General features: G+C 36.0%; 3 protein-coding genes across 3 annotated transcripts; 1 reads left to right on the forward strand and 2 right to left on the reverse strand.

Moving 5' to 3' along the window:
• Positions 1-45,184: 45,184 nt before the first annotated feature.
• Positions 45,185-50,297, reverse strand: LOC125998800 (F-actin-capping protein subunit alpha-1-like). Its single transcript, XM_049766864.1, has 2 exons — positions 49,829-50,297; positions 45,185-45,281 (listed from the first exon to the last, which is right to left on the reverse strand). Exons 1-2 carry the CDS (start codon positions 50,284-50,286, stop codon positions 45,185-45,187), a joined length of 555 nt encoding a protein of 184 aa, XP_049622821.1. The 5' UTR covers positions 50,287-50,297.
• A 3,639-nt stretch (positions 50,298-53,936) lies between these two features.
• IL1RAPL1 (interleukin 1 receptor accessory protein like 1) lies at positions 53,937-106,546 on the forward strand. The gene is made up of 6 exons (XM_049766865.1): positions 53,937-53,940; positions 54,186-54,318; positions 56,052-56,197; positions 87,606-87,749; positions 104,885-105,055; positions 105,717-106,546. The coding sequence occupies exons 1-6, from the start codon at positions 53,937-53,939 to the stop codon at positions 106,433-106,435; spliced, it is 1,317 nt and encodes a 438-aa protein (XP_049622822.1). The 3' UTR covers positions 106,436-106,546.
• A 34,147-nt stretch (positions 106,547-140,693) lies between these two features.
• LOC125998802 (casein kinase I-like) lies at positions 140,694-141,719 on the reverse strand. The gene has a single exon (XM_049766866.1). It carries the CDS (start codon positions 141,717-141,719, stop codon positions 140,694-140,696), a length of 1,026 nt encoding a protein of 341 aa, XP_049622823.1.
• Between the last annotated feature and the right edge of the window lie 2,460 nt (positions 141,720-144,179).

Consider the following 144,179-nt stretch of genomic DNA (forward strand, 5'->3'; position numbering starts at 1 on the left):
AGAAATAACCACTGGTAGTGCTCAGGGTCCCATATGGAATGCTGGGAATTTAATCTGGGTAAGCTGCATATAAGACAAGTGCACTACCCACTGTACTATTGCTCTGCCCTAAAGAAGTAATTTTAAATGGTTATTTTCTATGTATACATATTTAGTCTACTTTGAAGTCTCCTAACTTTCCATAGCTGAGGGAAAAGGTCCAGCTACTACTAGAAGGACCCTCCTCCTACTAGAAGGTTCATATTAGTTATGTATGAGATATCAAAGATGATGCTAAATTGAGGAATAAACTCTCCTCTTAAGGCCTCCCAAATCACAGTTTCAATAGATGTGATGGGTTCACCATCATAATAAACATAATTCAATCCCTTCCAATTTTCCTGATTTACATTTGCATTCACTTTCTGTGCATGTATTTCTCCATGTGTTTTCCTGGATGTCTTATGTTATAAGTATTGTTGTCCTAAATAAAAACTCTGCTTACATGATTCTCCAGGAATTATTGCATAGATTTTCTTGTACCCTATCTTACTAATAACACATTCTCTTACTTTGAGTTTTGTCCATTGATCAGTGCCTAACCAAGAAACAAACTGTAGCTAGAACAAAGTGACCTTTGTATAGGCTGTATCTTATCTTCTGGATACTGTCTATAATTCTTCCTGGATATTTCCTGGATATATCCCCAAGTTTTCTCTTCACCAAAGGATGCTTCTATTGTTTCATAGTAGATACAATCTATTCTGTAAGACAACATGGCCAAAACTTCCTGTTATGCACATTGCATATGTTATTTCATTTCATCTTGTGACTATCCTGAAATGTATTATATTTATGAGTTAAAATGATTTTCAGAAGTATAATATATGATGACATTTATAAATGCCTAATACAGGATGAAAATCAGTGTCTTCTTGAATTCAGTACTTGCATACTAGTAGTGTTGATATAATAATATATGCTTGGGTCAAGTTTTAACAGCTTCCTAACTTCTACCACTGTTTTTTTAGGTTGAAACATGAGTCCTAATATCCCAGACTAAAGATAATTAAATTACTATGTTTAAATAAAATGTTATCAAGATATGTCTATAGCCTTCTAATTTGTAACCAAAAATGTAAGCATGCACAGCTAAATACTTGAAATATAGATTGAAGATAAGACTGCATGCAAATTTTATCAGAATTCCATTTAAGTGAAAACAAATGACCACAGATGTTAGGCACTTAACACAAGACAAATTTTATATTTCTTTTTGGCCCTTCTCAGTTCCATAGCTTGTCCTTTTGACCTGTTTTTTTATGGTTTTCATTCATTCGGTGTATTTTAAATGTTCTCTACAGGAATATTAGGTTTTCAGCATGATACCTATACATATTATGCCTAATGTGAGAAGGAAGTTTGTAACAAAAGCTGGTTTTCTGTCATCAGCAATCACTTAGCATGTCTTACCTATAAAGAGCCTTTCAACATTTCATTTTTCTGCATAACTAATTGTGAAATTCCAGTAACACTAACTCTTTTTGCTTCAGCGAATTGCTTTCCTGTGCTTTCTCAGAGCAGAGACCAGCATTATTTCAAATACTTAAAATGGGTCAGCATGGATTTAGGGCCTTCATCAAAGAACATTCATCTCAGCTGGCTATCACTATCAGAAATCAGAATTTGAGTTCTAGCCCATATTAGCTGAGAGAACAGAATTAAAATAAAGAGAGGATGCTTGTTTCCTTTCTTTTCCTCACTAATTCAAACATACAGTAGTAGATACCTTTGGCCAGAACCCCCACACTGCAGGTATTTATTTACATTTGATGATGTGATATCACTGGAGTAGATGTGAGTAGCTCTGGGCTGATAAAAGGAGCCCCAACTTTATATATGATCCATAGCAGATATCCTGTTCCATGCCGCCATTAGTATAGCATAGGCTATTTTTGTTTTGGTTAAATAAATACCAAGAGATTCCTTTTTAGTATCCACAGTCAATAGCATGTGTGTTGTTTTATTACCCCTGGACAAATTAACCTTTGGTTATTCCTCTTTTAGTTTTATTTATGACACCTGCACTTCTCATTCTCCTCTTGTTACACAACATAATTATATAAAAGTCCCAAATTTTCTTGCATGAGTTTTTGCTTTATTTATTCTAGTTCAGAACCACATAAAATATATTAACATCTCTTGAAGTCAGTAATCACATAAATTACAAACTAAGGGGGCCAGAGAGATAGCACAGCAATAGGGCATTTGCCTTGCATGCAGGCTATCCAGGATGGATGGTGGTTCGAATCCCAGCATCCCATATGGTATCTGAGCCTGCCTGGAGCGATTTCTGAGCACAGCCAGGAGTACCCTCTGAGCACTGCCGGGTGTGACCCCCCCCCCAAATTATAAACTGTTTGTGTAAAAGGAATGATTGTTTGCTGATCATTTATATATAAAACTGAAAAGCAGTGCTTGCACACTTCATCTCCAGCTTTTAGATGTGGAGTCCACTGTTTAATTCACAGTAGAATATTGATAATCTAAGCTTTTGACTAACACCTTCTAGTAATAAACAGTGAAGAGATCCTGGGATAACTGCTCTGAGTATCTTTTAGACACAATTTCTATCTTCCCATCTCACTTTTACACACTTAAATCTTTAACTTAAAGTGCTCAGTTTTCATAATTGCCCTGACAAAATGAATTTCTTTCAGATTTTTCTCTTGAAAAGACCACAATTTAAGAGTTTTACTTTGCTTTGTAAACTGGTGTAATTTTTATTATAATACTTCCCATTCCCAATTTCTCTAACATTGACACCTTCTATGTTAAAGAAATTTTAAACATCTATATGTTTTTTTGAATTTGCAAGATCTAAAACAATTCTCAGGTCAGATGTTTGTTTCACATCCCCCAAATGTCTTACACTATTGTCTCCTAGTTTTGTGGATCAGTGATTTTCTAATTGTTTTATTACATCCTCAAAGTGATTTCTAGAAAAACACCAGTGACAGAATCATTGCCTCAATGGTTAAATTCTCAGAAAGCAGATGAATTTAGAAATTGCGAACTGTCTTATAAGAGCTCAGCTATAAAGGAACTTTGATTAGAAGATAGATGTTAGGACACCAAAACCTTAGTTTTTTCCCACTACACATTGCATATCGATGAGAACTTCAAATGCAGCCATGTTATTTTCTGGCTTTCCAGCCTTGGAGCTTTATTATCATCGTCATCTGAGCACCTCCTCCATAAGCTTCCCCTGAAATGCTTGTTCTAAACGTTCATTCCTGAGCCTGCTAGATTCATCAAACCAGAGTAACTGAGAATATGACAAGAAAAATGAAATTAATGGTAGTGATTTTCATGAACTCTAAAATTGGAGAATCATTGTTCCTTACATCTTTTAGAAATTCCGTTTGGTATAATTTAGCATTATTCGATCATATCTTCTTGTATACAATGTGATATGTTATGTTAATGATATGAGATGTTCTAAAACAAACTGAATTTCTATTCCTGACCCCCAAATCTATAAATTTTAGTTTCTGTTAGTTCTCCCCAAGTTCCATATCATTGAAAATAAGAGAGGAATGGCTAGCTGGGAAAGCACTGTAGTAATTTTCAGTACAGCAGGAAACCAGTAAGAACAAACTCTGGATACTGGAAATGGGTAGCAAATCTTGTGGGGGGAGGGGTTCAGTGCACTTAAACTGCAAAGGAAAGAGTCAAAATTTTTTGATTTTAGGGAAGGGGAGAGTGATTTGAGGAATGGGAATGTAGCTTGATGGTACAGTAATTGAATCACATATAAGAAGCTCTGTGTTTGTTACCCAGTAATCACGCCCTGTACCGTCTCCCTCCATTGTAATGTGGTTTAACTGTTCAAAAGATTACGGTCTATAGATCATTAGAGAAAATAATTGCACGCCTATATATTTTGCAAAATATAGTCAGCTCCATGCACCTTAGCTGCCTTTCCAAATCATTGAAGAGGGAGTCTCAATCATTGCAACAATAAAGCACCAGCTCTGTTTTCAAATAATGTTGGGAAATTTCCAACGTCTGTGTTATCCCTAAACTATGATATCCTTTTGGGGTACTTTATATGTGCAGGAGTTTTGTTCGATGCTAGATTGGTTTTATATTCCAGAAACATTACAGGCTGGCAAATCAAGGCCACCATTACAACTATGCATATACTTTCCTCATCAATTTTCTCTTTGCTTGATTCTAACTACAGTATGACTGGAGGTATTACCCACATCTGCTTTTCATTTTTAATTTGGGGAATATGAGTGGTTATTTACTCTTATAGATGCTTTTGAAAAGTGAGGACCTAAGAATGATTCCAAATCAATATGCCATTTTTTTATCCAAAGGAAAGATGACAAACTATGGGGCATTTAGCATCAATATAATAATTGTAACTGGGTCAAAATACAAATGCATAATACAAAATCCACAGAAATGAATCTTTTTCAGCACTACATTTTGATAGCATTCTACTGAGAATAATAATATCTCAAAGAACGTAATACCTACATGATATATAAGAAGTCATTAAATACATCTAAATACAGTGTTTATGTGTCCACGTAAGCATAGACCTAACTCAGAATCTGATCAGTTAACCATAAAATGAGTAAGATATAAGTAACTGATAATTATATCCTTTTAAGTAGGTCATAGTATTAATTATATAAAGTAACTTTGATCATCTAAAATGAGTCCAAGTTAGCCACACTTTTCAAAATGATTTAAACAGACACCAAAACCAATTTTAATAATTCATGAATAAAATTCCACATTTAAGGTTTTAGTTTCCAACTTAAACCAAAACTACTTATCTGTTTCATTGTAATTCTCTGCAGGAGTTATTGTTGGTCAAGCTGGGATACAGGCTGAGAACTCTCTCTTGGTCTGTAATAACCATAGTAAGTTGTGGTACTGAATGCTAATAAAAGGAATGAGGAGAATTCAGATGCTCACTGAGACCTTATTTTACAACGTGCTCTATTCAACCCAAAGATCAAACTCATGAGAAAGAGTCATTTCTCATTCAACTTTGATGTTCTATTTCTTTCAAAAACAACTCAGGGAGCTTTACTTGTTTATTTATCGGGTTTTTCCCACTGAATTTATATGCTGTTACAGGATTATGTTCATTGTTCTTCTAACTCCATATTTGCAGCCTGACGCCAGAACAGAATTTGAGTAATGGACATATACAAAACTGGGCATATTTTTGGTTCTACCCTCATTCTGAACCGACTCTAGATTTTCATACTTAATGAGAATATAGGAGATTTCAGCAGGAGATCTCTGATCAATTACATGGTTTCATATATCTATAATTATTATAATCACTTTAGTTAAAATGAGTCGAAAGATTTTACTTTGCTCTACAAATTAAAGGTAATGCTTCCATTAATTTTTAGATTTTACTAATAAGAAATAGCACAAAATGTGTCAGCTCTAGAAAAGAACTTTTGTTTGTTCTTTTGCTGTTTTATCATTGCTTGCTTAATGTTCAAAATATCATAATGCATATATTATACAGTTAAACATACACTTACCATTTGACCTAGTGATCACATTCTGGATTTTTAACATATAAAATGAGAATATATGAATATTAAAACTGTACATGAATGTGTATAACAGCATTATACATCTTAACCAATAACTATGTAACCTAGATGGCTTTCCCAGGGTGATAGTATAGGTAAATTTCAGTACATCCATACAACAGAATTTGATATAACAGTAAAATAGAACAAACTCTAAATATAGAAAATATTTTGAATTAATCTCATAGATACCACAGTGAGTGAATAACTAAATGTTTCTGCTACTCTTATATGATACAAGAAAATATAAAGCTATACTGAAGTTTACTGAACTGTATTTTGGGGACTTAGTAAAAAAATATTATTCCAAAAGACTCAGACAAGATTACATTGAAAGTGAAAGTCATGATGATGGAGTTTTCATGTATCTATGTGCATGTAACTTGTGAAGAAGTGTGACCAAAAGAACAATTCAATTTCACCAAATGAGTTGTCTAATAAAGTAAAATAGGAACATACACATATATATTTTTATATCAGAGAGGCCAGGTGACAGTAGAATGGTTAAGGTGGATGCCTTGTATGCACCAGACCTGGTTCACCCTCGTCATATGACCTGCTAATCATTGCAGGTGATAGGTAGGGCCTCACAAGCACTGTCAGGATACTTGTCATCCCAGGGTGATACTTATACTTATATGCACTGCAGGGTATAAGGAATGCCACATTCTTTAGCCCTCATGTTAACTGAGAGCTAGACTGGTCAAAATTCACCAGAAGGTTCCCCAGTTCCACTGAACACCACTTAGGAAGCTCCCAATATAAATAAAAATGTTTCTATCTGGGCCCAAAGAGATAGCACAGTGGTAGGGCATTTGCCTTGCATGCAGAAGGACCAGTGGTTTGAATCCTGGCATCCCATATGGTCCCCCGAGCCTGCCTGCGGGCTAATTCTGAGCATAGAGACAGGAGTAACCCCTGAGTACTGCCAGGTGTGAGTCAAAAACCAAAATAAGAAAATGTTCCTATCAATCTAGGGTCATATAGAAAGAGGCCTGGAATGACCTTTAATGAAATGTTATATGCATGAAGGGACCTCACAGTAAAAAATGTATAGTGCTTTTGTTGTACTTAAAATGGCCGTTTCCTTGTTCAAAATACCGTGAAGTTAGTATTTTATTTATAAATTGTAATGGCACTTTTTATTGTGAAAACACAAAGCACTGATCATTTGAATTTGCTATTTTGGGGGGAACATTAACACCATTTGTATATGAGAAATATTCAGTTACTCATAGTCAGTCTTGGAATCCAAGATGATAAGTGCCATGATATTAGGATATATATGTAATTAACTTATTCATGCTTAGGAGTATAGTATGATATTTTAGTTTTATCTGCATTTACCTCTTCCGATAGCTCTCTTTATTCTATTTTATTTCATAACTAGAATAGTTGATATGCCTGTAATAAATATAGAAACATAATCCTTGCAATGAAATTTTCAGCTCAATCTAGTCATAAGTTGCTTTAGCCATATATGTTTAATGGAGATGACAGAAAATACTGGCCACTATTTCTCTGCCTTTCCTAACTTTCTCTTTATACTATTACTTAATAACGAGGTCATAATATATGTACATATGTGTGGGCATATAAAATAAACATGAATTAATATGCACTTTTATAGCCACATTTTTCCTGAATATTTTTCAGAATATAGCAACTGTTTCTTAAAATTGCAAAACAAATTAAATAACTTATTCATTGAAGTTTTTCTTTTTTCCCACAATTGGTTTCTTCCTGTATTCAGCATATAATGTATCACAGTCTGCCTTTGTTTTTTAACATCATTGAACTATATTTATAGAACTCCTTGACATAATCATAAAACATGGTCTCTTAAAGAACTCGAAATACACACTGCAAAATGAAATTCAAACTATATAAAAATAATAAAATGAAGTATTCATTGGGATACTGAGAGGTGAATAAATAACATGTTGATTTTATGATGACATTTAGATATTTCAAGTTTTCTATTTTATTCAAAAGTTAAAGTCTAAGTGAAAACATAATTTTCTTCCTAATAAAATCAGTTGATTTATCATTTTTTACTTGTGAATTGAAGCTCTCATAAGCATCTTTCTGTCAGATTTCCATGGGAGCATCTATACTTGTTTTAAGTTCTTTTTTAATATAATTACTTTATGAACCATAATTACAAAATTGTTCATGATTGAGATTCATTCATAAAAATTATACCACCCTTCACCAATGCACATATCCTGACAACAATGTCCCCAATTTCCCACCGATCCTCTCCCACCAACCCCACGCCTATATCTTAGGAAGGCATTTTACTCCCTCACCTTCTTTTCATTTTTGATATTGCAGCTTGCACTACTGCTAATTAAAGGGTATCATGCATATCACTTCATCCGCTTTCAGCACCCAGCTTCTATTCAAAGTGTTCAGTTCCAAGTATCATTGACCAACAATCTACTACCCTAACTGCATTCACCTTTCTTTGTGGCAGGCTTCCCAACCTGGTCCAGTCCTCATCTCTAATGTCTTTGGGTATTATTACCTTGCTATCTTTTATTTTTCTTATAGCCCACAAATAAGTGAGATTATTCTATGTCTATACCTCTCCCTTTCACTCATTTCATGGGACATAATCTCCATATCATCCATATGTAAACAAATTTCATGACTTCATTTTTTCCTAAGAGCTGCATAATAGTCCCTTATGTAGATATATTATAGTTTCTCTAGCTGATCATCTGTTGTCAGACGCCTGGATTTTTCCCAAATCCTAGCTATTTGTAAATAGTGCTGATATGAACATAAGAGTACATGGGCCCGGAGAGATAGCACAGCGGTGTTTGCCTTGCAAGCAGTCGATCCAGGACTAAAGGTGGTTGGTTCAAATCCCGGTGTCCCATATGGTCCCCCGTGCCTGCCAGGAGCTATTTCTGAGCAGACAGCCAGGAGTCACCCCTGAGCACCGCCGGGTGTGGCCCAAAAACAAAAACAAAAAAAAAAAGAGTACAGAGTAAATTTTTGTATTGTGTTTTGTATTTCTAGGGTATATTGCTAGGAGTTGTATTGCTGGATCATATGGGAATGCAATGTCCATATTGCTTAAGGAATATCCATATTCCAGAAAGACTAGACTAGATAGCATTCCCACCAGCAGTGAACGAAAGTCCCTTTCTTCCCACATCCCCACCAGCACTAGCTGTTCTTGTACTTTGTGATGTGTGCCGGTCACTGTGGCATGAGATGGTACTCATTGTTATTTTGATTTGTATCTGCCTGGGATTAGTGATGTGGAGCACTTTTTCATGTGTCTTTTGGCCACCTGTATTTCTTCTTTGAGGAAATGTCTGTTTATTGCAAATAATAATGTAGTGGATTTGAATGAACACTTATTCATTCATTTTGTATACAAAACAGTAATTGTGTATGAAGAGTCTGGGTTTAAATATTTAGCATGAGCCCATGAGGGAATCCTCAAATAATCAGAAGTTCAAACAGCCTAGGATTGGAATGTCTCCATGCTGCACAGAGAAAATTATTCATATAGGTGAGGCCTTAGGGAAACCTATATGTTTCTTACATGTCACAGACAATAGTAGATTGTTTCATTTATATATTGTCAATGACAGGCAGACATTTTTCTCCAAAATGTTGAAGATGCTTAGCAGAAAGTAACCTGTCTAGACTCATATAGTGCTTTGAGTAATAGCATGTTGCTAAGTATGTCTAGTGTCAAACTGATTTTTTGAACAGACCATTTCCACACTCATAATAGTTTTGCTAACATACGACCTTCCGTTCTAAGTGGGAGGTGATGCAGATTGTAATTTAGATCAATGTTTCCCCAGCCGGGGCAAACAGATCTCCTGGATATTCCAAACAGGCTACAAGTAAAAATTACATGTATGAGGGAACACAGAGGAAGGGGTCAGCAGATAGAGTGGGTGTGGTGCATAGAAAACAAGATGTAAATGGGTTGAAAGAAGCTTGAGAAATGCTGGTTTAGATAAGAAATTGGGTAAATAGTCTTTGATTCAACTATTTTTTATTTTTAACTTGGACAATTTATTAATTAATCTGTTCTTGTCCTATAAAGTAGAATATTTTTAATACTAACACTTTTTTGTGAGGAGGTCAGAAAAATGTTTCTGTAACAGGCCAGATATCAAATACATGAAGCTTTACAGCCATGTAATATATGGTCATTCAACAACTAAGTTCTTTATGCACCAAAAGCAGATCTAGAAAATATGTCAACTAATAGGCATTACTTTATTTTTTGGTTTATTTTTTTTTTGGTTTTTGGGTCACACCTGGCAGCGCTCAGGGGTTACTCCTGACTCTACACTCAGAAATAGCTCCTGGCGGGCTCGGGGGTCATATGGGATGCCAGGATTTGAACCACCATCCTTCTGCATGTAAGGCAAATGCCCTACCTCCATGTTATCTCTCCAGCCCCAATAACATGACTTTATTCTAAGAAAACTACTTACAAAAACAGGCAGCAAATCATAGTTTTCACACTAACCCTAAATTGCCAAATTCTGATCTACTTTAGGGCCACATTTATACAGTGGTGTAAGTTAAACTATCTTAATTCTGTGACAAATGTAAACTTACATCATAATTCAAAACTTTGTTACCATCACATGTATATATGATATTACTTTGGAAATTCATGTTAGTAGATCTTGCATGAAAACACCTCTGGAAGTATGAGCTTCATGAGAAATTGTTTCGTAGAAATCTGCTGATCTGTTGAGAGAAATAATCATCATCAAGCATTTTTGCAGTGCTTTCAAATCAAGTAAATTGAGGGGCAATGATAGTCAAATGGAACGAAGTCATTTGATATTTCAGTAAGGTAGGACCATAGAGTGAATCTTTTCATTCTTCAAAATATTTATCTATTGACTGCCATTCGCCTCTTAAATGTTGCAAAGCATATGCATCTCACAGAAGCTTAATGTGCTCAACTTGTAAATTACATTCCTGTTTCCTGTCTTCCTAATATAATGAAGATGATTATATTCCTAGGGTTATAATGTTCATCCTATTAGGATAAGAAAATTCATTGGCTATTGAGCCCAGCCTTCTGTTCAAGTTCTTATCATTAGCACTGCTCTGGCTATGGAGGAGCCTAAATGCAGCTTTCAGGGTTTGCAACTCAGTTGTAAAAAATTAGCTGCAGGCAGAAACTTGACATATAAATTACATACCCATGAGAAAATTTTTATTACATTTTTAACGGGAAGAAGGAAGTACATGTGGCCATTGTAGTAAAAAAAGCATAAAATCATGATAGTGGACTTGCTTGGGATCTTTTTTTGTCCTGGCATCATTTGTGATGGCATTTGTACTATTGCCTCCTCCATTTTCCATGGCTCCATAGAGGAACCGTCTGGATTTCCAGTGTTAGATGACTTTACAAGTTCCCTTAAGGCTCCTGTTCTATTTTAGATAGAACCAAAGCAGCTTTCTGAGTACCATTTATCAACAGAGAAAGGAAATTTCAGCCTCTTATAATAGCCTTCTATGAATTCAAAATTTGAATCATTCCTCTTCCATATCATAGCAACAGAGGGCATGACCTGACTCAAACTTCATGTTTCATGCTGAGATTTTGCACTGACTTGTATGTGCAAAGCATATCTTTGATGCAAGATTGAATTAAGGGAGCTTAGTGAACATTTTCTAATTAAATACTCCACAGTGAACTCAATCACATTGTACTCTGCAACTTTGACAAGTTTAAATAAGCAAGGTTGTCTGTAGTATAGAGAGCTTGAAAGAAATCTTGGCCTTTATTTTCTTGGTTGTCAGTCCTGTTTTTAGTTGGGGGTGGTGGTGGTAGAGAACCTTTTTAGCCATTAGTCTAATTTCAGCAATGTGGTAGAAAGATTTCTCAGAAATACCAAAGTGTATTAAAATGTAGTATCGCATGATTGAGAGGAATTGGGCTCTGCCCATTTAATACAAATCAAGGTCACTCACTTCACTAAAAACAAAGCCTATTTTTATTAATTTTAAGATGAATGTCCATATGGTATAGAGGATATATCTATCATGATCAATATATGATCAACAACAACAACCGGGACTTTGTTCAGCTTAATGGTCATTGTACCATACTCACCCTTGAAAACATACATTCCCCTCCTGCATGATGATCCTTTTCCCAGGTTTCCAGGCAATATCATGTTTTCTCAACTTCTCTCTGACCTCTTAGTCACTCCACTTTCCTTTGATGTTAAATCATCTTCCCCATTATATTCTCATATTGCAGTGCTCCAGGGCCTAACCCTTGATCTTTTTCCTTAGCTTTCATTTTTTGGATAATTTCATCCCATATTCATGCCTGTGATTCTTAAATGTGCCAACACGACCCTGCCATCTCTAAATGCCCATATCTCACCACCTTCCCATCTTTCCTGGAAGACACAAAACTCTACTTCTATAAAACTGAACCCATTCCTTTCCCTGCAGCTCCACATCAAAGTCTCTATGACAGGGAGAGGACTTCCAATCTTCATTTGTTAAGGTCAAAACTATGAAATTATCCTTTCCCTTTGTGAACCTTCCTCTCCTCATATCGGGACATTTTGATAGCTCTATACTGGAAATTATCCAGATTACTTTTTTCTTTCCTGTTCCTACTCTGTTATGAAGTTCCTTATTCATCTGCTTCAATGGTCCTCCTTCATGTTGTATGTGCAATCCTAGCAAATGCCTATCAGGGCCTATGCAAGCAAACTCTGTACCTGTCTGACCTCATCATCACCTTCTATATCATCCTCTCTACACTACCCCCTTGACCATCTTGCTGTTTCTCTCACATGCAAAGTATGATTCATACCTAAGTATTTTCTATCACTTTCCCTTTGCCTCTGATGCTCCACCATTATCATAACCACCTGGCTAGTACCCTTCAAACTTTCCTCACAGGTCACTATCACATTGCTTCTTATTTTCCAGTAACTTTGTACATCAATATCATAAACCTTAATATGATTAGAAATTTATCACCTAGAGTGAAAAGAAAATAAATTTGCATCTTCATCCTACTTCCCTGCCAGCATTCCTGGGTTCTTTTTCTTCTTTTCCAATGTATCTGATTACCTCTGATCATATTATATAATTTTCTTCCATTTCTTACTGTGCACCCTGATATAATGAAAGATTTGCTTTGTTCTACACATGTCAAGTACCAAGAGCATTACTGGGCGAACATGTAGTAACACCGTGAACCAAAATGGGCAATGCATAACAAAAATGTAACATAGAAGACGAAAAGTCACACATACAACATTAAAGAGAAAACTGAGTTATTCAACTGTTTTTGATGTGACAATTTCAGATTGAAAATGAAGCCAGTAAAGCAATTGCATTTCATTAATTCTTTAAAAAATATGCAAGCTAAGCACATTAAAATGGGAAAATACTATACATACAAATAAGTTCTTATCTAATAGAGATGGAAACACACAAATCTTGTAGTGCAATGGGACCTTACACCCTGAACATTGACATAATGATCTGGCACAGGCCTTAGAAGAATGGGCATTCTCCATTCACCCCTGATCTAGGGAAGCCACCTACAAAACATCCATGGTTGTCTATAACATCGCCTGGAAGCAATCCTTTACCAGGGAAGAGCTCAACGCTGCTCTGACATTGACCTATTCAAAAGAGACTTCCCTTAACACTGAGAAGACTTAACAACAACAACGACCTTACTGGACGGGGCTTTCTGGATTGCCCTTTAATTGTGAGGTGAAATGAGAGGATGTTCCACATCAGCCTGACTTTAATGTAGGATACGCAGATTCTAGGATCATTAATACAAAAAATTGATGCCAACAATAGAGACTGCATGAAAAATAAAACTGTATTGGCACTACAGACAATAACTTGTATTGAACAAACTAGTTTGCCTGGAGCCTAGGGTTGGTCTTATGCCAGGAAACTTCAGGGGTAGGGTCTCCTTGTATTTAGGCTAAGGCTTTTCCTTTCCATGTCCGCCATATTTTGGTGGGCCTATGCAAACAATATTTGCCACTCTAACACCATTTTTACTATGCTCCTTTGACGATAAACCTTTAAAAAATCACTTAAACTTTTGATGTTAACTTAAACTAATATGCATGTGCATGAAAATGTAAAAAAATACTATGCCATCAATGTTTAAGGAGTCACATAAATTTCATGGCTTTAGATTGCTTTGTGTACTGCTAAGAAATGTTATAATGTACTACAATCTGAGCAGTTGTGGGCAAAGTAATTGAACATGGGTTCTGTGTTCCATTCCAGAGGTTTTGGTTATGCCACATTTATTTTAATGGTGATTTTTAGAGTGAAAGTTAGTTCAGGTAGGAAAGTAGAAAGTTACCTTAGACATTAAATTTTAATCCAGTTGGTAACATTTTATTCATACTTACTTGTTCAAACATTAAAATATATAAACCTATGACTCTGTAATCAGTGTTAATATTTTTTGTTTTGGGGGGGGGGTGACACCCAGCGATGCTCAGGAGTTACTCCTGGCTCTGTACTCAGAAATTGCTCCTAGCAGGCTTGGAGGAGGGCTGCCGGAAATCAAACCACCATCTCCTGGGTTGGCTTATTGCAAGCAAACACCTTACAGCTGTGCTATCTCTTCTGCCCCTAATAATTTTCTGACAACAAAAGGTTAAGTGATAAAAATAATATTACAGCTCTTAATTATAAATCCTTAGTTATAATACTTTCCCATAGTTGTTATTACTGGAATACACTACATAAAATTAAAGTAAAAATGAACCAGAACAATAGGACAGTGAGTAGAGTGCTTGTCTTACATGAGGCTAATGTGGGTTCAATTCTCAACATAGCCCATGTGATCCTTTGAGCCCACCAGGAGTGATTCCTGAGTGAAGAGCTAAGAGTAACCCTCAGCATTGCTGGGTATGGCCACAAAAGAAAACAAAATAAAAAGAAGTTAAGGGGCCAGAGTAGTGGTGCAAGTGGTAGGGCGTTTGCCTTGCACGCTGCTAATCTAGGATGGCCAGCAGTTCGATTCCCCAGCATCCTATATGGTCCCCCAAGCCAGGAACGATTTCTGAGCGCATAGCCAGGAAGAGTAATCCCTGAGCATCACTGGGTGTGGCCCAAAAAGCCAAAAAAATGACTTTAAGTCTAATATGAAAAATAAAGCAAAAAAGCTTTAGTGCAGTATGTAATGGTTCTTCTATGTAATTGCATTACAGAAGATTTTCATGAAAATATAAACAACAAAATCAAATTTGTGTTGATTTCTTATGGAAGCTTCAGTTTTATACATTTGCTGTTTTGATGATTTACAATCTATAATTTTAATTGATACTAAACAATGAATAATGATTTCCTTCTGCAATTACTAGGGCTGATATCCCATAATCTATATTTACATACAATGCAAGTAGGAAAGGAATTAATTTTTAGCTATGAGTCCATTCAAGTCTGTACTCTCACTCATAAAAAACAAAAATTCCAGACTAAAATCAATGTAGGGTATCACCTCATATTATAAGAACAGAATCATAATACTGTTTTCATCGAAATACACTTTAATGCCACCCAACTCTTTCATAAAAAATATTGCAGAAGATGTGTCATCTCTGTACTGTTTACATAATAATTTGCAGCACTGAAGGTACCTTCATCTTTCTACACAACTAAACCTAATATTGGAGCAAGTTTGGGCCCCCTTATGCTTTTTTTTCCCCCCCGCCCCCTGTTATGCTTTTTTTAAGTAACAAAACTTTAAGTCTACCATAGAAATTTATTGTTGTATTGGTTAACTTAAGATACAGTTGCATAAAATCTCTCTATTCGAAGAAAATGAGCTGACACATATTTCAGGAGTTCTTCAATGAACTGTCACAATATTTTGATTCAATAGACTTATATAACTATACGGATACAAATAGCAAGCGATTGGTTTTGTTTTTCAATTGTTTTGAGCTTGGTTGGAAAGTTTTTTGAACATAGTTACGTCAAAATGTAGCCAAATGTGATTTACAAAGTTATTCATAATTGTAAGTTTACCATGTTTTTAGCCACAATTCCGCCAATAATGTTTACTTCCCTCCACCAGTGTTCCCAGAATCCAATCCATACCTTCCCCAGACCCCAGCCTGCCATCTTTAACAGGCACAGTTTTATGTTTGGTTATTAAAATTCAAGTCTCATTATTTCAGTGTTGTTGGCTCTGTGGTTTGTATATTTAGTTCTGTCCTTCCTTAATGCCACAATGTGGCATTGATTGTGGCACCAATGAATGTATCATGCAGTGTAACTGAATCCCCTTGATCCCGTCCACATTATTTCACATTGTTGAGAAACATTCATTATTGAGTCCACATCTGCCTTTTTCTATTTATTTCCTTCTCCCTATACTCTGGGGTCATGAGTGTTCTAGGCAACCCCATCTAAATCATTGCTTTCTGAATGCAGTTATTCAAATGCCACATATAAGTGATATCATCCTGTATTTACCCTCCTTCTTCTGGCTTACTCCATTTAACATAGCTTCCAGTTCTATCCAGGTTGCAGAGAATTGCATGATTGCACCATTCCAGAAAGCCATGTAGCATTTCATTGCCTACCTCTATTGATAATATTTTTAAAAATTCACCATCTTTCAGGAAGAAGGCAGATCCTTCTCTGCTACACTGCTTAATTTTTACATACTATCTCAGGGAAGCACTAAGTTTCTCATTAAGAAAGATTGATGGCATAGCAAATATTTAATGAATAAGCTTGATTTTATCAATTACCTAAAAATCCCAAAGCATGCATAATTCCAATATATTCTTCACCCAATGTATTGCTTTTGCTATGTTGTCATCAATTATTTAAAGGTGTTTAAATATTGGTTACAATTGTTGAGGAGGATCAAATTGGGGGGGGATCTTATCTAGGTTTCAGTATACCCTTACTTATTTTTTAGCTTATCATAACTTACAATGCAGAAAATTCGGGGGAGTTTAATACAATAGCAGTTTCATTTTTTTTTTGTTCATGTGAAAGAAAGTCCTCTGGGAGCAGGAATTTCTGCTAGAATGCATTCTTCCATGCAGCAATTGAGAGATCTAGGAATATAGAGATTAAGTTGCATTTGGCAAATAGGTTCCCAATGCATCAGATGTTCTTTCTGCCCACTTTCCACTTACTAAGAGTCAGTCTTCTGCTCTGTTTAACTGCAAGGAAGAATAATAATCTTATTTGGCTGTTTCTAGAAGAAACTTGGTAAACTGTTGTCTAGTCTTCACCATATTCTTGACTAATTTGTTTTCTATTTGCCTCCACGAACACAAGAAACAATTCTATAAAGAATTGCATTTTCTGTAGATCATATATATGCAAATCATATCTATATATCATATATATGATGTTAGATATCATATATATGATATACACACCATATATCATCCATACAGGAAACAAACAGATTTTTAAAGTCAGTTTTCATTTGATACTAGTATGTCTTAAATTACTGTAGTTTACAAAATTTAGGATGTTGAGTGTTTTAACAGCAAACAAGTAAATTCCTTGAGTTATATCTTTGTGATTGATGCAGAACCTTGAAATTCGAGGTGAAAATATCCCTATTAAATGTGATCCTACATTACATTTAAAACAGAAGTCTTTCTGTCATCTGAAATGTGACATCCAATGTATCCATTTATCTACTTCTTCAGTTTCACAATCACTTAAAAAATTATAGTAAGTTAAAAAAAAAAACTCCAGCAAATATTTCTCATCAATTTTTCTGGGTATTCATGGGGATCGTAGTTTTTTTTTGTTTTGTTTTGTTTTATCGGCCACACCTGGTGATGCTCAGAGGTTATTCCTGGCTATGCACTCAGAAATAGCTCCTGGCTTGGGGGACCATATGGGATGCCTTGGGATTGAACCAGTCTTTCGTAGGCTAGCACATGCAAGGCAGACGCCTTACAGCTTGCGCCACTACTCCGGCCCCTGGGTATCGTAATTTTAAATACTGACAGTCCAAGACTAATGAAAGCCCAAAGCTCTTTCTCTAAGGTTGAATGATCACATAAATTAAAGAAGAACCTGAATCTCATGGCCGGAACTGTGGCGCAGATGGTAAGGCATCTGTCTTGCACACACTAGCCTATGATGGACTGCGGTTCGATTTCCTGGCATCCCATATGGTCCCCCAAGCCAGGAGCGATTTCTGAGTCCATGGCCAGGAGTAATCCCTGAGAATCACTGAGTGAGGCCCAAAATAACAAACAAACAAACAAGCAAAAAGAACCTGAATCTACAAATGAGTTGTTCCTTAATATTTCAGTCCCCTAAGATATGTGTTGGGGTTGAGTTACAGTTAGGGCATATATCTAACATGTATCTGATTCCCTGTATTACATGGTTCTCTGAACCATGTATCACTGAATACAGCCCATAAAGGGTTACCAAAGTGTGTAACCCTAGCAACTTCAGCACACCTGAGTTCCCTAGGTATCCCTTGCACTATAAGGTCCAAACAATATAGTAACCTTGCATTGAACCACAGCTGTTTAATGTCAGAACTTGCCAGTGAAGTACCTGGGTCTTCTGAGTTCTGCATGAAATAAATGATGAACTTTGTTAATACCATTAAATATTTTCAGCGTTCCTATATTCTTTCTTTTTCATTTATTTACTCAACAGCTATAATGCCTCAGCAAAAAAATATCTACTTATCCTTATAAGAAAATCATTTTATGGGGCCGGGTAGGTGGCGCTGGAGGTAAGGTGTCTGCCTTGCAAGCGCTAGCCAAGGAAGGACCGCGGTTCGATCCCCGGCATCCCATATAGTCCCCCCAAGCCAGGGGCGATTTCTGAGCACATAGCCAGGAGTAACCCCTGAGCGTCAAACGGGTGTGGCCCAAAAACCAAAAAAAAAAAAAAAGAAAATCATTTTATAAAATTTTATACTATCAAGACTATACTAATTTTAAAAAGATTTTTACTGGAAGCTGAAGTGATTGCATAGTGGTAGGGCTTTTGCCTTGCATGCAAATGACCCAGATAGACCCAGGTTCAATCCCTGGCATCCCGTGTGGTCCCCCAAGCCTGCCAGGAGCGATTTCAGAGTACAGAACCAGGAGTAGTCCCGGAGCGCTGCCAAGTGTGCCCCCCCAATTTTTTATTGGTCCAAATTTTCTTTTTTTCTTTTTCTTTTGGTTTCAGGCCACAACCAGTAGCACTCAGGGGTTACTCCTGGCTATGCACTCAGAAATCGCTCCTTGCTTGGGGGACCATATGGGACACCAGGTGATTGACCTGTGGTCCATCCTAGGCGAGCACGCGCAAGGCAGATACCCTACCACTTGCGCCACCATGCCAGTCCCTGGTACAAATTTTCTATGTAAATTGTATTTTAAAATAAGCTCACTGTATTTTTACTAAATGCATATGATTGATTTTAAAATGCCAGTAAAGTGTGATGATTTTTCATTGAGTATAGTTTCATGCTGTTTTATGTTGCTAGACACACTAAATTGTATGCTCATTTACATCATGGAATGTAAACTCATATATGAAATAAGAAACAAAATACAGCTGCCAATATAGTTTAGATTTATTGCTGTTTATTACTGACTGGAATAGTTTTGGCATTTATGTTTCATAATAATAATTTGAGCATTCCAGATTGGCATTTATCATTTCTCTTACATATTTATCTGGTTTTAATTAATACTTTAATGTTACTATTTTTAGTATTTTAAATTTTATTTTAGTCTCCCTGATTTTCAATACTGATAATGATAGAATTATGATTAAAACATTTCAACACCATACCCTACAGTATCCTAAACCTGGTACCAAACTAAGAGATCACGTTAAAAAAAGGAAGTTATAGATCAATTAACAGCTGTGATAGATATAGATGCAAAGATCCTCAATAAAATCAATACAATACATTAAAATGATAATATACAAAAGTTCAGTTCATATCCTAGAAAATCATTTCTATCATTTGAATGTTCCCTTCCAAAAAGACTGCTAAGAGTTTCTTTTTCCTCTCTCTCTTTTTATTTTGGAGGGGTTGTTTGTAGGAGAGGTGGCAATGCCACACAGCAATGCTCAGGTTTTACTCTTGAGTTTGTGCTCGGAGATCTCTACTGGTGGGGTTCAGAGGAACATTTGGGGGTTCTGGGTATTAAACACAGGTTGACTGCTGGCAAGGCAAGTGTCCTACATGCTATACTATCTCCCCAACTCCAGGTAGGAACTCTTTCTCCTTTATCCTACACAATATTGGGGGGATAATTTGAGACGGAAACACCCAGATGTGCTCAGGGATTTTACTTGGCTTTATGCTTGTTGTGCATTCAAGCCTTGAAGTCCTCAGGGGACCATCTAAGGTGCTAGGGGTTGAACCAGCTTGATTGCATGCAAGGCAAGTGCCTTACCCACAGTATTATCCAGCACCACCATCTTATACTCTACTTACCTAGTTCAATTATTTATGATCTGATTATCTGATTCAGCATGTAATTATTTCATATGTGTATATATGTACCTAACCTTTAAATAGTACATGTTTACATATATAAACCATACATCCACAACTTGATAACTGCTGTCACTAAATAAATGTTAATATAACTGAAGAATAAAAATGTTAATGATATTTTGGGGAAGGCAGATCAATAGCACAGTGGCTAGGGTGTTTGCCTTACATGCGGCTGACCCAGGTTCAGTCCCCGGCATTCTGGAGCCTACCAAGAGTGATTTCTAAGCACAGAGATAGGAATAACCCTTAAGCACTGTTGGGTATGGCTGGAATAAAATAAAGAAAAAGAATCTAACAAAAAATTAATGATGGACATTCCAAGAACCAAATAACTTTAAATTCTGCTCTTAAAATGTTCTAAACTTGTCACTGTCTATTCTATTTATCACCCAAATTTATTCCCCTGTGAGCCTTAAAGACATCAACATCTTGAATCATAGTTGGGAGCCTTGTAACTGGGAGTGAGGCCATAGTTTTAAAGCAGCCAGCAACCTTGGAAAGAGAAAGGCAGACATTAGCCATGTATCCTGATTGCAACTATAATAAGGTGAATGCTCCTATTTCTTCCATCAATTCTGCTGAAAGAAAATGATAATTTAAGCCTAATTAATGCTAACAGCATCTTAGTGGCCTTCAGAGACAATGCCTATTTCCAAAATGAGTATCTCCACATTATACTGAACTGTTTAGCAACTCCTGCCTCTGAGAATTCTAGGCTTATACCCAACTTTATTTAGTTTTAGCCAGAGCTTTTTCACAGGTTCTGCCCTTCCAGTAGTGTCTAGAACACAGTAGCCAAGCCCAAGCATTTCCCAAACTTCCGATATTTCTAATCCACTAAAATAGCTCAGATTCAATCTGAGGTCAAGCATTGCTCCACTCGGAAAGCTGCCTGGCTCTTTCTGTCATAGCACAGAAAACATAGATTTCTAAACCTCCTAAGTGCTTGAGCCTTCAAGAAAGCTGATTACTTTGATTGTTGTTTTTCTGGGCTAGACTGATAAGCAGTACTGTTTGAAATTAAGTCCTGTTTACTGGAACATTCTCAGGGCTATCAGACTTCTGCCCTCCCCCTGAATACAGGGTCCCTACACTCCAGTGTAACCTGTCATTTTATACATAAATTAACTGCTCATCCTTAAATTACATTCCATTGCTTGAACTATCAAACCAACCAATTAAGACTAGCATGAAGTCTACCAGAACCAATGAAATAAAGTCATACTTTTGTCTTATGCCAGAGTGCCCTGTGTTTGCCCACCAACTGAAGGTCTCTGCTTCTCCACTTTTTCCTGAGTCATTCATTTGGGGTCCTGCTTTCTCAAATGGTTTCAAATGGAACAGAAAGGTTATTAGTTATTAGTTATTAGCTCTAACATAAATGCTTTTTTATATTTCAAAATAGGCAACAAGGCTATTAAGGTCCCAAGTGTTCACCTCCTTGAAGGTCCTGAGGCTTAGGACTTCATTTTTTCAACTTAGTGTGAAAAGGAGTTTGTTGGTAACATTGGTGAATGGCACTGTTGTGTTCACACAGGGTTAAGGAATTGAGCCTAACTCCACAAAGAACTGCATGGAAATAATTACATATACAGTTAGAAATTAATAAAAATGCCCAGATTAAAATCAAGACTCGTCTGTTAAGTCAAGAAGTCTGGAAGTTTTAGTGTCCAAAAAGATAGCAACTTGAAAATGAGATGGAGGAAAATTGAACATAGAAGTTATAAATTAAATTATAGAAAATTGAATAAGTGTTAAAATTACATGAGGACTCTTCCAGCAGAAGACTATATTTTATGAAGAAATACATTCTAATCTGGTGCAACTGTATTTTTCTCAGGGCTGTATATCATTATTTTGAACTTTTACTCACTATTTAGCCCTTTTCTCTGTGCTAGTGAGCAATGTGCTTCATAAAAATTGGTTATATACAATTATTATAACCAGGAGTTCAATATTTTACATTCATTTTTGCAATGGGAAAATTAAAATATCAGAATAGTGATATTCTGTGATATTAAGTGACAGAATTTACAGAGTAGAAATCTCTCTGCATATAGATTATTTTCTATATCAGAGGCCTGGATTTCAACTAGCATATTACTGCATTAGAAGGCCAGAGCAATAGTACAGAAGTTAGCGCATTTGCCTTGCTCGTGCTCAACCAGGGTTTGATTCCAAGCATCCCATATGTTCCCCTAAGCACTTCCAAGATTAATCCCTGAGAACTGCCACTGTTGTCCCCCAACAAAAAAATCTATGTGTTAGAGTAGGTTTTTCAAATTGGAGCACCTGAATCAGCCTGGGGAACCACTTTGGTCAACTTACCTAGTGCTTTCTGAAAATCTGAGAGTGCCTATTATCGAGGGAATACTAACTGGTGTCACTTTGCTTTGTTGCCTTGAACTGCCTTGGCATTTATGATTTCAGTCTCTCTTAACATTTGGGTGGGATATTATCCTGATGTTAGTTCAAATTTTTAGCTGAATATGTAGTGAGAGATGTAGCTATAGCTATCACTAGCATGACACATAAAGGAAGTTTCTTCATGTTGGATAATACAAAGAGGAAGAAATATTACAGCTGCTTAAGGTAACCTGGGACATTGATTTTGTAATTTTCAGGTCAAAATTTTCTAAAGCTTCCCTCCTCCTCTTTGATTCACATCTTGCTTTCCATGAATAGATACAGCCAGAGGGAGTCCCTTCTGTAATCCCCATCCATATGCCTCTGCCTGCCAATTAATTGCTCATTAATGCATCAACCTAAGCGTTAATGTGTTGACAGAGAGACACATTTAAGAAAGAGGCTGTGAATACCATCCCAAAGGCTCTACCTACTGTGAAATATAGTGGAAATCTAATCACTGTGAATTTAATGTCCAATTTCTTGTCTCAACTATATATATTTTCAGGTACTGTAATATTTTTCAGTGTTTCATTGTCACCATGTTTTGATTTTTTTCCTCAAGCATTCTTAATTTATGGACCTACAATTTATTTTATATAAATTTTTTAACATAGCCTTTCCATCAGAATGCTTATTAGGTGCATTTTTTGTTCCCCATATGCTGATTACCCAGTTAATATTCAAATATGCATAAAATGCATATTTTTCTAAAAATCTATAATAAAGCTACTAATTTACAAAGATGATGAAAATTAAAATGATATAATCAGCAATTTAATATAAAAGTAGATTATATATTTTATCTCATAAACGAATTTTAGAATGTATTCACTTCAGTATAAATATTATGCTCAAACTTACAAATGACATCTTAATTTCTCAAATAGGCTAGCTTATTTTGTTTAAACATTTTCCCTTTATTATCATCAGATATATCATGAATATTTTAGTTAGTATTTTTGTCAAAGTCCCAATAGGAAATCATGTTTAATTCTGCAAAGCAGATTTCTATTTTTATTAACTCATATCATCTAAATGGAATACCCAAACACATCAAAAAATCCCTTAACACCTTCCTGTTGCTTATAAGTGATATATAAATTAATTACTTTTTATAGTGTACTATTTTAATCAGATCACAAACTAGAGTTCTTGGAATTTACAGATTAATTTCAGGAAATCTTGAAATTATATGCACATGAAACATATTTGTGGGTATAGATACATCTTTAGTTCATTCTTTACAGTTTTTGTAACCCTTCAAAATTTAAGACTGATTTGATGGAAGGGAATTTGACTTTTAATGAATGAAGATTATATAGTTAAATGTCCTTTCACATAATATATATAAGAACTAGTTTATGAATTAGGTTTCTAGTATTCACTCTCAGTACTTATTAGTGAAAAAAATCTCTCATGTGAGCATACTTACTCATATATTAACTTTTGTAGAAGAATTTATTAAATGCCTTTAGTAAGGTAGGTACTGTTTCACCAAAATATGGAAATCAGAAGAATGGGGAATTTGGGGGAGAAAAATGACAAATAAAAGTGCTGCCATCTTGAGCAGAATATGTGGGAAATGCAGTGAAGTTGTTCATGTAGGAGAGAGACCCAAGTTGAATACTCAAATATTAATAAAGATGTTAGAGTCAGAGGCTGGAGAAATAGCACAGTGGGAAGGTGCTGGCCTATCCAGGACAGACCTTGGTTTGATCACTGGTGTCCTATATGGTCCCCCGAGCCTGCCAGGAGCAATTTCTGAGCGCAGAGTCAGGAGTAACCTCTGAAAGCTGCCAGGTGTGACCCAAAAAAATATAAAACAAAACAAAAGATGTTAGAGTCATTAATATATGTGTACATCTCTATGCACGGATAGTATGGAAAGAAAGTTTAAATGATAAATGGCCAATATAAATATATACGGATATTTTATACAATATACATTTATAAATTGCTTTCACTTATTTATGTAGGGGGTTGGTTTATGTGATTATGAGAGCTGGCTGAGTAGCCTCTGCAATGCTGTGTCCACATACAAAGCTGAAACAAGAAGTTCACTAGGAATTAGTCTAAAAGGGAAGTTTTTTGAACAAAATAGAATTTGGTCTTTCAGTCCTCAGCCACAAGTCAGGTAGGAAGAGCATGTAGAGGCTTAAGCTCTTCTTGGGCAACCTGAACCCCAAGTTAGATCTTGTTGTTTCTCATCTTACCCACAAGGTAAGCTGAATACTTTATTTTGTCACTGAACACACACATACACAAAAACATACCAACACAAACACACATATCTGGCCTAGGAATCAGAGGCATTTAAGAAAGATTCAGGGAGAAACAGCAATCTCAGGAGCTTGTAAGCAGTCATACAAACAATCAGAATATATACACAATCACACTTGCACATATGCACATACACCCCCAAAATATATGTTGTCTCTCTTCTCTCATTCAACTAGTGCCAGAGAATTTTTCTTAGCGTCTTCTCTAACAGACATATACAAGAAATAGAAGTAAATTAGGGGTATTTGGTTAGAGCTAGCCAAGTCAGTAAGCATCTTAGAATGCTATCATAATGCTCATTCTTACAGCTAGCAAGCTTTGATAGGTGGTAGAGTAAGAAATCTGGCCAATTATCAGGCTTTCTGACTGTATTTTCACTTGAAAAGATTAGTGAAATAGGACTGCAATCCTAAGAATGGAACCACACTATCAGTTTATCTTCAAAGCTGCCCCAAGTGCATTGTATGCATGTATGTATACACTGATTTTATCTATTTATCTACTGATAAACAAGGAATTAAAAATTATGAATTTACTCATTGTTTCTCTTCCAACCCAGACATTTCTAATATTGAAAGAAAATGTCCATTTTCCATTCAAACAATGAGAATAGAAGAGTATCTAAAAAATTTTGAGTAGTTCAACACATAGAAGTGAAAAAGTGTTGTCTTAAATGACAGACCAGACAGAAAGCTTCTCTTTCTACCTTTTCTTTAACTTCCCCATAAAGAGGAATTATTGCTAGAATCTTACCTTATTATTGTAAAAATTCTTTAGTGTAAGAGATTCATTCAGATTTACCAAATACCCCATTTTGGAGGAGGATGGAAAGAAGAGAGCGGGTCTAAAATTAAATACATACTGAATAAACCTGATTTTCTATTTTCATTTGTGTTAGGGAAAACCATAGTCCCTTAAATCTATAAGAAAAAAGTCTCCACTGATACTCTAATCCTGTGATTCTGAGGAGTCTCACTAACCTATAACTACACAACTGTACTCTTGTCAGCATATTTAGCATATTAAGTCACATAATTTATCTTGACAAAGGGATATTTCTCCCAAAAACTTTGTACTAAAGAGACAATGGAGGAAGAATCTAATCTTGTGCTACCTAAGGTAGAATATATGTTTATAGTTTGATAGTTTAAAAAATTGGGGGGCGGGCCTATCAATAATGGTTTTTCATGGACATAACTCCTGTACCACACTCCTGTACCTCCTCTCCTCTCTCCTCTCCTCTCCTCCCCTCCCTCTCCTCTCCTCCCTCCCCCTCCCTCTCCTCTCCTCCCCTCCCTCTCCTCTCCTCCCCTCCCTCTCCTCTCCTCCCCATCCTCTCCTCTCCTCTCTTCCCCTCCCTCTCCTCTCCTCTCCTCTCCTCTCCTCTCCTCTCCTCTCGTCTCCTCTCCTCTCCTCTCCTCTCCTCTCCTCTCCTCTCCTCTCCTCTCCTCTCCTCTCCTCTCCTCTCCTCCCTCTCCTCTCCTCTCCTCTCCTCTCCTCTCCTCTCTCCTCCTCTCCTCTCCTCCCCATCCTCTCCTCCCCATCCTCTCCTCCTCTCCCTCTCCTCTCCTCTCCTTCTTCTCCTCTCCTCTCCTCCCCTCCCTCTCCTCTCCTCTCCTCTCTTTCTTCTCCTCTCCTCCCCTCCCTCTCCTCTTCTCTCCTCTCCTCCCCTCTCCTCTCCTCTCTTCTCCTCTCCTCTCTTCTCCTCTCCCTCTTCCTCTCCCCCTCTCTCTCCCTCTCCCAAGACCTACCTACCTCTTTCCTCTCACCTGTCTCCAACTCAATTTTAATCTATTTTTCCTAAATTATAAAGTTGTTATCTTGTGGTCTGGGTAGATAGCTCAATGTAACTATACTTTGCATACAATAGGCCAAGGCAGGGGTCCTCAAACTTTTTAAACAGGGGGCCAGTTCACTGTCCCTCAGACCATTGGAGGGTCTGACTATAGTAAAAACAAAACTTATGAACGAATTCTTATGCACACTGCATATATCTTATTTTGCAATGAAGAAACAAAACAGATACAAATACAATATGTGGCCTGTGGGCCATAGTTTGAGGACCACTGGGCCAAGGTATATTCCTTGGAACTGCCTGATTCCCTGAGCACAACCTCTAAGCACCAAACCAGGAGTTACCCTCTGAGTACTGCTGGCTGTGGCCTCAAACATAAAAGGATTATTTTTTCATTGTTTAATTTTTGAAAAGGAAAAACAAGTATAAATACAGATAAAAAGATTAGTCAACACTCTTATAATGCTTTTAAGCATCATCCTCATGATCTAAATTTAACAGCTTCTTGCGTCTTCTTTTTCATTTTTAATTATTAACATTATTGTAGTTTAAGAAACATGATTGCAATCGTGTTAGCATTTACTATTTTGATGTACAAAATTCCTACATATTACCATCACCAAAGTGCCTAAGATCCTCCATCTCTATTCTTATGTTACTAAACTGCCCCTTTCCCACCCTATGCCATGGTGATCTCAGTTCTAGTTGGAGGGTGTACCAACATTTGTTATTGTTTATGACCTTGCTTGTTTGTTTATTCTTATGGAAGGAGAAAATTTGGCACTTGTCATTCTCCCTCTGATTTATTTTGCTTAACCTGTTGGTCTCCAGGTTCATCCACATTGCAACAAACTTCAAGGTTCCATCAATGTAATCTTAACAGTCTCTTGCTTCAAATGAGAACTCTAAGACATATAATTTGAAGTAAACAGAAGTTTATAAGTCATTTTTATCTTCAGAATAAGGGGCTGAGAGATAGGGTTCTCCTTGCACATGACCAACCTGGGTCCCATCCCAGCACCCCATTTGGTTCCCTGAACTTTGCTTGGAGTGATCCCTGAGTGTGGAGTCTGGAGTAAGTCTGGAGCACCACCAGTTGTAGCCCAACCCCCTTCCAAATAATAATAAATAAAAGGAAAGACATTTTTCAGATTTGAACATTACTATTCAAAAGAATCTAATTTGTTTAATAGCTTGACTGATTTTTGTCTACCTTTTTGATAAAAAAAATTCTTTGTACTACTATTGGTTTGGGTAGATTATTTCCATCAACTATCAATTTGATCATGTTAAATCAATTTGTACTTTGTGAGGGGCACACTCGGTGGTGTGTTACTTCTGCCTCTACACTCAGGAATTACTCCTGGAAGGCTCAGGCGACAAACGGAGATGCAGGAGATTGATCCCTGGTTGGCAATGTACAAGCAAACTCCCACTGTGCTAACATTCCAGCCCCTCAATATATACTTTTACTCACCTAAGATGCCTAGTGTTTAAATCAGTTGAACATCACAGCAGCAAACTTTCCCATTACCTTCCCACCACAGTTCCCAGTGGATTCATTATCCACAGAGGGAGGTAACAGTCACTAGAGAGAGTTTTGGGTTTTGGTCCCCCACAACCTTCTCAGTTCAGTTCCCAGGGAGATTAGGACTCAAAGAAAAAAAGGACCTCCCACCTAGCCTGTGCCGTAGCAGTGAGTCAGATTTCCCAGCTCATTGTCCTTGAGAAAAAAGAATGTCAGAAAACAATCAGTGAAGCAAATAAATTTTGTTTAGCAAAGAAATTATGATCCTGTGTGTGTGAGAGAGAGACAGAGAGAGGAGAAAGGAGAGAGAGGAGAGAGAGAGAGAGAGAGAGAGAGAGAGAGAGAGAGAGAGAGAGAGAGAGAGAGAGAGAACAAGTTAAGGAATTGCATATCCAAACTGGAATGCAGGTGACTTCCAAGGAAAAAAAATACATTGCCAAGATAGAGAAATGTGGCCAACACAGAGGCCAGATGGAGAGTATATGCCAACCTCTCAGGCTTCTGGTCTTAAAGGATTTTGTTCCAAACTGCCACACATTGGAGTTCATTGCTAAGGCATTATCTGATGTATTTTCCTTTGATGGATCACTGACGGGTTTAGAACTGTATCTGCCTTTATGACATTTACTTGAAACCTATTGCCAAGGGCTTCCCTCACCTGCCTGCATAATCTGTATAGGATCAAAGGGTTATGTCCTTTCCTCCAGCTCAGACTATGTGAAAGTTTGCAGGGTTTCCTGGAAAACAGTTTAGAATTAATCACTACATTTTACCTATATTGATTGGATCTATTAAAGGGTATTCCCTTCTGAGATTCAGTTGTTGAGGAAGAAAGCCAGCTTCTTGATATACCTAGAGATAGAACGCCAGTGAGTGAGTGGTGATTTCACAAATGTGTGGAAGAATATTATGAGAAGTTACAGGTGGTTATTCTCCAAAAAACAAGAAACTACAGTAATTGCAGTTTACTTCTACCACTTTTGCTTAGAGCGTTCCTAATGTTGAATCATAAATTTTCTAAAAATCACAGAATAATAGTGCTGGGCATATAATCGACTTCAGAAAAATCAGATACCTTCTTTAAATAATAAAGTCATAACGATATTCTCAAGTGAGAACCTTTATTAGATGCTGACAAGTCTCAGATGCTACTTTACAATCTCTTTTATTGAAGACATCTTGAGGGTTATAAACCTTCTAGATTGGCGTCTCATAAGCCTTGCATAAGGCACTTATGATTAAAAAACCATGTGAAACCCTCCCAACACCTTGCAGAAGAGTAACCCGTTCGCCTAGTCTTGGAGTGAGTTTTAATAAGATACTGGTTTATTATAAAGGCCAGGAGTAAAGGTAATACCATAGGAGGATAAAATTATAGAAAATGAGATTGAATCCCAATAGGAATTGAAAATATCATAGCTTCTTAAGAATTTGCAGGTTTCGTGAAAATATAAATACTTTAAGGGAAGCGGGGAAAAAATCTAGCCTGATCTTGAGGCTTTGTGATTCAGAAACGTGATAAAAAGACAGCAATACTGGTTTGTTTTCTTTTTCTTTCTCTTTCTTCCTTTCCTTTTCCTTTCCTTTCTTTTCTTTTCATTCTTTCTTCTATTTTCTTCATTTCTTTTATTCTTCTTCCTTTTATTCTTTCCGATTTCTTCCTTCCATCGTTCCCTTCCCCCTCCTTTCTCCTCCCTCCCTCCCTTCTTCCTTCCTTCCTCCCTTCCTCCCTCCCTTCCTTCCTTCCTACCTTCCTCCCTCCCTTCCTTCCTTCCTCCCTTCCTCCCTCCCTTCCTTCCTTCCTACCTTCCTCCCTCCCTTCCTTCCTTCCTACCTTCCTCCCTCCCTTCCTTCCTTCCTACCTTCCTTCCTTCCTTCCTTCCTACCTTCCTCCCTCCCTTCCTTCCTTCCTTCCTTCCTTCCTTCCTTCCTTCCTCCCTTCCTCCCTCCCTTCCTTCCTTCCTCCCTTCCTCCCTCCCTTCCTTCCTTCCTTCCTTCCTACCTTCCTCCCTCCCTTCCTTCCTTCCTACCTTCCTCCCTCCCTTCCTTCCTTCCTACCTTCCTCCCTCCCTTCCTTCCTTCCTACCTTCCTCCCTTCCTTCCTTCCTTCCTTCCTACCTTCCTCCCTCCCTTCCTTCCTTCCTTCCTTCCTACCTTCCTCCCTCCCTTCCTTCCTTCCTTCCTTCCTTCCTTCCTACCTTCCTTCCTTCCTTCCTTCCTCCCTCCCTTCCTTCCTTCCTTCCTTCCTACCTTCCTCCCTCCCTTCCTTCCTTCCTTCCTTCCTACCTTCCTCCCTCCCTCCCTTCCTTCCTTCCTTCCTTCCTTCCTTCCTTCCTTCCTTCCTTCCTTCCTTCCTTTTCTTTTTTTTTCCTTTCCTTTTTCTTTCCTTTTCTTGAAAATGAGAAAGTTTTTCTTAAAGAAACAGATGTGAGAGATGAGGAGAAATATTTGAGAGAGCACAGCTTCCCCATAGGAAAAAGTCAAGGCTAGTTTTGAATGATTTCAAAGACTAATAGAGAACGGACTAACAAGGTCTGAAAGTGAACAAGTGAACAACTGTCTTTCTTAAGAATGAAAAGTCTTAGAGTGGAAATAAAAACAACAGTAAACTTTCTGTTTGTACTAAGAATATCTATGATGACTATCAACTTCTGAAGCTTTTGTAATTAATTTAGCCTAGAAAAGTCCCTCACTTTTTGAGTTTCAAGTATTGTTCACACGGCTTTCATTTCTCCTTCTGTGGAATGTAGAATGACAACAATAACAAAAAAAAAATCCCTGCTTCATAGAGTATTTTCGGCTCAGAAACTGTCAGAAATATTTCAATAAGTGACTCTGGAGGGTCGACAAGCAGAGCAAACCACTCTACAAAATCCCAGCCCAGTGTTGACACTCCTTTTAATCTAATGGGTGGCCAACAAAACCCTTCCAGGCAGGAGTGAAGACAACACAAAAGAGTGAGTTCAGTGGCTGTTCATTTACATTTTAAATAGTAAACAGCATGCCTGAGCTATCATTATGTCCTGCATCACCATGCTTTATAAGCTTATAAAACTTCCTAAAGAATATTTCATTAACCTTGAAAACCACATAAACCTACGGATTATGGTTTATATTTATAAAAACCTCAGAAAAGCATATCTGAATTATCTCTTAAGACCTGGAGTGTTAGAGAATTTAGGAAGAGTGTGCGTCATTGAAATGCACCAAGTATAAAGAAATGCTATTTGAATGGGCCCTTTATTTTAATCCAGCCAGTTCATGTAGAAACAACAAAAACCCCTCTTTCAGCCACAAGATATTACATGCATTTTAAAACAGATGCTACTTACTGTAATGCCACTAAATAAACCAAGGCTGAAATTAATGTCTTGCAGCTTTACTCTAATTAAAGAGAAGTCCCTTCTCCAAAAGGGACTATTGCTTAATCTCACTTTCTACCTTGAATGAGACAGTTTGCATTTTTTCACTTCTGCATTTCTGTACCTAAATTCTGTGGAACATTATTAGCAAATTAACAAGAGAAAAGGGTAGTTCCTACATAATGCACTAAGTGGATTAACTTAGATGCTCTCTAGTCACAAATTTTACCCTACTGCAGTTTGACCGGTAAAACAAAGTATTAAAAAGTATCTGGAGGTAAAGGGTTAAAAGGTAACTCAGCAGTAGAGCATTTACCTTGCCTGTTTGAAGCTTTTGGCTCAATCCCTGACATCACTCACACACACACACACACACACACACACACACACACACACACACACACGTAAACTAGTTTCTATAGTGCTAGTATGAAATAGACAAAGTTGCATAACAAAGGTGCCCTAAAAATACAATGTTTTCAATAAAAAAATATTTCTCCGCTAACTAGGTTCAGAGATTCCATGGAGGTATTTCATAGGATTAGTGTGTTTGCTCTGCATGCAAGAGGCACTGCATTGCCCCCTGCTCCCACAGAAAGGCATCTTTTAAAGCATAGACCTAAAAGGAAACCCTGATCACTACTGGAATGACCCCAAAAACAAAACAAGCAAATAAGACAACAGAAAATAACTGACATAAATTATTCAATTGCATTAAGTAATTCAGGGACACAGATTCTTTATAATTTTCCAACCACTTGTCCTTATATAGAAGGACTGAAACCATTTTCCTAAAACATTTGCTTTCCATTCTTTAGGAAAGGGGAAAGGCTTTGCCAAGAAATCCTACACTTTCTGCTCTCTGTATATTTACCTAATCTCAGTCAAATGATCATATATACCTACAAGGAGAGTTAGAAAATAGCTAAATAGATCGTGTCCAACTAAAGCTTTGGATTATAGTCCTAAATGTAAGAGGAATAACAGATACTGGGAGCCAGTTTGTAGTGTCTTTATCTCAATAGATATTGGGAGTTTTGAGATGACAATTTAAACACAGAAAAAGATGACTAAAATATACCAAGAATACCTGTTTTCAGTGTATTTGTGTAAGCTTATAGGGATATTCCAACATCTCTCACTTCTGCAATATTCATTCTTCATATAATTTTGATTTCCCTTCATTCCTTTTCCTATTATATATATATATATATATATATATATATATATATATATATATATTGGTTTTTGGGTCACACCCGACAGTACTCAGGGATTACTCCTGGCTCAGGGCTCAGAAACTACTCCTGGCAGGCTCAGGAGACCATATGGGATGCCGGGATTCAAACCACCGTCCTTCTGCATGCAAGGCACCCTACCTCCGTGCTATCTCTCCGGCCCCCCTTTCCATATTCTTATACAAAAATCCTTTACTGCCCTTTATGTTTATCTTTCTTATTCCTGCTGCATGTGATACTAAATAATTTGCTGATCATTGACCAAATACATTTTCAGATGTATTTTATTGCTTTTTGTTTATTTGGGGGCTGTACCTGGCTGTGCTCAGGCTTACTCCTGGCTCAGGGATCACTCCAGGCAGGCTCTGGACAATACTGGGTACCAGGATAAAATCTGGATTGGGCTACACGCAGGGCAAGCATTTACATACTATACCTCTCTGGATGTATTCTCTAAGTATTTTAGTGGCTAATTTAAGTAACCATTTGCAGGATGATGAAAATTTATTTTATTTTATTTTATTGACAACATTGTGATATGCTGTCTTTCACAGTTGTATTTCAGACATACAATGTATTAGGGCCAATTACACCACCAGCGTTGACCTCCCTCCACCAATGTTCCCAGAATGCATCCTATACCACTACTAGCCCTGGCCTGCCAGTATAATACGCCCATTTTAAGTTTAGATTATTAAAGTTTGGGTCTCTTGATTCCATTGTTGTTGACTTTGGCTTGGATATTTAGTTCTGTCCTTTTTATCTCCATCAAGGCACCTAAGACCCTTTGGCCCCTATCCTTTATTTTTCCTCTTCCTAAGTTTTAGAAAAATGTAGAAATATGAGGTATGTAAGTAGATGAAATATGATGAAGTAAGTAGTGTCCTAAGGTTCAATTAAAAAGGCAGGAGCCCCTATCAAAAAAGATAAAAAAGGGGGTTGGCAGTATTTTTGCATAGATACAGCAGAAGTTGGGGAAACAGAAATAAAATAAACCTTTGGCCTAAAATAAGGGTGTCCTTACTCATGAAGCATCCTGCCATAAGAACAAATGTATGTTCAAGCATACTAAATTGTCTAACCCCAAAGTTTTCTTTGTGGCCCCATGAAAAGTTCTCAGTCATTGTTGTCACATTCATGTTCTAGTTATTAGAGATCTTGATTTTAGCACAGATCCTATGTTGAAGTCATGGTGTCACTGTTAGGTTGTGAGGCAGGGAAACCTACCCTGAAAGCAAATTGATGTCCAATCAACTGAAGTTTCAATCAAGTCACTATGACAAATGTTCAGGGTAAAAGGTCTCCCTGCAATAAAAAATTTAGGAATTCCTATCCCTATCAGATAAGAACTTTTTTCTATGCCTAAGATTTCCCCCTTTTAATATGCCATGGGATACTACTGGTGCATATTTGGGTAAAAATAACAAGCTAAGCAATCCCCATAACCTGGTTATAACATGAACTTGGAACTCAAGAGAAACTTACCCACTAGAATTTTCTACTAAATAAATTCAGAAAAGGGGTGGGGAAAGCTACATCTGCATAAGGAAATACACAATGCGAATTATACCTATTAAGGAAATACACCCAAAGAAATATAAAAAGAAATATACATATCCCCTTTAAATCTTTTGAAATAGTCTGGGATGGGGATACAACCAGCTTCAGCAGGTTACGTAGTTTTGTGGGGTCTTTAAAAGGCTCCCAGAACTCATGGATCAGGAAATGTCTTCGAACCAAGGGTATCTCTAAAATTAAATGTGATAGAGAGGAACAGTCTGCAATGAAGGGAGGTGGGAGAAATAGGGCCACCTAGAGCAAATCAGCAGCAGTGGTGACAGCAGCTTCTTCCCTGGGCCAATGCAGGAGGAGGACTGGGAGGCTATCCTTTTACCTTGGGAATTGGCTGGCAGTGAATTTGGGTGGGGGAAACGTTTCGGTTCCTGAGGAGTTAAGAACTGAGGGTGAAAAAGTTTAAATAGGGAAAATAACAAATCAGGGATGAGTGTGCAAAAGGTTAGAAAAGGATATATAATATAGTAAGCAGGGGAGAGGGAAAAGGAAGGGCTATATACAATAGAAGGAAGGACTATATGCAACATAGACAGACATTACCTACAATACAGATGGACATTAGACATAGAGATGGTGACCCCCCCACACATACACACACAATTAGACAGACAATGAAGATTGATCCACAGGTTGAAATTGAAAAACTGACCAAGATGGAATGGGGGTCAAATTCCTTAAACAATATAAAGCCGGCAGGTCACATGGAAAACTTCCAATTTCTTGGAAAACCATCATTGGTGAAGGTAAACTTTGCTGGAAAAAAAAGTTTCTTGGGGCCAGAATGGTGGCACGTGCTAGAGTAGGATGGACCATGATTCGAGCCCCAGCGTCCCGTATGGTCCCCCAAACCAGGAGCAATTTCTGAGCATATAACCCCTGAGCATCACCGGGTGTGGCCCAAAAAGCCAAAAAACAGGTTTCTTGAGTTAAATTGTGCATGGAATATTCTTTAAAAAATCATAATTTTCAAGTCTAGAATACTAAGTAATGTGGTATTGAGCACTGTAAAAGGAGTCTTCACCATGACATGTCGTCTAACTGATCTTGAGCATCCGGTTACTTTCTTGAAAATAGACTGATAACAAGGACATTATGATATAATAGTAAACTAGCTTGAATTGAAAATAAATTGCAAAAAATAATGAATGAGCACTGTAGCAAGACTCTAAGTCCTGTAGATGTCTATTCCAATGATATCTGTGGACATAAACATTATATCATATTTTCAGGCATAATTAAATTGAAAATGAATAATGTAGAATATTTGTCAAGACATTATCATAATGAGCACTGTATTAAAAGTCTAATTCATATACTGCAGTGCAAAAGTAGGGCGTCAAACCTATATCTCTACTCTAAGAACCACTATGAACAAAAATATCACAACGTTATTATAGACATTAAAACTGAGACACTAAATAGTCTACTGAGCACTGTAGTGGGAGTCCATCCATAGCTTCCAAAAGCATTCTGTACCTTTTCTGTAGGTAAAAGCATTAGAAACATCTATAAAGAGCAGTTAGCTGAACACCTACTCAATCTAAACAGCTGTATCAGTTGCTGCAGGTTTCTTGAAAGATAAAAAAGAATATAAACTGCTGGAGATTTCACAGATGAGGTAGAGATTTCATCAAATTTAAACTAGTGTTGTCTTGCTGCATTTTTACAACAGACTGTGCAATGACCCTTTTCCATTTCACCATAATAGTTTGAAACAGAATAAGTTGTATTCTTCAGGGTTGTCCTTCGAATCCATAGTGGTTGAGTTTCAGAATACAATGAATCAGGAATAATCATGCCACCAGTGTCAACCTCTCTCCACCAATATTTCCCACCCCTCTTGCCCCCCAGCCTGCCAGTATGTAATGCCCATTTTAAGTTTAGACTGTTAAAGTTTCAGTCTCTTGATTCCATTGTTGTTGCTTTTTGTTTGGATATTTAGCTCTGTCTTTTGTTTTAACACTACCAATGCACCAGAGACCTCTTGGCCCCTGGACCCCATCCTTTCATATTTGTGTTTCTCCTCTTCCCCTCAGTTTCTTTCCTTCTCTCTATACGAGCCAACAGTGTTCATGACAACTACCATTTAGGCCATTATATTTCTTCATGCAGTTACTCTAAATACTACATATAAGTGATATCATTCTGTATTTATACTTCTTCTGGCTTACTTCACTTAACATAATATCTTCTAGTTCTATCTATGTTGCTGAAAATTGCATGATTGCATAATTCCTTATAGCTATGTAGTATTCCACTGAATATATATTATATATTATATATATACATTATATATATAAACACACCCCATATCTTATTGAGCCACTTGCCTGTTGTTGGACTTCTAGGTTTATTCCAAGTCTTATCTATTGTACTGAGTGCTGTATTGAATAGTGCTGCACATATATCCTTTTAGAGGGATGCTTTTATGTCCTTGCTATACCCAAAATAGGGATTGGATTTCTGGGTCATATGGCAGTTCAATTTTGATTTTACTAAGAAAATCCCATACTGTTTGTCATAGGGGTTGGACCAAGGAGCATTCTCATAAGCATGAGGATGAGAATTCCTTTCTTACAACATCCCTGCCAGCAAATTATTCCCATTATTTTAAACCATCCTTATTGGTTTAAGATTATATTTCATTGTTTTCTTGATTTGGATTTCTCTAATAATATGATAATGAGCATTTTTCATGTGCTTGTTATCCATCTGTTGGTCTTCTTCAGAGAGATATATATGTTCATTTCATCTCCCTATTTTTCATAGGGTTTTTAGGTTTTGTGGAATTAACCTTTGTGAATACTTTGTGTATCCTAGATATCAGACCTTTATCAGATGTATTGAGTGCAAAACTTTTTTCTATTTAGTTATTTCTCTTTTAACTTTAGCCTGTGTTTCTTAAAATGAGAGACATTGAAAGATGATAAAATCCCACAATAGTTAACAATCAATAAGAGATTTAGTACAATCTCTGCATAATTAATGGGTCAAAATAATGATATCACTTATAAGATACAAATCACAAAACCATAAGACTACAAAATCCCATTTAATAAAAATATAATAAATGTCTACATTTCTATCCTCCACGACAATGAAGTTAAAAAAGTATTCTACAATGAAACACAGTGACCAATAAAGTGGAAGCAAAGATAATGAATAGCACTATGTTAAATTAAGAAGTTTCTGCAGGTCTCCTAAATGCAGTTGCCAAGTCTGAATTTGGCCACATTCATATTTTCAATTTATCCTCAAAAGAGATGCAGACCAAGCAGTGAAAAATCATGGGTACACAAGCCACACAGTTGAAAACTGGCACTCTTGAGAGGAGAGGTGTGCCAAGTCCCCACTCTGCTGAAGCCACACTGGCTGCATCCACCATTGACCCTACTTTACAACTTAGCCACTGATCTCTGAAGAAATATCAAATCAATCCAAAATTCTAGGTTTGCAGTATCTGGTCTTACTTTATTGGAGTGTGTGTAGGCACCCTCCCTTACCATCAATTTCTTGTACTTTGAAGTTCTGGCAGTCAACCCCCCCCCAAAAAAAAACCCAGACTATCAGCCACAGAGCTTGTAATTTCAGGACTGCATGGCTTCTGACAACTTCACATTTGTCAATACCGTCATCCCATTAGGAACACACCAATTTAGACATCAATGTGGTTTAAAGCCACTTAATGTTCAGAAACAAGCAAATAACTGAAAAACCAACTATCAACAAATAGCTTATTAAAATCTGTTGACAAAGATTAATTACTTAATTGTGAGATACAGTTTTCATAAATTTCCTTTTCTGTACTTTTAATAATTTTATTACCACTTAGCTGTAATCATACAATATAAAATATATTATTTAATTCCTAAAAAATGAGTAGGCTCGGGAATGGGAGAGAATTTGAGGGTAATACTGGAGGAAATTCTACATTTGTGGTGGCGTTGGTCATGAGTGGTAGAAACAAATGTATTATGAACAACTATGTAACACATGGTCTTTAAATAAAGTAACATTAAATACATGAATTTATGCACCTCAAAGGAAACATGATCAAGATACAAAGACAGCCCCCGGAAGACAAGAAATTATTTACTCACCAATTAACTGACAAGGTGTTAATATCAACACTGGGTAAGCACTGGTAGAACTTTACATGAAAAAAAAAAAAACCCTTCCAACCCCATCAAAAATGGGAAAAAGATATGAACAGAATCTTCCCCAAAGAGGAAACCCAAGTGGCCAATAGACACATGAAAGAAAAGCCTCACATGATTACTCATCAGGGAGATGCAAATCAAATCTACAGTAAGATGATATCACCTCACACCTCAGAAATTGGCACATATCAAAAAGAACAAGAGCAACCAGTGCTGGTGGGAAGGTAGGGAGAAAGGGACTCTCATTCACTTCTAATGGGAATGTATGTCAACTTGTCCAGCCTTTTTGGAAAACAATATGGACATTCCTTAAAAGAAATCTAGGAATTGATCTTCTATTTGACCCAGCAACTCCACTTTTTTTTAATATAACGCAAGAACACCCAAAAAAAGGACAAAAAACTTTTGCACCCTATGTTCCTTACAGAACTATGCACAAGAGCCCAAATCTGGAAACAGCTCAAGTGCACAGGAAGAGATGACAGGATAAAGAAACTATGGTGCATATACACAATAGAATATACTACTCAGCCACATGGAAAAGAAGAGTTTCGTCATGAAATCTGCTGCTACCTGGAGAGAAATGGAGTATCATTCTGACTGAAGTTAGTCAGATGGAGAGAGACAATAAGAATCATCTCTCATATGTGGGTATAAATAAACATAGTGGTGGAATAATGAAAACTGAAAGATATGGAAACAAAGAACAGAGAACTGGTATTCAGTAGGAAACTGCCACTCCATGGGGCTGTGGTCTGTAGAGAAAGGAAATCTTCAAACAGGAGGAGGAGGTGGTGCTGAAAGATGGAAATGTGTTCTATATGAAACCCTCTCAGCAATAGTATGAATAAGAATGTAAAAATCTAAAAAAAAATTAAAAATCTCCTCTTTTGGAAGCATATTGGTGAGTGGGAGGAAAATGGAGTGTGGGGGTCTTTGGTGGAGAGAAGTGGACACTGGTAAATGGATCAGTGTTCAAATATGATATGCCTGAAACGCAATCATGACTAACTTCCTCATTTCACAGTGATTTAAAAAATGTAAAAGGTTTGCATGATCAAAAAAGTGAACTTGGTGTCTTAAAATGCTTTTAGAAATCAATAAAATTATAAGGAGGTCTAATGTGCTTGGCAGAAATCCAAATACAATACCGTCCATCTTCAGATAAAAGGCAAAAATGACCCTTTCTCTTTTTCCTTCATTATCACTGATAGATTTCCGATAATCTTTCTGAGAAAATCCTTTCCATTGAGTCCTCTTCTCAACACTCAGCATCACAATCACACTTTCCAAAAGGAAGTTATCACATGGCACCAGAAACTGATTGATGCTTCTTCGTCTTCAGCCTGGTATCCATAGAGTATCCCTGATGTCAGAGGTCTCTGGATCATGCAAATGGAAGGTAGTTCTCAAAAACTATAATATGAGTCCTTTTGAGACATGCCGAACCATCCAAACAATAATGTAGCTCTTTTGCATACCTTTTCCTTTAAAGTGCATGAAATTCCCTCTCTACTGGGAAGGACCTCTGCCACTAACACTCTTCATCTCGTTAATGTAGAAAATATTCTCCACCACTATATATCAGTATGCAGAGCCCAGGTTTCTGAAAGACATAATTTGGTCCAACTTGATGCATGAACTAAAAGTCATCACTAATAGAGAAATGTAAGTCCCGTGGCAATAGTAATAATCGCAAACTATTAGAGAGAATTCACTCACCATAGGTACTCTGGATGTATATTGATTCAATTAAATTCAAGTTAGTTGAAGTTACATAAACACTTTCAATTTATTGGTTAGCCAAGTAAATTTCCTGCTCTGGAAAGCTACTAAAATACATGGGAAGATAGTCTAAAAATAAAAGTTTTTTATAAAGAAACCTGACGTTGCAGGTGAATTATAATTAGTACATTTAAAAGTGCAAGTCTTATTTTTCTGTGATTTTCTTCCCTTGACATTTGAGCAGACATTGTTCTATCCTGCAGAAACAACAACCTCAATTCTCCGAGCTTAATATGATTGATCTATACCTTCCATTTATTATTTTTCTTTTGAAATCCAGATAAATCTTGTATTTCTAAAGATCTATGTGTGGTTAGATGGTGGGAACTAGCATGTCCCTTAATATTACATGCCTTGGTAATTATTTAGTAAAATATTTTGAGGCAAGAGGGAAGGGGAAAGAGAGGGAAGGAGAGATAGGAGGAGAAAGAGGGGGAGGCTGCGTGATCAGAGAAAGAAGACAAAGAAAAAGAGACTTTCCATTTCTTAATAAAACTTTCTGGAAGACCGTCTATGTAACTCGTGACTAATGATAAATATGTTATGTAAACAACTTTGCTTTTATCTTAAATGGAGAATTTGGCAAAGCATTTATCGGTACCATGGCCATAGAGTCATTTTAATGTGCATGATTAATGGTGCAAATGAAATTGAAATCTCCTTACTATTCAACATCTCATTTAAGAACAAAATGCTTGCTATTTCCTAATCCCAGTAACTAAGATCTCTGGATGCTGATGCTTTTTAATTAGGAGAGAAAATTTTCTTTTAATTAAAAAGCTTAAAAAAAATTTTTAAGTAGGTTAGAGAGTGTCCTCTAGTGGAGAATCTCTGCTCTCAGCAGTTTTAGAAATAGTCAAATGATATCTAATTAGGAATTTGCACCAAAAAAAGAATAATACAAGTGGGCCCTATTGCTGATTGAAATCCGCCCATTGAAGTAAAAAATGTATCCGTTTCTCTCTAAGGTCTCTTCAAACTGTGACCTACTTGAAAGCCTGCGTGTGACAAGCATTGTTCTTTTAGGTAGCAAATGATTTTTTATGATCAATTTTAGAGTGCTTCCTTCTGAACCTAGTAAGATTGAGCTGACAGTGCACCTTTTGGCCAAAAAGGCAGCAGACGCATTTAGTACAATTTACTGAGGCTTTTACGGATATCAACTTAAGGCAGCAAGAATATCATTATTCTCAGTACTCCAACCTTACCTGACTGATAATATTTGATGTGGCAGCTCTCTGGGTCATAGTTTAATTGTTTCTCTTATTATCTGAAGGAAAACAAACAAAATTGGGAGGAAAATGAAAATAATGTCTCTTATCCTGTATCTTGGGGAATTCTAATGCTCGCAATGCTTTTGCTTGGCCATCAGAAATGACTTGTCTGTGCGTACGTGTGTCTGTCTGTCTGTCTTTTAAAATATCTAAGTGGACAACAATACGGAAGAACTATGCATTTTGAACGTGTAAATCATGTGCTAGGATTGCCTTACCAGAAACTACATGTTACAGCAAACTAGAGAAAGAGAGAGATACATGAAAAGATGGATAGTTTCTCTTAATAACAAGTTAAATAGTTTGGAGTTAAAGAGAGCAAAGATGAATTACATTGCTGATTATTACACTTGAAAATAAGAAGAAAGAGTATAAAAGTCATCAGTACTGCAACAAAATCAGACATCTGTGTGTAAATATGCTGCTTATTTTAATGGCTACGCTAAGCAATGAGGCACGGATTATATTACTGCTAGCAGTAATTTTCAGGAAAATGTACAATCATCATTCTCATACCAATAGAAGAATGAACATGTTAAAAAATAAGTTTGCTTCTGTGATATGAAGGGCCCTAGCAAACGTTTGGACAAAGGTAGAGTTAAAGTAGCAGGTTTATATTGAGTGAAGGAATAGTGAGATAAATTCCAAGTGAAGACAAAAATGAGCTTTCTCTGAGTTGTTGGTAAGGTACTAGGTGAGCAGCGACAGAAAGAAGAGAAACATCTGACGGACAGGCAGGGAAGAATTTACATATAGTCACCTAAAGTTTACGTAGAGCAGAAAACTAGTTCAGAGATGATAATGGGCTAGAAATCAGTAACTCATAAGGGTGCACAATAGGTAATTGAGTTGCTTGCCATGCAACATACAGAATATTTCTGTAGCTTGGACCTTGACCCAATGGGTCACCTTGACTAGGGGTACTACCTAGTTTTTGTCCACATCAATGATCTTTCTTTTCTTTTTCTGTTTTTGTTTGGCGGCCATGCCTGGGTAACACTCACCCGGCAACGCTTAGGGTTTATTCCTGGCTCTGCACTTAAGAATCACTCCTGGTCCTGCTCAAGGGACCATATGGGATTCTGGGGTATGAACCTGGTCAGCCTCATGGAAGACACATGCCCTACCCACTGTACTATTGCTCTGGCCCACCAGTTTCTTTTATACCCACCACTGTCACTATTATAACCCTTTCCTCTTCTGTTCTCCATTTTACTTTCTGTTTAAGGGTTCTCTCTAAGTGATTTTCAATCTGGTTGATGTTCTGCACCCCAGTTTCACTTTAAATAAAGTCCATAGTAAAAAGGAAAAGGGAAAAAAAGAAAATGTTCCATCCAGAAAGTTCACTGCAACCATCTGCATGAAAATCATGTGCTTGTTAAAAATGAAAATCCTTAAGGATTGGATAGTACAATGTGTAGGGCGCATGCTTTGCACATAGTTGACCCACGTCATTCTCTATCTCATTGGTCCCTTGAGCCAGTCAAGCCTGAGTGTAGAGACAGGAGTAACCCCTGAGCATCTCCAGGTGTTCCCCCTCAAAAAATGTAAATACCAGAATGAAAGCTTAATGGTTAAAGCATATGCTCTGCATGCAGGAAACCCAGGTTTGATCCCTGGTATTCCATGGTCCTCCAAGATTATTGAAAACACACGCTTTCAAAACAGAGAATCCTTGTGACTCTCCATAATTGGAGGGTATATGTTGAGGGAAAGTATTAATCTTTTTGACAATAAGTTCGAGACTCACTATTTTAATGCCTGAAGCCATATTAAGGTATATAACAAATAATATTGTAGCAGGTGTGATAGTAAAAAAAAATAGTAGAAAGTTTTTGGAAATTTGTAAGAAGAAGCAAAGCTAGTAGTAATATTTGGTAGCTAAATTTAACACAAAATTTGGCTCCATTTATTTTCAACTTGAATATTAGGGATATATGTTCATTAATGATCTTTGTAGGCATTAGCTTACATGCTATTTTGTTATTTTTCCTTTGTTACTGAAAACATTCAATTCAATATATATTAGATAAACACAAATACATAATCACACTATTATTTTAATTTTCTTGTGTTGATTTCCATTCTGCTTAAATTTTACTGATTATATATTAAAATCTGTATATTAGACATTGTTTCCAGGCTTTAATTCAAAGAAAATTTATGTCTATATATATGTATAAAAAGTCTTTACTCCTAGATAGTATAACTGTTTTATAATAATATTTATCAGGTTTCATCATAGAAAACTATATTTTATTTCTATATCATAAGTTAATTATAAAAATACAGGGATTAATGATAATTCATTGATTGGAGTTAATTTCTAAGCCTAACAATAGAGTCTCATGAGCTATATTTCTGCCTTAGAAACAGATATCATGTTCATTCTTAAATACATTTAGCAAATGATAAGTATCATTTGTAAAGTAAAAATAATTAGGGAAAATAATAAATATGTCTAGCAATGAATATAGGAAAAGAGATACCATCTATACACAAGTATAAGCTGACCCTTCCCTTAATTTTACCCTAAAGACTGGGAAAACTTAGTGACTCGAGTATAAGCCGAGGTGGAAAATGTAGCAGCCACTGATAAATTTCAAAACTATATACCCAAAACAATCACAATAATTGAGGAATTGGAAGGTTAAATGTTTTTTAATATTTATTGCTAAAGAAAAACTGTAAACTAGCAACAATAACATTAAAACTTTAAAAAAAAAAGCACAAAACAATCATTTTTCCACACATTTATTTATCAATTGATCGATTTTTTAATGTCTTTATTTTTGTGTAGAGTTTCAAGTTGATGTCTCCAATATTATTTTATTTTATCTTATCTTTCTCTTTCTTTTTGCACTCCAGCATGATTTGATTTCAGAACCGAGACTATTGAGTGGTGCTTGTCTTTATTGCTGTAGTGCTCACTGGATATTTAATTTGATATTTCATTCTGTATTGTTGTGGTGTTTCAATTACCTTTTTCACATCCTCTCTCAAACTGAGGTTGAAAGCCTCTAGAAGGACTCCACCCATTTTCAGCATATTTAACTTCTTTTTTTATTCTTTTCTTATTTTGTACCCTAATCTATTGCTTTTCTTTCCTTCAAACAAAACCACATAACTCGATTTATCTAGCTCCCCCTCTTAAATAGAGGGGGAAACAAGGGAGGGTACCAGGACCAAACAGATATATGATCACTAATAGTAAGTCCCCTACTCTAGCAGCCCAGGGGGAGTTAGTGGGGGATATGGGTTGCAGAAAGGGAACTGGGATGAGGGGAGGACATATTTGGTGATGCGTATTCCCCTGATTCAATGCCAATATGTACCTATAATACTACTGTGAAAGATACGTAAGCCATTATGATCCAAAAAATTGTGTTTTAATCAGAAATGTTCTTTGACTTACATGTATTATTATATTATATTACTTATAGTATATGTTATGTTACTATATTATGTTATGCTAGTTCACCTCAATATGTTAATCAATTTTGTCTCTTGAATAAATTTTTACAATGAAAAAAAACTTTAAATAAAGTGCAGAAAACCATAGCATAATAGGTACTCAAGCTAAATCACAAAGGTTAAAATCCTTCAAAACTGGATTCCTTCTCCTCCTCATCTGTGTGTCCAAACAGCTTCAGATGTCTCTGATGTGAGGGTATCAGCATAGACATTGTCATCATCACTGAATTCGCGGATACCATCATCACTGCTGTCGGTGTCATACAAAGCACAGAATATTGTGGGTTCAATAGTTCAGTGGCATCCAGTTCAGTTCAGCTGCCTACCTCTTCAGCTCAGCCACAACTTGAGGACTGAGCTGAAGCACCGCCCCCTCCAGCAGACAGCAGAAGACTACTGGAGACTACGTGCATTTGATTAGGTTCCTACAAACCAAATCAAATCACCTGTATGATCCGAGTATAAGCTGAGTTCAGGGTTTTGGCACAAATTTTGTGCCAAAAAACTTGGTTTATACTTGATTATATAAGGTAATCTCCTTTAGTATTTCACTTTATGGGGAATTTTTAAGATGGGAAATTCTGGTAACTTAGGTTTTAAACGTATCTCTATGCTGGTTTTTTATAATGTATGCACCAAGTGACATTCTCATTAGCAGTGTAAAAAGTTATCCTTTTGTCCACATTCTTGCCAATCGGTTCTGTTTTACAATATTTCTCCTAATAGGCTAACTGGTTACACTAAATAAAGTATAATCATACTGTGGAATACTATTTAGCTATAAAAAGGAATTACTATCAAAGTGTGTTCAAACATGAATGAATTTGAAAACACTACGCTGAGCATAAAAGCAAAAGGAAGCATTAAGCTAGAAAAACTATCGGCTACAGATTGCTGATTGAATTCATAAGAGGTGTCAGACAAATACATATGGAGATAGAAAGTAAAAGTAGGTCAGTGGTTGACAAGAGCTGGGGAATTTGAGAGGAAAGAACAAATGACTGTTAATTGGTTTAGAGTTTCCTTTGGGGATGCTTAAATTATGCTAAAGGTGACCTTACCGTTGGTTGCAAAATTCTGTTACTCTACTGAAATCCACTGACTTGTACAGTTTTCAAAGGATATGTAAGTTCTAGCTCTGTACGCCTATTAAAAGTGTGTGCCATACCTTAAAATTATAAAAATTATAATTTTATAGATGATTGTTGGTAAACATTTGCCAACAACTGGTTCTACAAGTATATTTCTGGCACGAAAAATCATCTCAGCCATCAGATGGAAGATCTGAGTGAGATTTATGAGATTTATTTGCTTATCAATATTATATGTGGCATCTTTAGTGAATCGGTTTCTAGTTTATTCATACTAAAAGATTATTTTAATGTTTTGCTGTTACAATATCACATCACATATAAATATAATATTTAAAATTTAATATGAATTATTTAGATTTTCTCCCTCATTGTTTTACATGTAGACAACGTACAATGATAAATCACAACCTGATTTGCAATGTATGCAGGGAAAGGCATTCATTATGGTTGACTTTAAGCCATCAGTAAAATACATGAATCATGCAATTAGCAAGAGAGGTAGAGGTGTCATGCACTATTGTACAGTATATTTAAAACTTACTGAATTTCACAATCTGCTTACAGAATTTCTGTAAAAGCAGAATTGACTCATAGAAGCTGGTTCCAAGTCACGAGGAAAATAATAACTAAGTGAGGAGGTTCAGCATTTGCAATGTTTAGGCTAATTTCCAAAATAAATTTGGCTTATTGAAATATAGGTGAAAATGAGAATTTAATGCCAAGAATGCTATGTTAAAGAGTGAGAGAATATAAAATGAATTATGGATGGATTTCCTAAATGTCAAAGGCTTAAAAACCTTGTTTGTAACTGGCAAGTTCTACTTCATTAGCCTAAAGCATAAACAAAATCTTAACATTATTTCTTGTCCAAATAGCTAATGCCTAATTAATTTACTAAGTAAAATTTCCTAGTTCTATTTCCTAATTTTTGTATTTGTCCTTATTAATCTCTATCTGCCCTTATTGGGTGAAAGTAAATCAGCTCTTTTTAGGCCTTACTTTCTCCCATCTTTTCTGTCAACTCTTGCTTCCTATTCAACCAGAGGGGAAAGGGTGTACTGATTTTTCTTTCTACTTTGAAGCACAGCTAATATACACTTGAAGCCCAAGGTCACAGTTTTTTTGATGCTTGTGTGATTGACCATTACTCAAATGAAAAGTACTAGGTGGACATCATTTTCTTTCCCAAACACTTAAGCCATGGGCCTCAGGTGTGAGCCTGGCTTCATCAGGCCTCTCAGGATTAACTTTCCTGGGCTTCTAGAAGTTTTTTTCTACTCCCATAACCACATGTAAGAAGCAGGCTAGCATCTTCTGCTCAGCCAACAGATTGGTATAATTAAGAGAAATCACTCAAAAGTCTCTTCAGAGAACAGAGCTCTGCTCTAGTTGATTTTTCATCCTGATTGTACTGAGAAATAACTGGTAGCTCCCCCATGTCTTCCTCCACTCCTCACGCTTTCCTCCCTCCACCCCTCACAAAAACACTGATGTTTGTAAATAATAATACAAATATTTTTTCTGCCTAGTCTGTTTGTCTAGTTAATATCTGCTTTGAGACATTGCCTCTTACTGCAGCAATAAAAAGCACAGTGACTTCTTCGGGATAGTAATTCCATTGCTATTACATATGCTTTATCCTTTTAAGAAAATAGCTGAGAAGAATCCAGGCTTGAAAGTGACTATTCCTTGTGTGATTTGGGGGGGCTTTTGGGTCACACCCAGCGGTGCTCAGGGGATACTTTTGGCTCTATGCACAGAAATCGCTCCTGGCAAGCTCAAGGGACCATATGGGATGCCGGGACTCAAACCACTGTCCTTCTGCATGCAAGGCAAATGCCTTACCTCCATGCTACCTCTCCAGCCTCTCCTTGTGTGATTTTAAATAATTACTAACATAAACAGTACTTGATTCATTCTGATGCAACGTTACTTGCGCAAATATATAGTGACTTTTGTGGGAGGGTTGGGGGTACTTAGGGGCTAATCCTAGCTCTGTGTCTGGGAGTTACTCAGAAGACCTGAGCCTCCAGCATGCAGAGCATGTGATGGACCCATTGAACTCTCTAGCCTGCTCAGCCAGCTGGTTAGTGACCTGCTTAGAATGCAGATTTGCTGCAGTCCTTCTTGTAACTTGAAACCTTTCCCTAGTCTAGAGTTGCCATTTAAGGGAAGTCTCAAGTCTTTAATATGGCCTATGTGGAAGGTTAGAGATGTCAGAGCTATGGCCTCATCAGTGATTTATTTTCCTCCAAATCTTCTTCATATCTCTAGGCTCATGTGAGCTTCAGCCATCTGATGTTACATCCTTCAAAATTGCCCGACTTGCTCTTCTGCATGCCTTTTCTCTCTGGCTAAAGCAAGTCTCTATTTTTCCCACCATCTTTTTTTTTTGGTTTTTGGGCCACACCCGGCAGTGCTCAGGGGTTACTCCTGGTTGTCTGCTCAGAAATAGCTCCTGGCAGACACGGAGGACCATATGGGACACCGGGATTCGAACCAACCACCTTGGGTCCTGCATCGGCTGCTTGCAAGGCAAACACCGCTGTACTATCTCTCTGGGCCCCCACCATCTTTTTTAATGCCTTCTATGAACTCCATTTTCTGACTTATAATGTTGAATCTATGTCTGGAGAGAAGTTCTTCAATGTCCCCTCTAAGCATTGCAGATACCTGTAGGATTGGATTACAAAGCAGGCTAAGCCCCTACTGAGCAAAGATAATTGCTTAAATAAATGACTTCCTACACAGTTACAAGAGCTATTTTCAAAGTGTGGCAATGGAAGGTCTGTGAATGAGGAAAACAAGGAATTGGTAATAAAAAATTACTTAAAAGACTGATTCTTTAAATTATTAATACACAGATTTTGAACTCCGTAATATACGTTGATTCTGGTGACTTGTGATGTTAATAATCACACCATGTAGGAGTTTGAGAATTGCTGATGAATTCACAATGACCTTGGCACTGTTAAATGTAGTTTAGTTACAGAAAAGCCAGTGCTCTTACATAAATGTAAAAGTAAAGACCCGTAGAAACGGGGCTTGTTAGATAGTACATTGGCTAGGGCAACTGCTTTTCAGGTTTGATCCTCAGCACTGCATATAATCTCCTAAACACCATCAGGAGGCATCTCAGAGCACAGATCCAGAAGTAAGCCCTAAACATAGCCAGTTGTTTCCTTAAATCCTCAACCCCCCACATCAATCTAAAAAGGAATATTGGATTATTAGTTATTTTATAAAATTGGGTAGATACTTCCAAGTGATTGGTTCATTACATATCAGACCTCAATGACTTGGTTTTTGTGTAAATGTTCTCCAAAGAGCTTGAGAGATATACAGGAGGTAGGCACATGGCTGACACAGGTTCCATCCCTAGCATTCCATAGGCTATGATGAGTCCTACTATAAGTGATTCTTGAGGGGCAACAAGAAGAGAAATAATCCCTGAACATCCCTGGGTGTGGCCCCCAAAGCAAACAAAATAAAAAACCAAACAAGCAAATATACTCCAAGAATTTTATAGCTAAAGTATTTATTTAACTATTAAAATTTAATTAAATGTTTATATGCTAAAATTAATAAAGAATTCTACTTGAAACTCAATTTTGCTTCTTAAATGTTTGTAGCCATTTTCTAGTCTTACACTGACCAGCTTGTTTCCAATCAGGACTATTGTATATAAAATTAAAGTCCTTACTTGAAGAACATGTTAAATAAACAAAGATAAACAGTACAGAAGCCATTGGAATAGTGATCTTTCACGTAGGCCCTTAAAGCGCTGTCACAGGATTCTCTCCAAGACTTCAGACCGCCATCTACTTCCTCGGGTTGGGGGTAACTTGCTTCTTTCCGTAAGTGATCAAACTTAAAGGAAATCTTGTTTCTTGGATCTAAGGATCTGCTATTGCTCAGGTCACCATGTTCTGTAATCAAAACCTGATCTTCATAGCCTTCTATCTTCACAGGTGTGAACTGATCCATGTTATACTGGGCAAAGGCATGTGCTGCTCCTTCCCTGAGGAGATTGTCATTATTAAGTAGTAGTCGGACATCATTGAATACTTCATTAAATTCACCAAGGGGTGCATGAGTGATGAATTTAGCAGCTATCCGTACCTTCTCCTCATCTGACACCCGGTCCTCGAAGTCGGCCATCTTGGCTTCCCTGGCCCAGTCCTCCCCGGCCGCTCATAAATGTGTTTTACTTTTGAATTCTCTCCTTCTTGTCTCCTTCCCTTTACTACCATTATAAATATAGACATTGACATTGAAGAAGAGTTTTTATCCATTTTTTAGTATTCAGTAACTGCTGACATACCAGTGACGTAGTAAAGTATAAAACTGAAAAATGCAGGTATTGAAGGGAAAAAATAGGTATTTTGTGTTTTGATACTTTTGAGCAGGATTGTGTAAGCAAACATAAACAAAAACTGAAAATGAACCAAAATGAAAAGGGAAACTTTCAAGCAGTATATTTCTATTAACCTGTTGTTTCGGAAATACTAGTGACTTGTTTTAAATAGGATGTAAAACTTGTTCTGAATTACTCTTCCTTGGTCCTGCTTGCCAAGAACACAAATGTAACTGTGATATAGTATACCCTTCCCAGGTATTTTGACAGGTTTTTATATAGTTACAGAATGCACAGATAACATATAGATATGACATAACAGCTGGTGATGGTGGACTCATTTACATTGTTTACACTTCTATGACCAGGCCTTAAGGGAAGGTCAGTTTGTTAAAAACCAAGTAGTGTCTTCCTCTCGCCCAATATATGTCTAAAAGAAAGATGTTTATGCTTCAGCTTTGTTTCTGCTGAGTTAAGTCGAGTAAAAGATCATTTCTAAGTGACCCATTGAGCTGTGCAAGCCTTTTTGTTTATTCCAAATAAACTATATTTGTATTATTTGTAAAAAAAAAATTAAACAAAGATAAGCCAGAAAGTGATGGCTGTCTCAAGACATCTTAGAAGAAATAATTTATGAAGGATTCTTCTACTACAAAAACAATTCACATAACTAAGATGATAATATTACATCTTTTGTTTTTTTTAGTTTTGGGGCCACACCTGGTGACGCTCAGGGTTAATCCTGGCTCTGCGCTCAGATTCACTCTTGCTATGCTTGGGTGACCATATAGGATGCTGGGGATCGGGGTCAGCTGCATGCAAGGCAAATGCTCTATTTGCTGTACTATTGCTGCAGCCCTGAATCTATTACTTTTAGCTAGTAAACCTTTTTCTACTACTTAGAAAATCTGCTTTTAAGTATACCTTTTGCAGGTCTTTAGACCCTTCCTCGGTCTTCCTATGGGTTTCTAGTGTAGAATCACTCTTTTTTAAAATAATATGCAATATTTTACAATGAAAAACATTGCAATTTTAATTGCAAAATAAAATTTTGCAACAATGCCCCTCATCTCCCTACATCCCTAACCCCTACCTGTATTCAGGTGAGGCATTCTCTTTCTCTCACTACAATTGCCATGATAGTTGTCACTGTAATTATTTCTCTAAGTGCACTCCACCACTCTTTGCAGTAAGCTTCATATTCTGGGCCAGTCATTCCAGCCCTCATCTCTATTTTCTCTGGGTATTATTATTACAATAATGTCTTTTATTTTTTAAATCCCACAGATGAGTGAAACTATTCTGTGTCTATCTCTCTCCCTCTGACTTATTTCACTCAGCATAATAGTTTCCATGTCCATCCATGCATAAGAAAATTTCATGACTTCATTTTCCTGGTAGCTGCACGGTATTCTGTTGTGTATATGTACTGATTTCTTTAGCCACTCATCTGTTGTGGGACATCTGGGTTGTATCCAAATTCTGGCTATTGTAAATAGTGCTGCAATGAATATAGGTGTGCAGGAGGCATTTTTGTATTGTGTTTTTGTGTTTTTAGGGTATATCCCTAGAAGTAGTATAGCTGGATCATATGGGAGCTGAATTTCCAGTTTTTTGAAGAATCTCCATATTCTTTTCCATAAAGGCTGGACTAGATGGCTTTCCTTCCAGCAGTGAATGAGAGTTCCTTTCTCCCCATATCCCCGCCAGCACTTATTGTTCTTGTGTTTTTTCTTTTCTTTCTTTCTTTTTTTTTGTGATGTGTGTCTCTGTGGCATGAGATGGTACCTCATTGTTGTTTTGATTTGCATCTTCCTGATGATTAGTGACATGGAGCATTTTTTGACGTGCCTTTTTTTCTATTTATATTTCTTCTTTGAGGAATTGTCTTTCATTTCTTCTCTCTCTTTTTTTATGGGGTTAGAATTTTGTTGTTGTTAAGTTCTGTCAGTACCTTGTATATCATAGATATTAGCCCCTTATCTGATGGGAATTGAGTGAATAGTTTCTCCCATGCTGTGAGTGGCCTTGTAGCCTCATCACTATTTCGTTTGAGGTGCAGAAACTTAACTCTTATGCACAATTTGGGGAGATGTTTACTACTTACCCACCTCTTAGCTTGAAATATATAGTATCTTATTAGAGATTATGTAATAGGGTTACAGTTCTGTTCAAGTTTAAAGTATTGTCATTTTGGTTTTTAGCATATCACATAATTGAAGTAACTATGATCCTTCACAGGATCTCCATATCAGCTTTGATCAGACTTTACACCTCCCCCACCCAAAGCCATTTGTTGATTGATCTTTACTGTTTTAATACATACCACCACCAACATGCCTTAGACTCTCCACCTATGCAACTTTATCATTATCCTCCACCCCTTACTCCCTACATTTTTGGGGGTTTTTTTGGAATATTTTCCTCTGTACTTTATCATGTGGTCAGATTCTTATAAAATTACGTCAGAATTTTTATTGAATTGAAAGGGCTGACTTCAATTGCCTATAAACTTATTTCTACATCCTCATTTCTAGTTCTTTTGTGGAACTTTTCCCTGAGAACCCCCTTAGTGAAGTAGACTCTTTATGGTTGTCATCGTACTTCCCCGTTTCTGACCCCATTTGAAAACAGAAATATACTAAAATTAGTAGGGCAGGAATATTTTCATTCTCAATATTTGGTTGAGGCTTGGGAAAATGAGATGTACTCAAAATGGCATAACCTGTCCAGAAATAAACCTTACTAACTGCAGGCACTCAATTCACCTCCATTTATTTTTCTAGTCAGGGACATTGGTCAGTCACTGACTATATTTTGTAGCTATCTCAATCTGTAGTCATCACTATGGCTCTCTCCCGGTAGCATATCACATACAGAAAAGCACTAATCACCAGATAGTATCATTAATTTTATATCCAAAAAAATCCAAATACTTATTTTTGTGAATCATTTTTATAATTTTCTATTCTACTTGAGGTTGTACTAGTTTCCTTAAGTTATAAAATTATTTCTTATTTGATAATGGAGAGAAAATGTAAAAAGTATGGTACTTACATTCCATGATTCTGACCTAGATTCAATCCCATGTAGCCCATAGGGTCCTGTAAGCCCACCAGGAATAATTCCTACATGTGGAGACAGGAGTAACCTTTGAGCATACTGGATCTGGCCCAAATGCCAAAAAGCATTCCTTATGTAGTATCGGATATATTATCTATGATATATAGCATATAGGACATATATTCCTTATATAGTATATATTTCAATAATATTTGTAGAAGAGATCTGGGTTTACAGTTCCTTTTCTTTCCTGTTCAAAGACTTTTCTTTGCTATTAACCACCTTCAGGACCAGGAAACTATTACCTGCCCCATAAAATAGCATTATTAACATTACCCTCTGACATCATGCTTTGAGAAATTATATCACCTTTGTGATATCTTTTCCAAGAATGCGTAACCTCAATCTAATCATGTGAAAGCATCAGCCAAATGGAAGAACCTTCTATAAAATAACTGACCAGTCTTTTTCAAAATCTTATAAGTAACCACTATTCCATTAAACAGTCAAAAACACAATATATAGTTGACAAAGATGTTTCATTAAATCAATGAAGTGATTAAAATGTTACCTGCCAGTTTCCTAAAATAAGAGGGTACAAATAATTTTTCTAACACATTTCCATCACTTCTCTCCACAGGCGATTCAGCTAATCTAACCTGCAGAGCTTTCTTTGGGTACAGCGGAGATGTCAGCCCTTTAATTTACTGGATGAAAGGAGAAAAGTTTATTGAAGATCTGGATGAAAATCGAGTTTGGGAAAGTGACATCAGGTAAAATTATGTTTTTCTTTTAACTGGTACAGTCAAAATTTAGATTTTCTCTATTAGCAAATAGAAAGTGAGCTAAAAGAAAGTATTTTTGGTCTCATGATTATAATTTAAAAATAAAATTTTAATGGCAAAGAGGCAACACAACATAAAGACCATTAAACAAAGAACTTAACAGATAAAAAAAAAGGTTTTCACTAAAGAACATATTGAGTGTAAGGCAGCCCAGACATAAGCTATAAAAATGTGATTTTGTACAATTTTTAAATAAGAACTCTTTTATTTGTTTAGAGAAAATATAAATTAAGTACTAGGAATCAACCAGCATAATATCTGTAACTTCTTTTCAGATGTTGTCATGTATTTGAACTATTATGTTGTTTATGAGACACTTGACAGTAATGATATAAGAATATACAAAATTTTTATCATCTATTTTAGTCTGACTTTAAGATACAAATATGTATGTATTGGATATGACAGAAAATTACTAAAATGCTATTGATTTTAAGTGCATAATAATTTAAGTGAATACTCCTTAAGTTTCTTTGTAAAAATCAAATTGACTTTAAGTATTAAGGTATTAATTTATCACTAAAATCTAGCTTCAGCATATTATTTTAATCATAATGTGTATAAGGATAATAATGATAAATAAAACATAAGTGGATTAAATTGTTTATATTTGTAAATATTCTAACATCCGAATGTTGCATTTGTGGACACATCCAGAGTTTTCATTTATAGCTTTAAGACATGAACAAAGGAATAAGAAGATTTTTAATTGAAAATTAAAGCATATAAAACAACCTTATTATGGTTATTTATATTGAGGTCTTCTGTGTGGTGTCAAACACACAAGAATATTCCATTATCACAGGACTCTGAAATAGCAAGCTGAGTAATTCTATAAACATACTATAATGTTCTTTTACTACTTTCTATGTTTAAAACTTCACTTTTATTTTTTATCCGTACACTTTGAAATAGTATAGTATAGACAGCAAACCTAACTTTCTCCCCTCTCTTTTGTGGGTGCTCAGGATAATTTCTCATGTTATTTTTTGTCTATTCTCCATTAGTAAGTATTGTGCCAAATTGATTGGAGGCTGGAAATAGAAGCACTGACATTTTTCATGTATTGCAAAAGATTCTCAAATATTTGACTGTGAAGTTAGTGAGCATTTATAATTCTAAATATCAGAATTCCACTTTATTAGGACTTTTGGACTACCAATTTATAGTTTCCTATTTCTTTTAAAACAGGCAAATGATTCACGTCATTAAAACCATCAGGTTGGAGATTTCAACTAAAATGTCAAAATATCTCTAAAATTTCCTTTTTTTCTTTTAATTAACTTGAAATATAATTAGTTCGCTAGCCTAAGACATTATTATAATTTCTTATCTCACCTTTATATATTTCTTAAAGGAAAAGCAATTTATAGACTTTTATTCAAGGTCGCTTTCACCTCTTTATTATGACAGTGTGATTGTCCTGCTAAGAGAGATAATTAACTGCAACTTCATTAGCATCTACAAAGACAATCTTCCTCATTAGAAGTGAAGAAGAAAAGGGCATAATATAATTTAATTAAGATAGCATCAATCCATTGCCAAATTTGAAGCACTGATGCTGTAGATATTTTTCACATTTAGATTCAGATTTTTTCTATATTTTTATGTATGTATATGTTTATGTGGGATTTGGAGTTTTATTTTGTTTTATATTTTAGGATTCTTAAAGAGCATCTTGGGGAACAGGAAGTTTCCATCTCATTAATTGTAGACTCCGTAGAAGAAGGTGACTTGGGAAATTACTCCTGTTATGTTGAAAATGGAAATGGACGTCGACATGCCAGCGTTCTCCTTCACAAAAGGGGTGAGTGTAACCTTCCAAGCTTGACTGGCCAATGGAACAGAATGGGTGGGAAATAAAGAAGGAGCAAAAATAAAATGTGGTGTTATATACAAAAGTAATTAAAATAAAATGATCACATTAGCATGAAGGCCATCAGCAAGACAATGCATAGTGCGTGCATGGTGACTAGCTCAACTACTCAAATTTGAACTCCTTGCACTTCTTTAATAATGCCAGTGGCAGAAATTAATCACATTATTGAACTTCTGGGGCCGGAGAGATAGCATGGAGGAAAGGTGTTTGCCTTGCATGCAGAAAGTCAGTGGTTCGAATCCCGGCATCCCACATGGTCTCCTGAGTTTGCCAGGAGCGATTTCTGAGCATAGAGCCAGGAGTAACCCCTGAGCACTGCTGGGTGTGACCCCCCCAAAAAAAAAACGAAAAAACATTATTGAACTTCTCTTCAGCTTTAGCTTCCAAATATATACAATGGGGGAAATGAGAATATCAACCTTTCAGTGTTTATTAAGGACAAAAGAATACAAGAATTATGAAGAATTCAATAAAGCTTCTGCACAGGAAGTATTTTGCTAAATGCTATTCATTATATTAGAAACAGATAAGCCAATTAAAAATAACCAAGATAGTTATGTCAACGACTATGTTCTTTATTGAAAGGTGGTTCCTTTAGTGTATGAACCATCAATGATGGATTTCCCCATTGCAGCACTTCCTGACATTTTTCAGCCTTGAATAACTTCCACATGTGTAATATCCTCCCATGAGTAATAATAATTCATTAATTATGCATTAAGGAAATATTATGCAGTTATTATTCATTAATAATAATCCAAGTAAGATAGGCCATGGTTCAGTGCAACCATCTGTTACACTAAATCCTATTTCTCAGCAACATCTTATCCATAGGGTTAAATATGTATATAAATATCCATTATGTTGTCTGAAATTAGAGATGACTGTAAAGCTTGCCTTTTACTTAGTGAAACATGTATATTGCAAGAGAAAAATCCATTGGTTCTCAGAAATTTCACTATTTTGGAAAGGCACACTTGGACCTCTTTTAGAAAAATGTAGAGTGATTTTAAAAGCACATGTTTAGCACATGTTTAATCCTGAACTTTTTGAGGTTTAAGAAAGAGAAAACTGATTTTTTCCTTCCCCACAAATATGATAATGGGAATTAGATTCCCTGTGAATATTACTGAAAGTTATTTAAAAAAAAACCTCTTGTTACAATGACTACAATATTAAAGATGGTTTACTTTTGTAAGATGAGTACAGCAAAGAAAGCTGCGGTTAGCAATGTGATTGGCTCTATCTCTTGCTTAATGTTTATATTCGGTCTGTGAAGGGATTTTAACTAGAAACATTATACATTAAAATAACAAGCATAGTTCTCTGGGTGGGAAACAACTTTAAAATGATACCGTAGAACTACACTTTAATATCTTCCCAAGAGAGCCATCACCTCATAGTAGATAATATTCCCTCTCATGGAAGTCTATTCTCTCTGGAAAAACTGTTAGAAAGAACTACAGTATTTATAGTTCTTACTTTGTGTCAACAGGAATAGGATAGGAGGTAGAGAAAAATCAGAATTAAGACAGGTTTCTGCCTACTAAAGAAAGAGGAGTGTATAAGAGATGAACACATGCATTTATAATACAGTCTGTAAATATGAATACATTTTTATGCTGTGCCTATACTACATGAGGTATTTTTCATTTGCCAAAGTATTCTAGACACATAAATGTGTTCTAATGTGAATAGATAGATAGGTGGGGCAGGACAGATAGTACTGTAAGTCAGGCACTTGCTTAGATACAGCCAACTCAGGTTCAACCCTTGGCACCACATAGTGTCACCTGAATAATGCCACAAGTGATCTCTGAGCACAGAGCTAAGCTCTGATCAAACCTTGCCCAAACCAGACCGTGCCCAAAAATAAAAATAAATTTAAAGTGGGTATTATTCTCTCCTTTTACAACAAAATAACAAAAAGTGGGGCTGTAAGAAATGCACATGTGTAACGCATTTAAAATCAGTCTACATGATTTACCAAAGTAACAGACAAAAAGAAAGAAAAATCACCTCACTCTGTAAAAACACCCAAGTACTCTGACTTTTTCTGAGTAGCTGGAAGTGGGGAGTGTTGCCATATGTCTTTTACCTTAAAAAGATGTTCCAGCAATCTGACAAAAATCTAACATTCATTTCTCATTTTTAAAAATCTTGCAGCAAACTAGGATTGGAAAAAAATTAGTAATTCTGAAAGCATCAACATTTGACAGTATATTTTATAATTAAACATATATTTTTCAATCTATTTTTATTCCCTTGATTAGCTCTTCCCCCATGTCCTAAACTCTCAATCTCTTTTCCCCCAAAATTGCACTTCAAAAAACTTACAAGAGTCACTGTGATTGGGCTAGACCTAGGCTCAATTTATTTAGCTCCTTTTATTTGTTTTTTTTTTCTTTGTGGAGAAAATATACTTTTTGCATTATGCTCACTCTCATAGTCTAAAAACATAGGGCAAATATATAAATCTGTTGACTTAGACAACATGTACTTCCTTTTAGAACAATATAAGATTGACCGTTGTGATCATTAAGAGAGAAGAAGAAAAATATTATAAGGAATCAGAGTGATAGCACAGTGGGTATGGAATTTGCCTTGCATATGCAGCCAACCCAGGTTCGATCCATGGCAGCCCATATTGTCCACCAAGCCTGCCAGGAGTGATTTTTGAGTGCAAAAGCTAGGAGTAATCTGAGTGTCACAGATGTGGCCAAAAAATGTAAGGTTATAACTATTAAAACTATTTTTTTTGCTGACTGACAAACAAGCCAAGAAGTGTCAAAGACCTCTCCACTGTTTTCAGCATGTTTAACCTAAGGTTATGAAAGTTTCCCAAAGCCACAAAACAGATGATTGAAGAATGAAGGCTATTGTCTAAAAAAAAACATTCCTAAAACTATTTCCCTAAACAAGAAAAAGAAAATTGTGACTGATACTTACATCTCCCTCAATGTTTTTCAAATGTGTATTTACACTAGCAGTACTTTCTTCTTAGGAAAATAAAACACAAAGAGACCAAAAGAGTCCTTCACATACTCCAAAAGCTCCCCTATGTGCTTTTGAAGTTCCGATGTGCCTTCCTTTTAAAGGGAACTGCTGCAAATAAGTCATCAACTTCCAAAGGAGTTATGGATGAAATACAATGGATGCGATCTCCTTAAGAACATGAGCTATCCCTCATCTTTTCCCCAATATTATTTCTCATCTCTGTGGGAAAGAAAGACCTTTCTTTAATATTTGGAATAATTGCAAGTCCACAAGTCCTTCAACATTCAGAAGACACAGTGCCTGTAACTTGTTTGGAGTTTTCATCTGAGTCCCCGAATGAATCAAATTGCTCTCACATTAACAATTCTGTAATTTCACATGAGTTACTATATTACTCAGAAGACTGAAAAGCTCAGGGAAGGAACTAGAACATGCAACTAACTATTATATTATTTGCCACTGACTCATAAGTCCCTTCACTTATTTTTAGACCTTCATAGTTTTCCTTTTCAAACCCTCCCCAGAGAAATATTTACAAGTAGTTGATGAACAGATTTCACAAGCCACAAATTGTTCATTCATGTGACAGTTAAACTCCCTAGGAGACAACTTTACCAGAGTCACTGAAGCATTTTTTCTTTCACTATTACTAACCTTCAGGATATTGTTGTTGACATAATAAAAATGATGCCAAATCCCCCTGACAGTACATATGTTTTCTCTGAGACATTGTCCATATGTATTGTATGGGTCTTCCTTAATGCCAAGAGAATATTACAATAACAAATCTCACTAGGATTAAACTAGATTCTGTATGAGCCTATTATCTTTCCAAAAACTTAATCCCATAAATCTGGCTGGAATTTTAATAGAAAACCTGACCAAAGAATCATCTTGATTATTAATATTTATTCTTGGGGTTGCAGAGATAGTAAAGCTGGTAAAATACTTGGCATGCATGTAACAGAGCCCAGTTCATCTCTGACATCAGGCTATATTATTTTATATATGTGCTGACCTTTATCCCTCACTCTAGTTCTTGGCCTGACAAGCTCAACGTTTATATTCCAGATTCTAAAAGATGAAAAGCACACTTTTATTGATGACCACATCTGCCCTTGCTCAAAAGCAACTCCTGACTCTCTAGTGGGGAATATGTCTAATAGTATTCGGGGGACCATGTGGTGTTGAGAATTGAAGCCAGCTTCCTGCATGCAAAACATGCATTCCAGTCCTATGAGCCACCTCTCTAGCCACAGTTGGCAGGCATACTTACTACTATTTCTTGTTTCTTGCATATTTTTGCAATTGCATGTGCAATTGAAATCCAGGTTTGTCTGAATTTTTTACCTGGATGCCTTTATTTCCTATTCCAATTGCTGTAGCCAGGGAACAGAGCAATAGAGTGTATAGTGGGTAGGATGCCAGCCTTACACACAGCCAATCTATGTTCAATCCCTGGCATCCCATCTGGTCTCACAAGCACAGCCAAAAGTGATCCCTGAGAACAGAGCCAGGAAAAATACCTGAACATTACCAGTTGTGAGTCAAAACAAAACAAAACAAAACAAAATAACTGATGCTGCTTGACTCTGCATGCATCAAACTCTGACCTTCAGTTTCACTCCAAATATCTCACCCTTCCATTTGAATTGATAGTGCAGCTGTTAGGATGCTTGCATTGTACAGAGCCAACTTGGGTTCAATCTCTGGCATCCCATATAGTCACCAACAGCCAGGAGTAATTCCTGAGTGCAGGTCCAGGAGTAAGTTCTGAACATATCTAATTGTGGCCCCAAACAAAACAAATCAGCCAAACAAAAGTCTTACCTTTTCTCTCCTCTACATTTCTTATGTTTTCCTTTTTTTTGATACAGAAGTTCCCCCAGGATACCCAGCAACACTGTGCTCTGGTCTCAAGTTTAGCCACTCCTTCACCCATCTGGCAGTCCTAAATTTGAGCTTTACCCAGTCTATTGTCCATAATAGAATTCACAATGTGGAAATATAGGCATATCTACAGTGGGTAGGGCCCAGCACCACATATGGTCCCACTAGCATAGCCAGGAGTGATCTCTTTATGCAGAGCCAGAAGTAAGCTCTAGTCCCACCAGGTACGGCCCAAAGCAAAAAACAAGTAAAAATAAGCTGTAGCAATAATGTGCTCCATTAATACTCCCTCACAGCTAATTTATCTTTCATTAAAATTTTAGCTTTAACTTTGGCAGTCAGTCTATGGATTCTGTATTTGAACAATAATAATTTTACTTTGGCTTGAATATGCTGTCTTAAAGGAGATCTTTTTTCATTTATTCATGCATGTAGTGCTAATGTTAAGAACCTACTATATGTCTGGCATTTCTGAAGTAAACAAGAAATCAGAACCAATATAATTTGGAATGCCATTGCCTACTTTTAAAATCGCATTGATATTAAGCAGTTGTGTTCTAGTGAGTGTTTGGCTTTGAAACTGTCACATTAAAGGAATGCTCATTAACAAGCCTATTCTGAATGGTTGTGTTTAGATATATTGATTACAAAAATATGGCAATTCATTCATCATGATGTTGTTTGGGAACTGGCAAAGTATCTTGCTGAGAGACTAGCGCTACTTATTAATGATGAACATCTAAATTTCCTCTATGCCCCCTCAAACCCATTTTAATTCTTACATACATACACATACTCTCTCAAAAGAATGCAATCGATAGAAATTAGACTTGCTCAATAAACTCTCCAGTCCTTGAAATATCTTTAGTAATAGAATTAGCATGTACTGCATTTGGAAGGCATTGTTTTTAAAGCCAGATGAATTTAGACCCAGCGGATTCCTTGTCTCTTCTTGTAATGAATTATTTTTATAATATTGTGCCCCGTCTCCTTGTTAGTATTTGCTTAGTTGCATTTGTTCACAGAAGGATGCAACCAAGTTACAATGTTCTTCAACTCTCTCTCTCTCTCTCTCTCTCTCTCTCTCTCTCTCTCTCTCTCTCTCTCTCTCTCTCTCTCTCCCTCTCTATCTCTCAGAGCTCACTTCTAGGCCATCTTTCCTGCTTTTAGAATATGGAGAAAACAAACTTTGTCTAGATATCAAAACAGCCTTCCTGGCTTTGTGATAACATTAACTGTAAAAGACAATGAACCAATAAAATGGCATGAAAGAGTTGCATGGAGTCACAGCTTATATAATACCAATGTATTAATAAACTTTGAATTTTGTTGCTGCAGCATCTCTAAATCGAAGCTATCAGATTAAAAAATATTCTATCTTAGATAAGATCTAATACAGGGTCATTGGACAGTGGAGTGTTCCTGGGTACATTGGTGGTGATGAGGTGAGGTGTCTATGTAAACCAAAACCATAAATCTAACAACAGTGTAAACACATCACCTTTCTTATATATTTTTAGTTTTTTTCTAACCCACCCATTTTTTTTCTATCTTAAAATGTTTTTAGTTCCTCTGTTCCTCAATTATTCAAGATATCAAACAATGGGTTTCAATTCCTTTTTCCCCTTGCTAACTATGTAAAAACAAATATATACTTGTGGGTTATTATTAATGCAAAGATCCCAAAATCTCAGATACTAGTGATTTTGGCATCTTTTATCGCCCTCCTCATTTTTTGTTTATCAGCTATACTCAAAGGTGCCCAGGGCTTATTCCTGGCTCTGTACTCAGAAATCATTCCTGGAAGTCTGGGGAGATCATATTGGGTTCTGGGTTGGCCATGTGGAAGACAAGTGCCCTACATTATTAATAGAGCTCTGTAATATTGCTCCAGATTCATCTTTAAATTCCTGGTATGTATATTCCAACAAGATGATTTTACTACCACCAAAATTTCAAGCATAAAGATAATCCTTAGGGGCCAAAGTGATAGTATAGGGGGTAGGGCTTTTGCCTTGCATACAGTCAACCTGGATTCTATCCTCAGCATCCTATATATTCTACAGAGCTCGCCAGGAATAATTTCTGAGCTCAGAGCCAAGAGTAACCCCTGAGCAATGCTAAGTGTGGCCCAAAACAAATAAAAATAACCATTAGAGTTATATAGAACATATGATTTAAGGATGGTTAGCTTTAATTTATTTTTACATCAACACTGGAATATCTTTTCAAAGGTCTGTTGATCCGAATTTTTCCCTGATCATCAACAACATTATGTAGCATAATTTTGCCTTTATTATCAGTTTGGACACTCAATTTTTAAAAACTGCTAACTAGATTATCTAAGCATCATTTTATTTAGTAACCAAGAGGGCCACTGTTGGCTTACTAACTTATTTTTCAATTAATAAATAACAAGGGTGGGCCAAAGTGAAAGCACAGCGGTAGGGCATTCACCTTGCATGCAGCCGATCCAGTACGGACCTGGTTGGATCCCTGGTGTCGCATATGGTCCCTCTAGACTGGAACTATTTCTGAGCACATAGCCAGGAGTAACTCTTGAGCATCACCGGGTGTGCCCCCCCCAAAAAAAAACAAAAATAAATAACAAGGAGATGTACCTGAACAAAGCCAAAACTAGGAATCAAGAATGCTATATCCTTCAGTTATTTTCTCTCCAACCACTCATATATACCATTGTAGTTTAGGTCTCTTGACTCTATTGTCATTGACTTTGGGTTGGGTATTTAGGTCTGACCATTATTTATTTCCAATCAATGCTCATGAGACTGCTTTGCCCCTGCTACCATCCACTTTTTTTCTCAATTTGTATAAAGACAGAAATATGAGGCAGAACAAGATGATTCATGTTCTATGGTTCTGGTAAAAGAAAAAAAAGTGAGTTGGAGCCCCTATTTAGTAGCAATAAATATAAATTTAAAAGAAGAAAAAAAGAAAAGAAAAATGGAGGCTGCTTTTGCAAGTTTTTTGTTGTTGTTGTTGTTATTGTTTGGTTTTGCATAGGCACAGTAAGTATTCAGGAAATTAGAAGGGAAATTCCCTTGGCCTAATAGATACAGCCTGTATCCACCATTGAAGCATACTGTCATGAGAACAACTACAGGCTCCAGACAAGTTCATTGTAGAATCCCTAAGGTCTTTCTTTTTGGTGTCAGAAAATGTTTTGCTCAGTTGTGGTTAACAAAGTAAGTCATCTGTAATTAGATACCCTGGTTTTTACACAGATCCTAGAATGGAGTGTCTTCTGATTTCATCTCACCATTAGGTGGTGAGGTAGGGCAACCTGCCCTTAAATCAAGTTATGCTGTTTCCTCATCTACAGGATGTAATAGTCCCAAGTCCATCCATGTATAGGCAAATTTCATGTCTTTATTTTTCCTAACAGCTGCATAGTATACCATTGTGTAAATATGCCATAGTTTCTTTAGCCACTTATCTGTTGTTTGGGCACCTGGCCATTGTAAATAGTGCTATGATGAACCTAGGGTTGCAGAGGGCACTTTTGTATTGTGTTTTTGTATTCCTAAGATATGTCCTTAGGAGCACTATTGCTGGGTTATATAGGAACTCAATTTCCAGTTTTTTGAGGAATATCCATATTGTTTTTCAGAAAGGCTGATTAGATGGCATTCTCACCATCAGTGAATGGGAGTTCCTTTCTCCCTCCATCTACTCAAGCATTGGTTGTTCTTGCTCTTTGTGATGTGTGCCAGACTGTGGCATGAAATGATGCCTCATTGTTGTAGTTTGCATCTTCCTAATGATTAGTGATGTGGAGCATTTTTCATGTGCCTCTTGGCTATCTGTATTTCTTCTTTAAGGAAATGTCTCTTCTTTTCTTCTCCCAATTCTTTGATGGGGTAGATTTTTTCTTGTTAAGTTCTGCCAGTGCCTTTTATTTCTTAGATATTAGTCCCTTATATGAAGGGTATTGGATGAAAAGTTTCTCCCATCCTGTAGATGGCCTTTGTGTTCTAGTCATTGATTCCTTTGAGGTCAAGAAGCTTCTCAGTTTAATGTAGTCCCATTTGTTTAACTTTGCTTTCACTTGTTTGCAAAGTGAGGCAAGCAAGAGGCACCTCCATAAAAGTGCCTTTAGTCTCAACATCATGAAATGTTTCCTCTACATTATCTTTTTTTTTATTTTCAAAATTTTCTTCAGATGAATATTTATTGTGCTGTAATATTTTAATTTCTGAAATTTTAAAAATATTTTTATTTAAATACCTTGGTTACAAACATGATTGTGGTTGGGTTTCAGTCATATAAGATGACACCTCCCATCCCCAGTGTAACATTCCCATCACCAATGTCCCAAATATCCCTCCTCCACCCTCCCCACATGTACTTCAACATCCAATCTTGATCAAAACTCTCAGCAAGATGGGAATGAAAGGAACCTTTCTCAATATAGTTAAGGTCATTCTATATAATTTATAAAAAAATAGGTTCTTGTATTTCTATCCTGGAGAATGCACTCTTAAGTCCCTAGAATAATTTTCTACAACCCTCTTATTATTACTTCTGTTTTGTTACTAGAGTGTCAGTAAATAATTACTGAGGGAATTTTTAAAGAGTGATTCTAATTCATTGGTCTGGAATAGGATCCCAAATTTAAATTTCAAACACGTTCCTTTTCAATACTTAAGATGCTCATCTAAGGATCTACTACAATTGGCACATTAAGGTCTTTGCCCAGACAATTGACCCTTTAATAACTTGGTAGGCAGTTTCTAGCTTCCTGGGTTTCCAGGTCCCATGAGAAAGAAATGAAAGAAAGAACGGTACAGCCAGTCAGGTCTAGCCAGTCAGTAGGACTGTTTCCAATTAATTGTCACATTCCTTCCTTTTACATGGTCAACACCTCTGAACTTACTTGAACATGAATGCATTGCCCTCACATACTACTTTTAGTGGGATTATTTGCTTTGTGTAGTCAATGAACACAGTTGTGCAGAATTACATTAGTTATTTTGAGATGTCTCAGAGGGCACTCTCATCGAGTATTAGATAATTAACTGAATAAATGAAGAGGGTCTTTATTATTAAATACAGTTCTGTCATATATACTTTATAATATTTCTTACTCGCTACCATTGTCATGGTAGTTGTCAGTGTAGTTATTTCTCTAACTGAACTCACCAGTCTTTGTGAGAGAAATAGAATGCCTGTCTTGAATACAGGCAAAGGGTGGGAGAGGGGCCAGAGCGGTGGCGCAGGGCATAAGGCATCTGTCTTATGTGCGCTAGCCTAGGATGGACCACGGTTCAATCCCCCAGCGTCCCATATAGTCCCCCAAGCCAGGAGCAATTTCAGAGCGCATAGCCAGGAGTAATTTCAGAGTGTCACCGGGTGTGGTCGAAAAACAAAAACAAAACAAAATGGGTGGAGAAGAGGGAGATGGAGGGCATTGATGGTAGGAATGTTGCACTGATGAAGGAGGGGAATGTATTTTTTATATATAACTAAAACCCAACAACAAACATGCTTGTAATCATAGTGCTTAAATAAAAATATTTATATAATTTAAAAATATATACATTATAATAATTAATGTCCATGAGCTGGGGGAGAGTACAGCAGGAAGTATGCTTGTCTAGCAAGGAGCCTACCCAGATTCTATCCTCAGTTCCCTTATCCTTCCAGGAGTGTTCTCTGTGCAAAGACCCAGGAGTAACCCCTGAGAACAAGAAAAACAATAAACAAGTATAATATGAAATCTACTTGATGATATTTCAACAGTAAATAGAGAAATAAACATATAGTTCAGCATATATTAATATACTATATATAGTGTTCAGCCTATACAAATATCAATTCCAAGGAAGACCAAAATACATGATAATCAATAAATGCTCATTTCATGTTTTTAATACTCTAAATAAATCTCAATTTTTCTATGTAGTAAGGAAAGGCAGACATATTGTGAGACTTGACACTTCCCATTGGTCAGTGAAATGACTGCAAAACAGGGGGCCACAACCTGAATAAATAGATCTTACATGTTCAAAAATTCAATCCATTTAACAGGCATATGGCATTTAGGAGAAAAAAATGACATTAAAAATAGTAAAAATATTCAAATATATGTTAAGAATAATTTTTAAAATTTATTTTAAAATATACTTATGAGAATCCCTTGGATACTTTTAACACACACAACGCGTCATACATGTGACCAGTTATCACAACAGGATAGCATTTTCACAGCTACCACCCACCAATGTACCATTTACTCTTCTCTCTCAGAGCTATGTTGATATGCTCATTATTTCTAGGTCAAAACTACTGTTGACTGATGATCTTTTTCACATTCTGTTCAAAATCTCTCTTCACTGCAGGCTACTTAGAGATGATTCATGTAATGCTGTTGTATGAAAAAAAACAGGCCAGTAACAGTCACCAAATATGTATGGAGTACCAATTAATGGGCAAATAACTGGGTTAAAAGCCCTTAGTTTGGTCACAGCTGCCAGAGGAATGTTTGGCTCCTTCCTAGGGCATTACACCAACATTGCCATAAAAAGAGAGCCCATTGTGTATTTTTATGCCTGTGAATTCCTGTAGTCAGTTGGAAAAGAGCACAACTGGATCAAAAAAAATAAGGTATAACTTTTAATAAGCAGTTCCTCTAGTTTGAGCTTTGACAGCAAGGTCAGTAAAGAGAAATATTAAAGATGACTCCCCCAAAATTTAGCAGGGGAAAGAAACAGTTGATTTTCAATAAATGACCATAGTAACTTGTATTACATTTTGTGTTGAGTTTATTTTGCCATTTGTGAGAAATACTATCTGCCTCCACTATTATGATGTACGTACCATTTTAACATGTTTTCTATAAAGAATGGCTGTCTGCTATAAATTATTTGTTCTAAATTAATAGGGGCATTTAAATGCTATCAAATAGGTGTTATGTTTAGGATTAAAGTGATATTAAAGCACGTGTCTTTGCTTTGGCTAACCCTGCTTCAATCCCGGAACCTTTGAGACGATAAAGGTCACTCTTGAAGAAAGAGCCAGAAAAAGCCCCTGAACATTTGAGTATGCTCAAATACCCTCAAGAGAAAATACTAAAATGGATTTCCTTTTCACTGTCGCCAAGTCCAATGAGTTTTTAAACTATTACTTATGGGGAGGGGGGCATACCCTGTAATGCTTAGGGCTTACTCAAGGTAAGAGAAATAGTTTTAGCAGGTTTGATCCCTGTCACCACACTTGATTCCCCCAAGCTTGGTAGGAGGATCCTTGTTCACAGAGCCAAGCATCTACCCCCCAAAAAATGGATATACAGGGCCAGAGTGGTGGCACTAGTGGTAAAGCATCTGCCTTGCAAGTGCTAAGCAAGGACAGACTGTGGTTCGATCCCCTGGCATCCCATATGGTCCCCCAAGCCAGGAGAGATTTCTGAGTGCATAGACAGGGCCAGAGTGGTGGCACTAGTGGTAAGGCATCTGCCTTGCAAGTGCTAAGCAAGGACAGACTGTGGTTCGATCCCCTGGCATCCCATATGGGTCCCCCAAGCCAGGAGAGATTTCTGAGTGCATAGCCAGGACTAACCCCTGAGCAATACTGAGTGTAGCCCAAAAAAGCAAAGAAAAAAATGGAAATACATTTTAGATGGGGTTCAAGTTGGGCTATTATATATCCAGCTATGCTTAAGGTTTATTATTGTCTCTGTGCTCACTGTTCACTCCTGGTGATACTCAGTCCCATATGTGTGGTGCTATGAGTATAACTTGAGGCAAGGCAAGGCCTTACCTCTGTGCTCTGTGACCAAATTTTGGACATTTTAAAGTTATACTTAAACCCAATATTTACATATTTTCCTCATTCCCACTTTGTGTCTGTCTATATTAAATTGCATTTTCGGTTGAAATCTCCCTCAAATTTTATTACTGATATGTCAAAGTTTAAAATACTATTAGTAGGGCTAGAAAGACAGTGCAGTGGGGAAGACACTTGCTCTAGCACAATGATGGCTAACCTTTTTGAGCCCGAGTGCCGAAACTGCTGCTAGAGTTTATTGCTATATATAGAGAGAGAGAAAGAGAGAGAGAGTCTATGTGCTATAGTCTAGCACATAGCTGACCCAAGTTTAATCACCAGTATCCCATATGGTTCCTGAGACTCCTAGTAGTGATCTCTGAGCATAGAGCCAGGAGTTAGCTGTGAGTTCTGCCAGGTATGGCTGGAAAAGGAATACATAAATAAATAACAAATAAATAAGTACACAAATAAATAAAATAGAATTAGTATTATTGTTTTATGCTTGCAACACCCACTACCAAGTGCCCAGACTCCACGCGCACACACAGACACATACACACAAAATGTCCTTCTATCCCTTCCCCTCTCCCTTTGGAAGTTTTGCCTCTCAGTGCTAGTGGCAATATCTCATAATTTGTTCCCATTAAGAGTTGTCTACAGTTCAGCAGGTAGAGCATTCACCTTGCATGTGGCAAACCTGGATTTGATCTCTGGTACTCCAGATGGTCTTCTGAGCCTTATCAGAGTGATCTCTGAGCACAGAACCAGGACTAAGACCTTAGCACTACCAGATGTGGCCTCTAACCTTGAAAAAAGTTTTCTATTGGGGGAAGTTTTCTATTCTGTTATGTTTTCTTTATATTTCATATAAAAGAATAATGTATATGGTTCTCTTCACCTGAACCACTTCACAGGTAATATCACACCTTTCAATTCCATCCAAGTTGAAGCAAAATATAATGCCTCACTTATTTTTCCTGGCTGAGTGGTATTCCACTGAGTATACCACAATTTCTTTGACCAGTCATGCGTTATTGGGCACTTAGGCTATTTCCAGATTTTTGTCTATTATAAATAATGCTACAATGATCATGTATGTGTTATGTTCCCTTGGGGTAGATATATTAGATCATATTTTGAGTCATATAGAGTTTTATATGTATTTGTTTAGAAATTTTAATATTGTTTTATATAGAAACTGAATGAGGTGACCATCCTACCGATTGTGACTGAGGAGTACATTTTTCATGACATCCTCACTACCACTGGCTGTTGCAGGACTTTTAAAATTATAGATAAGATAAATTTTTACTTTTCTCAAATCACTCCTAATTTTCAATACTAAAGCATTCAGTGTATAGGAGAAGAAAGAATAGCCTTTACTTTTCTGCATCAGGACATTATTGCCACTATGCAGAAAATGTTATTGAAGATATCACTATTCCATACAGTGCCAAATAGTCAGGCCAATATACCCATTTGATTTGCAACTTTGTCATGATTTTAGAGACCTTTCCTTCGAAGGTACCAAGGAAAGCAGGTTAATGGGAGGAAAACATAATGATAATAAATATTCCACTACTATGTCTTTGCAAAGCAAGAAAGCAAAGCAAACAGTGTTGTTTTCTTCCTTTTTTGAAATTTTTATTTTATTTTTATAAAATTTTTAAGCACCATGATTACCAACATGTTTTTAATTGGATTTCAACACCCCCATCTCCGTTCTCCCCCACACCCTGCCTGTGTTGGAGACAGGCATTCTCTTTTACTCACTACCATTGTCATGATAGTTGTCAGTGTAGTTATTTCTCTAATTGAACTCACCACTCTTTGTGGTAAGCTTTATATTGTGGACCAGTTCTTCCAGCCCTCATCTCTATTGTCTCTGGGTATTATTACAATAATATCTTTCATTTTTCTTAAAACCCATAGATGAGTGAGACTATTCTGTATCTATCTCTTTCCCTCTGACTTATTTCACTCAGCATAATAGTTTCCATGTCCATCCATGCATTGAAAACTTTCATGACTTCATTTCTTCTGATGGCTGCTTAGTATTCCATTGTGTATATTTAGCAGTTTCTTTGGCCACTCATCTGTTGTGGGGCATCTGGGTGGTTCCCAGATTCTGACTATTGTAAATAGTGCTGCAATGAATATAGGTATGCAGAAGGCATTTTTGTTTTGTGCTTTTTTTCTGTTCCTAGTGTATATTCCTAGGTATGGTATAGCTGAATCAAATGGGAGCTCAATTTCCAGTATTTTTGAGGAATCTCCATATTCTTTTACATAAAGGCTGGGCTAGACAGCATTCCCACTAGCAGTGAATTAGAGTTTCTTTCTCCCCACATCCCCACCAACACTAATTGTTTTTGTTCTATGTGATGTGTGCCAGTCTCTGTGGCATGAGATGTTACCTCATTGTTGTTTTAGATTTGCATAACACTGATGATTAGTGATGTGGAGCATTTTTTCATGTGCCTTTTGGCCATTTGTATTTCTTCTTTGAGGAATTATCTTTTTATTTCTCTCCCCCTTTTTTGATGGGGTTAGATTTTGTTGTTGTTAAGTTCTGTCAGTACCTTTTTTATCTTACATATTAGCCCCTTATCTGATGGGTATTAGGTGAATAGTTTCTCCCATGCTGTGGGTGGGCTTTGTATCCTAGTTACAATTTCCTTTGAGGTGCAGAAGCTTCAGTATTTTTTAAATGTCTTGATATAAGCACCATGATTACAAACATGTTTGTGGTTGTGTTTCAGCTATAAAAAAGAACACTCCCCTTCACTAGTGCAACATTCCCACCACCTGTGCCCTCCAGCTCCCTCCTCTTCCACTCCTTGCCTGTATTCTAGAGAGGCATTCTTTTTCTCTCACTCACAATCACTGTTATGATAGTTGTCAGTGTTATTTCTCTAACTGGACTCACCACTCTTTGTGGTAAGCTTCAGTAATTTTATGCTTTGAAAGCCAGAAAAGATTAGAGAGATAATACAATGGATAAAACATTTGCTTTACATGCAGCTGACCCACGTTTAATCCTTGTAGTAGCCACATATAGTCCCATTAACCAACCCTTCAGGAGTAATCTCTGAATGGAGATCCAGGAGTAAAGCCTGACAACTGCCTGGTGTGACCTCCAAAAATAAAGATCAAAAATAAAAGTAAGGGGCTGGAAAGATACTATGATGAGGAAGGAGCTTGCTTTGTATGCACTAGCCCAGGTTTGATGCCTGAAACCATATTCAGTACCCCAAACACTGCTAGCTGTTTCCTCTGAATGTGGCTCTAAAATTTTTCCTTTTTTTTAATATATTTTTATTTTGATCATAGTGGCTTACATATTATTGACAATAATATTTTAGGTACATATTTACATAAAATCAGGGGGGATTCCCATCACCAAATTGTCCTCCCTACACCTCCGTTTTTGTCCTACCTCCCATATCCTCTTCCCTCACCCCCAGGGCTGCTAGAATATGTGGTCCCCTCTGTATCTAGCCTATTACTTAGTAGTTTGGTCTTGGTGCCTCCCTTATTTCCCCCTCTAACTGGGAGGCAGGACTAGCTAGTTCAAGTTGCGTGGTTTTTTTTGAAGAAGAGAAAAATAATAAACTGGGGTAAGAGTCTAATATGCCGAAAATGGGCGGAATCTTTCTAGAGGCTCTCATCATCGATTTGAGAGATGAAGGAGAAAAAGAAGGTGAAACACTCCACCAGTACAAAAAGAAGTGTCAAATATCCAGTGAGGACTCCAACAATAACGATAAGCACCACAAAAAAAAATCTGTGCAGATACTGAGATCTCTAGATACAGATTGTATCACCCAGGACAGAGCAGAAGTCTCCCAAACACCACAAAAGCACCACCGGGGGAGTAAATGATCCTGAAGAGAGTCTATAGTTAATCCCATGAAAATATACTCCAAGGATGGAGAAACCCCATATCTCTTAGGCCAAGTGAATTCCTTTTTGAATGACCCCAATATTTACTGTGCTAGGGCAGGAGGGAAAAAAAAGCACAAAACCTTGGTTATTTTTTATATATTATTTTTTATCTTCATTTATTATTATTATTTTTATTTACCTATCTATTTTTTGGTCCATTTCTCTGTTTGGGTGTGATTATTGAAAATGTTTCCTTTTTAAAAATTATTATTCATAAAAATAAAAAAAGAAAAGAAAGAATATTAAAAAGATTCAAGAGATAAAAAGAAAAGAGTTTAACTTTATTCCCATTGAGGGAAATGACCCAGCATATAGTTTGATTACTGTTTTCGCCTTAATTGTCTCTAGTTCTGTAGAATAACCAAGATTTTGAATGAAACTTGTCTCATGAGACAAACAGCTTTTGCCAAACAGATTTTATTCTAATGCTTTAAATAATTAGGAAATATGTTTGAATCCTAAAAAAAGAAAATCATTATCATGACACAAAAATCGGAAGTTTAGCAAATCATCCCATTTTGTACCATGGTAATGCAGTTTTTATGCTATATTTTATAAATCTGTTTTCAACAGTTGAATCACTATTAATCACCATACAAGTTTTAGGGAATTCAGTGTTTCTTTCTTTAGAAACATGACTTCTTCTTTTGGTTAGCTAAGAATACAGATGTTCTAGGTTCTTTGGCCAATCCAAAGAATTCCCAAAAAGCAAATCATGCAGTGACAGAAGACTGCTCAGGATAAACAATGCAGTCTTTTACAGAATGGAGTAAAGTGGCAATACTATGCCATTCTCATTCTTGACTGTTATCTACCAAGACATCTTGTAAAATTCCATCTATGCCATTTGTTTTTATGACATGTAGAGAAGGAATTTCCTACTAGAAAAATGCAAAATACATTCTATGCTAAGAGATTTTCTTAGACTTTGGTAAAGCTATATATACACCTTTATAAACTATAGATCTGTCCTCCAAGTTGGTCACCTGAGGCCCATTTCACTCCATCTTATGATAGTATCTTCCTTCTTTGTCTGGTTTCTCCCTATAGAACAGAACTTATAATATCTAAGATGAAAGAGACCTGATATGAATATTGGTATGCTCATATATGGTAAATACATGAAAGTGTGTATACCCTCATGCTATCTATGGTATTTAACTAGTTAAATGTTCAAATACTGCTTTTATTATCCAAAGGGGAAAATTTTTCAGTGATACAGTTCTGTATTAATAATGCCACAATATACTTAAATACATATAAATATAGGTTAGTTTCCCCCTAGGGAGAAATTCTCTGTCCTAATTTTCTGAACTTATTTTAGAACACTTGTCTTAATTGAAACCATGAGTCCTTCAAAAAACATTTTGACAAAGTTATGCTCTTTCCTTTAAAAAAATTATGAATTATATTCTAGCTGAGAAATCAAAATACAAATTTTCCTACTACCACAAATCATATTGTGCATTTGTTTTCCCAGTCGTCCACATCAAACTTCCTACCCAGAACTTTCACAGGCACCAGCCTGCACTATACATCACAATATCCAAATTACTGTTCCATATGTCCCACAAGAGAGACACAAATATGCACACAAACTACTGCCCACCTGGTCTGCAGTTATAATTCTTAAAGTGTAACATTTCTTAATTCCATATTAAGGAATGTTTGTGAGGGTCCCTTTGCTATATTTCTCCCTTAACTAAACACTTTAAGCACAAATAAATAAGAGTCCTAGAAAATGGGCACAATAAGTTTACAAAAGATAGTGGCTTTTATTATTTTATCAAATGTCTACTTACTGCCTGACTCTATAACTAGTCAAGAGCCCCTTTAAGGCAAAAGATATACTTCATCATTTTATCAGGACAGTTCCAAGTACGCCTGATGTTAGACAGCATTTAATTAACAAAAAGAAAGTGAATGGATGACTGTGTTAAAGGAAAATATTATAGAGCAATATCAGTGATGTAAATCAATATATATATATGATTGGTTTCCAAATGACAAGTGAATACAAACTTCTCTCATTATATAAGCAGATGCAAGAGTACTTTGTAATTAGATTTATGGGTGAGAGAACATTTCTAAATCTACACAATGAGGTTGACATTTTCTATAAAATGAAGTGTCACTACAAAATATAGGACTAATTATTGACAGTTATACTATTTCATCAATTGTTTGCATCCCTTGATACCTTGGCTGGAAAAAATATCTAACAAGGTTATTTAATTTTAGAGTATAAAATATGAGCTTGCAGGCCATACTCAGCATGCTCAGTACTTACTTTTATCTCTAAACTCAGGGATAATTTCAAATGGTACTTGAGGGACTGTTTATAGTACCAGGTATCAAACCTGGGCCAGTCACTTGTGTTCTCTCTCTGAAATCTAAAATATAATTTTAATTAGAAAATCAGATGTTTTAATTATCTAGCCATTCATTTATTTAAAAAAATAGTCACTAGGAAAAATGATTATGAATCAATTTTCAAGTCACTTGCACTAAATCAGTACAACTTATAAAAATAGACTGAAAAAAATAAATTCCCTGATGGAACTTAAATTCCACTGGGGAACACAGTCAGTAATAATAAACTATTAATATGCAAATTCAATAATATTTAAAGGCAAGTGCTGTAGGAAAGAACTGAGAATGCAATGCACAGCCACAGGTTTGTGACTTGTAATGAGTGAACAATGAACTGAATTGAGAAAGTGTCATAGAAGCAAAGACCTGAAGAAGAAATGAGAGAAACATGCAGAAATCTGGGGGAGGGACCTTTCAAGCAAAGGCAATAGCTAGAAAGAATGTCCTAAAGGTAACACAATTATTCACACTGTGCTTTCTGACACAAAAATTACATCATATGATGCATTTTTAAGTCAGCCAATAAAGACAGGAAAATAAAACAAAAATAAAATTTCTAAGTTTGCATTTATCAATCAGGGCCCATATGGCCCATTTGACCCTCAGGATATTCCAAGTGGGAAATAGTTTAGAATACAGAGCCAAACGGTAGGAAGAAACAAAGTATTAGAAGGGGGAAAGTGTTAAAGCATAAACACTGTTCCTTTTGCAGGGGGTTGGGGGAATACATGGCATTTCTCAGGGATTATTTCTGGCTCTATGTTCAGGGCTTATTCCTGGCTCTGTTCTCAGTGATAACTGTTGGCAGGCTTGGGAAATGATATGAAATACCTGGGAGTGAATTCAGGTCAGTCACATGCAAAACAAGTGTCCTATCCCCTTACTATCTCCCCAGCCCCATAAACACTGTAAGGAGATGAAATATTAGAACTTTCCTGAGTTGTTTCCAGATTCTGGCTATTATGAAAAGTGCTCGAGAAAAGATGAGTGGATTAAAAAAAACTGTGGTGCATCTACACAGTGGAATACTACACACATGTTAAGAAAGTCATGAAATTTCCTTATACATTAATAAATTAGGAAGGTATTATTCTGAGTGAAATGAACAGAGGGAGAAAGACAGACAAAGAATGATCACATTCATTTGTGGGATATTTATAAAATGTTAGTATAGTACTAATACCCAGAAACAACAGAAAAGAGGGCCTAGAAGACCAGTCCATGGTAGGAAGCATGCCACAAATAGTGGGGGAGTGCAATTAGGGCAGAGAAGGTACCATTATGGCAATAACAGTTGGAAGTGACCACTCTGGACAAAAAGTAGGTGCTAAAAGGAGATAGAGTGATAGGCATGATATCTTTCAGCAACAATATTGCAAGCCACAGTCTCTAAAAGGAAAAACAATAAGTGAGAGAGAGGAAAACAGTCTGCCATAGAGGCAGCCATTAAGGAAATACAGGAGGGGAAGAGTAGGAGGGAAGCTGGGTATTGGTGGTAGAAAATATGCACTGGTGAAAGGTGTTGTACATGGTCTTACTGAAGCTCACTCATGAACAGCTTTATAACTGCGGGTGGGAAAAACAACTGTGTTACAAAGAATCTTGTAAACCATGGTGTTTAAATAAAGTAATATTTTTAATCTTAAAAAAAATCCTTGGGCTGGAGAGATAGCATGGAGGTAAGGCGTTTGCCTTTCATGCAGAAGGACGGTGGTTTGAATCCCAGCATCCCATATGGTCCCCCGTGCCTGCCAGGGGCGATTTCTGAGCATAGAGCCAGGAGTAACCCCAGAGCACTGCCGGGTGTGACCCAAAAATAAAAAAAAAAAAATCCTTGAAAATACACTTCTTTTTGTACTGGTGGAGTGTTTCACTTTCTTTTTCTCCTTCGTCTCTCAAACCAATGATGAGAGCCTCTAGAAGGATTCTGCCCATTTTCGGCATATTAGACTTTTACCCCAGTTTATTACTTTTCTCTTCTTCAAACAAAACCACGTAACTTGAACTAGCTAGTGCTGCCTCCCAGATAGAGGGGGAAATAAGGGAGGCACCGAGACCAAACAGGTGCAAGACTACTAAGTAGTAAGCTAGGTACAGAGGGGACCACATATTCTAGCAGCCCCGGGGGTGAGGAAAGAGGATATGGGAAGTAGGACGAAAACGGAGGTGTAGGGAGGACAAATTGGTGATGGAAATTCCCCCCTGATTTTATGTAAATATGTACCTAAAATATTATTGTCAATAATATGTAAGCCACTATGATCAAAATAAAACTTACATTAAAGAAAAAGAAAATACAAATCTCAGCCATCTCTTGCAGTGTTGGTAGGGTTTTGATAAAAAGAAGAATTAACAGCTCTAAGTCACTAGAAACTTAGAAAAACATGCCAGATTCAATTCAAATAGAAGTTATAATCTGACTGGCAGGCACTGAATTACAACATATATTGTTTAATAGACTTTCTTCTATGAGCAATGTGGATTTCAACTATAATTCCTCAAAAATTCCAAGGATAAAACATGTTTTCAAAAAATTAAGCTGAAAATCTTTTACAGAGTGCATTAGAATAGAGAGGCATATGGGATGCATGCTGGGAACAGGGGTGGAGGGAAGACAACACTGGTGGTGGGAATGTCCCTGATTCAATGTCACTATGTACCTAAAATATTACTGTGAAATATTTTTAATCCAAAAAATTGTAATAATTAATCAAAGTATACTTTAATTAGTATGACACATGCAATGATATAATCTTACAAAATTGACATGTCTCTTTAACTTTAAATTTTATTTTGGGTAAAAATTATACTATTACAAAAATATTGTAAGAATGGTAAAAATTTCCTATATTTCCCCTCCAACTTGACTCGTCAATTGTTTACATTTCGCTGCATCTGCCTTATCTATCTTCTTTTAAATAAAAAGCTAGACCTTTACTGTATACACAAACTGAAAACACATTTTGTGGCTGAATTAAGAGCAAGCAGCAGACAGTGTGACTAAGTTCTTTGTGTACTTCTCCTAAAAACAAAAACTTTTTGAAAAACGTTACAAGCATATATTATCAAATTTAGAAAAAAATAAATGATAGGCTACTGTATTCTAAGAGTGTACATTCACAATTCAAAGACATCCCAGTGATAACCTACTGTCCCTCCATCCAGGATTATGCACTGCATTGAGTTGTATTTTATTTGTTTATAATTTATCAAGTCTTTTAGACACCTGTCATATACAATGATTATTTAGCCTTTTATTTGGGGGCCACACCCAGCAAAGCTCAAGGTTTACTCGCAGCTCTGCACTCTTGGCAGTATTCAAGGGACCATGTGAGATGATGGATATCAAACCTAAATCATCCAATTGCAACAGAAGCACCCTACCCATGGTACCATGACTCTGGCCTCCTTATCCTTTAAAAAAAAAGTCAGAACCAGAAAGAGTACAACGGCAAGGTCCTTACTTTGCATGCAACCCACCCTGCTTTGATCCCTGGCACCTGGTCTCCTGAGCACCACCACGAATGACCACAGAATTCAGAGTTAGGAGTAAGTCTTGAGCACTGCTAAGTGTAGACCAAATTAGCTCAACCTAAATTTAAAGATTTTTAAATTGAGTAAAAACAAGATTTTTCATTTATAGAATGATGCTCAAGTTTAGCTTGCCTGATATTTCCTCCATTTTCACGTATTTATCTCTTTCTGAATAAAATACTGTGTTAGTGATATTATGCCTTTAGTCATCACTTCAAGAGGTATAAAATAAAGCCATTTTCCTGCATTACTGATTAATTTTGGTCACTTTCTCGGCTGTTGTCCATTTTTGCTTTTATCAATAATATTCCATGGAGAGGTACTTTAAGATTGTGAAAATTCCGCTTCCTTAGTATCCTACCCCAATTTTGCATACGTTCATAATGCTTTCTTGAATCTACTCTTTTTTCTTTAATTTTTATTGTGGTTGAAGTGAATTACAGTAATATTTAATTACAGTATTTTTTAAGGTACATAGTGACAATGAATGAGGGGCATTTCCCACCACCAGTGTTGTCCTCCCTCCACCCCTGTTCAGAGCATGCATCCCGTATCTCCCTCCTTTACCCCCCAGAATACTAGTGTAACTGATCCCCACTTGTACAGCTTGCTGTGGATTGGGTATAGATTCTGTTGCCCTTGACTTTGGGTTTGATGTTCAGGTCTGATCATTTTTTATTTCCACTAAATGTTCATGTGAATGTCTGAACCTGGTACCATCCATTTTCCCTGTCAATATATGTGGCTGAACAAGCAATGTGGTTCTGTTGAATCCACTCTTATTAGGCTGGTTGGTAAAGGGTGGTTTCTAACTGTTGTCATGCCTCCTGCTTCTTCAGTTGGCATTCTGGTCCAAGGGAGAGCTTTTCTTTCTGTTTGTTTATAATTGAGGTCAGAGATATTCTTTAACAGGCTGAGCACATGCTTTACATTTAGGCGACCCAGATTCAAACCTGTGTGCCATTGTTCCCTGAGCACAGCAGGACCTGGCCAAAAATGCTCATATTTGTATAATTAACATGGATCCATGTTTTCACATTAATTTATTATATTTTCATTTAACACATACCAATTATTAATATTCCCTGCTTCATAGGGAAAACAACTCTTGACACCTTCATATCTGACTGGAAAGGATAGCACATTCTAAATATCAGCTCTAGAAAATTGTATAATTAGTTATAGATTTTCCTCTCTAATTTCTCATTTTTTTTAGCATCTAACAATTCAGTTCCAAGTGCTTCTGGGCAATTCATCTAAGTAGGTCCTAGTGGTGGGTCAAAAATGACCAGATTTAATTCCTGAGTGGAAGGAAAAGAAAATGAAGAAGTAGAAATGTTAAACTACAAACCTTTTCTGTACATAGCAAATATACTACTTTGAAGGTAAACTTTGGCCCCAATACTTTGTTGCACAGAGAAAGCTGCTAATTCAAAGACCATTTCATTTCTATTGTTTTTAGTATACTCTTTCTTTACCTTGTTCCAGAAAAGCATTTTTGCAAGAGCAAAACTGCTGTCTTTACACAGTAGTTTATACCTACCCCAAACATTTTCTTGCTATTATGTGAATAGAAATTCACAGCTTCTTAATGTGTTACCAAAAAATTATAACTGCTTCTAAATTGCGTTGATGTATTGTAGAATTGAGTTGAATGTCTTTGTAGGCTGAGCATAATTATCCTCCTGCCAGGAACAAATAAGTTATACTGCTCCAGAGAAATAAATATGCATATGAATTTATGTGGATGGATAAATCCTTATAAAGTTTAGCTCTTTATAACACAATGAGAGGAGAAGAAATGTACTTGGTAAGGCTAATGAATAAACTGGGATCATTATATTGTCTATCATACATTTTCCCCCACAAACTGGAATTTTACTGCCTATAAATCATGGCACAGCATTTATTTCATAGAACTTTATATAATGAGTGAGGCAGTTTGGGGATGAGCTATCTATGAATATGTCACCTGAAACCTTCTGCTATACTTTAAATAAGATTTTATATTGTATATATGTATGCAGAGATACAAAATGTAAATTCCAAGTGAAGAGCATAGATAAACTTTGTTTGACTTTGCTAACAGTTTTACCTCTTCAAAGGTACTTCAAGAAAAAAAGTTCACAAACAGTAACTAACTCCAGGTACTGACCCCAAATAACAAAGCTAGGAACCCAAACTACACTAGGTAATTGCAGCAAGATTAGTGCAAGGCAAACGCATTTATTATTTGCAATGTAATCCAATATACTAAGAGATGGCATGTGCTTTATTTTAATTAGCTGTTTCTTTTAAAGGGTTGCTTGGTCCAACTGTCTTGATAAGAAAAAATTGTACTCATTGCTCAAAATGCTTGTAGCAAATCTAGTTTTAAATTGAAGCAATTTATTCCAAAAGCAGTCTACTACTGCAGCAATAATCAATGTGTTTTCCTTTAGCCCATCCTGGAGCTTTCCAAGGACCATTGTTAATTGCCTGTAACTAAATGACTGCTGGTGCCCTTAAATGTAACTCCTTGGCACCTACTCATTTGTTGTGTTTAACCAAATGCCAGTTTCCCTTAGGTTTTGCCTAGCAATTTTGCTTTACAATTTTCAATATTCAGACTCGTCCCTAAAAGGAGGCAGAGTCTATCATTTTAACAAAATAACACAAAGGCTAAACAGATTTTAAAAGGTCTACACTTTCTCTTTCCATCCTCTGATTTTGAATTGTGCTGAAATGGAATCTTTTTATTTTTTAAATGCTGCCACTCCAGGCAACTTGAACTTGAGCTGAAAAGCAGATCCCATTTCAAAGGGAAAATGACATTTTCTAGGGCAGCACCGCTTCACATTATAAGGTACAGATAAAATACAGCAGCAGGCCCAAATCATTTCTTTTAACTATAGCAGAATTTAACCCTTAGTAATTTTTCCTAACCCAATGTATAGGTATTAATGGGTCACACACGTATTAATGAACATATGCTCCTTGGAGCAAAAGAATGTGGAGTCTAAATTTAAATAGAATTTTCTTTTGGAGACCTTCTACATGCTATATAAAGCATTGTGAATAACAAATCAAATGGGGAATTTTTAAGCCTGAACACATTCATAATTTATAGGCATATATATTACTCTTGGATAAAAACTAATGTGGCAACTAAAGAAAAACAGGTACTGGTGAGTGTAGTGTGACAACAGAACATTTCTTTCTTGACTTCCAATCATGGTACAAGAACACAGTGCTTCTGTACATAATACTCCAGAATTATCTTGGGGAGGACTGAGCACTGTCCTTTTGCTTAGGATTGTTGCTTTTTTTGTGTGTGTCTCTATTATTAACACATGCCTATCATATGGTTCAGTTGACTTATTCTTACTCCTCAAACTCTAGGATTTATAACTTTTCCTATTTTGTACCTTTAAAGGAGTTCTTCATGAGACACAGACATTTTCTGTCACCTTTTTTTTTTTTTTGGTTTTTCGTGCCACACTCATTTGATGCTCAGGGGTTACTCCTGACTAAGCGCTCAGAAATTGCCCCTGGCTTGGGGGAACCAGATGGGACGCAGGGGAATCAAACCGCGGTCGCGATCTTTCCTTAGATAGCGCTTGCAAGGCAGACACCTTACCTCTAGCGCCACCTCGCCAACCCCCAATTTCTGTAACTTCTAAGTTCTATCCCCTCTACTCTCCTTTTCTCCAATATATTTAAGACTATACTATTGATTAGCTAATAAATATATTGAAGGTAGTACAAGTGTTTTGGGGAATGGTTCAAATAGTAGAAATAATTCACAACTGGGTATGTTCTTTTCTACAAATAAGGAGTAAAATTCACATGATTTTCCCCTCTAATTTCTATACTTATTTTTGTTTGTTTGTTTGTTTGGGGGCCACACCCTGTGATACTCAAGGTTTATTTCTGGCTCTGTGCTCAGAATTCACTCCTTGCAGACTCAGAGGATGCTGAGGATCTTGAACCTGGGTCAGCAGAGTGCAAGGCAAACATCTAACCTGCTATGCTATCACTCTGGTCCCAGATACCCACTTTTATTTTAAGTTCAAACACAAGTATAGAGAAAGCATTATCATAGAAGAAAATGAGAATCTGGTCTATTGGATTAGTAATGTTATATTTCAGGAACTGATTCTAAAAGCTGTTTAACTTGATATGATCACAGAGTCAAGGTAGGTGCTGTGGCCTTAGGGCTGTGCTTCCAGTGTCCAAAGCTCTGCCTGGAGACTCCACAGAAAACTCCATCCTGTCCAGGCATCTCAACACAGCTTGTAGCTGTCCTCCTGCTCAGATTCCTTTACTACTTCTTCCCATATAGGCCTTGCATTAGAACTTAGAATACCTCTTTTAAATATAATTCTTATTTTCTTTATTTTGAGCCAAGCTCGGAGCTTAGTCCCAGCCTTGCACTCAGTGATCATGCTTGGCAGAGTTCAGGGGAACATATGGGGCTCCAGGGATCAAACCTGGAACAATTGAGTGCAAGGCAAGCATCTTGCCCATATACTATCTCACTGCTCCAAAATATTACTTTGAAGGAGAATATAAATGAGTATATAATAAAATGCATGGCTCACAAGTTCAACTCAATACATTTTGACAAATGTATATACTTCATATATCCACACTTTTTTAAAAAGTTTACAGGGTGAGCAGGAGATAATACAGTGGTATGGGCCATAATTCTTAGACATCCTCTTGGTTGAGAATCACTGATGGGTCCCTGAATCTCTTGAGCAGCAATTTGGAAGCCCCCGAAAATGTTACAGAAAATACCTTTCACATTAGAAAATTCTGCTGTACCTCAATTATTCTTTTCTGGTCACCCATTGCCAAAGCATTCACTTTGTGATTTCTCTCAGTAAGGTGTATTTTACCTTGGTCTTGTACTTCCTTTGAATAGAACTAGAGAGGCCAGAGCGGTGGCATAAGTGGTAAGGCATCTACCTTGCCCGCACTAGCATAGGACGGACCCCGGTCCCTCAAGCCCGGAGCGATTTCTAAGCTCATAGCCAGGAGTAACAACTGAGCGTCACTGGGTGTGGCCCCAAAACCAAATAATAATAATAATAATAATAATAATAATAATAATAATAAATAGAACTAGACAAGAGGTATTATATTTTATCTAGCTTCATATCTTTAATATAATTTTATGTTATGAGATTTATATGTTGAACATAACAGCAATTATTTTTCTTTGTACTACCAATCATATAATGTACACGTGCAACAATTTCATTCATTGCCTCTGACTAATAGTTGGGTTGTTTTCAGTTATGACTTCTATGAATAAAACTGCTCTATGCACTTTTATATAGGTCTCTTGTGGACAGATGATTATATTCATTTTGGGTAAAAAGCCTTGGAGTGTACTTTTTAGTTACAGGGTAAATTCCTCATTTAAATTTATGAAGAAACTGATAAAAATTATTCTATATTTAAGTACCAATGTTTATTTTCACTAGCTGTGTTTGGGGTAGAAGTTAAGCCTCTATTATTTTTCATTTTATTTCTGTTTTTTGTTTGTTTGCTTGCTTGTTTTGGGTCACAACCTGTGGTTCTCAAGTCTTTCTCCTGCCTCTGCACTCAGGGATCAGCCCTGGCAGTGCTCAGGGGATCATATAGGTTGCTGGGGATAGAATTTGGGTCGGCTGCTTTCAAAGCAAGTGCCTTATAAATTGTCACACTGGCACATTCACTTGATTTCTTTTTGTTTCTTTGTTTGTTTTTCGGGCCACACTCATTGATGCTCAGGATTTACTCCTTGCTATGCACTCAGAAATTGCCCCTGGCTTGGAGGGACCATATGGGACGCCGGGCTAGTACTTGCAAGGGAGACACCTTACCTCTAGTGCCACCTTGCTGTCCCCTCACTTGATTTCTTAATAAAATGTAAAGTGATAATATTTAAAGGCTTAATATATTAAATTATATAATAGAATGGATCTTAAAAGACACTTGTGTCTAAATGCTTATATCTCCCTTTACATCCAGTATAATTTAAATCAAATTTTTATTCTGGTGTAAAAAAACCATATCAGACTAATTAAAAATTTATAGAAATCTCTGTGCTGGATGGAATTTAATGGAATCTTGAGAGCACAAGGTCCAGCATGTCCCACAGAATAATCAACCCATTTTATCATTTTTGTTCACATAGGAGAAGACATTATATTGTGGTGTTTTCTACTTCATTCTTGGTGCATAAAAGTTATTTTAAGTACTTTGATTTTGAGTTCTCTTAATGCTCGGGTTTCATGCAAACAGCATTTCAGACCACACCCTTCACCACAGTGGCTCCCCACCTACCTTCATTGACGCCCATTTTGATAAGCTCAGTTCCGTTGTTTTGTTTGATAGCTCACAAGATCTGGAAGCTAAAGCAATTTGATAGTTATAAACACAAAATATGAAAATTTTCTAGAGGTACTTTTTAGTGTTCACACTTCATAAAAATATAAAGTGCTATCACTTTTAATAAGATGTTCATCTACTTCCCATTTAATTTTAATAGGGGTTGAAAGTACACTTAAATAAACAGTAGTCATATCTGTTTTCATTAAACTTTTGAATTAGAAATGAAGAACGAAATAATGAGAAATAAGGCTGAGATTTTTTTCTGGATAGTAGTAGCATGTGCAAATGCACACCAAAAAAACAAGCTATGAGGAAATAATGGCCAGATGTTATGGATTATTTATTATTTATTATTGATATATTTTTGTACTTATAATGACTTTACCCAATTTGAAAGATAATCAAGAGTTAAATAATAAATAAAGTATAAATAATCATATAATTATTATAAATAATAAATAAATATTATATAAATTATATAAATGTATTATTTATAAATATATCCATTAAAGTAATAAATCATTAAAGTTTTAAATAATTCAATAAATAAAGTTAAACTTTGACCCCAAATTTGTTATAGCTGCAAAAACATAAACCATTGTATTAAGTTCTCAGTCTAAACTTACATTGACTGTTAACAAGTGAGATAATCTATTGAGGTATTATAATCGATCAAAAATATCATTAATTCCTAGATATGACTCTGAAGTGTTATATTTATTGTAAATAAACAAGCTAAATCTTTTTGAGGTATCTGTTAACTACAGGGAACAACATCTGGATTGCGGTGATTGAGGACAGTAAATATACATAGTAAACACAGTAAAGTGAGTTTCAAGACTTATGCAACTTGAGTTCTTCTTTAATCTAAGAAACCCTGGATTTGGTGCAAAAGAGAAAAAGGAAGGAAACATTTCATCCCCTAAATTTCCTAAGCATTTATCTGGAGAATAGGTATGCAGTAGACAAAACTAGAATGTATATACAGTGAATGGAAAGAAAATTTATCTTTGGATAAACTGTAGTTAACATCTAGTAAATATATAAATCAAGGAAAAAATTTCCTGTAGCTAATCTTAAAGGAAAATACTACCAATACATAATGGAGTAACATCCATTAAGCTTTCATCTGCCAACACTATGGCAGGCCCCAATGGCAACACTCTATTCAGAACAACTTTTGACAGGAGTTATTGCTCCTGACAGGAGGCATCAGTCCACCCACTGTGCAACAGTCGAAACTAACTTTTAAGAACTGGTATCTTATGCTAGATGACCCCTCGTTTCTCACTTGCTCAGTTCCACACACCAGGTAATAGGTGGGGTAAAAATGGATCAAAATTTACATGAGGCTACTCCAGGGGCCTCAAACTCGTGGCCCTCAGGCCATTTGCTGCCCTCCGTAAAACATTTTGTGGCCCGCGGCCGGCCTTCAAATATCGCAGTATTCGCGATTATTCACTTACTGAATAATCGCAATAAAAATCGCATTAGTAGTTAGAGAAATAACTACATTTTGAACTGTCCTAATAATTAGAATGTATGAGGGAAATGGAAGGCCTGTTTAGAGTACAGGCAGGGGTCGGGTGGGGAGGAGGGAGATTTGGGACATTGGTGATGGGAATGTTGCACTGGTGATGGGTGGTGTTGTTTACATGACTGAAACCCAAACACAATCATGTATGTAATCAAGGTGTTTAAATAAAATATAAAAATAAAACAATTGCAAAGGTTTAAAACAGAAAAACTGGATTCTATTTCTGATCTGACATTTAATAAACATGATTCAGTTTCTAAAAAAAATCGCATTAGTAAGAAAAAATCGCATTAAACATTCGCATACCCTGAGCAGTTCCGTTCGGGGTATGCAAATGTTTAATGGGATTTTTTTTCTTACTAATGCGATTTTTTATTGTGAATATTCAGTAAGTGAAATCCCTTATGCGGCCCTGCCTCACCCCAACTTTGCCTCCTGTGGCCCCCAGGTAAATTGAGTTTGAGACCCCGGGGCTACTGCAAATGCTGTACTGCTTGAAAATTCATAGCCACAGGGGCCAATCATTCTTTTGTCAAACCCCCAAAAGAGAGCTTGCAGGATTACCACAGGGATTGTGGTTATATGAATTATTGAACTCAAGCCAGCCCCAAATTATAGTTTCCATATAATTCTCTCTTTCCAAGTGCAATCTACCAATGTAGGTTCATTTTAACCATAAGCAAAGTTGCTTAGCAACGTAGTTACCACATACTACCTTATCTGGTTACCAAGGAAACAGAACTAGAAAGTTATCAAAAAGTAAGTCTTGTGTAGAAAGCAAAGGGATTGTGTGAATCAGTTACCCACACCTAGTCTCATTCACAACACTATGACATCAGGGTGAATTATGATTCTGGTTGTGAATATGGCATAATCTCTTCCTGCACTCTTTCTGTTGTTTAGAGCTGATGTATACAGTTGAACTTGCTGGAGGACTTGGTGCTATCCTTTTGCTGCTTATCTGTTTGGTGACCATCTACAAGTGTTATAAGATAGAAATCATGCTCTTCTACAGGAATCATTTTGGGGCTGAGGAGTTGGATGGAGGTAAGATTGATTCATTTCCCTATTTTAATGTTTTCCTGAACTTTCTAATTTGGTTTATGCCTTTGAGAGGTTTTGTGGGCTTTTTTTTTTTGTATTTTGGGTTTGGGGGAGAAAGGGGTTGTTTGTTTTGAGGGGAAACAAAAGCTATTTGCATAACCTTTGGCAGCATGTATTATAATTTTTCAAAATTCAGTTTGCAAATTCATCCTTTACATGGAACTATGCGTGTGATGTTTTGGAGCCAGCAGAGTTTTTCCTTCTGAAAATTGTAAAGCAACACCTACCATTTTTAGAATGCCATTCCAACCAGTACTTGTGACTTATAAACACTGATCGCACCACTGTTCATTTTCTCTCATATTGTAATCAGTATGGAAAGCTCAGCTTTGCTTTCCCATAGGTAAGGTGTCTCTTAATTGTTTCCTACCCTGGCAGACTGAATCTCAATTTGTTCACTATCTTAAACATTATAACAAACTGCACTAAGTATTTCTGATTTCAGGCAGCATTCTTGCCACTCCCGTTTTTTAGTAATATTAAGACAGGCTCAATTTTATCCCTAATGTTGACCAACAAAAAGTTCCTGTTTTCATAATAACAATAGCATGTCAAATCATTTTATTCAGATTAGATAGGTGAATGTTCTTTTCACATAAATAATAACTATTCTTTTCTTCTGGTTAGTCATGAACATGTATACAATCTAATAAATCTTTAAACTCAAGCTACAAAATCTAGTAGACTTGGAGGACCTAGGTCTTTTCTTTTTTAGATCATTTGAAATATATTTTTAGTATAGAAAGTATTTGTGAACTGACAATGAATAGTGTAAATGAGAAAGGGTTCTTAAAATGGTTTTCACCAAATGTTAGTTTTGTGCCAAAAGAGTACAAAGGAAAAAGAAGCAATGCTCACTATACTCAATTTTCTCTGATATAAATCCGGAGGCATATTTGTAAAATGCAACCATTTGGTCATCTCTAATAAGTCTTGCTTTTTAACTTTCTCCCATTCCCATAGGGTGAATTTTATGCTGTACAAAGACTTTATTCAATGTTTCAGTGATGATTTTGTAATTCTTTATGGTTTTTCTTCTTTTTCATACAAATTAATGTTTTGCCATTGCTTAAAAATATGAGAAAATGGTCAGTTTCAGAGCTAGTAATGAATGAGTATCAAGATAAGTGACAGGCATTCTTATAGTCATTTTTCTAAGTTTCAAAAATTTCTGAGGTGAATATTATATTATTCATTTACTGATGAGGCCAATTGGGAATCCACTAGCTAAATAAATCACTGAAAAGAGTAACATGAATGTTACTATAAGTAGCCAATATGAGACTTTTTGAGTTGTCTATTTCCAAAGTTTGTATTGTATTTAACACTGGGTCCCCAAGTATTTTATTACCCTTTAATTATTTAGCATGTTCAGTATAATATACAGGTAGGCTATAGCTTGCACAATGGTTCAGTGGGATATATATATTACATCTAGCGCCACTGCACCAGCCCTGAAGACATATTTTTAACAAGTCTCTTTAACTATTACCCTGTCTTGAACATGATTTTCTTAACGGTGGGCACACCTGGCAGTATTCAGGGGTTACTCCTGGCTTGCAATCAGGAATTACTCCTGGATGGCTTAGTTAACCATATGGATTCTTAAGGATTGAAACTAGGCCAGCTTCACACGAGGCAAACTCTACTGTCTCTCTGGCCCCAAACATGTTTTTTGTTGTGACTCACGGAATCTTTTTTTTTTTTTTTTTGGTTTTTGGGCCACACCCGGCGATGCTCAGGGGTTACTCCTGGCTGTCTGCTCAGAAATAGCTCCTAGCAGGCACAGGGGACCATATGGGACACCGGGATTCGAACCAACCACCTTTGGTCCTGGATCAGCTACTTGCAAGGCAAACGCCACTGTGCTATCTCTCCGGGTCCTCATGGAATCATTTTTACCGAAACTAGTATTTTTCAAAGTAGCTGTTACTCATCATGTTATGAATATTAGACGATATTATAGATAGTTTAGGTACCTCTAAACCTTAACCACTTTCCCTTAGATCCTTCTAATTATGTAATATTAGAGACAAATTAATTACCTGTGTTTCCAGTGGTAGAAAATTTCTGACATCATCAACTTCCCATTTTTTCCAAGCTCTTGATAAGTCATTTCTTTTTCTGAAAATGAGTAAACTTGTAAGAAGAAACCCCTTGACTTGACTTTAAGAAAATGGAGGGGCCTGAGAGATAGCATGGAGGTAGGGTGTTAGACTTGCATGCAGAAGGATGATGGTTCGAATTCTGGCATCCCATATGGTCCCCTGAGCCTGCCAGGAGCGATTTCTGAGCATAGAGCCAGGAGTAACCCCTGAGCACTGACTGGTGTGACCCCAAAACAAAAAAAATGGAATTTGAAAAAAAAATGCATGAAAATTGCTGCACATAGAATTAGCTCAGTTGGTAGACACCTAGAATGTGTCAGGTTCGGCTTTGATCCCCAGTATAGCACACCCCCTCAGTACCACTGGATGTTGCCCCGATGGCCCCTGACACAGCCAGCCTGAGCTCTTTTCGTGGACTCAGCATTATGGAGAGTACCCTGTCCCTGTCCCTGTACCACTGGAGGTGGCCCCTAATACAATAAACATGTAATTTGAAAGTCAGTGCTGGGAAATAATACTTGTTATTCTTTCTTGACTACCATTTTACCTGAAAGAATAATTTATAAAATATATTTAAAAGAAGAATTCAATGAGAAAAAAGACTAGGGAGAGACCAGAGATATAGAACACCAGGTAAGGTTTTGCCTTGTTTGAAGCCATCCCAGCTTCAATTATAAGCACAATATATGGTCCCCAAATACTACCAGGAGTGACTATGAGTGCAGATTCAAGAGTAAGGTCTGAGAACCACTGGGTGTGTCCTAAAAACAAACCCCCCCAAAACAAAGAAATTGAGCTGTTACTGTGAAGTAATCTGTCACATGATATAATAATAAAGATTCACCAGCTATTTGTTAAATAGCTTATGATGTATTGACTACATTATTGCTAATCTTAGAATCATAAAATGGTAAGACAATTTAAACCCAGGTCTAAGTGACTCCAAATAGCAATAATTTTGAGCACTGTATCAGAATGAAGTAGAGTAGCAGAAATGAGGGATACATTCAGTTAGCTCCTTTCAAGTCAATTCCAATTATCAGGCACTGCCTGATAATATCAGAAGGATGAAATACTAACGCCTCCTCCCAATTCTCTTTAGTATCCTTTCTGCTGGTAACCTCTCCTCTCAGTTATCGCTACAATAGGGCCTAAGCCCAGCTTTCAATTCATTCACTCCCTATTCTCATTCCTGTAACCTTCCACTTCACATCTAAATTCTCTGACCTCTCTAGAATCTGGTAGGAGTGCAATGTATCTCTTACTTAGGTTAAGTGCATGTCTCAAATAGAGGGGCTATTTCCAAGATTCATTAAATAGAGTATAATTCCACCAATGTTAGCAGTAAATTTTGATTGCTAATACCCATTGTACTGATTAACAAAACATCTACCTGTGATCAAAAATATAATTCAAGTGTATGTAATTGTTACCTCGGGAGTGTCCCCTAATTCTAATTTAATAAAGCTGACCATCCTGATGAAGGTAAATTCCAGTCTCTAGAACAGACTTATACAATCACAATAGCCCCACTTCTGTGCTACAATAAGTACAAGAAAATAAAGCTATCATAACATCAGTCTCCTTTCCACCATCTAAGTAGATTTTCCTTTTAGTTCGAAAGCATGTGCAAAGGTAGTCCCTCTACTCTCTCCTTCCTTAACTTTCTTGCTCACATATTACCCCCCCAATTCCATATGTTAATATCACCTGTGTTTGGTCTGACCCACCCACACTGGGGAGGGGCTGTTGTTTGGGATAGAGGATAATAGAGATTGGCTGGAGGGGGAGATAGATGGCAGAGAGGGGACACAGGAAGGGTGCTTAGGAAGAGTGCTTGGAGGGCAGCTGTTGGAGGCTGCTTAATAAAGCTTAGCATAGAGGCCATGTGAGGTATATGCACATGGTGGCTAGGGCCGTGAAATAAAGCTGGATGCCTCCTGAATCTTCAGCTGACTGCTTGTGGATGATTTCTCCATCCTTACCCTGCAACTCACAGATCCATTGGCCGAAGGGGCTGCAGACTCCAGTCGGAGCAGAGAAAGGCCTCATCCCACCACGCTAGGACTCTATATTTTCTATTTAAATAACACTCACATGCAGTTCTTATTTTCTCTGTAACTTACAATGATCTCCATAAACCAAAGGCATTCTTATTTTCTCCTCTATATTTACTAAATTATCACAGTTACACATCATTAGCAGTCCTTTACAACTTTTAGTACTGCGGACTTACTAGTTAACCCACAGCTACTTCTACAGCATTTTGAATTTGAGAAGGATCCTCATTCATTTCCATCAAAAAAAGAGCTCAAATACAAAGTCATGAATAAAATAATGAGAATTATCAAAATGTTCAAGTATGTTGAAAATTTAGAACAGGATCTCTAAATAAAACAGGACAGAGATGTTTAAATATTAACAGGGTTATAAAGTTACTCTATTGATAGCGAGCCCCAGTACATGTTTCTCAGCTAACATGCCAAACTCAAATAGAAAATTACCTAGTAAGGTGAAATATAAAATCATTCACAAGGACCTCCTTTCGGCAACCCTTTGGCTGAAAATAGTATCTGTCACTACTCACTTTCACATATGTGACTTATAAATATTTGAGATTAGCAAAATAAATAAGTGGCTAACTTCCAATATTATTTGACAATTATTCAATAAGGACTTAAGATTAAAAACTCCCTAATATTCTTTTCTTTTTTTTTTTGTTTTGTTTTTTTTTTTTTTTTTTTGAGCCACACCCGGTGACGCTCAGGGGTTACTCCTGGCTATGCGCTTAGAAGCCGCTCCTGGCTTGGGGGACCATATGGGAAACCAGGGGATCGAACCGCTGTCCATCCAAGGCTAGCGCAGGCAAGGCAGGCACCTTACCTCTAGCGCCACCGCCCGGCCCCAACCCCTAATATTCTAATGTCAGTCTCATTCCACTTATGTTATCAGTAAATCTTTCTCAGCCCAAATTCCATACAGTACCTCACTCTTTTAGAAAAGGGAGTCTTCAGTCTATATTTTCTCGAAGTCCATAGATTTGCCTTCTCAATACTAAAGAGCATTAAAAAATATTCATCCATGAAGCAAAGAGAAATATGTTTATTAGTTATTCACCAAATCACATTTTCATTCCTGGTACATGGTAAAAACTATTTTTCTCTCATCAAGATTTTTTTAATGTTTTAACTCATAATTATATTTATTTTTAATTTTATTTGAGGGTTGTACATGGCAGTACTCAGACTTATTCCTGGCTCTGTGCTGAGTGATCTCTCCTAGCAATGCTCAGGGTACCATTTTAGTGCCAGAGATTGAACTGGGGTTGACCTCATTCAAGGCAAATGATTGATTTGATGTGCAAATACTGTAAATATTATAGTAGGTTAATTAACATACTCAGTACCTCACATAACATTTTAGTTAAAACATTAGCATTTCCTCAGCAACTTTCAAGTATATAATAGTGCCATAATAATATTCATTATGTTATAAATATATTAGATTACCAAATATATTCATCTTCAGATGGAAGTTTATGCCCTTTGCTCGACATTTTCCTATATTCCTCAACCTCTAGTTCCTGACACTCACTATACTTCTGTTGCTGTGAATTAAAAACTTAACTTTACACATATAAATGACATTGTTACCCATATTGTTACCCATTCCTGTGCAGATATACAGTTAGATCATATATGTTTCTTGGCTACTATAAGTAATTTTGGAATGAGCATGGGGTTACTAATGTTGCTGGAGAGTGATCTTATTTCCTTCAACTATATTTCCAGAAATGGGATTGCTATACCACACGGTTATTCTATTTTTAAGTATTTTCAGAGCTTCCATACAGCTTTCTGTAATCTTTACAAATTTTCCACCTTTTTGCACCATGGTTTCCATTTATTCATATCTTTGTTAATACCTATTATCTTTTTGATAATGCTTATATAGCTATGAAGTGATATTTTATTATGGCTTTGAATTTAATATACTGATGTTTAGCATCTTTTAGTGAACTGTTGGTCATTGGTCTCCTGTACAATTTTGGCCATTCTAACTGATTCGGTAGTCTTTTTGCTAATATCTGAGTTAATATATATTTATATATTGTTCATTTGTTTTGGAGTCATGCCCACCCTGTGCTCAGGGCTTATTCTTGGCTCTGTACTCATGATTCACTGCTGATGAGCTTAGGGAAGCATATGGGATTCTGGGTCAGTTGCATGCAAACCAAATGCCCTAACTTCTCTACTACCATCTGGCCTTTGGATGTATATTTTTAATATTAACATTACTTTTACCTGACTTATGTTTTTCACATATTTTATTCTGTTATATAAGTTAACTCTTCATTTTTACTTTTGTGCCAACTCCAAAGAGACACATCCAAGATGGTGCCAAGAAGCTTTTTTCCTATTTTCTTCTATTTGTTTATGGGTTTTAGTTTTTGAGTATTATAAACTAGAAATTCAACTTCCAATTATGCATTTTAATAATATTTTTAAAATAATTTCCTTTTCCCATTGAGCATTCTTCGTCCCTTTATCACATAGTAGTTGACAATTTAATATTTATCACCATGGTCTTCTCTGGTTCTCAGTTCCATTCCATGTCTATATATCTATGTTTTACAAGTACCCATCCTATTTTTTATTAATTTTTTATTTTTAATTATGAGAACAAAGATGCAAAGAAAGAGGACAAGGTAAAGTTACAGTGGAAGGACAATCACCCATAAACAGAATTCTCAGTAGTCCCTTTGCTGATATCTTAACTTTGAACTTTCATCCAAAGAACATTAAGAAAAATAAAACAGAACCCATGTACAATTACTTTGTCCCTCAATTCCTCAGATTGTAGTACATAGTATTTCTTAGCAGCACACAAAGATATCTAAAGACATAAAACGTATGTAACTCCTTAAACATTGTAGGCAAAGTACTTTTTTACATTTCCATGCACATGCATATTAGTTTAAGTTAACCTCAAAAGTTTAAATGGGTTATTTTTCTTAAGGATTAGAGTCAAAGGAGCACAGTAAAAACAGTGTTAGAGTGGCAATTATTGTTTGCATAGGCCCACCAAAATATGAGGGACATGGAAAGGAAAAGCCTTGGCCTAAATACAAGGAGATCCTACCCCTGAAATTTCCTGGCATAAGACTAACTCTAGGCTCCAGGCAAACTAATTTGTCCAATCCAGGTTATTGTCTGTAGTGTCAATACACTTTTATTTTTCACACAGTCTCAATTGTTGGTATCATGTCTCTGTATTAAAGATCCTGGAATCAGCATATCCTCTATTGCAGTCAGGATGGTGCGGAGCATCCTCTCGTTTCACCTCACAATTAAAGGGCAATGCAGAGAACCCTGTCCTAAGCAGGTCGTTGTTGTTGTCAAGTCTTCTTAGTGTTAAGGGAAGTCTCTTTTGAGCAGGTCAATGTCAGAACCATGGTAGGGTCTTCCCTGATAGAGGATTGCTTCCAGGTGTTGTTATAAAAAACCTTGGATGTTTCATAAATAGCTTCCCTGGTTCAGTGGTGAATTGAGGATGCCCATTCTTCTGAGGCCTGTGCCAGGTCATTATATCAATGTTCAGGGTGTAAGGCCTATTGCACTACTAGATTTGTGTGTTCCAATCTCTATTAGATAAGAACTTATTTGTATGTATAGTATAGTATAGTATATATAGTATATATATATATATATATATATATATAGTATGTATAGTATTTTCCCTATGCAAACAAGGAACAATGCCACGTGGCACTATCGGCGCATATGGGGGCCATAAGAACGAGTCCAACAATCCCCATGACATGGTTCAATCATAAGCATTAAATTGAGGGACTCTTCCACCAAAATTCCTTATTGAACAGCTCACAAAGAGAAGATAAGATAAAAAGTGGGTAGAATCGTCATGGTAAAAGAATATTTAGAAAGATTTATATCTGTTAAAGAAAATACACATAAAATATTCAAAAGACATATGTGTCCATTTTATGTCTTTTGAAATAGTTGGAGGCTATTAAATCCAATGTACAACTTTGGTCTGTGATCAGAACTCTGTAGTACTGAAGTTAAAAAGGGTAAATCTGAGGTACTGATGGTTGGGGGTGAGAGAGTTAAAGAGTAATAATGAGCTTTGTAGGGGTGTGCAAAAGGGCAAAATCTGTTGGGGCAGGAGGTCGTCTTGGTGCCTAACAAATTAAAGAACTGAGGGTAAAGAGTGTTAATTAAGGGGAAGATAACGACTCTGGATTGGGAGATGAGGGAGTAGAAGGGGCTCTGGTGTGGAGGAGGGGAAATATATCAGAGGGGCTATATACATTGTATAGATGAATTGTTTATGGATTAGGCTTGGCAGTCAGAGAGGACCACTGTATAGGAAGTCATGTCTACATATATACTGATTTTAGAGACCTATTTGAATATTATCCTCCAAATCTAGGGAATTCCATTTTTTTTCCTAGAAACAGTCTAGAATTAAGAATATTTTTGGGTGTTGTTAAAAAGTATATATGTCGTGTGCGCTTTTAAAAATGAATACTATTAAGAAGAGAACTCCTGAATGGGGTCCAGTCTGGCGTGGGTGGATCTCAGTCCTCTGGACTAAGTGGTCAGCCCAGGGTGGCTATGGCTAGCTGTCCTGCCCAGAGTCCCCAACATACCAGCTGAAGAGAAACAGAAGAACTGGCATGTGGAGTCTTCTGGGTGCAGCCCCTGCCTCTGTCCATTCTATTTTTAAATACTGCTGCTTTATACTATAGTATGGAGTCAACAAGTATGGTAATTCTAGTTGAGTTCTTCTCTTTAATGTTTAGGCTTATCAGGTTATATACTTCCCACATAAATTGTATGATTATCATACTTTTTTTGGAAATTGGTATTGAAATGATAGGAATTGAATTGAATATATAATTGACTTTGGGTAGTATAACAATTAAATAAGAATTATATTCTTATCCATGTGTATTAGATACATTTCCATTCTGGTTTTTATTTCAGTTACTTTGATCAAAATATAATAAATTTAGGTATAAATCTTTCACTTCCTTAGAAAAATTCTACAGTATTTTTGTATAATTTGTTGTATAGAAATTGGACCGATTTTTATATGCTGACTTTGGATCTTGTAGCTTTACTGAGTTTCTGAAATAGATCTAACAGTTCCTTGGTGGAATTTTTAGACATTTCTGTATCTAAGATCACATTATATACTAACAGAAAAATATTACTTCTTTCTTTCCCACATGGGTATCTTCTTGTTCCTTTCCTTGTTTAATTACACTACTTAGGCCTTTTAATGTTGTGTTGAATAGGAATAGTAAGAATTTGATCTCTTGTTGTGTTCCTGAATTTAGATACTTAGTTCTTAAATAGTTTATATTAGCTGTGCACCTGTAATATATAGTCTTTACTATATTGAGGTATGTTTTGCAATTTTTAATATTTTACAATAAAATTATAATTTTGGTCAAATTATTTTATTGATTATAAATAAGGGTATAAATTAGAGGTATATGATTTATATCCACATTCTGTAAATGTGGCATATAACTATTGAGTTGCATATGTTGGTGATTGAGGGATAAATAATATTCAATTGTGTTCTGTTATCCCTTTGATGTGTTATTGAATTTAGTTAATTGGTATCTGAGTATTTCAAATCATATTGATTTTATATTATACGTTTATATCTTTCTTTTTACTGTCCTTATTTGTCTTTGATATCGGGATAATGTATCTAGGATTATTTTAATAATATTTGAGATTCAATACTAAAGTTAAAAGTATTTTAAAACAAAATATTTTTATTTTATTTTGAAAGTAATTTCCACATCACTATACATTATGCAGACATTCTGAATCTGACTATATTTTACCTTTACCACTGAGGTTCATATTTCTATGTCTTCATGTTGTAATTTAGTGTTCTTTAATTTTGACATGAATGTCCTCTTAAAATTCTTGTAAGATAAATCTAGAGACAGAATGCTTAACTGAAATTGTCCTTATATCTCCTTCATTCATGAGGATGCTTTTTCTGAGCATAGTATTTGTGGTTAACACTTTTATAGTTCATTGCTTTGAATATTATGTCCCATTCCCTCCTGGGCAGTTTGTTTTTTAACTCAAAACTTTAAGTTCTAGATGTTTTTATTCCTAGAGATTCTGTGATTTACAATACTACTAAGGAAGGTTTGTCATGCACATATTTCCAACTCTGCGCCCATTAGTAGGGAACCCACCTCCCTTTCCCAATGACTCCCTATCCTATCTCTCCCTCTTAGCCCTCGTTCCTGATTCAATTGTGTGGATCAGTTTTTCCCATTATGTACTGACCCGTGTGATTTATACAGAGAAATCCAACTGATAAACCTTGTGGAGTTACTTTGTAGAAGATGAGACATTTTTTTATTTCTTGCTACTTTCAAAATTATTTCCTTGGGATTTTCATTTTTAACATTTTATTATAATGTGTTTTTAATAACATTTGGATATGTCATACTGGGTTTCTTGAGTTTACAGTATCTAGCCGCAACTCTGTGCCAGCAATGAGATTATTTTCAGGTGTTAAGTCATTTTGTTTTGTTTTGGGCCATCTCCAGTGCTATTAATAAGTAACTTCTGGCTCTGCAATCAGAAATTATGCCAGATGGCTTTTGTGGGACCCTATCGGAAACCAGGTACTGAACAATGTTTGGGGAACCATAGGGGGTTGAACCTAGATTGCCACATGTAAAGAAAGAGGCCTAACTACTGTATTATCACTCTATATATGTTCTTACAGACTTTTTTTTTTCAAAAAGCTAGGCATCATCTAAGATTCATATGATAAAAAAGAAACCTTTGACTCCATATAAGTTTAAATAAAAATATTGTTGGATTTAGTATTATGGCTGGCATAATGTTTTCAGTTTGCTAACTTTCAAATAAGGCATTTTCACCTAGAAGAATACGAAAGTCTATTGCTGAACTGACTCTCTAGGGTACGAACAGAATTCTATATCAATCAAGTGTCCCGTTAGTTTAAGGATACTGCCGCAGATGTCCACAAGGGAATTTTTAGCCACATTTACAATGAAAGAGAATATGCATATGAGAAATTCTTTTTTAATCCAGGCTATATTAAATTAAATGCTATAAATTGATAATTATTTTTAAAAAAATGACATATCACATTGCCATGCTGAGATGAATATAAGCTTCATTTGGTTACTGTGGATTTTGAGTACTTTATCTGGAGTACATGTCATCTAAGTCTGAAGCCCACTTATAAAGCTGAGGCTGATAGTATTTAAGGTGTACAGTGATATCTCTGGTCAACTATCTGCCAGTGAAATATGGTTGTTTGATATATTTGAGTCTTCTATATTTCTATACCCACTCAAGACTAGAATTCCTGAAAGTATGGTTCTTAGATCAAAATAATCATCACCCTGAGACCTTGCTAAAAACACAAATTCTCAGGACCTACTCTAGACCTAGTGAATGAAGGCCTGTGAATGTGAATATCACCAATCTGTAAGCTCCTCCAATTTGTTTTGTAAGATTTCCTGTTTTATCACTTACACTGAACTCAAATACCACTTTTCTAGAGGAGTTTGCAAGAACCCAAAAGCTTGAATCACATGTGAGAAACAACAGCTCAGAACTAGTTCAGAGGAGTTCTGCTAAACTCTGGTTCCATATATTCTGAGTCCATTAACTCTATCACAAAAGCCTTCATTCCTGAGAAAGGATGATATCTTAGGAAAATCTCCACACATGCTGTATGATGTGTTATACAAATCAAAGATCAATGATTAATTTAATTTACATAACTATTTGAACATTTTTTAAGTCTTAGTCACATATAGAAAAAGTCAGATGTAAACACAACAATATAACATATGGGTAAAGAGTCACTTCCAACTCAGAGAGCTCAGGCTCCAATACAAAGGGAACAAATGGTAGGTTTAGTTGCTGAATTGATATTGGTAGTTAAGAAAATAGAATGAGCTAGAAGCATTCAAAAGATAATTTTTCTCTTTTTTTTCAAAAGATACATTTTTATTATGAAATATATAACAGGTATAGGAGTAAAGAGATTAAGAAACACTAAAATTATATTATAATAGCAAACCTGAATAGTAAAGCCTGGCCTAAGAGAAAACTGATGCAACTGATTTTTTTGCAAATAAATTGCTCTTAAATTATTGATAATGAAAAGATAGCAGTGGAACATATATTTGAAATTTAGTTACTGAGAAGTGAGATTGATACTTTTTAAAAAATATCTTTATTTAAGCACCATGATTACAAACATGTTTGTGGTTAGGTTTTAAGTTATAAAAAAAAGAATATCCCCTTCACTGGTACAACATAAAAGATGAAGAAAATAGTATAACACAGAAATCCTGTTATGTTGCCAGTGTGTTAAATTGTAAGTGCATGCCAAAAAATATAGATGGGATTACAGGAAGTCTGTATTAAAATCAAATTACAAGTGGTAATGTTAGGTACTATTTTGTAGTTCATAAGAAAGAAAACATGACTTAACATACAACTTATGGAGGCATCCATAAAGAAGTGATTTTGATAAAATTGGAGGAATTGATGCTTTAAATGAAAGGTGGGCTAGGAGAAAAATAAATCAGAGAAAGAAACTTTTCCATAGAAGAAGCAAAGCAAGCACAAGTAAACTGTCATGTGAAAAAGAAAAAAAACGTGATATAAAATTGAATTTAGTCATCATTGCAATACCAGTCACTCATGTCTCTTCTCTTCTGTTATAAGTTCTCTATTTTAATTGATGATCAGATTGATCTAGTTTCCAATTTTTTATTATATTAAAAACTGTGATACACATAGCTAAATTTTAGATATATAATGTTCTAGCAATAATTCTATCTAGTTTTCAAATATTCTAAGACAAGAGAAGGCAAATGGCCAAAAATAAGTCTCAGGGGAAGGTAAAAATGAGTCTCTGGTCACTATATAATTCAGATTTGGAAAAACATCAACACTTCATACTACTTTATGGAAAACTAAACTACCACTTTCCAGAAAAAAAACACATAGTATACACATTCTGTAATTCAGTCTAATTTAACTAGTGCTTTCTTTAACCTGTGACTGATTCCTCATGGTAAGCAATATGATTGTCCTCAGGAAACAGTTAATTCATCTATATATTTCCATTTGAATGAAAGAGAGGGGCCAATGTTATAAAAATTAATTTTTGTTTCTCAAACATGACATGGGACTATAGAATAATTTAATTCAATATGAACCACTGTGACATGATGAAATATGCTATAAGTTTTTTGTTGGGGGACACACATGGCAGTGGTCAGGACATACTTCTGGTTCTGCACTCAAGGATGATTCCTAGTAGACTCAGAGATCCATAGAGTATACTATAAATCAAACCCAGGTTGGCTACTATACTATTTCTCAGGCCCCATGTTCTATTCTTACTCAACCATAGCGCATATTCCAATTAAAGGGTCGTATGATAGAAAAATGCTGATATATTTTAATAGACAAATATAAAATATATTCTTTTATAAAAATTGAATTATAATATGTACAACTATAGTCTGAATAAAAAAAAGAATGCCAGTAGCAAAGCATGGCACATTTGGAATTATTCTTATTTTCTCCAACTATTTTTTCCTGAAACACTGCAGAGATATATTTTGTTCAATATTTCATTTTCATCACTATACTTTACAGTACTGTTAGTGAGAGGGTTTTATGCATACATGTATGCACTGCACGCTCCACCAAAATGTCCTTTTCTGTACACAAATATCTCAGGGTCCCCACCTCTTTCATTCAGCTCCATATCCCCATAGTGGATAGCTCAGTTCACACATTCTGTTGCTTAGGGACATTTGTTATTTCCTTATATCCCACATATGTTAGTCATTCTGTATTATTCTGGCTGAATATAAGAGTGCAATCATCTTTTCTGCATTGTGATTTAGGGACCTTGCGGTAGATACACAGAATTGAAATTGTGGGTCATATGGAAGCTCAATTCTTAAGATTTTTTTGAATAGTTTCCATATTGTTTCCCAAAGGGGTAACATAGGGGACATTCCCATCAAAAGTAAATGAGAGTTCTTTCCCCCCACATCCATGCCAATACGTTTGTTCTTTTTAAAAAAATTTTTTTCAGAGAACTTTTAATACATTTCCACATTTTTTAGTATTTTAAATATAAACTGGAGAATAAATACGAACTTTCTTATATATATTTATATGTATCACATTATATTATCTACCCTTTCCTTTATGAACATATATTAGAAATTGACTAACCTTTTTTTCAGAAATTGAATTTATTTCAATTGACCAAAAATCTGTCACAGAATTTTTAGACCCACTAAAACAAAAGTTTGTTCTTTTTGATGTTTGCAAGTATCACTGATGTGAAATACTGTTATTTTAATTTGCATTTCTCTCATAATCATCGACTGATGGAGCATTTTTATATACCCCTTAGCCATCTGCATATCTTCCTTAAGGGAGCTTCCTTCTGTTCATCTTTCCCTATTTTTGTGTGGGGTTGATTTTTTTTCTTGTTAAATGTTAGAAGTGCAGTGATATATTTTAAGAAAAACAGCTTTTGGACTAGAGAGATAAGTTTGTATGTGGCCAACCTGTATATGATTCCTAAAAACATATTCTGGAGCACAGACCTATTAGTAAGCCCTGAAGACAGCTGAGTTTGATTCCCAAATCAAAATGTAAAAAAATAAAATCAAATCAATTTAAAAAAGGCGGGACCAGAAAAGTAGTATGGCGGTTAAGGAGCTTGCATTAAATGTGGTCAAACCCAGTCACTTATTGGCACCACATACAGTCCCCCAAGAACCACCTGGAGTGATCCCTGAGCACAGAATTAGGAGTAAGGCTTGGACACTGTTGTCTGTAATCCCCAAACAAAAAAGACAGCCTTTCCTGGAAAGAAATGAAGAAAATATGTATAATTCCAAATGTGATAATCGAGATGAAAAAAGATAAAACATTATCAGAGGACAACAAACCCTTTGATTTTGACTCTGACACAGTAACTTCCCTCTACCAAGTAGAGGGAAGGATGATGGGAGAAGAGTATGGGAGAGACAGTATAAGGCAGACTAGAAGTGACACAAAGACAGTGATGGAGGGTCTTTAGGACTTGGTTGTAAAGGTGCATTTGTATACCCAAACTATAAGCCTTAAATTTTAAAACCATGCTATCTCAAATATAATACATGCAATATAGAAAATATTTTTACTAAATATCCATGCTACTGGTAAGGGATTTGTAAGTATTCAAAATTGGTACATGAAATGTTGGCATTTTCCTAATGCCTCACATTGTTCAAAGATCAACTGCACTTAGAATGATCCTGGGGTTTTCAATTAACTTCAAACTCTATCTCCCATAGCTAAAAATTTTTCCCCAGAGATCATGTTATAAAGTTATTAACTTCCTACATACTCATGTGAACTTTCATCTCTAAGTTTGTCCTAACAAGTTATGATCACAGAATGACTTCTAAATTGACCAGGTATCATTGAACAAAAATGAGCACACACATAGGGATCTCAGGAAAAACATATTGGTGTCTTCAAAGCCAAAGGGAGTGTCCTAAAGCTGTCCAGAGCAGCACACATGGACATTCCTCTAGATTTTATGCTTTATACCACACAGGCTTTAAATTTTCCATGTCAAAAGCAAAGTGCAATATGTACTGAAGTAGTTTATAAGTGTTTCAATTCAACTTGATCTTAAAATCAAGTTATACATTTATAATCAATAGAGAGCAAAGGATATCAATATTGGTAGACTTGGCATATTGATAATGTTTAGAATTGAGATGAATTACGCAACCCAATATTGTATTTTAAAAAGAAAATCAACCAGCAAAAATCTACACAGATGATGAAAGACTTTTCTTGTTCCTAGAAATAACAAATTAGAAATTTGGAATATTTGGTTACAAAATTATTTGAGACTGTATGATGGTAGTTAGCAAATAATGGTTGGTGCATGAAGGGTTTTCATGCAAAAAGAAGACTTAAGAAATCAGAATTTTAAAATGTTTCATTAATTTGTATTATAGTTTTTGTTCTTATAATTAAATTGATGGACATTTTGGTATGTTTTCCACATAAAATAAATGGATAGTAGCAAAAACAATATATTTTCTATAGTAATTCAGTATAACAATATCCTCAATTTACAAATTCAAGTACCCACTACCAGTAAAGTATCAATTATTCAATGTTTGTTTTTTGTGTGTTTTTGTTTGTTTGTTTTGGGGGGGCACACCCAGTGATGCTCAGGGGTTACTCTGGGCTATGCACTCAGAAATCACTCCTGGTTTGGGAGACTATACGGGACACTGGGGATCATTCCAAGGTCTGTCCTGGGTCTGCCATGTACAAGGCAAACACCCTACCACTATGCTATTGCTCCAGTCCCTCAATGTTTGGTTTTATCTCCAACATAAAATCTGAACACATCCAATAAGACATTTATTCCTCCATGGTCAAGCCAAATGCTTTTTTCTCTGATTTTTATCAGGCCAAAATAATGGCCAAAGGCAGGAATAGGTATATAACTATAAGAACATATTAAGTCTGTGGTAAAAGTAGACAAAAAGCTGGCATACCATTGTTATTTTTATTTCTTTTTCTCTATTCAATAACAACAGCCAAAAGATTAAAGTGACATGATGAAATATGCTATGTTTTTTGGGGGGGACACACATGTCAGTGGTCAGCTCTTATATCTCTAACTTTGTTCCAGAATATTACACATTACTGAGTTGTATATGAAAATCACCAGATGTTTCTTTCTTTGGTGTCTCAGAAATGGGATTTTTGGAAGTGTTTGTGAAAAGAGGTCAATGTGTTCATGTATTATTCTTTTGCTTATAGGATAGAGACTTAGACTTTACTCTGTAATGTGTTTTGACAGACAATAAAGATTATGATGCATACTTGTCATACACGAAAGTGGATCCTGACCAGTGGAATCAAGAGACTGGGGAGGAAGAACGCTTTGCTCTTGAAATCCTACCTGATATGCTTGAGAAACATTATGGATATAAGTTGTTCATACCAGACAGAGATTTAATTCCAACTGGAAGTAAGTTAATGTGTCCATTTAAAAGTGTGCATATTCTTGTGTATACCTGTACAATCATCACTTTTAGTTGTTTTTGTTGTTTTGTGAACTACTCCCAGTGGAGCTCAGAGCAGATTCCTGACTCTAGGCGCTAGGAATATTCATGAAGGGAATAGATGGGCATTGAACCCAGGCTTACCACATGCAATGCGAGTGCCCTACCCACTGTATTGTTGCTTCTGGTCCCTGTGCAATCATAATTTTATAAACAATTTTAACTTTCGGTCTTCCATTTTTTTGTCTGTCATTTTCTCAAAAAGTAAATGTCTGTCTTCATAAGTAACTTAATTTTTGATACCTCTAAGGAACTACTTCCATTATACTATAAAGCATCCATTTTATGAGACTTGACATTTAAAAAAAATCAAATAAGAGAATTTTTTAACCTGGAGGGAAATATTTCTAAATTGCAGAGAAGTAAAAGCTAAACTCTATTCAAAGTGATCTGTTGGCTTTTTTTTTTATCCTCCCAGTATTTGCCAACAACCTTACTCTATTAATGCACACAATTTCAATTTCAAAACCCTACGTGCAGTATTTCAATTTCAAAAACTACCAGGAATTTTTAGAACCAAAATGTTCAATTTGTCCTTTCTGATCCGCCCTTTTTTCTCTTTTGTAGCATATATCGAGGATGTGGCGAGGTGTGTAGATCAAAGCAAGCGGCTCATTATTGTCATGACTCCAAATTATGTCGTCAGAAGGGGCTGGAGCATCTTTGAGCTGGAGACCAGACTGCGAAACATGCTTGTGACTGGAGAAATCAAAGTGATACTCATTGAATGCAGTGAACTTCGAGGGATTATGAACTACCAGGAGGTGGAGGCTCTCAAGCATACCATCAAGCTCCTCACGGTTATTAAGTGGCATGGACCAAAGTGCAACAAGTTGAACTCGAAGTTTTGGAAACGTTTACAATATGAAATGCCTTTTAAGAGAATAGAACCCATTACACACGAGCAGGCTTTAGATGTGAGCGAGCAGGGGCCTTTTGGGGAGCTGCAGACTGTCTCGGCCATTTCCATGGCTGCGGCCACCTCCACCGCTCTAGCCACTGCCCATCCAGATCTCCGTTCCACCTTCCACAACACGTACCACTCACAAATGCGTCAGAAGCACTACTACCGAAGCTACGAATACGACGTACCTCCCACTGGCACCCTGCCTCTTACCTCCATAGGAAATCAGCATACCTACTGTAATATCCCTATGACACTCATCAACGGGCAGCGGCCACAGACAAAATCCAGCAGGGAGCAGAATCCAGATGAGGCCCACACAAACAGTGCCATCCTGCCGTTGTTACCGAGGGAGACCAGTATATCCAGTGTGATTTGGTGACAGAAAAGCAAGGGACACCCTGTCCCTGAGCGTTGGAGTGGAGTCTGCAGTCCAGTGCCTGGAACTAAATCCTCGACTGCTGCTGTTAAAAACATGCATTACAATCTCTAGAACACGAGGAAAAACAGGGTCTTGTACATATGTTTTTTGCAATTTCTTTGTAGCATCAGTGTCTTCCTGTTTTACCATGTGTCTTACCATTACATTTTTTGACTTTGTTTTATATGTCATTGGAATTTGTAAATTTACATTTTTTTAAAGAAGAGACTTATGTATAGATAGAAAAACCCTTTTTTGCTTCATTAGTTTACTTTTAGAATGGGTTTTTAGTTCCTTTTCTTGATTTTCTTTTGCTTTTAACATTTCCTTGGGGTGCTTGGACAAATCTATCCAATGGGACAAGGAGCACCGGATCCTCTCTTTGGTTCTGCCTAGGATCTGCAGGGCCATGTGGGCCTTCAGAGAGCAGTGCACCGAACGCCAGCATTGCCATTTGTGAAAAAAAAATAAGAAGAACACTTGTTTATGGGAGGGCCCCGCCAATCAGAGCCCTGAATCTCTTCCTTGTCCCGCCTCATTCCCCACCACTATCCTTCTAATGGTGGCATGATGTGTAAACTCTGAGGAGGGGTGGGGGTAAGCCTAACTGTCTTAACATTTAATTCACTGCTCGTCAGAATACACTCCAGACCCAAAAGTGTGCTAGTTACTTGACTGATCAATGCAGAGTGCTCAGAAGAGAAAATCAAGGGCATGAAAATGGGGGAGAGAGTGTTGTTTCCGTTTGTTAAATGAGTTGATGTACCCTTATATAAATATATATATAATATATAAAAACACACAACAAAACAAAATATACAAAAAAAAAACACAAAAAACCCACAAAAACAAAAAAAAATCAAACCCTATATTTGACCACTTCCTGGAAAGGCATGAATGTGTTTGTGACTGTTTTTGTTTAATATTCTACTTCCTCTTTTCCCTCTATGATTTTTTTTACTGCAAATGAGATTATGTGCAAATGCCAGGCAAGTTAACTCAGAAGGGTGAATCAACACAAGTCTAATGAAATTTACATTGAAGGCTTCCAAACCAAAGGGAAGGACAGGATGTGTCATCAAATATGTTTTTGTCACTTTGTATTATACAAAATGTTGTTTTCTAAAGAGTCAGAACAAATCTGTGAAACTTATTATGGGGTCCCTTGTATTTAAATGTTAATTCACTGTATTTAATTTTCACTGCTACATTCAGAATCAAGTGTTTGGTTTCAATTTGTGAAAATAAGCAAAACTTGTTAATAGCAGAGTGTTTATATAAGAACTCAGAAGGTCCAACATAAGCATACCAACAGAAATCAGTATTTCAAAGTGAACATTATTTATACAAAATAGTTTTTAATTAGATGAGAAAGTGTTTGAAATAATTTTACTCTTGTATAAAGAATTACTTTACTTTTACCTGTATAATTGTATCTTTCAGAAACAGAAAGCTGATGCTCCCAGAAAATACATCCCTTACCATTAGCTTTATGTTTGAAATCAGTGACATGAGCAGATACTATATACTCATTGAAGATGATGCAAAGTCAATCACAAAGGAACTTGCAGTGGACATAACTGTTAAAATATTAGCTAAGTAGCTTTTAGTTTAAAAAAATATCAATGTGATTTAAAAAAAAAACACTGATGATAGAACTTCTACCTTGCTTTATAGTGACTCATTGTAGGAACTTCCATTCAAGTCATTGTCTGTGGGCTCGTGTAGTGACTATTGTATGTTTGGTTTATTCCTACCACCAAATAATGAGTAAACAATTCTACAGTTTTGGTCACAATACTAAGATGTGAGTTGGCCACAGAAAGAAACTAGAACTTCAATAGAGTTCACTGGGGAGGATAAGATTGAATTATGAATGTCTGAGAGATGAATTTTAAGAATGTTGTAACAATACAAAGATCTAAGTATTTGGGTGACAAAAGAGCCTTGGGATGTGCATTGATATTTATTTGCATACAGATGTTGACTTCCCTGACAACTCACCCAGGTCCTTCTCTGCAATTTGTTCTTTATTCCCGTGTTCCCCTTGGACCTGTGTCACTTTTTCACAAACCAGAACTGAAGCTTCAAGGACACATATACTTTAAGGTCAGCTTTGCACAATTGGTTATTTTCAGAATTTGAGAAGGCCATTGTTTACTCTGTTCTATGGACACCTGTCAGGGACTGGTGGCAGTGAACCTCTTTGGACTGGATTTCAGATTCCCCCAGTGCTCAGAAAACTGTAAACATGGAAATGGCCTGGTTTATTTCTTTGTGGGTTTTTTTAGTTTTTATTTTTAAGTGCACGATGGAAGTGTGGAATAAATGTAGAGGAAGTAATCAGACCACAGTCATATTTTAGGCATCCATAGGTGTTAATTTAGCTGCATTGGGAGTACATTATTTGTTCTATTTTTAGTGTAGATTTAAGCACTTTGAATAGCATGATTCAGGGATTGATGGGTAATATTTGATATTCTCACAACTTAAGAAACGTTTTTTGTTTCCTCTAATGCTTTGTCATATTTTAAAGAAATGATATCAATGGAGAAGAAGCTACCTGTGGCTTTAAAAACATCCCTCCCAAGTATTTCTCTATCAGCTCCATGTGAGAACAAATGAAGGAAACTATCATGTGTTCATGTGCTCTATGTTTAACAAAGGTTATGTTAGAAATTCACAATAAAAAGAGAAAAAATTCTCTAGTGCTTAGGTTTCCTCTCTTTATTGGGATTACAATATTTATTCTAGTTGTAAAAAAAAAACACAGTTGGAAGCGTGAAAATGTAGACACACTAGAAGAGGCTTGGGACTCTGACATATGTGGTGTTTGGTATTGTCTGTTTCTCATCAATTACTACTGGGCTCCAAGTAATATGTTTTGGATTCACAAGTCCATCTGGTTCTTTAATGTAATTTCCAATTGCTGCCTGTGAGCATCCTACCTTTATATTGGTGCTCAAATCTTTAATTAATTTATAATCTATTCTTCCAGTCTGCTCTGTGCAGAGAAGAAATTTGTATCTAATGCAGCCAGATGATTTTAAATTAAATCAATTATAAATTCAAAACACAAGGGTTAAAACCTTAGCCTATTATATTTCTATATCTAGACACCTGATTGCTCAGTCAACAGTTCTGTTTATTATTTTCTTCATAGTAGATGTGTTTGTATCCTATTAATGAAATCTTAAATATCTAGGTACTGTTTTACCCTAATTTTGCCCTGAATTAGCATTTTGAACAAAAGAAAATTTTAACTGAGAGTCAAACCCTAAAACTCCAAGTTTTATTTATCCTAGAATAGTCATTAACTTTGAAATATAACATTTGTGTAAATTAAGGCCACCATTTTTAGGAAGCATTAATTCATATATATTTTGTAAGTTATTTTCAGATTGTGGTGTATGCCCTACTTCTCATTTTTGAAGAAGTAATTTTATCTTGTACTTAATTTCTTTTAAAATTTAGTCTGCTTATATCATTAGTCTCAGAAGAAAGCTTACTGGAATTCATGATAGACCACTGATAATGTAAAACTGAAATGACTATACAGAAATAAGATAGTCCACAAACATGGAAGATGAAAACCCTAATTGTCTCTTATCTGCACTTGTTTGGTCATTAGTAACATTATTTTCATTATATATTGAGAACTGAATTACTATAAAAATGGCTTAGAAATTCCACCTACAAATACACAGCCATATTATTGGAGATATTTTTAAAATACATACTGTTATTACAAAGAGCACCCTAAAAGAAATAGCCTGTAAATTGAAGAACCGTTTCTTGACTTAATTTGAAAACATTTTCTACTTTATTGTTCTGGGAAAGAAAGCAGTGTTCAGATTTTGATTATCCTTACCAATGGATCTTAAAGTTGGGTTCAATGACAACTTGGGTCTATAAAAATAAGTAAAAGAAATAATGAAACCTCAGGGGTTTGGGCAGAATTGTGAATGTGTACAAAAATATGTTCTCTAGGGTCTCAAAGACATCGATCACCTAAAAATCTACTGAGAGCATAGTTTGAGAAATGAACATTTGAATCAACCAGACATTCTGCAAGCATTTTAAGTCCACTGTTCTTTATCTTTACTCATGAAAATTCAGAGGATAATTATTATTTTAATAGAGGCAGAGGACCCTAATCTGTGGGAGATTTGGTTATAGTGAGAGAAAACATGACATGATGACAAGCATCATATTCATGTCCAGATAAATTAAATTTGACTGTTATTACTATTGTGGTTTATTCATTTTTAATTTACTCAGCTTGTGAGAATGTTAAATCATGTCATTTGTCATAATGCCTTATTTCATTAAACTTATTTATGTTTCAGATTTAATAATGTTTAATACAATAAATCTAAATATTCAGTCAGCATAGGAGTAGAAAAAATAATCATTTGATCTCTTTGTCTTAGGAACCCAGTTTTCTCATACCCAGATTTAAAGTTGATTTATCATTGATTTTCGGCTATTGAGCTTTACTGGTTTCAGAATTTATGATGATTTGGGAGAATTATGAGGATTTTTGAGGCTAAATTGAAGAGAGGTGTTAATTTTTAAAGTTTTGCTCTTTACCTGTGATTGTTAGCAAGGTGAAACTTGGTGCTTTGTTAATAATTAAGATACTGTCACAAGAAGCTGTAAGATCTGACTAGTTTGAGTAAAATTTGATGAACAAAAAGAAAGCAGAGGAGAAGGAGATAATCCTGATCCTAATTTTATGTGTCTTGTCATCATCCAACTTCATTCAGTTGCATAGAAAATTCCCAGAATAAAAGGAAGGAACTCCACTCTAATCTTGCATCAAGTATCATTTCTTCCTTCCTGGCTCTGAATACAAAATATCGCTCTATTACATAAAAATGTAAACATTTTCTGCTGTCCTTTACTAAATGTTCCTCTGAATCCATTGACAAACTCGTGTTTCTGAATTGTTCCTTACAGCAACTTAAGGAGCTATTGTTTTTCGCTCATGCACTACTTTCTTTGATGCATCTCTAGGGTCCACAAGTCTGAAAAGTATTCTATTTCTAACCATTATCCTAAATCACTCTATATTCCCTCCACTACTAAGAGTAGAGAAACTAAAGAACTGCTCATGGACTTGGGAGAATCTTACATGTAATATTGATGTTGTGTAAATTTCAATCTTCATAGTCCAGATAACCTTAAGTTTCAAAGGGCATGCTGGTCATTAAAAAGACTCAATGTAAAATGACATGTGACATAGTGCATGAACATGTGGCAAAGTCATTTCGATCTATCTTTACCAGGTAATGAGAGACTAACCTTGGGAGATCAGATGTGAGTGTTTTAAGTTCATTCTCAACTGGGATGAAAATACATCTATGTTAGGAGACATGGACAGTTGTCCATAGTCCGTCAAGCATATTATCCTGGTAATTAGAATCCTTAGTGTGTTCTTTCCAACAAAGTAGTGGAGATATGTTTATAAAATCTGCAATTGAATTGTAAAAAAAATTTACATTTTTGGAGCTGGAGGGAACCCAAAAGGAAAGTGAAATTAGTAATTTTCCTCTGATGGTGTTCCATTTCAAATTTAAACTCAGACACTCTCAGATATGTTCAACATTCAGTTTAAAAAAAAGTGCATTTTACCTAGTGTTTCCCTTTAATTTTGCCTATACTCTTTGATTTTGTACAATCTAGAATGTATGTAACTCATGTGTAGGTAACGGAGGCGCTCTTTTCTTTTCTTAGAATACTTACAATTATATATTTGGTTTTGCTTTGACTAGCAATAGGTAAATAGACAAATACAAGTGTAAAAATGAGACATTTTAAACTTGAATTATAATTTGTGTTTTATAGTCGTTTCATAAGTCTGTTGCTCTCTATGAGTATGCTCTCTATATATCCTGTAAAAATAAATTTATATGTTACATAGAAACTCAAGAAATTAAATTATTTATTAAGCTACAAATGTTTCTTCTGGTTTCTACCTGATCATAGATGAAATAAATGAAAATATTGTGTTGTTGGAATATATGTAAGTACCTTCATTAATTTGACAACTCGTACTTTCCCTCTATCTACATAAGCTCAAAATTATTAGATTTAATTCATGGTAGGATTGTGAAGAAATAACTTAAGACATGTCCAATTGGCTGGACAAATACAAAGATCTTGATAAAAATGTTTATCATCTATTTTTCTTTAATACTGGGTTGTGGAGAAAGTTAAATTGCAAACTCAGTCACTTAAAAGCTCTTGTCATATTAATGATCTTTCAAGTTAATTTCTGAGTCCATCAAGTTCATAAAATTCTTTGATAAACAGAAATGAAACAAATTTCAACACGTAAGTCATCTTGCTGTTTTACTTCCTCACTTCTTGCTCCACAGGTATTTTATTCCTTTCTTTTTATGGCACTGTTCACTTAATGACCTTAAAATAAAGTCCCCTCAGGAAATATTTTAAAGTGATCAGGATCTGTAGTCATCTTATTTTTTCTATTTCGTTTGCAACCACATATATTATGTAGATATTCCTAAAGGAAAATGTTGTGGGCCTAACTTTTCATTTCATGTTAAAGGGAAAAATGTCATTTATTTATGAGAAGAGAAGAAAATCATGATAGAACTTTTCAGCATAAGCATCACAAGTGAAAATTCATAAAACCTCTTAGAATAATGCCTGTTTAGACACAATTCCTATCATGATAGTCATATATGAAACACGTACCACTTACCTTTTAAAAACATGCACAAACCATTAATAAAACAAAATATATGTGTAAAGCCATTTTGGGTTATATTTCCAAGTAATATGTCAAATTTCATAGTTATTTCTTCATCTAATATGAAAAATTTTCCTGCTTAAAGTAGAATGTTGTATAGATTATGACCCAGTGAATAATTACTATATTGTATATCAAGTTGTGAGTTATAGAGCCCATTAGTAAAAATATCAGATAATTCTATAATTGAAGAATACTTGGAATTATCTTTGAATCTTTTATTCACACACATAAATTTTCAAGAATTTTCACTCATTGACAGGTGGTTAAAGGCTAATTCTCCTACAATACCTTATAATTATATGATAGTCAATAAATATCAGATTGGCATTTATGGGAGGAAAAAAAAGAAGGCATATAATGAGAAAACAAGTCAGATAATTAAAATAGTAACCCAGCAATTTATTTGCTGTGAGAATTTTAGCATTTATATAAGGCTCATAGAGTAATTCAAACAAATTTCTTGATTACACGTTCATTTTCCATACATAATGATACCACTGTGTGGCTAAGGATGAGTGTATCAAATTCCTTAGGACAAAGAACATCTAAACTTGACCAATAGTTTAGCCAATTTTTACATTCAAATTAGGTAATTTTACCCCAATGTTGTGTCCCTTAGTTTTAGATAGAGGGAGCTTTTTATTTGCATAATTTTCTATTTGATTTTATATGAATTTTAGAATCTTTCTAACAAGTAAAATATCAAACTCAAATTTCTTAAACATATTTCTTATACTTTTATGGTAGAATGATATATCCTTGGATAATTTCATTAAAAATGGAAATCTAAGAAATATATGGCAGTTGTAATCTAGATAGGACTATGGGAAAGTATACATACAAATTTCTAACTTCTGGGAAATAAAAGTAAAAAGAGTAACATTCCAATAACAAAAAAGCTCAAAGTCTACATAATTGGTTTAATGAATAGTGATATAGTTAATAGCTGACTAAAGTGAAGTATCATCTCAGTTCCCTACTGTCCTTAGTTATAAAGATTTGTTTGTGATTAGGTATGTGAAGGCAACTGGCCCCTAATGAAAATCCTTTCTTAGGTGGTCTTAGCACGCTTTACCTATACATAATACAATACTAATCACTAGATATTATAATGTAAAAATAAAGCTTGTTATTTTATGTGCTTGATTTATAGCATAAAATTTAGCAAGGGGGCCAGGACAGCGGCTCAAAAGGCTGAGCTCATGGTTTAACCTCAGCAGACCTAAAATCTATCTCAGGCACCACATATTCCCATGAGAATTATAGAGAGTATACTCAGCACTGCCAGGTGTGGGCCAAAAAATTAAAAGAGAAAAGTTTGATACACGATAAATAATCTTTTCATGAAATCCTTCTAATGAACCTACTAATAATAGTTCTAAGAATTCCCTACATTGCTGATCACTTGGCAAAGTTTAAAGCCTCAGAGTCCCATTCAGACAAAACTAGTCCTGAAGTTTATTCCTACTGTAAATGTTTTTTTCCAACATAATCTTCAGGTGACTTTCTTTTTTAAGATAATCAAAGTTGAATCCTTACTGGATAACTTGTTAAAAAATGAAAAGTCATGGATCTAAGAGATTATAGAGGATTAAAGCTCATGTCATACACACTGCTAACCCTGTTTCCATTCCTGGCACTGAATATGGCTCCCTGAGTACCATTAGGAGTGACTAAACATAAATAGAGCCAGAGGAAGGCCTGAGCAGAATCAGGAATATCCCTAAGACAAATAAAAATTCAAATTGAATCGTACAATAGTACTATTGTGGGACAAAGACTCTATTATTTACAAGTTTTATGGCTGATTCTAATGTGGAGGCCTGTAGGTCTGCTGAGAGATAGAGTATATTCTCTCACAAAACTGTCAATCTTTGGGGTAAAAAATTAATATTCATAGGAAATGAATGTCACAAAATAATGGATCTTATTTTTTCCTAAGACCCAAAAATCTGCTCTCAGAACTCACAATGAGGTCCTAAAAATAAACAATATAATTGATTGCACTGTTATTTGAGAATATTTCAAAGGACAAAGAGAAGTATTCAGGAAAACCAAGTCCAATATTATCATAAAATATATGACTTCAAAAACTAAGTGCACCATTATAGGAGAAAAATAAGATTTAATTATAGTTTAATGTTAACTTAAAACACATTTTACAGGGCCAGAACAATAGCACAGTGGGTAGAGCACTTACCTTGCATGCAGCCAACCCAGATTTGATCCCCTGCATCCCATATGGTCACCTGAGCCTGCCAGCAGTGATTCTCTTGAACAGATCCAGGTGTGGCCCCAAAACCAAAACACACACACACACACACACACACACACACCACCACCACCACCACCACCACCACCACCACCACCACCACCACCACATTATACTTGTAAGAGAAGACAGATATACTGTCACTTGTGTTTCTATTAAGAAGGAAAAAGTAAGGATTATAAAGGCTCGGGATGTGAAAATAGATCAATAGCAAATTTACTAAGTTAGTCGAACTTAATTATTTTCCCTGACGTTAAGAATTATTTCATCAGAGGCCAGAAATGCAGCTTGGCAGTAAAGCATTTGTGTTTCACATGTGAAGTCCTGAGTTTGATCCCTGGCATCAACCAGAAGACAAAATAATGAATTTATTATATAATGAAAAATTCCCAACTGTCTTTTAGCATAAGAATCACATAAATTACTGCCTTATACTCCAAAACAACTGAATCCAGGAATTCCTTATGATATGATTTGGGAACCCCATTCTAATGAATGACATCAAGTTCAACATTATATTCATAATATCAAACATTCAGATGGTAAGCGTGTCATTGTGTAATGATCACCAATATGACAATGTCACAAAATGGCAAGCCAGTTGGTTCATTACCTTATACCTCGATCACTTATTCTGACAATAAATTTTTATTCATAATATTTATCTCCCCAACCTGATGCTGATTTTTATATCATAAATGACTACAGTGATGAAATTGCTAACTTTTGTTTCTTTAGAACGTCCTACTTAATTTCTGATTCTCATGAACTAATCATAGCCTTGACCTTGAGTGCATGGTTCAAGGACACACTTCCTATAAGTTAAAGAAAAACTATTTCCTGTCCATTCTCAGTTGAATGGTCAAATGAAAAAATGACTAGAAACCTGGTTTAAATTTTCTCACTCATAAATAGTGATTTCCATAGCAACCGAAGGCTCTATTAACATCTTGAGTTGTACTGTGCCAGAACATCCCAACAGTGATATGCAACAGTCGATATTTTTAGAATACAATATAGCCTTTTTTCGTTCTGGACTTAAGTGAAAGCGACACCATATCCACTGAGCTTTATTTATTTTCAGAATATATTTCGGGTAACAGTATGATAACACAAAGCATTTCTTCTCAAAAATAGTCTAAAAATATGTTTGTATATGTGTAGCATGTTCACTCTAACTGAAAACATACTGCACACGTTCATTAAAATAAATATAGCATATGAGCTTCATTACATGAACAGTCAAATGAGTTTCAAGATAACACACTCCATCAGCAAATCATCCAGTGTTTTGCAAAGGCTGAAAACAAATAACCAGGTTTCTCGTCAACCAACCTTTCCTTATGTATGTGAATTATATCTCAAAGGAAAGAGTCAGCTCATTCTTGCTTTCCCCATAAAAAAATCTGTGATTGTTTCTGTTTTATACTTTTTCCATTATGTGATAGCCCTGAATTATTTATTTTTAAGAATGGAGGAGGTATTACTCTCAGCAGCTATCATAAGAAGAGACTATGAAAGCAACAAAGTTATTACCATGGGTTTCCTATCTTTCAGTCGATTTTATTTTTCCAGGACTGTGAAATAACTTATTTTTTCAGATTCCATTTAAATTATGTCCTTAGCAAATAACAGGTCCTCAGCAAAGCCTAACTTTAGAAATACAGTTACTGATAAGATGTTTTCGTTTTCTCTTAAAAAAAAAAACTGTCATCTCTAAAGTGAAATAGAAACACAATAGAATTAAGTAGCTTTACAAATGACAGTCTTAGGTATACTAAACTTGTGCGTCAAGGTGCCCTTGTCCTTGAAGTCACCTCAGAATAGACTTCTGATTCATTTGCTATATATTTTTTCCTAAGAAAACTGGACATGCAATGAGAAATTACCCACCAAAATGAGTATTACAGACAGCTGTTGGTATAGAATTAGTGAAGTATATTTCTTGCGTTGTTATCACTAAAGAATTTAACTGTGGCTTCTAGGTAAGACTACATAAAAAATAGTATCAAGTAAAACGTACTTAGCATTTTTACTTTCATTTTAAAATGGAAGAAGATAACTTACTAAATATGAATGCTGCACATATTAGCAATAGGTAGTGATTTTGTAATTTGATTGCACTTGCCTTAAAGTCTCTCCAAAAAGAAATACATATATAGAAACCAATCTAGATGAGCAGAGTTCAAGAATACTGTTTAAACAGGGGCAAGTTCTGCACTGATAATACTTTCTTACACAACGGTTTCATAACTATGGCCGAATTGATTGCTAGTCCCAAGTAAAAAGTAAGTGAGCACATGGTAACAGCAGTTTGTATAAGCACAAGGTGTTCTATGTTTAGATTAAAAATTAACATTGATAACTTTTGGTGTGCCTGCTTCAAATTTTAAAAAGTTGGATGTTTAAGATACATTTATTACCTGCATAAGAATATTTTTGTATAATATTGGGAAAGGTTTAAAAAATGGACTTGCTTTATGGAGTGCAATTTTCAGAGAAAATAAACAGGGTATGTGTCCAGTCTGTAAAATGTTTTCTTTCAAGAGTACTTTTCCGCTGGTTAAATCAAGCATATGATGACCTGAAATACCTTTTCTGTGAACTGAACAATACCAACAACGACCGTGACAAGAACAAAAATAAAGCAATGTGAATAAGTTGCGTATGCAAACTTCTTTTAATAATGCAAATATATTCCACATACAAGTATATTACACTTTGAGACTGTTTTATATTATAAAACAGTAGCCAGGATCTATTTTTTGAGGATTATGTTAGAAATAATTTTCTTGAATATTTTCATCGCTTGATGTTAAAACTTATATTCACAATAATATGAAAGGTTTTAAAGAGGGCCTAGAGAGACAGTACAGCATCTAAGGCACTTGCTTGATTTGTATGATCCTCAGGTCTTATCCCCAACATCCCCTATATATCTCCAAAAACAGCCAGGAGAAATTTTGAACATAGAGCTAGGACTAACCCTTGCACATTTCCAGGTGTTTCCCATAAACAAAAATGAAAAAAAAGGAAGGTTTTAAGGGAAAGTTCCATTTTTAAATCTAATATTCTATTTTCTTTGTAAAATTAAGAATGATAAGTTCATATCACACTACACATCTTTATCTTTATGACATCTGAAATAATAAGTACAGCTTTTAATTTATAAAAGATATAATATGTACCTATTAGTGAAATTATGTCTTGGGCTAAAATGTTAGATGATTTATGAGAAAGTGTATATTTATAAACACAGTATGCTGATATATATTCAGATACTGTATATACTATAAATGAAATCTACACCTATATTTGGTCACTCAATTTTGAAATCTATAAATATGACTTAAAATTAGAAATCATAGAGTATCTTCAAACCTAAAAGTATCCCTTAAAAATAAAAATCAGCAGCTAAAATCATTCAGAAAATAATGTGTGAATTTTCATATACATTTTTCTACATGCTATCTATTAAGTGTATTTTTAGATAAGAATAAAATGTGTCTTACTAGTGGTTACCAGATAGATGTCAAGAAAAATAGAACAATGACATTGTAAGACACCATATCTGCAAAATTATTTGGTGTAATAAAGTAAGCAAACTAATACAGAATGTTATAATACTCTAAAACATTTCTTTCAAGGAGTTAAAGGAATTAAAATTAAAATCTAATAACTGTTCTATCTCAAGTGTTCTTATAACTATGGTAAGTATTTCGACCTTTAAATGATATAGCTATTCTATATTTTGAATATCTGTTTAAAGGCTACAACTACTACATTTGCTCCCATGGGGGAAAAATACCAAAATCAAAAGTAGGTGGAAGCAATTGTTCCAATCAGTATGACAAGCATTTATATGGATACGGATAAGAGCATTTATGCCAATTTAAAAAACAATGAAAAAAATTAACCTGTGGAAGTGGACCCTTAATTCTGTTTTAATCCCTCCCCTCAACATGGCATAACTGAGTCAAGTAGTCTGAGACCACTATATTTTCTTATGATTAATTGAAAATATTGACAATACAAAGTAGTCCTCATTTTTAACTACCCCTCTAATCACATGAAAAGAAAGAAAGCTGGAGAGATTGCAAGGGATTATGGCAGTATGGCACATGTCTTACATGAGACCCACTTATGTCTTACATAAGTTCCATTCCCAGCTCCACATTACCAGGTGCATTCCTGGAGACCCCTGGTTTTGCCAAGAATGGCACTGGAGGCCTTTAAACACCACTGGGGTTCCCTGGCTACCAGCACCATAGTGCTCAATAACATCTTTGCATCTACAGGACCTCATATTCAACTGCTGACTCAATTGGCCAGGAGATGCTAGACCTTCTGAGCACCATCTTAGACAAATAAGAATTTAAGAAAGACAAAAGTTACTTTTTAAATTTAGGTTTTAATTTGAAATTTAAGAAAGATAAAAGGTTTTTTAGAGAAATAGAGGCAGCAAACTTTTTTAGGTATAATTTTAATTTTTTTTATAAATATCTGTATTTAAGCACCATGATTACAAACATGATTGTAGTTGGGTTTCAGTTATAAAAAGAACACCCCGCCTTTACCAGTGAACTTTCACACCACCAATACCCCCATCTCCCTTTTTATCATGTACATATTTATACACAGAAGGTGTGTTTTGCTTCCTTTCTCCATTCTGTGCATATATATAGATATAGATATAGATATATAGATATAGATATAGTTCAAGATCTAAGCTGAATATATAGAATTCAACATTTCTGTGATAGGGTCAACATATTCAGGGAATCAACAGAGAGAAGAATCTTGGGACATTCTTGGATGGGCCTCCATTGCTAATGGCCTGAGAATTTAATCTGGTATCTATACCTAGGTCTCTCATCTCATGCAACCAATACATAGTTAACCTTTAAAAGACTGTATAGGTCCAGAACTGCCTTCAGTATCTAAGCAAGACTATCTAATCTAGAATAGGGGTTAGTAACACAAAATTAAAATAAAGGATGTAAGCAGAAAATCTGCTCTTCTTTCCTTTGCTTGTTTTCTATAAGTGTTATTTGTCCTCTTTGTCAAAATTTACTTACTGTGCTTCCAGGCGAACAGGGAGCTAGCTAGGGGAAGCTTTATATTGAGGTTTAGTTGTACTAGTAATGAACTAATGCCAAACTTCCATCAGCAAAATCCTAGATCACTCCCCAGATAAATAAAGATTCTGAAACAGATAGAGTTTAATTATTTCCTACATGAAATCCCCAGAACTGGGAACAAACCATAGGTACAGTTCTCTTGCCAAGAGGTCAAACTAACAATATGAACAACAGTGGAAAACTAAAGTAATGTTAAATTCTCATTAGCATTTCTTTGATCAATTGTATAGTTTTCTCCTTTCAAAACGTTTTTTCAAATGCAAATGTTACTTAAACATTAGTCACTAAACTGCAAGTGGGAGAGCATCCACTGAATGTTTAATATGCAAATCAGCACCTTAGAGAGGAAAAGATGAACCTTCCCTACTTGGCTCTTTTGTACAGCAAGCAGTGTAAAGTACAATTACAGAGTCTCTCTGAACTCTTCCCTCAAGAAGTATGTATTATCAACTGAACTATAAGTGGCTTTGCTTCTAGAAGTCTTAGCAAAATGCCACTGTGCCCCAGAGATTCTAAATGGAACAGAATCATAGTTAAATTGAGACACTATTAAAGAAAGTGGCCAAAATCTGTGCTCATACAAATTGAGTACAAAGTTTTGTTTGACATTGTGCTCAGTCATTTCAATATGTGGATGATTTTAAAAGTAAATATGGATTGTTAATATAAAAGAATGAGGGGGCCGGGCGGTGGCGCTGGAGGTAAGGTGCCTGCCTTGCCTGCGCTAGCCTAGGACGGACCGCGGTTCGATCCCCCGGCTCCCATATGGTCCCCCAAGAAGCCGGGAGCAACTTCTGAGCACATAGCCAGGAGTAACCCCTGAGCGTCACAGGGTGTGGCCCAAAAACCAAAAAAAAAATATATATATATATAAAAGAATGAATAAAGAGGCTTGTATGAGTTATCCACTCATGGTATTTTATTCAGGAAAAACTTCCCAAAGCCTGGGGAGAGTACAGTGGGCAGCACTCTTGCCTAAAGAGCAATGCCCACCCCAGCACTCCTAAGGTTGCCTTGAGCTCTTCCAGCAGTAATCCCTTAGTAATGGTGGGTGTGTTGCCGCCCCCCAAAGAAGGAAACTGCCCACTTAAAAACTGACATTTATTAAATTTTTAAAAATATTTTAATACAACAGAAGGCAAAGCAATACATAAGGAGACACTAATTAAGTATTGGGTGGGGAAGTCACAAGATGAGATAATAGATATGCTCATTTATGAGTTAAAAGGCAAAATATAACAATGATCCTTTAGCATGGAAAGGTAACATCTGTTTTCAACTTGGAAGCTCTCTCTCTCTCTCTCTCTCTCTCTCTCTCACACACACACACACACACACACACACACACACACACACACTCAGGGCTTACTCCTAGCTTTCAGCTCAGAAATCATCCTAACAGGCACAGGGGACCATATGGGATGTCAGGAATTGGAATCACCTTTGGTCCTGTAGGCCACTTGCAAGGCAAACGCTCTACCGCTGTGTTATCTCTCTGACCCTAGCTTTCTTTTTCTTAATATTAAAGATTGTTAAGTATTCTGGTCTACTGAACATTCCACCCAAAGCCTTATGAAAATTTCTAGACTATCACGTTACTGAATCAACATTAAGTTGATTGCTTTATAATCAGAACCATACTCTTTTCTTCCAATTCTATTCTGTCCCTCTCTTCTCTTTTTCTATTTCTTTTTCTTTGTCTTATATTTTTAATTAAAACTGCCATGATATAAAAGAAAATTATGTAAGCTCTCTAATTAGAGGAACTAAATTTTTGGTTTTTAGATTTTCCACTTTTATGGCAATTTGTCAATTTATTTTTAATCTATTTGAACCTCAAATTCTTGATCCTTGTGGGGAGTGTCCTGGGTCACAGATGGTGGTGTCTGAGGGCTATTTCTAGAACTATGCTTGTCTGTCACCTTCAAGGATTGTAGGGGATATAGGGTACAGGAGACAGAAATTGGAGCTCCAGTGTGCAAAGCATACAATCAATATTTTTAGTTATCTCCCTGACCCACACACCTCAGTTTTTTAATCTGTAAAACAGAGAAAACACCATGGCATATTATTGTAAATTAAACTTATTATTACAGAAGGTACCTAAATGGATTATATATTAGGTGCTGTAGTAATTTTTAAATGTTCATTGGTTGAGCTTACTATAATTTTTGTAACAGATATTCTTTGTCAACCAAGATATGATCATAGGTGTGGGTATTTGTATTTGTATTTGTAGCAAATGTAGGGGATGGTAGACATCTCATAGGTATTAGAGAGGTCATGAGTTGGCCCGAGCCCATTATCACCTCATACTTAAAGGTTTCATAATCACTCATGCACACTGAAGTAAAAATCATGCATTTGTAGGGAACTGGAGAGATAATACAATGGGAAGAGTATTTTCCTAGAATACAGCAAACCCAGGTTTGATCCCTGGCATTACATGTGGTCCCCTGAGCACTTCCAGAAGTGAACCCTGAGTGTAACCCTGAGCTAAGATTAACATCTGAACATCTTTAGGTATGACACCCAAAAAGAGTAAACAAAACAAAAAGTAAGTCAGGCATTTGTTCACAGATAGTGGCTGAGTCACAAAGGTATAGACTGAACATGACTGCACAGTCCTTCTCAGGAACAAATTAAGGTTGAATTAAGAATTTTCAATTTATGGTAGATGGCCATCTACCCATCACAATAACATTTGCTGTTCTCCTTATGAAAAGGTGTTTTCCTTATGAAAAGGTATTTATCTTTCCATCCCTACTTTGAAAGTGTCTGCCTGCCTCTATGGACAGAACCATAATTTCCATCAGTCTCGCATTCAACTCATTCTTAAACCATGTGATTTATGATAATTTCTTCCTCAGCTGTTAAAATGTCTCCCTATGGCCAGAAATCTATAGAATAAAATTCAAATTGTATCTATGTCCTTAATTGCAGGATACAATAGTGGAATATGAATTAAAAAAAACTACCCTTAAAAATTACTTTTGAAGAAGACAAGAATGGAGAATAGCGAAGAGACTAGTTTGTGAAAATTCTGAAATCCTGTCAGACAAATACTGAAAAGTTTTCAGCACTCAACCCTGGAAGTTAGAAATGTCCTTTTCCAGACAATTATTCATTCTCTGCACAGAACATTATTTTCTATCATTTTTATATAAACAATGATTTTAATCTTTGTGATAGCCTTTTGTATCAATTTTTCTGAAAGGATTCATAGCAGAGACATTGGGAGACATGTTCTTTACCACTCGCTCTGCATGTGACATAAAGTAATAAGTAGTTTTAAATTTTGATTATTCAGAGGCTGTGATTCCTACATGGACGGATAATTTCTTTGCCAATATAATTTGATCAAATACTTAGATGATTTTATTCAATTATTTTTATCAATTCAATTTTTCTATAAATCATACCCTAACTCCCTTCCCAAATAAAATTCTTTTTTCTTTCTTGGTTGGTTTGTGTTTTGTTTTGGGGTCATATCCAGTGGTACTCAGGGGTTATTTCTGGGCCTGCACTCAGAAATCTCTTCTAACAGGCTCCTGAAGACCACATGGGATGCTGGGGATTGAACCTGGGTCTGTCCTGTGTTAGCCACGTGCAAGGAAAATGCTCTACCACTAAGCTATCCCCCGGCCCCCCAAATAAAATTCTTGTGCCTAATCTATTTCCTTGTCCCCTTGATACTAACTCAATTGGGGAGGAGATCCTTGTTGAACACACCCAGGGTACTTGTTCCTGGAAGTACTAGAAGTCCATATGGTAATGTGGATATAACTAGAACGAGTTATATAATATCTCTCCAGCATAACACTCTCTCAGTTAATCATTACTTCCTTAAAACCATCAGAAAGAAAAGATTTGGGTGGGGAAAAACATTAATAATAAAATGTTTACTTGAGACTTGAGTCCTTTCTTTTTTATTTTGTTTTTGGTTTGGGGCTACATCTAGAAGTGCTCAATACCTACTTCTGGCCTTGTGCTCATGACTTGACCTCCAGTTGCGCTCAGAGAACTAACTATAGGGGGGTGCACAAGATATGAATCAGGGCTACAGTCACTACAGCAACATGCAAAGCAAGTGCCTTATCTGCTGTACTATCTCTCCAGCCCAAGTACTTCCATTTAAATGAGAAGTTCAAAAGGAAAATTGTTCCATTGTTGTTCAAATCATCCTTAGTTCTTTTACTTTTAACTACATTTAAATCTGTTTTGGGATTTAGAAACACAGCTCAATGGTGATGGGCACAAGTAAGATGAACTGTGTTTGAACCCCTCCCCAACAGTCCCAGGCACAAAAAGTGCTGCTTCCCCTAAGCCTAACACAGAACCATCCAGCTTCATTGGCCAAATATCACTAGCAATGGCCCCAAGGCTCCTGAACATACCATTACCTCCCCAAAGAAATTTGCTTTACATGTGGGAACATAGCTCAAAGAACTATGCTTGTAGTTCTGAGGATAGATACCTAAATAAAAAAATGTTTTCCCAATCTTGTCAGGATCTAAATCTCTTGAGTATTTGTATTCTCCTTTATTTCTGCTCTCATTTCAGCCACTTCTTTAATTATCCCAATATAAATGTGTGCAATATTTGTTAAACACAGCAAGCTATAAGCAAACAGACTACTGCTGCTTTCCTAAGACTTCCCTTAGAACCAACCAATAGCTTGGTAGGAACCTAATCTTTCTGAGGAACTACAAGCAAAATTTTGGCCAAATATTTTGATAATGCATAGCACAGGAGTTCATCTTTCCAGACTGATTTTTCACTATCCCACCACTTTTCAGTTGTCCTGTCAACTAAATCAACATGCTCTAATTACATAATAGCATTATCTAATTTATCTAAACTAATCTTACTTTAAGGAACCAATAGCTGTATCTACAAATTAATAAAGATTATAGATGATTAAACTACCTCTACAACCAAGTAGTTCATTTATCTCTATTTTATTAAAACTGTTGTAGTGGTCGTCCCAAAACTTCATAAGAAAACATGCATTAAGGGCCAGAGCAATAGCACACCAGTAAGGCATTTGCCTTGCACTTGGTCAACACAGGAAGGACCTCAATTTGAATCCCGGCATCCCATATGGTCCCCCAAGCCTGCCAGAAGTGACTTCTGAGAACAGAGCCAGAAGTAACCCCTGAACACTGCTAGGTGTAACCCCCAAACCAAAAAAAATTCATTGCCAGGAATTGAACCAAGATATGCAAGATATGTGCAAATTCACTTGAGTTACACCATTTTCTCTTGCAACAACCTCATATTAATGTCCATTCAACATTACAAGGGTTCATTCAATTTGTGGTTCAAATGCCCATTAAACCTTCAACACCCTTTGCATAAAATTTTAAAATAATGGAAAATATTATATAAACACCCCTTCTAACCCTTAAAGCACTTAAATGTATAATATCTAGAAATGTTATTCACATACTTTCCTATAGTCTATAAGAAATTATATACTGTAATTTAAATTCTATAGCACATGGACTCTGAAATGGAGATTAACATAAAGTACTTTTTCAAAAAGTGTTTTTGGAACTGACACTCATTAAGGATAAGAAGAAATTACAGGGGCCCCGAGAGATAGCACAGCGGTGTTTGCCTTGCAAGCAGCCAATCCAGGACCAAAGGTGGTTGGTTCAAATCCCGGTGCCCCATATGGTCCCCCGTGCCTGCCAGGAGCTATTTCTGAGCAGACAGCCAGGAGTAACCCTGAGCACCACCGGGTGTGATCCAAAAACCAAAAACCAAAAACAAAAAAAAAAAAAGAAATTACAACTGGGCCACAGAAGAAATTGGGCTGTGATATAATTCCATAAAAGACATCATTCAATATCTATATGAAACTGTGAAATAGAAATGGTTATATAGAAATGCAAAGATGCTAGAAATTTACACTCTTGAATAGACAAGTCACTGGATGCAGACACCTCTGAATAGGGTTCCAATCTTCTTTGAGGGAAACCATAGAATATTGTAAGAAAATATTTCTTTTTTACAGTTCAAAATACTGATTTTATTCATTATTTTCTATATAGAATTGCTTTATTTAAAGACCATGGTTACCAAAATGTTCATATTTGGATTTCAGTCATAGAATGTACACCAGTCTTCAAAAGTGCAACTTTCCTGCCACCCATGTCCCCATTTCACCTGCACATCCCACATTCCTGCTTGTGGGGCAGGCATTTTGCTTCTCTGTCTTTGTCTCTATCTCTTTTTCTCTTTTCCTTTTGACATAGTGGTATGCACTATAGTTGATAAAGAGGTACCATCTATATCATTTGATCTACTTTCAGCACCCGGTTCTTTTCTAGAGCAATAAGTTCCAACTATCGTTGTCAAGCCTTTTCTACTCTAATTTCACCCACCGATCTTTATAGCAAGCTTCCTATTATGGACTGATCCTGCTGATCCTCAACTCTACTGTCTGGATATTAATACCATATTGTCTTTTATTTTCTTAGATCCCATAGGTAAATGAAACTATGATGTCTATTCTGCTGATTCATTAAACTCACCACAATAATTTCCATGTCTATTCATGTATAAGCAAACTTCATGACTTCATTTATCCTATTGGCTGCACAGTATTCCACTTTCAAGATATACCAAAGTTTCTTTAGCCACTCATCTGTTGCCAGGCACCTAGATTGTTTCAAGATTCTGTCTATTGTAAATAGTGCTGCAATGAACATAGGCAGATAGAGGTCATTTCTGTATTATGCTTTTGTGTTCTTGGGGAATATCTCTCGGAGTGATATTGCTAAATCATATGGCAGCTCAATTTCCAGTTTTTTAAGGAATATCCATATTGTTTTCCAGAAAATCTGGACTAGACAGAATTCCCGCCAGCAGGAAATGGGAGTCCCTTTCTCACTGCATCCACACCAGTACTGGTTGCCCTTGTTTGTGTGTGTGTGTGTGTGTGTGTGTGTGTGTGTGTGTGTGTGTGTGTGTGTGTGATTTGTACCAGTCTCTGTGGTGTGATTACATCATTGTTGTTTTGATTTGTATCTCCCTGATGATTAGTGATGTGGAACATTTTTTTCATGTGCCTTTTGACCATCTGTAAATTTCTTCTTTAGGGAAATGTCTGTTTATTTCTTTTTCCCATTTTTTGATGGGGTTAGATATTTTTTGTTAAGTTCTGTCAGTACTTTGTAAATCTTCGATATTAACCACTTATCAGATGGGTATTGGGTGAATAGTTTCTCCCATTCCATGGGTAAACTTTGTATCATACTCACTGCTTCCTTTGAAGTGCAGAAGCTTCTCAGTTTAGTGTAGTCTCATTTGTTTATGTGGGCAATTCCTATGTCTTCTCAAAAATCTAAGGCTGTTTGTAGTTTTCTTTTACAATGTTTTTCTGTGATGGGTATTCCATATTCTATAAAAACTGATAATGGGCCAGCCTATGTTAGCAAAACTTTTGAATTTTTTTGTAAAGAATGGCAGATAAGACATCTGAAAGGAATTCCTTCCAATTGTAGAGGACAGGCCATTGTAGAAAGGACTCACAGAACCTTAAAAACTCAATTACAAAAAAAAATAGAAAAAGAGGTTTACCACCAACGGATTTGCTATCTTTGACTCTCATCACACTAAATTACTTAAACTTACCCCAAGGGGAAAGTTACACTGCAGCGGAAAGACATTTTAAAGAAGATATTCAGAGACAAGAAACAACCCATAAACCTATTTGGATCAAGGAGGATGGAAAATAGATAGCTGGATATCTTCTCCTAAGAGGAAGGGGTTATGCCTATGTTTCTACAAATGACAACCCTCCCAAGAAATTTTGGTTTCCATTACGCCTTGTTAGAAATCGGGCTAGCACAAATGATCAGGTTCAGACTATAAACTCCCCTTCAGAGCAAAAACGGAATACTCCAGACACTAACAGCAGTAATATTGCTGAGGTCTCTGGGGCAGGGAACAAGGATTTAGCTGTCACACACCATATATTGAGTAAGACTGATGGTAGTGATAAACCCTTACACTCCGAGATGCAAAAGGAAAGACAGGAACTTGTCTTAACTGGGCTCCAAAATATAGGAAACTCTTGCTACATGAACTCAATATTGCAATGCTTGTATAATATTTCATTCTTGACTCAGTATTTTTATCAAGATCATTATAAAAAGGATATTAACAAGAAACATCCAATGGGGCATGAAGGTAAATTAGCCGAAGAATTTGGTCGGCTCATCAAAACCATGGGGAATGGATTTCATAGGTATATTAACCCTGAAAGCTTCAAAGTAACAATTGGTTTACTTAATGACCAGTTTGCTGGACACAATCAGCAGGCTCCACATGAACTACTGATGTTTCTAATAGAGGGACTACATCAGGACTTGCTTACTGTAAATCTATTGACAGACAAAACTACACATCTTATGGAAAATGAAAATTATGAACAATTTAGTCCAGGACACCAAAAGGCTCACAAATCTATTGTTTATGATCTCTTTCAAGGACAATTCAAATCTATACTACAGTGTCTCACATGCCACCAAAATTCTGAGGTTTATGAGACATTTGTTCATTTGTCTCTGGCTGTTACAACTACAGATAAATGTACATTACCGGAATGCCTCTCTGAAGTTTTTAAAGAAGAGTTAAGGAATGACAACAAAGTTCTGTGCAACAGCTGCAAAACTAGAAGGGATTTTTCAAAGTAAACGTACTTATGGAAACTGCCACCAGTACCTATAATATACTTGAAACGTTTTGCTTTTGATGGCAAACAAATAAAAAAATTGCACACTTATGTAGATTTTCCTTTAGAAGACCTCAATTTAGTAGAATTCACTTCAGAGAATAAAAGCAAGATTAAGAGATACAACTTATCATCAGTGTCAAACCATTATGGTAAAGTTCACTATGGACACTGTACTTCATACTGTAAAATTGCTGCAAAACAACACTGGATCAATTTTGATGACAAGAAGATCAAAAAAAGTCCTTAATACATTGGTGAAATCCACAGCAGCGTACATCCTGTTTTATACTTCTTAAAGATCTACAATGAACACCAGATAATCATTTCACTTCCTTATTGGTTGCTATTAATGCTCTAGGAATCTTTCCACAGGCATGATCAATGAATATAGATTGAAAATCATGGACCCCCAATGTGTTTCCTTGTATGATGGATTTATGTCTTAATTTTACTATTGCTCTAGGTCTCAGTTAATCATGAAATCTTACAATTTAATTTAGTCAAGGTTCACCTGAAAGAAAAATTTCTCATCATATTAATGTTGTTTTTCTTTCTAGGAATACTCATTTAACGACTTTCACTCTTTTTATTTTAACATCATTGCTTTATTTCCCTCAATTTAGGTTTTAAGACGCTGACATAATGATAATTTTAGGTGGACTTTCTTCACAGTGCTTCTTGTCTATGATTGATTATCATAGAGTTACTGTTATACAATAACTTTGTGTATATACTGTTATACACTTATAGTAGAGTTTTCCATGTTTGTATTATGCATGAAATTTTCTTTCAGATCTGCTCTGCTCTGCCATAAAAAATTTTTTTTGAATTTGAAATTATTTATCTAAACAGTTGCCGGCTATTACATTTTAAGGTGCTTTTAGTTAATTCAGCTGAATTCTTTTTTTTTTTTTTTGCTCCATTTTGGATCCTTTCCAACAAATATTTTTGGTATGAGTCAGTGTTATGGCCATATTTTTGTGAAGTCTGTATGTGTATGTCTTGTTCAGTGTCTGTCTGTTTTGCATATTTTGTATATAGTTCCCTTTTTCCTAACTTTATCTTCCCCAATTTAGTCATCCTTATCCTTCCTTCCTAGTCCTTAACATTTAATTCACATGTACCACTCATCTTTTTCACCCACAACTACAAGCCTCCTGATCTCGGCCTGAGGAAGAAATCCGTGACTGTTGGAGTTTTGTACCATGTTTGCTGCAAACTTGTTGGAAATGAAGCCACCTGGAATTTGTGTCACAATATAACCCCAGAGAAAAGATGCATGGATAAGACCCACAATCTCTGGATCCCAGTTAAACTGTGCTATCTAAATTTCTGGTTTTCCATCCACATACACAGTGCTATGGTTGACCATTTCTACAATGGCTACCCCAAGATTGCACCGATCCCAAAGGAAATGCAGAAGTGAAGCCCAACCAACTCATGATGGCTTCAACCCGTGTTTTCAGACCCATCAAGTGTCTTTTGCCAGTCTTCCCAGAGTTCCAGACCCCTCATATTTACAGATTGATATTTGCCTCTAGAAATTTCACCTTTTGCATTTTTCTTATAATTGTAATCCTTTGAATTTATATTTGGTACTACACTTCTTTTGACTATTGTAATTAATGCTTTTCTTTTTTCTTTTAGTTTTTAATCTTAGGAATTGATGTTGTATTACATTAGGGTTTTGCTTTCTTGACTTTAGGTTAGTGGGTTAGATATTGTTGTCTGTAATTTCCTAAATGATATTTTTGTCTGGTCTCAGGGCTTTTTGCATGGGTGCATCATAGGCAAAATACTAGGTTTATAGGAGGTTCCATTCATTTTGGATGGGCCCTCAAGTTGTATATTTACACAGGGAGGGTCTCTGCCTTAAACATTTTGTTTTGGTTTGTGACTTAAGCTCCCATCTATAAATAATTGACCTTATTGGTACATCAATTTCAGACATCATATGGACTTCAGCCTGGATTAAGAACTTGGATTAAGTTCAGAAGCCTATTGATCATCATTGCAGTGGCCCCCAACTGTGCAGGGGGTATATGCTTCTTCCTCCAAAATAAGGGCCTAATTCAATGACCTCAAAGATTGGCTTTCTGGTCGACCTAGACTTGAATGAAAATGGGTTCGGAGAGATAGCATGAAGATAAGGCATTTGCCTCACATGCAGAAGGTCATTGGTTCGAATCCCAGTATCTTCCAGGAGCGATTTCTGAGCGTGGAGCCAGGAGTAACTCCTGAGCACTGCCAGGTGTGACCCAAAAACCAAATACCAAAAACCAACAACAACAACAACAACAACAACAACAACAAATAAAGGAAAGGTGCTTCTTCTCGCGTGCTACACACCTTTCTGGCGTCTCTTCGAAGGATCTATGTACGTTTTAGATTTATCTTCTCAGGAGCTTGTAGTTGATTCTTTGATACATGTTTCTGGTTTAAACACCCTGCGTTTAGAAGTTTTACTTTACATTGTCCTGTGATGCACTTATGCAAACAGCCGCTCTTTTATTATTGACTAGTTTTTCCTTTAATAATTGTAGACAATATTGTTTGTTTACTAAAAACAAACAGGGGAATTGTTGTGTATGTAAACATTTTATGGGATTATTATGTTATTGACCCTACCCTGATTGGTGACTGTACCCTACCCTAGGGTGTGACCTGGCATTCTGCCCCTACCCTAGGGTGGCACCTGATTCTGCTTCCACCATTGGGTGGTATCTGATCCCACCATTGGGTGGTACCTGATTCTGGGGGATAAAAACAAGGGTCTGTGGAAGGCGGGGGGCTTTTTTGCTGGAACTGAGGCTGAGTCTTTGGACTTCAGTCTTGTCCACCGAATAAAGCTAATATTTCCACAAGCCTGACTGTCTGAGAGCTGTTTACCCGCCGTTTTACCTCAGAACCGTCAGCTAGACAGGGTGGCAGGCGCGTGCTCCAAGCTGGAAGAGAAAGGCCTCATCCTCCATCCCTCCATCAGTCAACCTCTTCAGGGACTGACTTGCAACAGGGTATGATTTTTGTTATTTTTACTGATGCCCGAATTTAAAATTTTATGTATTAAGGTATTAATATATTATAATCCGGGAATACATCAAAATATTTTATGAGTTTAAAAGCCCTTTTCTCTGAACTTTAAAAATCAGTTACTGCATTCTACTTAAACTTACTAAAGATTTGATATAAGTAATAACTATTATTTTTTATCCTGAATCTGGAAGTTCAGAGTTTTTCTATAATATTTTTATGGATTCCTATGAGAAGTTGGTACTAGGGAAATGCTTCTGGTGTTCAGGGATCCATGTAGTTGCTGGAGATCTAACCCAGGCCTCCTGCATTCCAAGTATGCACTGAATCCTGTTGAACTAGCTCTGGCTCCTTAACCATTTATTTCTTTGTTTTGGCTGTTATAATTTAAAAAATCTTAGAATTTGTTGGCAAAATAGAAATCTATTTCTCACAGTTCTGAAGACTAGTATATTAAAGATCCAGGTGCCAGCAGATGTAGATGTAATGGGAACTCACTTCTTTAGTCATGCATGGTCATCTTCTTACTTTGTGATTACATGGCAGGGAAGAGAGGAAACTTTCCTCTGTCTCATTTATTAGGGCACTGATCCATAAATGGGGGCTCCATCATCCTCATCATTTAATCCAATAGTTTTCAGTTTCTGATCTGTGGACCAGTGATGGTTCACAAGTGTGAAAAAGCTAAAAATTATATGTCTACTCACCGACTTTTATGCCATCTCTAATACCATACTATTAGAAGTTAATACTTCAATCTATGCATTAGTAAAATGCCAAAATTTTATATCAGTATTTTCCAGAAATTAATGAGGGGATGTAATATTGGTGTTGAAGGTCTGTCCTAAGATTTCTATTCTTGATTATTTCTGTTTTATTAACTCAATAAATATTAGATTTTTTCACTAATCTTCCATCTATAGGATAACATATCAAGAAAATAGAAGGTCTATAAGTAGGAAAACCAATATCTCTAGATTACATAAATAAAAATGCCAAAGAAGGAGAGAGAACTGTAGGAGTGAAGCAAGAAGAGGCCATCTGTACATAACAGAGCAACAAAGATCAGAGCTTTGGGTCAGATAAAATAGCATCCTAACTACAAGAAAGTTAATGTCTATAATAAGACCCTATACTCCCTCATTCAGTAAAATTATTTGAAACCTTCTAATGTCCCTTGGTTATAAACTGCCTTTTGATTTTCTTGCATTTATTGTTTTTCTACTTTTTAAATTTTAGATCTGTAGCAGTATCTGAAGGCCAATGGCTCCGTTCTCATGAACCACTTTGGGCAGAGTTTTGGGTGACTATATAGGGTATAGGGTACTGGACCTAGGTTGGTTTCATGCAAAACAAGTGTCCTGCTCACTGTACTATAGGTCTTATACCCAATTTAATTTAATTTATTCTACAATTGTTGTAACAAACCCCAAAATAAATTGAATGACATCAATTTCTGGTAACATAATTCTTTGGTTTCCTTACCAAAGTCTGTATAAGGTCAGGTATTTTGGACTCATCAACACAGCAAATTGACCCCTGGTATGCCTGAAGCCTTGAGTTCAATCCTCAGCCTCAGAAAAACAAAAAAAACTGAAGTGATCTGGAGAATTAATATAGAAATTAAGATGCAGCCTGTCATGTGTAGAAACCCACTTTGAACCTGGTAATCTGAAAACTATCCAGGGTGACTTGATAATATTTGGGATTATGAGAATTAAGCAGCACTACAGGGCTCAAGCAATATCATGTCCTTCACCTTACCATTGAACCTGAGAATCATTGACCTGAGAATCACTGGAAATGTCTCCTAGGACTCCTTATCATCACTTATGAGATGCCTCCATCAAAAATCCCCACCAAAACGTCAAATTCGAAACAAAATCTCAAATCCCAAACGAAATGGTTATTTCTGATGTTTCTGCTCTTTGGTTACTAGCAGTGATTGAACTGCTGCTGTATATCAGTCAAAGCTGGTCACTTATCAGTTAAAACATAGGACTGGACTGGAGGGATAATACAGTGGGTAAGGTGTTTGCCTTGTAAGTGGCTGACCCAGTTTCAAACCCCAGCACCTTATTTGCCTCCTTAAGCCTCACCCTGAGATCTGAGCAAGGAGGAAACCCTGAGCACCAGAAGTTGTGGCCCCCTAAACAAAAAACGTAGTGAATAGCCACACTTAATATCATCTTCTTTAAACTCTCCATCATAACCCTGTATATATCATATTTAAATTAAAATATATTTTAATAAAATATTCATTTAAAGCATATTAATGTATCCAATATACAGTAATAGAAATACATTTATATTATATTTATATTAATGTATTATATATGAATATAATAATATTGTATGTTTATGATGCATTAATATACTTAATATACATTAATATGGTAAAATATATAAAATTTTTGTTTTGGGGGCCACACCCCAGCAGAGCTCAGGGATTACTTCTGGATCTGGCAGGCTCAGGGGACCATATAGGATGCTGGGGATTGAAAGCAGGTCCTTCCTGGGTTGGCTGCATGCAAGGCAATGCCCTACTGCTGTGCTGTTGCTCCAGCCCCTAATATATATATATATATATATATATATATTTTACACCTAGTGTCATATAAAATTTTATTTTATCAAAATTATTCGAAGTGGAAAAAGTTCATACCCTGCTTTTTATATGCATCCATCCTCTCACTGATAAAAGTACTGAAATCATATCCAATCTTGCCTGTTCTGTAACTTTTCCTAGCAACACAGTGGCTAGAAAAAGACAGCCATCAATTTAAGAAGTGTGAAATTCTAATTAACAAAAAATTTGGAATGAAGTTCTTTGTAAAATTTCATCAAGAATATCTATATTTGGGGCCGGAGAGATAGCACAACGGTAGGGCGTTTGCCTTAGACGTTGAAGGATGGTGGTTTGTATCCCGGCATCCCATATGGTCCCCTGAGCCTGCCAGGAGCGATTTCTGAGCATAGAGCCAGGAGTATACCCTGAGTGCTGCCGGGTGTGACCCAAAAACAAACAAAACAAACAAAAAAAGAATACCTATATTTTGCTATTGTAGAAATAGGTGAAATAGAAATATATTCTATTTCCTGAATTGAAAGTGAAGAAATGTTACTATTGTAGTAAAAATTTTTTATTGACGAAGAACATACCTTGAGATTTCAAAACTGGACCTGAGATATGCCACTTTTGTCGTCAACTCCCCAATGCTTCCTCCTAATGCCTGCTGTTTATGTTTGATCCTGGTTTCAAGGATCTCCTTGGTCCTTTCCCACTTTATTATTATTTTTAGTCTTCTATATATCTTACAGACATTGTAGTCTAATGAAACTGGGTAAATCTAATTTTGTTTCATATATGGTTTCAATGTTTCTTTCCTATGAGATTAATAGATTTCAAAAATACTAGTTTTAATACTTAACATTCTTTTCATTCATATAAAAATGGAACCAATAACTGGGGCTGGGCGGTGGTGCTAGAGGTAAGGTGCCTGCCTTGTCTGCGCTAGCTTTGGACGGACTGCGGTTTGATCCCCCGGTGTCCCATATGGTTCCCCAAGCCAGGAGCAACTTCTGAGCGCATAGCCAGGAGTAACCCCTGAGCGTTACCGGGTGTGGCCCAAAAACCAAAAAAACAAACAAAAAAAAACAAAAAACAAAAAATGGAACCAATAATTTAAACCACTTAATTTATTGTGTCCATTACATGTTTCTAGAAGTTCCTTACTACTGATCTTTACCTCCATTAAATTACTATAGCATATTTTTTGTAAATCTTATATATGCTTTGCAGGAAGTGAAGGTGCATATACATAAGTATATTTAACAGCTGACTATGCCTAAGGGGAATATTTTTATCTTCTATCTGAATCTGTTTTTGTGCATGGTTAATATATTTATGCATGGCATCCCTCAAAAGATAGTACCTACATACTTTTGGAGGAAATGATGCAATGGTTTTCCTTAATTCCAAATACTTGTGGTATCACTGTCCCTTTTAATCCAACTTTGCATAAACCCTTGATGCCTGTATACTTCTGATTATATATTACAAGTTTTATTTTCTGGGAAGAGGTGAGGGAAAATCCTTGAAATCAACTTATTTTCTAGAACAGCTATGTAGTATCAGGCTCTAGATTCATATTGGTTTTATCCCTTTCATCATTATTCCTCTCCCCTCTGTATCTAGTCTACCTTATGTGCATATCCTTAATAGTAACCTGTATAGGAATCCTTGTGTCAAGGTCTTTTTCTGGAGAACTGAACCAAAAGCTTTACTTATTCTGTCACTTTTGAGGGCTCAATAGTTCTGTACATAGATATTTAAAAGCCATAAAAATAAAAGAAATTAACACATGGATAATTACTTATTGATATCTTATAAAACAGCTAACTCAAAGAGTAGAAAACAAAATTCAGGTGATATTTACCAACATCCCCATCAAATACATCAGCTCTCTTAATTTGATAATATAAATTTCAAAATTTCCATTAGTGCAATCAATATTGCTTTAAAATACTTTATACTTTATATTGTTAATATCAAATAAAAGCTAAGTAATACTTGCACAGTGAATTGATAACCAGTGAGGTAAAAATCATATATTATATCACCTTTGACAGTGATGTTAAATTTCCTCTTCAATTAATATATATGCAATAGGGTTGAGTTGTAGAGTTAGGATAATTATTTTACTCTTCAATATTTGAGATATTTGCATTCTCAGGAGTTATTTGTAATAGAAGCTCAATTTGAGATTATTAATGTAAAAGTAGGTTATATGAACCAAATAGAGGTTTAAGGGTTTTTTAGCGTATGGCTATGAAATATTATCCAAATACCAGGAAATTATCACATAGAAACAAATATACTCTAGGGAAGACGGGCAGCCCTGTGTGTGCATGCTGCTCTGCGTGAAACTCGCCCTCCCAGGGTCAGGCCGCGGGAATCTGAGAAAGACCGGAGTGTGCAAGGCCCACAGCAAAGGGGCCACAAAGCAAAATAAAACAATAACAAAAAACCAAATATACTCTAATTTTGAAGGGTTTATTATTTAAAAATAAAATATCTTAAACGGCCTCGGTAGATAGTACATATACATCAAGGATCTTTTAGCAGTATATCAATTCTAACATTGGAAAACTGTGGAAACTATGAAATTAATTCTGCCAAGTAATGTTTACTTACAATTAAATCTGATCAAACACATGCAAATTACAGATTGGACTGTTTTACAAATGATTTCATTCACAAAATAGGCAGAACTTTAAGATGGAAGTTAATTTAGTGTATCCTGACATGCTATAAGAATTAATAAATCACACAATTTGGAAAATTATTAGCAACACAGTTTCTACTCTCTTGGGTATGAAAAGGTAAATAAAGCATATTTAAAATTGAGCGTGGAAGCACAGCTGAAAAAATGGTGGGAACTGAAGCATGTCACCTGATATGATTCTCTCCTAGTATAAGTAATAATCTGTTCAATTAATAAGAAAAAGGATTGTAACCAAATCATTTAAAGCATTTGTTCTTATTCATATTTTTAGTATCACTATAATTATTATTATTATTTATTATATTATATCAGTGTGGTCTGCTGTTCCTGTTATTACAATATAAAGTCTACAAAATTGTACTTGTAGGGGCTAGAGTGGTGGCACAAGCAGTAAGTTGTCTGCCTTGCACACACTAGCCTAAGATGGACCTCAGTTCGATCTCTTGGTGTCCCATATGGTCCCCCAGCCAGGAGTAAACCCTGACCGTCACCAGGTGTGTCCCCCTCAAAAAAAAATTGTGCTTGTAGATATTATGTCTTTCAGTCATTTGAAAGTAAACAAATGTCTTTCCCCTTCAAAAACTTTTAAAAATACAAAACAAGATGCAGCACTAAATCTATAAAATACTTTTCAAAGAAAAATCATGTAATAAATAGCTTTAAATCATCTGTTATAAAAAAAGGTGTAATTCTGAAATCATAATGAACCAAAGATGTTTTCTAAATTTCTCTGTGAAATTTTCTAATGGAATAGATGAGTTTCAAATGAGCCACGTGATTTTGAAGTGATGATTTTGTATGTGCACCTGGAAACTCAGGTGTAAAATGAAAACCACTAAGCAGCAAACATATTTCAGATGTAAGGTGTTAAATTCTTTTAAAATATGGTAACATTTTATACTTAATGTTTATTCCTAAGGATAACCTGTCTTCACTTTAAAAACTGTTATTTCTTTTTTTTTTTTTTTTTTTTTTTGGTTTTTGGGCCACACCCGGTGACGCTCAGGGGTTACTCCTGGCTATGTGTTCAGAAGTCGCTCCTGGCTTGGGGGACCATATGGGATGCCAGGGGATCGAACCATGGTCCGTCCAAGGCTAGCGCAGGTAAGGCAGGCACCTTACCTCTAGCGCCACCGCCCGGCCCCTAAAAACTGTTATTTCTAACACAGGTACATAGATGGTATTTCAGGTTTCTGGACATTAGAATCTCTGTTTACTATCATCTTATGGGCTCAAAAGGAGTCAGCTACTATATGTTTCTCATTCAAAACTAGCAAACTGCAGAGATGGATAAATCTTAAAAATGTACAATTGTGAAAATTTAAAACATTTGTAAATAAACTAAAACTATGCGGTGTTCTGAAACAAGCACTGGTCACTTTGATTATTTAAAGAATAATCCAAATGAAAAGATATCAAATTATTAGAATAAATGAACCTTTAACGATGAACATTTATAAGAATTCATGATCATCGCAACTGGCAGAATACTGGTTGTACAGTTCTTTGAAGCAAGCAATGAAGTCTGCTTGTTTACTAATAAGCAGCTTACAAGAAAGAAGTCATACTTAACTTCAGGTATAAATGAACTAAAGAATTAACATTGTGAGCATTAACAACCAACGGAACTGCAGACAAAAACTGTTCATGAAGTTCTTCTGAAGCAGTGGTGGAGTCATTGGTTGTCCCTGTAATGCTGACTTATAAACAAGAAACCTACATTTAAAGAATGTTTTAAAAAAATAAACTTCAAATTACAGAAATATCTAAAATTTAAAAATGCACAACTGGGATTATTTATTATCATTATAACAATGGACGAAGACTGTTCACACAGTTCTCTGAATGAGGTACTGAAATATTTTTGTTGATAACACATCAGCTGTATTAAAACAAAGCAAAAAAATAGAACCATCTTAACTTTAATGCTTTAAGGGAACAAAGTACAAGTTCTAGTGTTAGGTACATCTTAAGAATGCATGACTGTGAATATTTAAAACCACTACATTTATAGGTGAAAATTGTTCATGCAGTTCTGAAGCAGTTACTAAAGTCTTTGTCACTAATCACTGGCTTACAAATAAGAAACCAGTTTAAGAATGATTTAAAGAAATTGAAAACTTTAAGAAAGATAGATTAAATTTAACAATGCACAACTGTGAACAAGACAACTAGCATAACTGTGACTGAAGATTGTTTATGCATATTTTTCTGAAGCAGTATCACAGTATCTGCATGCAACTGGCCTATAGACAAAAAATCAACGATTTAAAGAATGTCTTAAATGAACAACTTGCAAATTCTAGGGATGGATGAACTTCAAAGAAAGGCTTGGTTTGAGCATGTTCAACTGTCACAAGATGGTTGAAGTCTGTCTCTACAGTTCTGAAATGAGATTTAAAATATATTATTTCAAAATAAACAATTAAGAATAAAGCTGGCAAATGCCACTTATCTACCAATTTGTGCATCTCAACCATAAACATAGCTTTTCCATTTGAAACCACACAACAGAAAACAAGACACAAATTTTCCTTATATAGTTTGATACTACAGCAGAAGGTGCAATATTACCAGTGTTGTGGAGCTAAGTTATGCTGAAATTATATTATTTATACCAAGAAAATGGTTATCTACAACCTCTTGATGTATGAAATAAGACTTTTACGTTTGATAAAAGCAAATATGTTCTAATTACATGCTATAACTTTTTTTTTTTGGATTTTGGGCCACACCTAGTGATGCTCAGGGGTTACTCCTGGCTCTGTGCTCAGAAATCGCTCCTGGCTTGGGGGAACATATGGGACGCAGGGGGATCGAACTGCGGTCTGTCCTAAGTTAGTGTGTGCAAGGCAGACACCTTACCGCTTGTGCCTCCCTCCTGCCCATACATCCTAGAATTCTTTTGTTGTGATTCATACCTAAGAAACTTACTTACTTGTAAGTTGTCTCATCAGCTTAATTCCCAGCGAGAGGTTGGTTTTCCTGCACATTACACATTGGCATTGAAGTCCAGTCATAAATGTTGTCATATTTATAATTCAAGTTTTGGAAAAGACTCTGGAATAGTTGTCTAAGATACTCGTAATCTGGGGTTTCTTCAAAACCCAACTCACGACAATAGTTTAAGTATATGGCAAATTCTTTAGGAATGTCTTTACACAAATCTTCAATGGGAATTTCAATCTTCTTTTCTTTAATACGATCCCACTTTTGTTTCATTGAGGCAGCCACTAATCCTTGCCATGGCAGACTGTTTCCATTAAAATATATCAAAACATATCCTAATGCCTCCAAGTCATCTCGGCGACTTTGTTCAGTACCACAGTGAGTATTAATGCTAGCATATAGGGCAGTACCAACTAGATATTGAACTTCTCTACAAGGTATATGTTGTTTTGATTTTTCTCTGTACTTCTTTGCCAAACCCAAATCCACAAGATATAATTGGCTAAATTTTGAGTAAGGCTGATCTGGAGAATTTACCTTGCTCCTTTTCCTCTTCTGAGTGTCCTTAGAAAAATTAGAGAGGAAGCAGCTAGGACCCATTAGGAAGTTTTCTGGCTTAATGTCTCTGTGTATGAAATCCTTACTATGCAGATATTCAAGTCTACTTATCATCTGATCAGCTAACATAAGTATCGTTTTCATAGAGAACTTTCTTGAGCAGATTTTGAAGAACTCTTCTAAGCTGGGTCCAAGAAGGTCCATGGCCAATGCATTCTCATGTTTTTCCTCGCCATACCACAACAGACGAGGAAAACCAATGCCCCCCTGGAGAAGCCGGTAGAGTTTATTTTCCTTTAACAACTGGGGGTACTTGGTTCTCTTAGATTCTAATTTCACTGCCACTTCATTGTTGTTAGTGATGTCAATGGCACAATAAACCTCTCCAAAGGAGCCAGAACCAAGCATTTTTAATAGTTTATATTTCCCTCCAATAATAGTTCCATATCTTCTGTCTTTATTGGCTGCCATTTCCATAGCGCACAAGAAATATAACACCTGGGGTCAACTCAGCTACTAGGAATACTGTAGGAGAAGCCGCCTCTGGGGTTGCTTAACTAAAAAGTACCGAAGAGGGTGGCACGAACTTAACTAAACTTAACTAAACTTAACTTAACTAAAAAGTACCGAAGAGGGTGGCACGAACTTAAATGCCATGCTTTCTCAAGAGTTTTGATAAGTTTTAGTTAATGGGAGCTTCATCAGTTCCTCCCCAGCACCGGTTGCAGTTTTTTTCTCGAGGTTACAAGAGTCCGCCACTTAATTGTGGGCAGCAGCCGCTTTGCCTAGCTTCTGCAAAATAAAAATTCAAGAACGGAAGAGTTACTGACATCATCACCATGGCACTCTATTTTCCAGCTAACCAAAAGTATTCCCCCAAGCCCCGGAGAGTCACTTCACAAAGCAAAGTACAGTAGAAAAAATGATTACCAGTATTATTTCTGAAGACTTACTATAAAAGTTCTGAACTGGTACCAGGAAATGGTTGCCAATGCGCCCTAACCGTCCGATCGACCGTACCAAAATGAGTGATAAGTTAACGGAAAAAAATACAACTGCGCATGCGTAATAAAACCCACTATTCACCCCACGTGCGCTTTTCTACAGGCCCAAGCCTCATCGTCAAAGACGACTAGTTCTGCTTCCGGTGTGTAGGTTACGTCAGATCAACCGTACCAAAATGAGTGATAAGTTAACGGAAAAAAATACAACTGCGCATGCGTAATAAAACCCACTAGTCACCCCACGTGCGCTTTTCTACAGGCCCAAGCCTCATCGTCAAAGACGGCTAGTTCTGCTTCCGGTGTGTAGGTTACGTCAGATCAACCATACCAAAATGAGTGATAAGTTAACGGAAAAAAATACAACTGCGCATGCGTAAGAAAACCCACTATTCACCACACATGCGCTTTTCTACAGGCCCAAGCCTCATCCTCAAAGACGACTAGTTCTGCTTCTAGTTTATAGGTTACATCTGATCATTAACGGAAAAAAAATACAACTGCATGCGCAGTGTTGAAAGTAAACACTTTGATAGTATAATTGTGATAGAGAAAATGTGATAAAGCTGAAAGAAACTAGAGATAAATTCTGGAATTGTGTTTTCAGATATTAATCCAAGATATTCCTGAAAAGCTATTGGAGTCAAGAATTAGTAGCACTTCTACTCCCATGGATTGAATTTTGCCTTTTTCACTATCAAATCAAGTAGTCATCCTAATTCAATATGTTTATAAATGGTTCTATATACTCCATCTATCCGAAATACTTAATGTAATTTCTTGCTTATATATTTGTTTGCAACCTTTACTCTTCTAAAACCTCTCCTAGACAATTTATTCCACAAGTTAGCAAAGAGAAATCCATTATTATTATATTTGAATCAATGATACTTTATTATGAAGAATTTAATTTATTGTTGCTTAATTTTTCTCATTATCTAAAATTCTGTAAACAAAAATATAAATACAAAATTTTTGTTTTGGGTATTTTAGTTTGGAGGGTCATTCACACTCATCAGCGCTCAGAGTATTCCTGACTCTGTACTAAGGAATCACTCCTGGAAGTGCTCAAAGAAACATATGGGGTGCTGGGGATCAAACCTTGTGTGAGGCAATGGCTCTACCTGTTGTACTATCATGCTCCTAAATAAAATATTTTAACCAGAAAAACACAAAACTTGTATTTATCATACTTTAATTAATACTATACATGTAAAGAAAAATAGCTGAAACAGTTTGGTTTTTGTTTGTTTGTTTTGCCGGGCCACACCTGGTGGTGCTCAGAGGTTACTCCTGGCTTTGCACTCAGAAATCGCTTCTGGCAGGCTTGGGGATGCCGGGATAAAACCTGGGTCCGTCCTGGGTCAACTGCATGCAAGGCGAATGCCCTGCCACTGTTCTATTGCTCCGGCCCCATGTTGAAACAATTTGGAATGGCTTTGGAGCAACAGCAAATTGTGCTATACATGAAACGAAATAAAGTTCAGTTTCCTGCAGTGTAACTAAGTGAGCAATATTGCCCCTGCCCCAAGGATGTTCTAGTAGTAAGATGAGTTGCAACTGAGATGCAATTTGTTCGCTTAAAGAAGGTAGATTTTGGTGCCAGAGATATGGCATAGTGGGGAGGGTATTTGCCTTGCATGTAGTCAACTTTGGTTAGATCCCCAGCATCTCCTATGGTCTCCTAGCCTGCTATGCATAATTTCTGAGCTCAGAGCCAGGAGTAACAACTGAGCTTTGCTGGGTGTGATCCATAAAACCCCCCCAAATTAGATTTCTAGCGTGGGGAGCGCCGTGTGATTTTTGAAGAGAGAATGGTAGGCCATTCCCATGTTTGGGAACCTACAAGTTACATAAAAAGTGGAAAAAAATGTAAGAAATTCCGGAATGTACTTAAATATGAAAAAAGATGAAATGATACATTTGAAGTACTATA

Source organism: Suncus etruscus, chromosome X (assembly GCF_024139225.1).
Source record: "Suncus etruscus isolate mSunEtr1 chromosome X, mSunEtr1.pri.cur, whole genome shotgun sequence".
NCBI classification, from domain to species: domain Eukaryota; kingdom Metazoa; phylum Chordata; class Mammalia; order Eulipotyphla; family Soricidae; genus Suncus; species Suncus etruscus.

Excerpts from the sequence above, each read along its gene's own strand:
- LOC125998800 (XM_049766864.1), bottom strand. The coding sequence starts at position 50,286 with ATGGCCGACTTCGAGGACCGGGTGTCAGATGAGGAGAAGGTACGGATA. Across the intron at positions 45,282-49,828 it reads TTATTTAACATGTTCTTCAA|CAGTGATGATGGTATCCGCG; the intron begins GTAAGGACTTTA and ends TGACACCGACAG.
- IL1RAPL1 (XM_049766865.1), top strand. Across the intron at positions 56,198-87,605 it reads CGTTCTCCTTCACAAAAGGG|AGCTGATGTATACAGTTGAA; the intron begins GTGAGTGTAACC and ends TCTGTTGTTTAG. Across the intron at positions 87,750-104,884 it reads GGCTGAGGAGTTGGATGGAG|ACAATAAAGATTATGATGCA; the intron begins GTAAGATTGATT and ends GTGTTTTGACAG.
- LOC125998802 (XM_049766866.1), bottom strand. The coding sequence starts at position 141,719 with ATGGAAATGGCAGCCAATAAAGACAGAAGATATGGAACTATTATTGGA.